The sequence below is a fragment of the Salmo salar genome, chromosome 14, assembly GCF_965601325.2.
Source record: "Salmo salar chromosome 14, fSalSal1, whole genome shotgun sequence".
Taxonomy (NCBI): Eukaryota; Metazoa; Chordata; class Actinopteri; order Salmoniformes; family Salmonidae; genus Salmo; species Salmo salar.
Window position 1 is genome coordinate 67,374,716 of NC_138304.1, and position 116,511 is coordinate 67,491,226.

Sequence of the window (116,511 nt, forward strand, 5' to 3'; positions counted from 1 at the left end):
CACACTCCAGCCACATGAGGTCTAGCATTGTCTTGCATTAGGAGGAACCCAGGGCCAACCGCACCAGCATATGGTCTCACAAGGGGTCTGAGGATCTCATCTCGGCTCCTAATGGCAATCAGGCTACCTCTGGCGAGCACATGGAGGGCTGTGTGGCCCCCCAAAGAAATGCCACCCCACACCATGACTGACCCACCGCCAAACCGGTCATGCTGGAGGATGTTGCAGGCAGCAGAACGTTCTCCACGGCGTCTCCAGACTCTGTCACGTCTGTCACATGTGCTCAGTGTGAACCTGCTTTCATCTGTGAAGAGCACAGGGCGCCAGTGGCGAATTTGCCAATCTTGGTGTTCTCTGGCAAATGCCAAACGTCCTGCATGGTGTTGGGCTGTAAGCACAACCCCCACCTATGGACATCGGGCCCTCATACCACCCTCATGGAGTCTGTTTCTGACCGTTTGAGCAGACACATGCACATTTGTGGCCTGCTGGAGGTCATTTTGCAGGGCTCTGGCAGTGTTCCTCCTGCTCCTCCTTGCACAAAGGCGGAGGTAGCGGTCCTGCTGCTGGGTTGTTGCCCTCCTACGGCCTCCTCCACGTCTCCTGATGTACTGGCCTGTCTCCTGGTAGCGCCTCCATGCTCTGGACACTACGCTGACAGACACAGCAAACCTTCTTGCCACAGCTCGCATTGATGTGCCATCCTGGATGAGCTGCACTACCTGAGCCACTTGTGTGGGTTGTAGACTCCGTCTCATGCTACCACTAGAGTGAAAGCACCGCCAGCATTCAGAAGTGACCAAAACATCAGCCAGGAAGCATAGGAACTGAGAAGTGGTCTGTGGTCACCACCTGCAGAACCGCTCCTTTATTGGGGGTGTCTTGCTAATTGCCTATAATTTCCACCTGTTGTCTATTCCATTTGCACAACAGCATGTGAAATGTATTGTCAATCAGTGTTGCTTCCTAAGTGGACAGTTTGATTTCACAGAAGTGTGATTGACTTGGAGTTACATTGTGTTGTTTAAGTGTTCCCTTTATTTTTTTGAGCAGTGTACATTTAAACTTTATGTTAGGATCACCACTTTATTTTAAGAACGTGAAATGTCAGAATAATAGTAGAGATAATTATTTATTCGAGCTTTTATTTCTTTCATAGCATTCCCAGCGGATCAGAAGTTTACATACACTCAATTAGTATTTGGTAGCATTGCCATTAAATTGTTTAACTTGGGTCAAACGTTTCAAGGAGCCTTCCACAAGCTTCCTACAATAAGTTGGGTGAATTTTGGCCCATTCCTCCTGACAGAGATGGTGTAACTGAGTCAGGTTTGTAGGCCTCCTTGCTCATACATGCTTTTTCAGTTCTGTCCACAAATGTTCTATAGGATTGAGGTCAGGGCTTTGTGATGGCCATTCCAATACCTTGACTTTCTTGTCCTTAAGCCATTTTGCCACAACTTTGGAAGTATGCTTGTGGTCATTGTCCATCAGGAAGACCCATTTGCGACCAAGCTTTAACTTCCTGACTAATGTCTTGAGATGTTGCTTCAATATATCCACATCATTTTTCTTCTTCATAAAGCCATCTATTTTGTGAAGTGCATCAGTCCCTTCTGCAGCACAGCACCCCCACAACATGATGCTGCCACCCCCGTGCTTCACGGTTGGGATGGTGTTCTTTGGCTTGCAAGCCTCCCCCTTTTTCCTCCAAACATAACAATGGTTATTATGGCCAAACAGTTCTATTTTTGTTTCATCAGACCAGAGGACATTTCTCAAAAAATGACGATCTTTGTCCCCATGTGCATTTGCAAACCGTAGTCTGGCTTTTTCATGGCAGTTTTGGTGCAGTGGCTTCTTCCTTGCTAAGCAGTCTTTCAGGGTATGACGATATAGGACTTGTTTTACTCTGGATATAGATACTTTTGTACCTGTTTCCTCCAGCATCTTCACAAGGTCCTTTGCTGTTGTTCTGGGATTGATTTGCACTTTTCGCACCAAAGTACATTCATCTCTAGGAGACAGAACACGTCTCCTTCCTGAGCGGTATGACAGCTGCGTGGTTCCATGGTGTTTATACTTGCGTACTATTGTTTGTACAGATGAACATGGTACCTGCAGGCATTTGGAAATTGCTCCCAAGGATGAACCAGACTTGTGGAGGTAATCAAACATTTTTTCTGAGGTTATGGCTGATTTCTTTTGATTTTCCCATGATGTCAAGCAAAGAGGCACTGAGTTTGAAGGTTGGCCTTGAAATACATCCACAGGTACACCTCAAATTGACTCAAATTATGTCAATTAGCCTATCAGAAGCTTCGAAAGCCATGACATCATTTTCTGGAATTTTCAAAGCTGTTTAAAGGCAGTCAAGTTTGTGTATGTAAACTTCTGACCCACTGGAATTGTGATACAGTGAATTATAAGTGAAATAATCTATCTGTAAACAATTGTTGGAAAAAATTACTTGTGTAATGCACAAAGTAGATGTCCTAACCGACTTTCCAAAACTATAGTTTGTTAACAAGAAATTTGTGGAGTGGTTGAAAAATGAGTTTAAATGACTCCAACATAAGTGTATGTAAACTTCTGACTTCAGCTTTAGCTGTTTTGGAGTTAACAACCTAAAGTCATTCATGGCTAGTGACCCACATCTTTATCCTCATTATACACAGATATCTTCATGTACATTGATCTGGTACTGGAAATCCCTGTACATAGTTCAATTCTTGTGTATTTTATTGCTCTTTCTTTTGTTCGGGACAGTTCAAAACTTACTGGGGTGTGGGGGCTGGTCCAAAATAGGGGAAGGTTGTCAAACTTATTTTTTGCTTTGGGGAGGGTTGTGTGTTTTTTTATTGGGTAGAGGAGGGTAGTGCATTTTTTTCTCTGATTTACATTCGCCATTTTACAGGTTTTACTATATAATGTTTTCCATATAGCCAAATTTCCTCATCTGCTTGCAAGCGCCTATCCTGTCCATAGCGACAGGAAGTACAGGTGCTGAGGTTGCTGCAGCACTAGTCCTGTATTAGTGGGCCGATATATCCAGGTGATTCTGCAACTTCGGGCACTTTGGCCCTGCAAGCTTTCAGAAATTAAAATGTATTGGAACACCATTTTACCAGAATTATAATTGTCTTTGATTTGTCGAGAAACAATATCTGATAATGGCTGCGATCGTACTATTCAGGAATGTATATATTTTTGTAATTTTTCTCAGACAGCCATTAGACAAATGTAATTTACAGCATGTCATTAAACATACATTTTAGTTGAAAATTAAATATCATACTATTAATTTGTAACACATTTCTTATACATTTGTACATGAACTTGCATTGAATATTATTTTAAATGCTTTTTAAGGTTTTCCTAAAATACAAATTCTCTGTTCACGGCGTATTTTTTGATACTTCAATAAAATCCTCTCAAGTTCTTCAGAGTTCCTTCGGGGGAATCTTGTCTCTCCATTTTCTTCATCAGTTGATCATACCTTTTTTTGTATTTCTCAGTTTTCCGTTAAGCTTTATCAAGTTTATCAAGTAAAGATCTCTGTTTTTGAGCGACCTCTTCCAACCTTTTTCCTTCCAGCAAGTATTAGACTTCTCATTCCTGTTGCAGATGATGAGGAAAGGGTATCAGGGCGTGCATCAGGGGCAGGTAAGTTAGGGGCAGGTATGATGGCCTCATGTTCTGGCTGCAAGTCATCTGGTGACTAAGGTGTTGTGTTGCCTGATAGGTAGGTCTCCATCTGGTGACTGAGGTGGTGTGTTGCCTGATAGGTAGGTCTCCATTGCAACTGTTCTCTTTAAAGTCTGTCTTCTATTCTGTTGGTTGCATTTCCATTGCCATCTCTTGCTTCTTTGTTCTCGCTTTGTAAGCTCAGAGATAGATTTTACTTCTCTTTTTTCTTCCAGTATCTCTCCCTGTATTTTTTCAGATGTTCCTGGTATGGTATAGGATCATTTTTTATATTTTGTTTCTGTCTGTGACCTCTGTGCTGTTTTATGTGGTATCTTCTAGTATAGAAAAATACTACTTAAGTTTTCCAATTGTGCACGACTTGGAGCATTTTCTAGATTAAAGGAATTCAAAACATGATTAAATAAGTCTAAAGATTATTTTTTTTAAAGTAATAACATAATGGATTTTTGTCATTTCCACCACTGTTAAGTTTGTGATGGAAATGATCGTGATGGAAATGACACTTCTACTGTTTTTGGAGAAAAATGACAGACTGCTTAGCATGCTTTGGCTCGTATTACAGTTAGCATATAGTTTACACAAAAAAAAGCTAAATTCTACCACATATTAAAGAAATTATAGCCTGTTTGGAAATGACTGACAATAAAAAAAATTCTCTACACAAGCAATATTTTCCTAGATTTTTCTTCAACTTCTGGACATCACTTCTGGAACAACTGTCTGCTGAAGCCACATCAGACACAAATGTTCCGGAACTCCAATTTGAGCAGCAGCAGCTGAAAAATGAGCTCCTACAAATATTGAAATTTACATGGTTTTTAGAGTGAAGTACATCGGAAAAAAGCAAAAGAAAACTGCAAGACTGAATAGGAGAAAAAACAAGCAACAAACAAAGAAGATAGGCTTTTGAAAAATAACTATTTTTCATAAAATTGTAGTTATCTTAGCTAGCTGAATTGTTTACCAGTTGCTAAGCAGTTGCTAGGGACTCTTTTGGAAGAAGCTAGCTAGCTAACGAAGAACAACAAAGAATATCTAGTTAACAGAAGAAAAGAAAGAGAAAATCAGGACAGAAGAAAAAGGATATCAAAGTGAAACAGTTCTCTAAAGACACAAGAGACAATAATACAAGAAACAACACTTCTGTAGCTTGTCAACTATGTGTCTGTCTATCCCTGTTCTCTCCCCTCTGCACAGGCCATACAAACGCTTCACACCGCGTGGCCGCTGCCACTCTAACCTGGTGGTCCCAGCGCGCACGACCCACGTGGAGTTCCAGGTCTCCGGCAGCCTCTGGAACTGCCGGTCTGCAGCCAACAAGGCTGAGTTCATCTCAGCCTATGCTACCCTCCAGTCCCTAGACTTCCTGGCGCTGACGGAAACATGGATTACCACAGATAACACTGCTACTCCAACTGCTCTCTCTTCGTCTGCCCACGTGTTCTCGCATAACCCTAGAGCATCGAATCCTCATCTCTCCCAAGTGGACATTCTCTCTTTCTCCCCTGACCCATCTGTCTATCTCCTCATTTGAATTCCATGCTGTCACAGTTACCAGCCCTTTCAAGCTTAACATCCTTATCATTTATCGCCCTCCAGGTTCCCTTGGAGAGTTCATCAATGAGCTTGACGCATTGATAAGTTCCTTTCCTGAGGATGGCTCACCTCTCACAGTTCTGGGTGACTTTAACCTCCCCACGTCTACCTTTGACTCATTCCTCTCTGCCTCCTTCTTTCCACTCCTCTCCTCTTTTGACCTCACCCTCTCACCTTCCCCCCCTACTCACAAGGCAGGCAATATGCTTGACCTCATCTTTACTAGATGCTGTTCTTCCACTAATCTCATTGCAACTCCCCTCCAAATCTCCGACCACTACCTTGTATCCTTTTCCCTCTTGCTCTCATCCAACACTTCTCACTCTGCCCCTACTCGGATGGTATTGCGCCGTCCCAACCTTCGCTCTCTCTCTCCCGCTACTCTCTCCTCTTCCATCCTATCATCTCTTCCCTCTGCTCAAACCTTCTCCAACCTATCTCCTGATTCTGCCTCCTCAACCCTCCTCTCCTCCCTTTCTGCATCCTTTGATTTTCTCTGTCCCCTATCCTCCAGGCCGGCTCGGTCCTCCCCTCCTGCTCCGTGGCTCGACGACTCACTACGAGCTCACAGAACAGGGCTCCGGGCAGCCGAGCGGAAATGGAGGAAAACTCGCCTCCCTGCGGACCTGGCATCCTTTCACTCCCTCCTCTCTACATTCTCCTCTTCTGTCTCTGCTGCTAAAGCCACTTTCTACCACTCTAAATTCCAAGCATCTGCCTCTAACCCTAGGAAGCTCTTTGCTACCTTCTCCTCCCTCCTGAATCCTCCTCCCCCTCCCCCCCCTCCTCCCTCTCTGCGGATGACTTCGTCAACCATTTTGAAAAGAAGGTTGACGATATCCGATCCTCGTTTGCTAAGTCAAACGACACCGCTGGTCCTGCTCACACTGCCCTACCCTGTGCTTTGACCTCTTTCTCCCCTCTCTCTCCAGATGAAATCTCGCGTCTTGTGACGGCCGGCCGCCCAACAACCTGCCCACTTGACCCTATCCCCTCCTCTCTTCTCCAGACCATTTCCGGAGACCTTCTCCCCTTCCTCACCTCGCTCATCAACTCATCCTTGACCGCTGGCTACGTCCCTTCCGTCTTCAAGAGAGCGAGAGTTGCACCCCTTCTGAAAAAACCTACACTCGATCCCTCCGATGTCAACAACTACAGACCAGTATCCCTTCTTTCTTTTCTCTCCAAAACTCTTGAACGTGCCGTCCTTGGCCAGCTCTCCTGCTATCTCTCTCAGAATGACCTTCTTGATCCTAATCAGTCAGGTTTCAAGACTGGGCATTCAACTGAGACTGCTCTTCTCTGTGTCACGGAGGCTCTCCCCACTGCTAAAGCTAACTCTCTCTCCTCTGCTCTCATCCTTCTAGACCTGTCTGCTGCCTTTGATACTGTGAACCATCAGATGCTCCTCTCCACCCTCTCCGAGTTGGGCATCTCCGGCGCGGCCCACGCTTGGATTGCGTCCTACCTGACAGGTCGCTCCTACCAGATGGCGTGGCGAGAATCTGTCTCCGCACCATGCGCTCTCACCACTGGTGTCCCCCAGGGCTCTGTTCTAGGCCCTCTCCTATTCTCGCTATACACCAAGTCACTTGGCTCTGTCATATCCTCACATGGTCTCTCCTATCATTGCTATGCAGACGACACACAATTCATCTTCTCCTTTCCCCCTTCTGATAACCAGGCGGCGAATCGCATCTCTGCATGTCTGTCAGACATATCAGTGTGGATGACGGATCACCACCTCAAGCTGAACCTCGGCAAGACGGAGCTGCTCTTCCTCCCGGGGAAGGACTGCCCGTTCCATGATCTCGCCATCACGGTTGACAACTCCCTTGTGTCCTCCTCCCAGAGTGCTAAGAACCTTGGCGTGATCCTGGACAACACCCTGTCGTTCTCCACTAACATCAAGGCGGTGACCCGATCCTGTAGGTTCATGCTCTACAACATTCGCAGAGTACGACCCTGCCTCACACAGGAAGCGGCGCAGGTCCTAATCCAGGCACTTGTCATCTCCCGTCTGGATTACTGCAACTCGCTGTTGGCTGGGCTCCCTGCCTGTGCCATTAAACCCCTACAACTCATCCAGAACGCCGCAGCCCGTCTGGTGTTCAACCTTCCAAAGTTCTCTCACGTCACCCCGCTCCTCCGCTCTCTCCACTGGCTTCCAGTTGAAGCTCGCATCCGCTACAAGACCATGGTGATTGCCTACGGAGCTGTGAAGGGAACGGCACCTCCATACCTTCAGGCTCTGATCAGGCCCTACACCCAAACAAGGGCCCTGCGTTCATCCACCTCTGGCCTGCTGGCCTACCTACCTCTGAGGAAGCACAGTTCCCGCTCAGCCCAGTCAAAACTGTTCGCTGCTCTGGCACCCCAATGGTGGAACAAGCTCCCTCACGACGCCAGGACAGCGGAGTCAATCACCACCTTCCGGAGACACCTGAAACCCCACCTCTTTAAGGAATACCTAGGATAGGATAAAGTAATTCTTCTAGTAATTCCCCCCCTTAAAAGTTTTAGATGCACTATTGTAAAGTGGTTGTTCCACTGGATATCATAAGGTGAATGCACCAATTTGTAAGTCGCTCTGGATAAGAGCGTCTGCTAAATGACTTAAATGTAAATGTAATCCACGTGCTTCAGTGTCGCAATACGTTTCCATGGTAACTAAATGAACATTCTCTTGATTAATGAGTAATTTGCCCTCAGTGGTGGAAATGACACCACTACCAAAGGACAGGTATATTTTGTGTAAATAACAATACAAAGGGCATACTCACAATAAATATTCATATATATTTAATTGACTCTTTCTCTACAAGATAACATTACATAATGTGTAATTATTTATGTTTTCTCATAGAAAAACATAGTAGAAGCTCAAAAGTCTGGGCAGGGACAAGGGCAAAACAGTGAAACTGAGGTATAAAATGCATCTGAAAAGTTGCTAAAATACTTAGAGAGGTGAGAGGTGTTAAAAAAAATCTGGGGTGATTGTAGTGTGAACTTAACATGTAAAGATTAAAAATATAGATTTTAAAATAAAATCCCCCAAATTTACCCTGAGGACATAGAAGTTCCTGTAGTTGCACAATCACCCATCCATCTGTAGTGCGGCCCCCCAAAAAAAATCTGCCCCCCCCACAACAAAAAATTCTCAGCACCCTGATTAGGTTACTTCAAAAGTCTCCAGTAGGCTACCTGCACATGTTCATCCACTCCACTCTAATATAATTCCAGCATCCAAAATCCTCAACGGCCATTAGATTAATGGAAAGAGACTTCTGTTACAAAACACAAAAAAGTGGAATGACATTCTGAGTTTTTCTAACCAAGTCTTTGATACTGAGTAGGGAGGTAGGTATTTTATTTTTATCGAGATTGAAAACGCAAACCATGATGATAAGTGCTAAATAGATTATTCAAACCATTTCCTATGCATATTTTGAGTTTTGTGGATATGCACCATACCCTGACAAATTCTGAATCCAGATGTGTCTTTTAGACATTGATGATATTGGGATTATTCCAAATAGTACACATGGACATTTCCTTTGGCCAGAAATGCACTAATTCAATATCCTGCGATATGTGACATCCTTTTCCTCTGTTCTTGTTGACAAATACTGACTGTATACAGCCCATATGTGTTTTTTCAGCACATTCAAGATAGGAAGCTTTATTGATTCCAGATATGCTAATCTTGGTCCATATGCAGATCTTGATATGCTGAAAACAAGGACAATTTCTGATGCATTTCTGAGTATTCAGCACATGCTCAATAATTTGACAGATATGACATCCATATTTTTCTTTCATGCACAAATTATTTTGGGATTCCCTCCGGATATCATACATGGTATGGCCGGATATTGACTCATTAGATATACTGAGATAGGCCTATGTGGCCATCTTAATTTCACTATAGATGACAAATACGGACAGTAAGCTTACATAGTATATTTTCTCAGCACATACAATGCATATGCTCATGACAGTGGTCCATATCACGATCTTGATATGCTAAATTAGGAACATTTCAGATGTGGATTTGAATTGAGGACATGCTCAAATTCAAAAACAGATATTAAATCCATATAATTCTTTCAGACTTTAGCAATCATTTGTGAATTCCCTCTGTGTGTTCTCTGACATTTTTAACCTCTCCCTGTTTAAGTCTGTAATACCAACATGTTTCAAGCAGACCACCAAGTCCCTGTGCTCAAGAACACTAAGGTAAGCTGCCTAAATTACTACCGACCCGCAGCACTCACATCTGTAGCCATGAAGTGCTTTGAAAGGCTGGTCATGGCTCACATCAACTCCATTATCCCAGAAACCCTAGACCCACTCCAATTTGCATACGGCCCCAACAGATCCACAGATGATGCAATCTCTATTGCACTGCCCTTTCACACCTGGACAAAAGGAACACCTATGTGAAAATGCTATTCATTGACTACAGCTCAGCGTTCAACACCATAGTGCCCTCAAAGCTCATCACTAAGCTAAGGACCCTGGGACTAAACACCTCCCTCTGCAACTGGATCCTGGACTTCCTGACAGGCCGCCCCCAGGTGGTAAAGTTAGGTAACAGCACATCCGCCACGCTGATCCTCAACACGGGGGCCCCTCAGGGGTGCGTGCTCAGTCCCCTCCTGTACTCCCTGTTCACTCATGACTGAACGGCCAGGCACAACTCCAACACCATCATTAAGTTTGCAGATGACACAACAGTGGCAGGCCTGATCACCGACAATGACGAGACAGCCTATAGGGAGGAGGTCAGAGACCTGGCCGTGTGGTGCCAGGACAACAACCTCTCCCTCAACGTGATCAAGACAAAGGAGATAATTGTGGACTACAGGAAAAGGAGGAGAGCACGCCCCCATTCTCATCGACGGGGCTGTGGTGGAGCAGGTTGAGAGCTTCAAGTTCCTTGGTGTCCACATCACCAACAAACTAACATGGTCCAAGCACACCAAGACAGTCATGAAGAGAGCACAACAAAACCTATTCCGCCTCAGGAGACTGAAAAGATTTGGCATGGGTCCTCAGATCCTCAAAAGGTTCTACAGCTGCACCATTGAGAGCATCCTGACAGGTTGCATCACTGCCTGGTATGGCAACTGCTCGTCCTCTGACCGCAAGGCACTACAGAGGGTAGTGTGTACGGCCCAGTACATCACTGGAGCCAAACTTCCTGCCATCCAGGACCTCTATACCAGGGGTGTCAGAGGAAGGCCCTAAAAATTGTCAAAGACTCCACCCACCCTAGTCATAGACTGTTCCCTCTGCTATTGCACGGCAAGTGGTACCGGAGCGCCAAGTCTAGGTCCAAGAGGCTTCTAAACCACTTCTACCACCAAGCCATAAGACTACTGAACATTTTATCAAATGGCTACCCAGACTATTTTATTTGCATTCCCCCCCCCCCCCCCCCTTTACGCTTATGCTACTCTCTGTTATTATCTATGCATAAGTCACTTTAATAACTCTACCCACATGTATATTTGACCTTAATTACCTCGACAAATCGGTGCCCCCACACATTGACTCTGAATCGGTATCCTCAGTATATAGCCTTGCTATTGTTATTTTACTGCTGCTTTTTAATTATTTGTTACTTTTATTTCTTATTTGTGTTGGTTAACAGCTTGTAAGTAAGCATTTCACTGTAAGGTCTACACCTGTTGTATTCAGCGCATGTGACAAATACAATTTGATTTGATTTTTTCAGAATCAAGTCAGTTTGGTAGAAACACACCACTGGTGGGAAAATTAGCAGATTTTAGAATATTCGCATGAAAATCTGTCGCCAATTGGATGGAAACCTAGCTTCTGATAACCATCTAGATGTCACCTTGAAACAAGCATGAACTGCAACAATACCGGGACACAGTAGGTGCATTCGAGCGGATCACTTTTGTCAAGAAGTTACATTTCAAAGTGTGTTGCATTATGGGTATAAGAATTGCCTGACTTGCGACTACATGTTGAATGCATGACCTTTACAACAACCATGTGATCAAAGGTCATGAACTTTCGACTGCAGTCGACTGAACATTTCTGCAGTTGCTCACCAACTGCAACTTGAAGTCGGAACCAAAGCTTGTGGGAGAGACAACCTTCTTCTGTTTTTTGGAAGCAAAAGGCACTACATGCACATTAAATGGTTGATGTCACCACCTATCATTGGTTATTTTGTTTACTGTTTTGGGTGGATGACTATTTAGAGCCTAAATACATCTTTATCCTTACAATCTAATTACATAGGCCTACATTTGATCCACATTTCTAACATAGATAACAGGTGGGATAACCAAATATCACAGTCATAGTAAGTGCATTTTTCCTCAATAAAGTAACTATCAGCAAAGTCAGAGCTAGTAAAGGTGAAATTATTTAAGGTACTCTTTGAAGAAGTAGGGTTTCAGATGTTTTTGGAAGATGGGCAGGGACTCTGCTGTCTTAGCTTCAGGGTGAAGCTGTTTCCACCATTTGGGTGCCAGGACAAAGAGCTTGGACTAGGCTGAGCGGGAGCTGCCCTCCTGTAGGGTGAGGGAGAGCCAAGAGACCAGGGGTGGCAGAATGAAGTGCTTGGGTTGGAGTGTAGGCTTTGAGCATAGCCTGAAGGTACTAGGGAGGGCAATTCCTCTTGCTGCTCCGTAGGCAAGTACCATGGTCTTGTAGTGGATGTGAGCTTCGACTGGAAGCCAGTGAAGTGTGCGGAGGAGCGGGGTGACAAACAAAAACTTTGGAAGGTTGAACACCAGGCAGGCTGCAGCATTCTGGATAAGTTTCAGGGGCTTGATGGCACAAGCGAGGAACCCACCCAACAGTGAGTTGCAGTAGTCCAGACGGGAGATGACAAGTCCCTGGATTAGGACCTGTGCCGCTTCCTGTGTGAGGTAGGGTCGTACTCTACAAATGCTGTAGACAGAACATGAAAATAGATTGTAATCCGTTAAGCACTTTGTCTGTTCTCAAAGGAAGAAATGAACATTGCATGTGTCATGTTCCTTTTTGCAATGCAGTGTTCCCACTTGTATTTGCAGGGTGACACTTGTATATGCTGGGTGACAGTTTACCAGCTTATTGCATGTACTTTCTCTTTTGTCAGGATGCGAGGATGGAAGATATGTTGGCAACTCAACTCAATAAAGGTAAGCTGTCACCCAGCATATACAAGTGGGAACACTGCATTGCAAAAAGGAACATGACACATGCAATGTTCATTTCTTCCTTTGAGAACAGACAAAGTGCTTAATGGATTCAAAATATCAGGTACAAGAATCCAGTCATGACTTACCTTATCAACCTATCCATGCATAGAGGTTAGCCCTCAGATAAGTCCAGTCTACTCTGAAGCATGAGGTTGGCATCCCTGATCAATAAAACAAAACCAAAAAAACGTGTTATCTACAGTAGAATTTATTTATAGAATATACAGTGCATTCGGAAAGTATTCAGACCCCTTCCCTTTTTCCATATTTTGTTACGTTACAGCATTATTCTCAAATGGATTAAATAAAAAAATCCTCATCAATCTACAAACAATACCCCATAATGACAAAGCAAAAACAGGTTTTTAGAATCTTGTGAACATTTATTTTAAAAAAGCTGAAATACCTGTGGTAAAATCAATTGATTGGACATGATTTGGAAAGGCACACACCTGTCTATATAAGGTCCCACAGTTGACAATGCATGTCAGAGCAAAAACCAAGCCATGAGGTCAAAGGACTTGTCCGTAGAGCTCTGAAACAGGATTGTGTTGAGGCACAAGTTTTGGAAGAAGTTTGGAACCACCAAGACTTCCTAGAGCTGGCCGCCCAGCCAAACTGAGCAATCGGGGGAGAAGGGCCTTAGTCAGGGAGGTGCCCTAGAACCTGATGGTAACTCTGACAGAGCTCCAGAGTTTCTCTGTGGAGATGGGAGAACCTTCCAGATGGACAACCATCTCTGCAGCACTCCACCAACCAGGCCTTTAGGGTACAGTGGCCAGACGGAAGCCACTCCTCAGTAAAAGGCACATGACAGCCCACTTGGAGTTTGCCAAAAGGCACCTAAAGGACTCTCAGACCATAAGAAACAAGATTCTCTGGTCTGATGAAAGCAAGATTGAACACTTTGGCCTGCAAGTATCACATCTGGAGGAAACCAGGCACTGCTCATCACCTGGCCAATACCATCCCTGTGAAGCATTGTGGTGGCAGCATCATGCTGTGGGGATGTTTTTCAGTGGCAGGGACTGAGAGACTAGTCAGGATCGAGGGAAAGATGAATGGAGCAAAGTACAGAGAGATCCTTGATTAAAAACCTGCTCCAGAGCGCTCAGGACCTGGGGTGAAGGTTCAGTAACCGAAAGGTTGCTGGATCGAATCACAGAGCTGACAAGGTAAAAATCTGTTGTTCTGCCCTTGAGCAAGGCAGTTAACCCACTCTTTCCTGGGTGCCTATGGTAGCAAAATTACAAGATTATGTTTATGCACCGAATGGTTGTCTTATGCAATAAAGTATGGTTCTTAGAACTCTCTCTTTTACTTCTGATTGAACTGAGAGGAGTCTTTGAAGCTTGGTCTGGCAACTGTTTAAGAGATGGCTTGGTGATAAAAACCAAACAGACACATTCCATTCTATGATTAGTGGTGCATGTGAGACATATGTCTCCGGTTTGATTGGGGTGGGATTGTGTGTGTGACTCGAGATAGAGATAGTAGCCTGAAGGAATAGAACAAATATTTAATTGTTTGTTCTCATCCTTGCATCTGGGAAATAACACCAGAGGCAGATGACCACAGAATAAACCCAAAGTGGCTTCTGGAGCGCCCCAATCTAAATGGGAGGTGTTTGAACCAGCTATGACTGAGCAATCTTGGCATCAGCTATATAAGGAACAGCATGGTCTGTAAAGGTTAGGCTGCTGGTCTTAATTCTTGCAATAATTAATCGATATTGAATAAAGATGATTGTTTGAAGAAATGACAAAGTCTCACTCAATTCAATAGAATATTCCACCACACACCGATGACGTGGATGTCGATCAAGGCAGCCCCCGCACCTCTCTTATTCAGAGGGGTTGGGTTAAATGTGGAAGACACATTTCAGTTGAATGCATTCAGTTGTACAACTGACTAGGTATCCCCCTTTCACCTTCCAACAGGACAACGACCCTAAGCACACAGCCAAGTCAACGTAGGAGTGGCTTCGGGACAAGTCTCTGAATGTCCTTGAGTGGTCCAGTCAGAGCCTGGATGATCATCTCTGGCGTGACTTGAGGTTGAGAGGTCTAACGTAACAAAATGTGGAAAAAGTGAAGGGGTCTGAATACTTTCCAAATGCACTGTATCTCACATTCTCCCACATTTCAGGTTGGCAACACAGGGAACCCAAACATGAGCAAAAAACTACTATTAATGCAGAAAGTATTACCCCTTTTTCACAGCAACTATTTCCTTTGATGTTACAGACAAACTAGGACAAAAAATAGTAGCCTGCCTCTGACATTATCAGAAACTTGCCCATACTGGTATATACATTTATCAATATAATACCAACCAACCTCTTGACTTTGGGGGGTTTATTTATTTAATGCATTATAGTGCCATTGTACTATGGTAACGCACAATTAATAAAGATGGTACCATATAATAATTTTTGGTACTATTTAGCATAATTGTGCATTACTGTGGTAGAATGTATAATGCAGGTTAAAACTATGGTATTTCCATGATCCACATTTATACCATTTTAAAAATGAGGCAATATCATGGTATTATTTAGGTACATGGCAGTACCATCATACTTCAAAGTTAAAACCATGGTTAATTTCCATGACTCAGACTATACCATGGTATAAGTGAAAGTACCATAGTAGTACCATGGTATGAATGAAAGTACCAAAGTAGTCATTTCCATTAGGGGTTTAGGCTGGGTTTCTGTAGGCCTTTAATCACTTTGTAACAACTGCTAATGTAAAAAGGGCTTTATAAATATATTTGATTGATCATCAGGACATTCATTTTTTGGACCAGTGCTTGACTTGGACATGAGCTCACCGGAGCTGAGTACCGGTGTTGTGCTGAAAAGCTCCCCCCTGCCAGATTTCATTGTATTTTTTTATGTTGGTTTGATCGTGGGGGAGGCAATAGTAATGTCTGCAGTTTTCAGTTTGGCTATTTGTTTCAAGTGTATTAGTCTATAAATAAATCTCTTTGACAAAATTTGTCATCTCCCCCATGTCTTATTTGACTAGTAGTTGTTCTGGAAAAAAATGTTTTTTTTTTTTTTTAGGCAGTTAGCCTAGTGGTTAGAGCGTTGGACTAGTAACCGAAAGGTTGCAAGATCGAATCCCCGAGCTGACAAGGTAAAAATCTGTCGTTGTGCCCCTGAACAAGGCATTTAACCCACTGTTCCTAGGCCGTCATTGAAAATAAGAATTTGTTCTTAACTGACTTGCCTAGTTAAATAAAGGTAAAAATAAACATCAGCTGATGTCACAAAGTGCTGTACAGAAACCCAGCCTAAAACCCCAAACAGCAAGCAATGCAGGTGTAGAAGCACGGTGGCTAGGAAAAACTCCCTAGAAAGGACAAAACCTAGGAAGAAACCTAGAGAGGAACCAGGCTATGAGGGGTGGCCAGTCCTCTTCTGGCTGTGCCGGGTGGAGATTATAACAGAACCAAGATGTTCAAATGTTCATAGATGACCAGCAGGGTCAAATAATAATAATCACAGTGGTTGTAACAGGTCAGCACCTCAGGAGTAAATGTCAGTTGGCTTTTCATAGCTGATCATTCAGAGTATCTCTACCGCTCCTGCTGTCTCTAGAGAGTTGAAAACAGCAGGTCTGGGACAGGTAGCACGTCCGGTGAACAGGTCAGGATTCCATAGCCGCAGGCAGAACAGTTGAAACCGGAACAGCAGCACAGCCAGGTGGACTGGGGACAGCAAGGAGTCATCAGGCCAGGTAGTCCTGAGGCATGGTCCTAGGGCTCAGGTCCTCCGAGAGAGAGAAAGAGAGCATACTTAAATTCACACAGGACACCGAATAAGACAGGAGAAATACTCCAGATATAACAGACTGACCCTAGCCACCCGACACAAACTACTGCAGCATAAATACTGGAGGATGAGACAGGAGGGCTCTGGAGACACTGTGGCCCCATCCGACGATACCCCCGGACAGGGCTAAACAGGCAGGATATAACCCCATCCACTTTCCCAAAGCACCCCACACCACTGTAACGTTTATTGCTTGCCTACATTTTACTCCCTCTTTATGTCCTCCCCCTTCTAATTTCCTTAATTTTGTGGCTAGAGTCAAATACTTTCTATAGAACAAACAAGATAGGCAACCGAAATGAATAATTAATGTACGTGTTATATTAAGAGGGAGTAAAATGCAGGCAAGCAAACATTTCAGAACAACTACTAGTCGAATAAGACATGGGAGCGATGACGAATTTTGGCAAAGAGATTTATTTATAGACTTCTACACTTGAAACAAATAGCCAAACTGAAAACTACAGACATTACTAGTGCCTCCCCGCCATCAAACCGACATGTAAATCAAATGAAACGCAGCCGAACGTGATCAGAAATCTCAACTAGCAAACAAGTCGCAACAATGAAGAATGGAGTGCGTGCGCGACCAAGCAAGTCGCAGTAATGAAGAATTGCGTGCGTGCGCGCGCGTTCACGTGAAAGGGGGGGGGGTTCTGGCAGGGGTGAGCTTTTCGACACCTCAACTGTTCTACTGTTTGATCTCCTGTTCCTCTTTTAGAATATTAGTATAGTGCTTAAACTTCATACAGTATGCAGATAGGCAGAAACTGCTTCTCCAATAGCAAATCCCCGATCACACTTGTTGGCGATGTCATTGCGACGTCTGTTAGCTAAACTCGTGCAGAACAGGAACGAAAATGAAAACGTGTCAGTTTGTCACTTTCACGAGTTCTGAGTAATAACAGGTCAACGTCTTAAGACATTGGCTCGAACCCAAGCTGTGCCTTTAGATTTCGAGAAAATTAACAACTAAGGAATAATTTTTCACTTCGCTCATTGACTTCTCAAACCCCAGCATGGTTTGTTTCGCATGTGTTCCCGGAAGTCTCGCGGTTTAATCGCTGTGCTTTTTAAACTCCTCCCAGTTGCTTCTTCTTTTTTTTACGGAAACGGAAGGGGTGGTACACATGTAAAGTGAAATCTCGAAGCTAGCTCTCGTCTGCCCGAGTTATTACTTTTTCAGTAAACAATTATGGCGGCCGCGGATCCCTGGTCCTCGAGTCATGGCAGGCCCGCTAGCAGAGGAGAGTTCCCGGCTGGTGAGAACAGCAACGAGCGCGATGGCCCGGGAGGAAGTGGCGGAGAGGGAGAATCCGAGCCAGATCGGTCAACATTCGAATGCAACATTTGTCTGGACACAGCAAGGGACGCTGTCATCAGCTTGTGCGGGCACTTGTTCTGGTACGAGCCGTGGTATACTTTCGATCAATCGCGAGTACTAAGGAATGTTGTAGCATTCTAACAGCTTAATAACATACATAGCCAGCGGGCATTGTCTTGTTTACCTTTAGCACATTTCCGTTAGCTAACTTCTATGCAATAACAAGCGGGTTGTTTTGTCGGATCACACCCATACGTCGATGACAAATGCATGCACAATGTTTGTGTATATGGTTAACAAGCAAGATGGCTAACTTGAAGTCTAGCTAGTAGGTGATCTACTAGATAACGTTAATCATGGATGAGTGTTGGTTGGCTGAGTTTCATACATTAGCCAACCTAACCCATCGAAATAAAGTGCATTTGACTGATATGTTCCTCACCTCAACTTTACAACATTGATTCGCACATTTTATAAACATTAACTCAATTTAGCTAGGTAAGTTAGATGGTTGTACGATCTCGCTACCTGGCTTTCGTTGGCTACGTTGCGTTGGTCGTAGCCCTTGATCATGACTTTCAGTTCCATTACACAGTTCAATCGTGCTTCTGCATTGCTTGCTATTTGGGGTTTTAGACTGGGATTCTGTATAGCACTTTGACATAGGCTGACGTAAAAAAAGGCTTTATAAATGAATGTGATTGATTGAAGAGTCATTGGACGAAGGCGTATTCTGTATGGGTTCGTTTTGTTTTAAGAGCCCAGACGCTCGGTCTGAACATTAACACGAATCGCTTGCCTTACGGTTTTGGAAGCATAAGGACCTTAACAGTCATATCAGCGACAAATGATAATAAAAAGGATCAATTGATACACACCTTTTTATAGGGTTCCCACGCGGCCATGTTTTCATGTTACAGCGCTTGTTTATGGAAAACAGTGCTAATTAGCGATCTGCGTCTCTGAACACCGTGTTAACTCAAAAAATGGAAGCCAGAAACATGTTGTCACAGAAAATACTGTCAGCTGCAACTGTGTTTTGCATTTGTGAAATATTTTTGATGTCATATGAAAATAAATGGCTTTATGTTTCTAGAACTGTACCGCAATTTAGAATCGATAGTCTCAATACCAATATTTTTAGCTAACGTGCCACTCCTTGTCATTGTCACATGACATGGAGTACAGTGAGTGGATTAGCTAAAGAGACTGGTACCCATCCTATCAATACGCCTTTAAACAGAACATGTAAGGTCCTTGGACTAAGGCTCTTTTACGCTATTATTGGGCTATTCTGGACGTAACCTAGTTGGCTAGCTATCAGCATCTTGCCAAAATCATTATTGTGGAACTTCATTCATGTCCCCTTTCAGTTGCACCTGTGTGCAAGCTACAGCAACGATGTATCGACCTGACGTTTGCAATGTGACAGTGAATGCCTCGCTTGCGCACACCTGCTTGCTGCATGGAGCTCAGTCAGTGGTTGAGTTTGAGCCTCTGCATTTGGTTAATAACTATTACACACTCTGCTATAAGCAATGGATAACTTTGGTGACCATCACTCATTCACTAAACAATAATTGATTCTACCAAGCACACATCGTCACCAGCTTAGATACTAGCCAACATTGACACGTGAGTCATGTATTACAAAAAGCAGACATTGACCTTCAAGGTTGTGCAAAGTTGTTGGCTACAGTTGCATTGTTTGTATTGTAAACATGTATGTAGTTGGTCTCACTGACTCATTCATGTCTTGTTCAGTCACTTCTACGGGTTTCATTTCAGATTAGGGGAGAGTGTGTGGAATTGGTGTCAGAGGTACTGTGAATATAAAGGAGTAAGAATAGACCCACAGTGTCCACGACAGAAAAGACTCTCTCCAGTACAGTGTGTCATTTACAAAATAGCCTCCAACATTCTACTCAACAAATTGGATACAGTCTATCACAGTACCATCCGTTTTGTCACCAAAGCCCCATATACTACCCACCACTGCGACCTGTACGCTCTCGTTGGCTGGCCCTCGCTTCATACTCGTCGCTAAACCCACTGGTTCCAGGTCATCTACAAGTCTCTGCTAGGTAAAGCCCCACCTTATCTCAGCTCACTGGTCACCATAGCAGCACCTACCCGTAGCACGCGCTCCAGCAGGTATATCTCACTGGTCACCCCCAAAGCCAATTCTTCCTTTGGCCGCCTCTCCTTCCAGTCAATGGTAGCAGAGAACTGGAACAAACTGCAAAATTCACTAAAGCTGGAGACTCTTACCTCCCTCACTAGCTTTAAGCACCAGCTATCAGAGCAGCTCACAGATCACTGCACCTGTACATAGCCCATCCAATCTACCTCATCCCCATACTGTATTTATTTATTTTTCTTGCTCCTTTGCACCCCAGTATCTCTACTTGCACATTAATCTTCTGCACATTCTACCATTCCAGTGTTTAATTGCTATATTGTAATTACTTTGCCACCATGGCCTATTTATTGCCTTACCTCCCTTATCCTACCTCATTTACACAAGCTCTATATATACTTTTCTACTGTATTATTGATTGTATGTTTGTTTATTCCATGTGTAACTCTGTGTTGTTGTATGTGTCGAACTGCTTTGCTTTATCTTGGCCAGGTCGCAGTTGCAAATGAGAACTTGTTCTCAACTTGCCTACCTGGTGAAATAAAAATAAAATGCATTTTAAAAAATCAGTTGATGAGCAATGAGACTTGATGGAACACACATTCCTGAACTGTTCTCAATGAAAAATAGAAATATATTTTTTAAATAAAAAATTGAACTAGCTATTTAATGTACATTATTCATGCAAAGAGGAATCGTGTTCATCTCGATTTCCTTTAGAAAATGGTGTCATTTAGTGAGAAATTATTTGGAGATTCATGTCTCACTTATACTAAAGTAAGTCCACTTGAATACCCCTATCCCCGTTGAGGGTGAAAGGCTTAAGCTTCCAATAGCTGATATTGAGCCTCCACGTGGGAGATAAGGAGGAAGTCTCCTTCCCTAGAGCCAAAGCCTATATTTGAATGTAACAATATAGCTGGAGAGACCTGTGGAGAGTAAGAGTGGTCACATTTTCTGCAGAGCAGACACTCATTTGACGACAGGAGCATCTCAGTAGTCTGAAGAGGCACCTTTCCTCTTCTTTGTCAGCGTTGGCCTAGTTGGAAACAAGCATGTATGGTGGATGCTTACAGAGATTCGTTTTCGCTGACCATATCCACATTTCAAATGAAAGGTAGGAGATGGGAATGCCACTAATCTTGGGATTTCTTCTCTATTGTCCTTTATTATGGGAAGGAAAGTCCTCTCTTCCTGGTATAAACATTCTGTTGGTTAATACTAAGCTCCCCTAGACTCTGTGTACATTTTCAGAATTTGACCAGGACAGCGGTTTCTAAAATTGGAGGGTAGAATAAAATGTTACACAGCCCTAAAACTTGAAATCCTGACAGGCTGGTGTTTGAACCAGTTAGGCTGTACTGAACAATGGAAATATACACTGCTCAAAAAAATAAAAGGGAACACTAAAATAACACATCCAAGATCTGAATGAATGAAATAATGTTATTAAATACTTTTTTCTTTACATAGTGTAATGGGCTGACAACCAAAATCACAAAAATAATCAATGGAAATCCAATTTATCAACCCATGAAGGTCTGGATTTGGAGTCACACTCAAAATGAAAGTGGAAAACCACACTACAGGCTGATCCAACTTTGATGTAATGTCCTTAAAACAAGTGAAAATGAGGCTCAGTAGTGTGTGTGGCCTCCACGTGCCTGTATGACCTCCCTACAACGCCTGGGCATGCTCCTGATGAGATGGCGGATGGTCTCCTGAGGGATCTCCTCCCAGACCTGGACTAAAGCATCCGCCAACTCCTGGACAGTCTGTGGTGCAACGTGGCGTTGGTGGATGGAGCGAGACATGATGTCCCAGATGTGCTCAATTGGATTCAGGTCTGGGGAACGGGCGGGCCAGTCCATAGCATCAATGCCTTCCTCTTGCAGGAACTGCTGACACACTCCAGCCACATGAGGTCTAGCATTGTCTTGCATTAGGAGGAACCCAGGGCCAACCGCACCAGCATATGGTCTCACAAGGGGTCTGAGGATCTCATCTCGGTACCTAATGGCAGTCAGGCTACCTCTGGCGAGCACATGGAGGGCTGTGCAGCCCCCCAAAGAAATGCCACCCCACACCATGACTGACCCACCGCCAAACCGGTCATGCTGGAGGATGTTGCAGGCAGAACATTCTCCACGGCGTCTCCAGACTGTCACGTCTGTCACATGTGCTCAGTGTGAACCTGCTTTCATCTGTGAAGAGCACAGGGCGCCAGTGGCGAATTTGCCAATCTTGGTGTTCTCTGGCAAATGCCAAACGTCCTGCACGGTGTTGGGCTGTAAGCACAACCCCCACCTGTGAACGTCGGGCCCTCATACCACCCTCATGGAGTCTGTTTCTGACCGTTTGAGCAGACACATGCACATTTGTGGCCTGCTGGAGGTCATTTTGCAGGGCTCTGTCAGTGCTCCTCCTGCTCCTCCTTGCACAAAGGCGGAGGTAGCGGTCCTGCTGCTGGGTTGTTGCCCTCCTACGGCCTCCTCCACGTCTCCTGATGTACTGGCCTGTCTCCTAGTAGCGCCTCCATGCTCTGGACACTACGCTGACAGACACAGCAAACCTTCTTGCCACAGCTCGCATTGATGTGCCATCCTGGATGAGCTGCACTACCTGAGCCACTTGTGTGGGTTGTAGACTCCGTCTCATGCTACCACTAGAGTGAAAGCACCGCCAGCATTCAAAAGGGACCAAAACATCAGCCAGGAAGCATAGGAACTGAGAAGTGGTCTGTGGTTACCACCTGCAGAACCACTCCTTTATTGGGGGTGTCTTGCTAATTGCCTATAATTTCCATCTGTTGCCTATTCCATTTGTACAACAGCATGTGAAATTCATTGTCAATCAGTGTTGCTTCCTAAGTGGACAGTTTGATTTCACAGAAGTGTGATTGACTTGGAGTGACATTGTGTTGTTTAAGTGTTCCCTTTATTTTTTTGAGCAGTATATATTTTGATGTTTGACACTTCTCAATAGAGGGCTCATTTCATTGTCGAACCTCCAGTCTTCTCCATGCGCTAAAATATTGCAATGGACTGACGGTGAATAATAATTTGATGTAAAACATCAGTGGGTATCTGAGACTGCATTAGGCTAGATTTCCCTGACAAATAATGTCTCATTTCCATCTAATTTAGCCTACTTAGCACAGGTAGCTAGACTAGAGTTACACACTTCACCTGTCTCCCACAGATCTAATGTGCAGTCACTGCTTTCTTTCCACTGGTGCCTAAACAAGCTCTACACCTGACAAAACTCTTAAAACCCTCCCAGAACCATGGTCACTGCCCAGCTCTACAAATGCTGTTTATGCTCCATAGAGCGACAAACCAGTTTCAGAATGCAAACGTATGACACTCTTTTAGCCCATGTGTTGTCACCAGTAGAAAACGAGTAGGGGCAGCTCCATTTCACCATTGTCTTAGGGGCATTGGATGTTCTCGTCCTTCTATTTCTATGGTTGTCACATTCACGATAGTCCTCTTTGTAACCATGGCTTTTGGAACCAACAATGCTGTTACATCTACCATCCTGCTGTCCCACAATGCAGCAATCTGGCCAGCAACGAGGCACGATGGTGCTAACGAGCGATGACAGGTGGAGCTAATTAAAACTAACGATGGGGAGCCGGGATAATTTGAATCACTCGCATCGTTAAGGTCAGAACAGAGTAACCAGATAGGGGCCTACTGGGAAAACAAGGCAAATATGGATTCCAAAATCTAGCCCACTAACTAGGCCTATGGGATAATCTCAATTGCATACTCCTCATGTCCTCTCTTCTTGCCTCAAAGCCAATTGGAGGACAAGGTCAGAGAGGGACCTCGACTTTCTCATCCATTTTGTTTTGAAAAGGAAACAAGGAGAGAGGAAGCGAGGAGTATGCAATTGAAAATCACCCTGTGTGTCAATTCAGACTCAATTAAGTAGGCCGTTAGGAGGTTCCTCCAAATGTCACCAGGTTTCTAGGTGATGCCATAATACCCACTTTAACCTTTTTCTCCTTCTCTCTTTCACAGCTGGCCCTGCCTTCATCAAGTAAGTATTCCATTTTAAAGGTGTTATCTTTAGTTTCACAGTACTGGTAAATATTCGCTACACTTTTCCTACTGGTTGAAACCAGCCCACAATCCCTGTCCCATGACATGACCTGAGACCAACCTTGGTCAGTCAGCTGATTTAGTGCAGCTTGTTGATAATGTTCTTAATGTCACATTCATTACACCAATGTTTACTGTGAACCCCCTTTTTGTCCTCAAGGTGCTTTAGATTATAGCACAATCTGTACATGCATCGCAACATGATTAGTATTGCATATCCTTCTCCTTTATTGTCTGAGAATAAGTCAATGTTTTTCTTTCATTAGTTACTGAGCTAACTCTGTTGATAGAAGAGTGTCAACGCTAGTGCCTTGTGTACCCAGCTGTCGTACTTGCTCTATTGCTCAAAACTCTTATTGCTGACACATAGAAAGTGCAAAGTATAATTTGGAATAATTTTGCCCCTTTATTTGAATAAATCATTCTACTACAGTATATTGATTAGTCCTTTTACATAACACACTACATCCCATAGATCTACCCTGTGTGTTGCACATTGTAGTAAGCCAGTGCATGCCAATAGACTGACAGTATTGAACAGACAGTAAAGTATGGCTTCTGTCTCTCTTTCCCTCCCCTTCTCTGTCGTGCAGTGGTTGGAGACACGGCCCAGCCAACAGCAGTGTCCTGTGTGTAAAGCAGGCATCAGCAGAGAGAAAGTCATCCCCCTCTACGGCAGAGGGAGCTCCAGCCAAGAGGACCCCAGGTACACTGTGTGTGTGTGTGTGTGTGTGTGTGTGTGTGTGTGTGTGTGTGTGTGTGTGTGTGTGTGTGTGTGTGTGTGTGTGTGTGTGTGTGTGTGTGTGTGTGTGTGTGTGTGTGTGTGTGTGTGTGTGTGTGTGTGTGTTTGAGCGTGCATAGTTGTACACATGTGACACTGAGAAACTGCATTGGTCAACTGGTGTTTCGTCCTGCAGGTTGAAAACCCCGCCTCGACCTCAGGGACAGAGAACGGAGCCAGAGAGCAGAGGGGTGAGGCCTTTTCTTCATCACTTACATTTGAATAGGTTTAATTGGACATTTATTACATGGTTCTTTGTGTGTTCACTCTATTTGTAATGAGTGACCACTATTCTGTTCTTTCCTCTTCTTGCAGCCCTTCCAGGGGTTTGGGGACACTGGCTTCCACATGTCCTTTGGGATCGGTGCATTCCCATTCGGCTTCTTCACCACAGTCTTCAACACCAATGACCCCTTTCACAGAGCAGGTACGCGCGCACACACAAACAAGACACCCACACAACCATAATGTATCCCTTGACAGCTATTGGCTGATCATTGCAATGTTATTACTGTTCCCCCAGACGCATACGCAGCCGATCACCAAGGCAACCCCGACAACGGCAACAACTGGCAGGACTCTCTCTTCCTGTTCGTGGCCATCTTCTTGTTCTTCTGGCTGCTGACTGTGTGAGGAAGAAGATGGATAGAAGGTGGAAAAGGAGAGGTGTAGGGATGGGGGAGTTATATAAAAAATAAGCTCACACACACATCAAAGCATCAGGAACGACCGACTTTCTTGCTCAGTAGTGACTGGGAGAATTTAGACTATAGATGGGTGGTGGTGGGATGACTGTCAGTTTACTCTTAGCAAGCAATATCTAACTCAGCAAACAAACGAGTCCAATATTTGTGTATTCCCCCAAATGATTTACCAGATTCATTTGGATAGGAAGAGTACACTAAGGCACCACTCTGTGGTGGTGGATAAAACACAAACGTGAGGTTGAGTAAAGCGAAGTCAATTTATCGACCTTTCTCTGCATTTGTACATAAATGCACCACACACACAGTGGATACCCGGGTTGAAGCGTGGGGGCTGACTTTTTAGGGATTAGACTGGTGTATAGACTGGAATCAGTGTTGCGAGAAATGGTTGGATTGAGTTAATTGTAAATTAGGGGAGTATGACGATGATCACTTTAAGTAACTTTACCACAAGACCTATGTAATGTGGTTAACATAGCGATACAGTTGAAGTCGGAATTTCACATACACCTTAGCCAAATACATTTAAACTCAGTTTTTCACAATTCCTGATATTTAATCCTAGTAAAAATTCCCTGTTTTAGGTCAGTTAGGATCATCACTTTAAGAGTGTGAAATGTCAGAATAATAGAGAGGATTTATTTCAGCTTTTATTTCTTTCATCACATTCCCAGTGGGTCAGACATTTACATACTCAATTAGTATTTGGTAGCATTGCCTTTAAATTGTTTAACTTGGGTCAAACGTTTCGGGTAGCCTTCCACATGCTTCCCACAATAAGTTGGGTGAAATTTGGCCCATTCCTCCTGACAGAACTGGAGTAAATGAGTCAGGTTTGTAGGCCTCCTTGCTTGCACACACTTTTTCAGTTCTGCCCACAAATCTTCTATGGGATTGAGGTCAGGGCTTTGTGATGGCCTCTCCAATACCTTGACTTTGTTGTCCTTAAGCCATTTCAACCACAACTTTGAAAGTATGCTTGCGGTCATTGTTCATTAGGAAGACCCATTTGCGACCAAGCTTTAACTTCCTGACTGATGTCTTGAGATGTTGCTTCAATATATCCACATAATTTTCCTGCCTCATAATGCCATCTATTTTGTGAAGTGCACCAGTCCCTCCTGCAGCAAAGCACCCCCACAACATGATGCTGCCACCCCTGTGCTTCACGGTTGGGATGGTGTTCTTCAGCTTGCAAGCCTCCCCCTTTTTCCACTAAACATAACAATGGTCATTATGGCCAAACAGTTCAATTTTTTGTTTCATCAGACCAGAGGACATTTCTCTAAAAAGTACGATCTTTGTCCCCATGTGCAGTTACAAACCGTAGTCTGGCTTTTTTTATGGCGGTTTTGGAGCAGTGGCTTCTTCCTTGCTGAGCGGCCTTTCAGGTTATGTCGCTATAGGACTCGTTTTATTGTTTATATAGATACTTTTGTACCTGTTTCCTCCAGCATCTTCACAAGATCCTTTGCTGTAGTTCTGGGATTGATTTGCGCTTCTCGCACCAAAGTACATTCATCTCTAGGAGACAGAACGCGTCTCCTTCCTGAGCGGTATGACGGCTGCGTGGTCCCATGGTGTTTATACTTGCGTACTATTGTTTGTACAAATGAACGTGGTACCTGCAGGCATTTGGAAATTGCTCCCAAGGATGAACCAGACTTGTGGAGGTCATCAAATTTTTTTGAGGTTATGGCTGATTTGTTTTGATTTTCCCATGATGTCAAGCAAAGAGGCACTGAGTTTGAAGGTTGGCCTTCAAATACATCCACAGGTACACCTCCAATTGACTCAAATGATGTCAATTAGCCTATCGGAAGCTTCTAAAGCCATAACATCCTTTTCTGGAATTTTCCGAGCTGTTTAAAGGCACAGTCAACTTAGTGTATGTAAACTTCTGACCCACTGGAATTGTGATGCAATGAGTTAAGTGAAATAATCTGTCTGTAAACAATTGTTGGAAAAATTACTTGTCATGCACAAAGTAGATGTCCTAACCAACTTGCCAAAACTATAGTTTGTTAACAAGAAATTTGTGGAGTGGATGAAAAACAAGTTTTAATGACTCATGTAAACTTCCGACTTCAACTGTACTTAGACAAAATGGAATCCAAAAATTGCCCTTTGAAGGAATTTCAGGTTTAGGCTATTCCCCAAATATTAGAGCTTGTTTGAGTTTTAAGGGAGGGTGAGAATGGGATTATAACCTGATACAATTGAAAGAAATTGCCATAGACACTTTTTTCCAGGCCAAAGAGCAATGTATCACCATCAAGTACGATTTTGGGAAAATGTATTTGAATATTCCTGATTACAATTTAACTGATTCAATTTTTGTCTGTAGATTTTAAGAACATCATTTATGAATATTCTTTAGGATGGTCTACAGACGGGTACAATACCAACTTTGTATATTCTCTTAACAAACTGCCATTGCACTGTGAAGTCATAGAGAAGACAGACCTAATAATGTGGACACGTTATGAGAGTTCTTTGTCATATATGTTAACAGACTAACACTATTGTAAAGAGTCATGAGGATAGTGTACGGGAAGGCTGGAGTGAGCAGTATTGTGTACAGTTGTGCTCTGGCGAATTCGCCACAAAGGAGTAAATACTGTATGACGTCACAGTGTTCTCTGAGGACAGTTAATGGAACATTTTTAAATCTACAAATCAAAATGACCTGGAACACAACACAGGATCCTTTTGATCTGGATGAAATGTACTAAAAACCTGTCCTTGGGGGCTTGTAGCTGGGCACAGTGCTACAAAGGAAAAGATGGCAGCAGAGTCACGTTCATTAAGGCACAACATAGCAAAACCTTTGCAAAAGAAAACAAGTGTTTATTGGACAAATTCAGATTGTACCTGTTTCACTGTTTTGTACAGTTTACTTCCGTTTTGTGCCTACTGAACATGACCCAGGTGCAGAAGTCAATACAGTGTTTGTCAGATCCTTTTTGACTTAAGTCAGAATGAGTATTTGATGTTATCTGCAGATAAAAAAAAATTACATGCGTTGAGCAACATGAACTGTGCCCAATGTGACATGGACTATTATAATTGTAAGATTTCAATGAGTTTCTCCTGATTGTAAGTGTTTGTGTCTGTCTGTGGGTCTGTATATACATTTGTATATATGAATATTGTAAATGCTGTTTTTACGTGTTTCTGAATGACCAGCCATGGCAATGAGACAAGATGTGAGATTGCTCGAGTTTAACCTGGCCAGCATGTCATGATGTAGCAGAGCCCCCCTCTTCCACTCAGTGAAAGACAAGTTACATTTCTGTACTCGTACAATGCACTCTAACCTAGCTGACTGGTATATGAGCCAACCAGAAGCGAGTGAGCAGTGTATGAAAAAAGGAAACAGTAACTCCCATTTCACCCTACCCATTTCATTTTGATACAACTCCTGTGAAGTATATGAAATGGGTTGAAGAACAAGAGTGTCTAGGAACTCTGTAGCACCTTACTAAACAGCACCAGCCCAATACACCCATGCAAGGGTTTGAGTAAAGGAAAGGCTATGGGGGCACAAATTGATGGAAGAGGGTGGTCTTTCTTGTGATGTACAGTTGAAGGGGCTAAGTCACTTGTTACATATCACTGTCTGATCAAGCTAGGTAAGTCTATCGCAAGTCTTTTGCTAGACACAGTGAGACATTGTGCAAAACCGAATGGTCACGGAGCTGTGGAAATGTTTTCCTGCACTCTGAATAAATAGTTATTTAATGTAGCCTGTGTTGTCTAAGTTCTTTGTGCACACTTATGAAGTTGAAATGTGTATTAACTGTCCAAATATGCTGAATTTTGAAAGGCAAATCGGTGAGACTTTGAGATCCATTCAACCACAAAGAACCACAAAGCATAAAATTATTTTGAACAAAAATATAAATGCAACATGGAACAATTTCAAAGATATTACAGTTCATATAAGGAAATCAGTCAATTGAAATAAGTTAAGGTCTTAATCTATGGATTTCATATGACTCGGAATACAGATACTTTTTTTTTATCTGAAAACCAGTCATGGGAACAGTGGGTTAACTGCCTTGCTCAGGGGTAGAACAACATATTTTTTACCTTGTCAGCTTGGGGATTCGATCCAGCAACCTTTCGGCCGAACACTCCTACCTGCCAGGCTACCATTTCCCTCATGCAGCGCGGCATCTCATTCGTATAGAGTTGATCAGGCTGTTCATTGTGGAATGTTGTCCCACTCCTCTTCAAAGGCTTTGCGAAGTTGCTGGATATTGGTGGGAACTGGAACATTGTGTCGATCCAGAGCATCCCAAACATGTTCAATGGGTGACATGTTTGGTGAGTATGCAGGCCATGGAAAAACTGTTGACATTTTCTGCTTCCCGGAATTGTGTACAGATCCTTGCGACATTGGGCCATGCATTATCATGCTGAAACATGAGGTGAAGGTGGCAGATGAATGGCTCGACAATGGGCCTCAGGATCTCGTCACTGTATCTCTGTGCATTAAAATTGCGAATGATAAAATGCAATTGTGTTCGTTGTCCATAGCTTATGCCCGCCCATACCATAACCGCACCGCCACGATGGGGCACTCTGTTCACAACGTTGACATCAGTAAAACCCACACAACATCAATACACGTGGTCTGCGATTGTGAGGCCGGCTGGATGTACTGCCAAATTCTATAACATGACATTGGATGTGGCTTATGGTAGAGAAATTAACATTCCATTTTCTGGCAACAGCTCTGGTGGACATTCCTGCAATCAGCATGCCAATTGTACACTCCCTCAAAACTTGAGACATCTGTGGCTTTGTGTTGTGTGACAAAACTGCACATTTTAGAGTGGCCTTTTATTGTCCCCAGGTGCACCTGTGTAATGATCATGCTGTTTAACCAGTTTCTTGATATGCCACACCTGTCAGGTGGATGGATTATCTTGGCAAAGGAGAACTGCTCATTAACAGGGATGTAAACAAATTTGTGCACCAAATCTTTTGTGTGTCTGCAACATTTATCTTTTATTTCAGTTATGAAACATGGGCCCAACACTTTACATGTTGCGTTTATTTTTGTTCAGGCAGCTTATACTCAGCTTCACTGTAAACTAAAATAGCTGGATCAGGTGTATGCCATCTATTGCTATGCTTGTAATATGATTATAGTTGAGCTCATCATGACTAAGAGAACAAAAGCCAGAAAACTGCAATGTAATACTATTTACCAGGGCCGTGTGTTTTGGTTCATCATGACCTGGATTTAACCTTTATTTTAAGCCTTTTCCAGAAAATAGAATTACAACAAAAATTTAAGCAATTGTCTTGAGGATGGTGCTGGACCATCTGACATAAAATGAGAAAGTTTAAGTTTGAAAAAGCTTTAAAAAAAGAAAGCTTAAAATCCAGTTAATGTGACTTTATTACAAATGGTTTAACAATAAAAAGGCACGCGCTCTCATGTAGTGGACTATTGACCGATCATGTGATGAGTCTATCCTGTAGTAGATCCCGATACAACACGACGACTGCAGACTCCCCAAGTGACTTTTCTCTCTGGGTCTCCGCAGACAAGAGGTTGAGGAATGTAGTGAGATTTTGACATGCGATATTGGGTAGTAGTATGCGAGGTAAATTAACATTAATCTTTGACAACTAAAATTAATTGTGTTTAGTGCAGCCAAATGGATGGACACACTCACTCTAGACTGAATTTTATTTGTTTCAGGGTCCAGTACTTAATAAGAATAGAAATAGGGCCCCAGTTCAGACACCTCATACCTCTGACTTGCGATAAGTTCTGCTAAAAAGATCTTCGTCTTCAGCGCCCATGTACAAGTGCCTGCAAGTGTCATGATTTTCAAAAGAGCATTTCAGAAGATCACATGCACCACTGCTTTAAGCAGATGTGTGAAATAAACCAGAGCTATTTTCCTATAGAGGAATCCATCATTACGCAAGGCAACATACAGGTGATGTCAGCATGGATAAAAAAAAATAGCAATACCGTTATAAAAGTCTTTAATAAATTGTCAAAATGATTAATAAATATCTACATTATATAAAAACAAAAAAATAAAATCAGAAAACTTTAACAAATAAGAAAAAAGACCTTGACGTGAAATCATATACAGAGTACTGAGGATCATAAAAAAGTATTTAAAACTGTAATTGTGATGATCTGTCTCAAAAGTTTTTGTTCTATCTGATAAATCATTTGTTGACTTGAGAAAATGGTCTCTTTTCTGAAAACAAATAAGCACTGCAAGAGAATAAACATTTGGTTTTGGTCAGAGACTAATAAACAGCTCTAGCTTTGGTAACTTCAAACTGTTAGAAGGAATAGCTGGAACGTAAGAAAACCTCTCATATCACACGTGTGGTCACGTAATCTCAAATTGAAAGTGCAAAAAAAGTGATTAGATTTGTGTAAACGGAAGGCGTGATAAGGCTGAAACGTAAAACTAAAAATAAATATATTTCTAGGATGTGATGTTTTTGGGTCTTTCTAGGTTGTTGAAAGTGACTGTGCTATACACTGATTGATCTCAAGGCAATATTTCATCAATCCTTTCCTTTGCCCTTTTTAGGTCCCTTGTTCTTTTTATTGAGGATTTTCATCAAGTTCTTGGACATGTAGTATGGCTTCTGCATCGTTCCGTCATGTCGCTCCAAGTCCTCCACTGTGAGAAAGGGAGCAAGAAGGAAGCGAGAAAATCATTTTCATTTTGTGCAATGAAGCAAGAAATTTTGCAATGTAATGTGTGACTGCTCAGTATATGATACACTGATGTGTGTTGCTGGAGGTGCTCTACTCACAGAAGCAGAGGAAGAGTGTGTCCACACACATGTTGTACACACTGAAGAATCCATGAGCAATGAGGTACGCTCCCACCACAACCACCTGTTACCACAAAGACATACACACCACTGTCAATTACTTTCTCCAACACACATTTCATTGATCGTGAACTGCTTCTTTCACTTCCACTATGGAATACCTGTAAATACAGTGCATTCAGAAAGTATTCAGACACCTTCACTTTTCTTTTTTACATTACAGCCTTATTCAAAAATGTATAAAAAAAATATCAATCTACACACAATAACCCTTAATGACAAAGCAAAAAACAGTTTTTTATAAATGATTGTACATTTATTAAAAAAATTTAAAAAACTGGGTCACTCAAGGACATTCAGAGACTTGTCCCGAAGACGCTCCTGCGTTGTCTTGGCTGTGTGCTTAGGGTCGTTGGCCTGTTGGAAGGTCAACCTTCACCCCAGTCTGAGGTCCTGAGCACTCTGAAGCAGGTTTTCATCAAGGAGCTCTCTGTACTTTGCTCCGTTCATCTTTCCCTTGATCCTGACTAGTCTCACAGTCCCTGCTGCTGAAAAACATCCCCAAAGCATGATGCTGCCACCACCATGCTTCACCATAGGGATGGTATTGGCCAGGTGATGAGCGGAGCCTGGTTTCCTCAAGACGTGACGCTTGGTATAGGGGGCCAAATAGTTCAAACTTGGTTTCAAAATGTATTTTATCTTTATGTAACTAGGCAAGTCAGTCAAGAACAAATTCTGATTTACAATGACGGCCTACCAAAATGCAAAAGGCCTCCTGCGGGGATGGGGGTGGGATTAAAACATAAAAATACATTAAATAAAAATATTGGACAAAACACATCCCAGAGAATCTTGTTTCTCATGGTCTGAGAGTCCTTTAGGTGCCTTTTGGTAAACTCCAAGCGGGATGACATGTGCCTTTTACTGAGGAGTGTCTTGCGTCTGGCCACTCTACCATGAAGGTCTGATTAGTGGAGTGCTGCAGAGATGGTTGTCCTTCTAGAAAGTTCTCCATCTACACAAAGGAACTCAAACTCTGTCAGAGTGACCATCGGGTTTTTGGTCATCTCACTGACCAAGGCCCTTCTCCCCCAATTGCTCAGTTGTGCTGGGCGGCCAGCTCTAGGAAGAGTCTTGGTGGTTCCAAACTTCTTCCATTTAAGAATGATGGAGGCCACTGTGTTCTTGGGGACCTTCAATGCTGCAGACATTTGTTGGTACCCTACCCCAGATCTGTGCCTCGACATAATCCTGTCTCGGAACTCTACGGACAATTCCTTCAACCTCATGGCTTGGTTTTTGCTCTGACATGCACTGTCAACTGTGGGACCTTATATAGACAGCTGTGTGCCTTTCCAGATCATGTCCAATCAATTGATTTTACCACAGGTGGACTCAAATCAAGTTGTAGAAACATCTCAAGGATGCTCAATGGAAACAGGATGCACCTGAGCTTAATTTTGAGTCTCATAGCAAAGGGTCTGAATACTTACGTAAATAAGGTATTTCAGTTTTGAATTTTTTGTACATTTGCAAAAATAAATTTAAAAAACCTGTTTTCGCTTTGTCATTATGTGGTATTGTGTGTAGATTGATGAGGAACTATTTTCATTGAACCCATTTTAGAATAAGGCTGTAACGTAACAAAATGTGGAAAAAGTGAAGGGATCTGAATACTTTTCCAATGCACTGTATGACTGTCACTTACAATAATGGGCATCCAGTAGTAGTTGAGCATTTCAGTACGGAAATTGCTGCCTGGTAGTCTTATTCTGCCAGAGAAGAAAAAGAAAGCCAGGACACCTTCGAAGAGAAGAGGAGGATTGTTTAAAGATTCGATTAATTTAGATTAGGTTATCTAATCACACTTCTGGCCTGTAAAATGCACAAAAGGAGCTCCTACTCAGAAATATGACCAATGATAAATGCCATAATAATTATGTTGGCGTTTGTCATCTTACCTACTCCTCCCACCACTAGCAGCTTCCCAAAGAAGAGCAGCAGGTCCGTCACTTTATCTAGCACCACCACCCTGAGGAGAGAGGCACAGTCAGCATGTCAGGGAAACACATCCCTAGCATTCAGCTATGGTTTCACAGCAGTCAATCAAATCCATGCAAATGTTATGTAAGAGGGGAAAAAAACAAGTCTACACATTCCCACAGGCATACCAACCAACACTAGAACACACACCTGACAATGTTCCTCATTAGAAGCATGAATGCGTTTTTCGCGGAGACACAGAAGTTTTTTCCATATACGGCAATCTTTGGGAAAAAGAGGACTGTGTATTAGATACATAGCCTACCAGAAATACTCTACACTGGGGGAATTGAGGGAGAGATTGACAGACACGTAGTTGTAGTTAACAGGTACATGTGAGGATGTAGTAGAGACTGACCATGATGTAGGCGTTTCTATTGAGGAACTTGATGAACTTCTCCAGACACCAGAAGCAACACTTCAGACAGCACATAAGGAACCGAGCACAGGGGTTTTGAGCCGCTAGAGAGAAAGAGTCAGAGAGAAATAGTAATGGCGGCTTTTTGTAGGCACGAACTCCGCCATTGTTTTTCCAAAAAGCCTATGGGAAAAATTAATAGTGTTTTTGTAAGGTTTTTGGATAAAAGGGGATTTTTTTTTTTTTAAGTATGTGGTCAACACAGGCGTAGGATATCTCACACGTTTTATGTCATGAAAAACAACACATAACGGCTTCATAATTCAAAAGGTAATGTTGACTGCTATTATCTCATAGAACAAAAAGTATAAGATCTCCTAAGCCTATGTTAACCTCAGACCTTTTTTCAGCATTTGTTCAAAAACCCTATTCTTTCCCCATACGGATGGCTGAACGAACCAGAGGTAACTACTTTCTGGGTTTTACGACTTCAAGCTGGCGAGCCCCATTACCCTTACATTACAACATGCATTATGTGAGAGCTAGGCATAATTGACTAGTTCCATATTAGGCCAATTCGATTTCCGTAGGTGCGCAGATAGACTCTAAGAGGTTAATCGGATAACAATAACAGGTTTCCAAGGGAAAATCCAGCCTTACCTCTGGTCTTGTGGTCCAGGTACTCCAGGATGATTCGAACTACCTGGATGAGGGTGAGGATCAAAGCACCAAACGCCAGGGAGCCAACATGGTATCTAAGAGAAGCAAAATCAGCTGTGTACGAATACCCATTCTAACATACTGTATACTTAATGAGTATATACTATTAGTTCATTTTAGTATACTGTAAACAAACGGTATCGTTTCAGTTGCGCGTACTAGAGCTTCGCCTGTCTACCGGAAGTTGATGCTGTTGCTATGCAACATCTTGCTAGCTTGTTAGCATAACAAATGACTAGCTAAACATTTTACAATTTCAGGTGTGTTCTTAAATTCAATCTGGAGTGCTAGAGTGCGCTCATAAATCCAGAGCGTTGTCAGATTGTCTGTCCTTAAATTCAGAGCGTTTCACTCTCGGAGCGTTCAGCGCGCAAACTGGACGCTCTGGCCGAGGAGTAGGTCAGTCAAGCACCCAAGCAAACTGGCTAACGTTGGCTAGCTACTTCCAGACACAAATGAGAGAACAGCTCACTCTGACCATTTTACTCACCCTAGCAGAGCTGGTTATGCTGTTTTCATGTTATCCAGAGAGTTGGTGACTGTAACTCTGCTGCTGGCAACAATTAAATTAGCTACGCTTTTTTTGCCAACGTCTACTGACACCCGCTATAGTCAACAGGTGTTGAGCATTCGTAAATTCACCAGTTATTCTGAGCGAGAGTGCTCCGAAATCAGAGTAGATAGGCAGAATTAACAATGTCCATTGAAACGCACAACAACTTAACTAAGAATGATGTGAACAATCAAGACAATGGGTAGTTAGTTAGTTAATACACTTCCTGGCAAGTTCAATGTATTAGTAGGCAACTAACGTTAGGTAACTAGCTTACATACCAGTACATACTGCTGTAATGCTATGCGGATCGTAAGGAGAGAGTAGTTAACAAGTTGTCGGCCAACATAATGTGTAACGTAACTTATTTGAAAAGTCATTACTTTATTACATTGCTCAACATTTTCTTAACATTTGTCTTAATTAGTTAAAGCAATGAATTTGTATCTGCTTTCGACTGACTTCGGCTGCATCTTTTCTTCAACTCTGAAAAGTTATGAAGCCACGCCCATTCTCTGAAGAATTGCACTATGGGCCCTAAAAGTATGGAAATAGTGTCCACTGAATGTGTACTTCGTATTTTGGCAAATTTAGTACGACATTCTGGGAACTTTTGGCATACTAACTATATCCATACTATAACCAATAAGCATACTATATACTCAATTCACGTAACAAATAGTACGGTTAGTTTGAGTAATTGAACACAGCTATAGACATATGGGGAGAAAGGGAGTGAGTTGAATGGATAGCTAACAAAATACAAATTGGATTCTGGCTCAAATTATAACTGTACAAGTATATGGTCTGTGGACACTCAGGCGAAGAAAAGGCACCACCACAGACCGACTGCTGAAACGTGTCTACACCCTTACCGTAGCGTGCGGATGAAGGCCTGGGACAAGGGAAAGGTGGGGATGTCCGAGGGCTTGCTGAAGGCCCAGTAGTAGGAGGCGAAGGCCCCGGCCAGGGTGCACTGGCCCAGGGCGATGACAAAGTTGATGCACCACAGGAAGGCCACCACGTTGTAGATCTGCAGGTTGAACAGGTTCCTCTGCAGCAGGCCCTCGTTGTTGTACTTGATGAAGATGCAGCGCGCCGACGGGCACCACGAGTAGTCTGTAGAGTTGTAGAATGTCTGAGGGAAAGACAGGAGGGGGGAGAGATGAAAGAGGAAGGGATGAAATATGAATGGAGACACGGAAAGGGGTCAAACAGATATTTTTTTTTTTACGTCTGGCTGAAGCAAGTACACACATTTTGTGTGTGTTTCTGATTTCTGAGTTGGGCTTTTCTGCATCTATCTCTATGGGGTCAAAGTTTGTCAGGGACACTTACCTGTGGGTCACAGGTCACATTGCCGCCGATTTGGCCACAGTTACCCTGAGTAGAGTTGAGAGTCACCACTTTGTACACTGGAATGCCTGAAGTGGCCAGATACCTAAGCATCTTCTGTTAAGTGGGTTAACGATACTGTGGAGTTTGTAGACAGTGCTCAGTGGAACAAAGATACAAAACAGACCTTATGATTATTTGTCATAAAATTATAATAGGCAGTGTAAAATACTCAAATATTTACACGACTGTGAGAGGATACAGAGCAGTGATGCCCCAGTAGGCCACACACACCACCAGGAGAACAAAGGTGACGAGAGGGTAGAACAGTGTAGACATCATGTGACTGACAGCCCTGTAAAACATTACAGTTACAGTACGCGTGCTTAAAAGTTAGGTTGTATCACAATATTGGTAGAATATTTGTCACAATACATGGGTATGTGTGTGTGTATGGGCCAGTATGTGTAATCCTGGCTCATATCTAACTTTACTCACTTGCTGGACTCCTGGATGAGAGCGATGGCGATGAGGATTCTGGTCCGTAGAAAGATCAAGGTCAGGAGAAGAATACCCTCTACCACAGATATGATTATCACTGAGCGAGAAAGAATAAGAGAGAGAGAAAGCAGATAGGTCAACACAACGGTACAAGTTGTCATCAGAAAGGCATGTCTGTCAGTCTGTAAACAGAGAAAAACAGAGACATAAAACGAGCATGTGTAATGTCAGACTCACAGAAGGCCAGCCAGGTCTCCTTGACCTGAAGGTAGACCTTGAAGTCGGTGGTGAAGCCTATGTCAGTGATGGAGACGGTCGACTTTCTGTAGTTGTCATATTCCCACCAGCAGTGATATATACCTACAGACAGACAGAGACAGACAGAGAGTGAGAGAGAGAGAAATAAGATGCTTTAACCACCATGAAAAGTCAATGTTCTTAAACCACTGTGACCTACATACAGTGGGGGTAAAAGTATTTGATCCCCTGCTGATTTTGTACGTTTGCCCACTTACAAAGAAATGATCATCTATAATTTTAATAGTAGGTTTATTTGAACAGTGAGAGACAGATTAACATTCTGATTAACATGTGGGAAATAAGTATTTGACCCCTCTGCAAAACATGACTTAGTACTTGGTGGCAAAACCCGTGTTGGCAATCACAGAGGTCAGACGTTTCTTGTAGTTGGACACCAGGTTTGCACACATCTCAGGAGGGATTTTGTCCCACTCCTCTTTGCAGATCTTCTCCAAGTCATTAAGGTTTCGAGGCTGACGTTTGGCAACTCGAACCTTCAGCTCCCTCCACAGATGTTCTATGGGATTAAGGTCTGGAGACTGGCTAGGCCACTCCAGGACCTTAATGTGCTTCTTCTTGAGCCACTCCTTTGTTGCCTTGGCCGTGTGTTTTGGGTCATTGTCATGCTGGAATACCCATCCATGACCCATTTTCAATGCCCTGGCTGAGGGAAGGAGGTTCTCACCCAAGATTTGACGGTACATGGCCCCGTCCATCGTCCCTTTGATGCGGTGAAGTTGTCCTGTCCCCTTAGCAGAAAAACACCCCCAAAGCATAATGTTTCCACCTCCATGTTTGACGGTGGAGATGGTGTTCTTGGGGTCATAGGCAGCATTCCTCCTCCTCCAAACATGGCGAGTCGAGTTGATGTCAAAGAGCTCTATTTTGGTCTCATCTGACCACAACACTTTCACCAGTTGTCCTCTGAGTCATTCAGATGTTCATTGGCAAACTTCAGATGGGCATGTATATGTATTCTTGAGCAGGGGGACCTTGCGGGCGCTGCAGGATTTCAGTCCTTCACGGCGTAGTGTGTTACCAATTGTTTTCTTGGTGACTATGGTCCCAGCTGCCTTGAGATCATTGACAAGATCCTCCCGTGTAGTTCTGGGCTGATTCCTCACCGTTCTCATGAGCATTGCAACTCCACAAGGTGAGATCTTGCATGGAGCCCCAGGCCGAGGGATATTGACAGTTCTTTTGTGTTTCTTCCATTTGCGAATAATCGCACCAACTGTTGTCACCTTCTCACCAAGCTGCTTGGCGATGGTCTTGTAGCCCATTCCAGCCTTGTGTAGGTCTACAATCTTGTCCTTGACATCCTTGGAGAGCTCTTTGGTCTTGGCCATGGTGGAGAGTTTGGAATCTGATTGATTGATTGCTTCTGTGGACAGGTGTCTTTTTTACAGGTAACAAACAAGCTGCGGTTAGGAGCATTCCCTTTAAGAGTGTGCTCCTAATCTCAGCTCGTTACCTGTATAAAAGACACCTGGGAGCCAGAAATCTTTCTGATTGAGAGGGGGTCAAATACTTATTTCCCTCATTAAAATGCAAATCAATTTATAACATTTTTGACATGCGTTTTTCTGGATTTTTTTGTTGTTATTCTGTCTCTCACTGTTCAAATAAACCAACCATTAAAATTATAGCCTGATCCTTTCTTTGTTGGTGGGCAAACGTACAAAATCAGCAGGGGATCAAATACTTTTTTCCCCCCACTGTATAAACCTACTAGAGATACACTACAAACATGTTAGTAGACATATTATTATCCTCAATGACTTACCATAGGCACCTACTGCCAAAACTCCAAATATAAGGACCCAGACCATAACAGGGGCGATGAACCGCAACAGGAGGAGGAACAGAAAACTCACAACCATGGCTATGACTAGAGCACTGAGGAAGGAGAGGAGAGGTACACAGCAGAGTAAGAGAGGATTGGAAGAGCGGATAGGGTCAAGTTAAATGGAGGTAGAGGAGAATAAGAAAGAAAAGATACATTTCAGGTCATATGTATCGTTTCGGTCCTAATTAAGCATGCCATCTCTAATAAATGTTAGCTTCTTAGTAGAGCATATCTTATATTTAATGAGTTACATTTGTGTAAACTGAAAGATCAGCTGAGAAGATGAACAACAATGCAACATTTTCTGGTTTATCCTATTCTAATACAACAGTACAGGACAATGGAAATTGTGAATTGACAAGTAACTGGCAGTAGTTGAAAATGAGCCCATGAGAGAGACTCACGCGATGATCCACTGCCATGTTGACGCAAAGTCCTCAAAGATTCTCACTCCGATCTCCTTGGCGTTGAAGCCGTTTACTATGTCACTACAAGACAAACCAGGAAAAGACCTGTTAATGCTAGTAATTACTGACAATGTCTCTGACACAAAACAGCATGATGCAGAGTTCTACACGATAAATAAAGATAAAAGCACAAAAGATTTAGAAGTAGAGGAGATGAGAGGAACAAAGAAAAATAAATATAAAAGAGGTTTCTTTGTAATAGTACATTCATGCATCTGGGCGGCAGGTAGCCTAGTGGTTAGAGCATTGGGCCAGTAACCGAAAGGTTGCTAGATCGAATCCCCGAGCTGACAAGGTAAAATTCTGTCGTTCTGCCACTGTTCCTAGGCCGTCATTGTAAATAAGAATTTGTTCTTAACTGACTTGCCTAGTTAAATAAAAGGTAAAATAAAAATGTATTGGTGGTATTTATAGAGCTCAATACAAAGAGATGGTAACATTAAAAGCTTTCTTTGACTGCTGGTATTCAGTACCAGTAAGTGTATTGATTAATACAGCACATTGAGGGGTAATTTGGGAGGTTGTACAACTACAGCCAACTGACAGATCCTTGGGTTGTTTCTGTATCAAATACTAACAGGTGCCCACTATTACACATGCTCATGTGTTTTATGTGTCAAAGGATAAACATAAAAGTCTAATAGCCTACTTATCTTAAGTCTTATTCTTAGTTAATGACATTCTAAAATGACCACTCAGGTCTGGACATCATGGTCAGACTCAGTGTTAATATTATCCTCAGAATCAACCCAAGGCGCTGTGGATCGATTCTGTACTAAAAGCTAATACTAAAAGTAATGTTCTAGCCATGTGCAAGGGTACTACTGGAGCTAAATGACAGGGCAGATGACTACGTGGGTATGGCAAAGGGCTACCACTATCATAAAGCAAGACACTAACTCACAAACATGCTAAAACAGGTCTAAGTCTACACAAAGGAACTAGTCTTACGATATTGATGTGAGATCAATTTAACTCACTCAATCAAGGACCTTTCACTGGCAGTGAGAGAGAGAGATTATGGGTTATTAATGGGTATTTACAGTGTGTGTGTGTGTGTGTGTGTGTGTGTGTGTGTGTGTGTGTGTGTGTGTGTGTGTGTGTGTGTGTGTGTGTGAGACACCCCCTACCCTGTGGCGTTCCTGATGCCATTGACAGTGTCATTGATGCTTGATGGCAAGCCTGGCGTATTGACAAAGTCATTAGGAATATTTTTCAGAGCGGTAACATCAGGTATGCATCTTCCCAGCACTAGACAGAGGAAAACATTAGAAATGTTTACATTTAATGACTTAAAAGCATCTAGATCTGTAATTATGAAAGTAAATATGAAAAAAGGCACACTCACCAGAGATTGTAGGAGTGTAGAAGAACGGGCACAGCTCTTGATCCACAATTTCTTTAACATTCTGAGGCAAAGGGGGGAAAAAAGGATAAACTACTATATTTAGCTACATAGAGTAAAAAAACTAGGAAACCCCTCCTGTTAAATCTATTTCCAAAAGATAGTCCAAGGCTTTGAGGAGTCAGTGACAACAATGATCAATGAAAGCCTATCTAAAGAAGTGAATTTACAAACCTCCGTAAGAATAGGATGGGACTTACCAGTTTAGTTGATGCTAGGTCAAAGGATGGCACGCAGAGTGATTTGTTGAAGTAGTCTTGTGGCTTGGCTTCCGGTAAGTAGGCCAAAGGATTCAGAGCCCAGAATACATCTGGGCACTTTTCCACACACACCTGCAGGGTGAGGAAAGAAGAGGTCTTCACTTTGTGACATAAACCTGATGCCTGTGTCAGATATGCAGATACACATGACATTGTTTTATTGCTATGTAACTGTTATGAAAGTTGTATTGTCAATTTTGTTTTGTATTTAAATGCCACTTTAAACGTGTACATGACACTGCAACAAAATTTCCCCATGGGGACAATAAAGTCAGTAAGTCATTTTGGGATGTAGAGACAATGAAAGAAAGACCTCACACAAAAGAAAATGAAATAGAAGACAACTTGTATGATTCCCAGCGGCTTGATGAAGACATTACATATACATACAAATTGGACCCAGGTATTAACAAGAGTATAAACACACACTCACACACAATGGGAAATTGGAGATGTGCACAGAGTTCCTTATTACTCCTGACATCAGCCTTTAGAGAAACTAAGATATTATATAGGTGTGATGTTACTGTACTTGTGTGGTGGGGCACTGTAACCCATTAAGGACGGCGGCCATGACGTTGATTGATGTGGCACATTTCAGTATGTCAAAGTAGAACACGCTGGGTTGAGCTCTGCGAAAGGAAAAGTTACCAAACTATGCATTCTGAACGAAATATATAACATGACAGATCAGTACGTAGTGAGGCATGCCAAGCTTGAATTATTATGTAATGATGAAATGTCTGACTCGATTGGCCACATTTTCCGCTTTTATCTGTTGCATTCATGGCAAAAATGCATGATTAGTAAATTCACATTACATAGCATCAAGTGTTCTGAACTTCTGAATAAAATAATACTTGATGGTTCATAAAGGACTTCTAGTTCAAACACATCAAACACCAGAGAGGTCCTTACACATTGAGCCCGATGCCACAGAACATTCCAGTAGAGTTCCGTGGGTAGAGGACGTGCCGGGGATCACCATAAAGCCAGGCTGGTGGAAACATAAAAACAAAAACACATCAACATCTAATAGAGACGTGGGGATAAATATATTTACAACAGTCAAAGAACACATGAGCAAATTACTAATGAATGGGTCAAAAAGGAAACCAAATGAACATGCAAAGCTCATTTACATCATTTACCTGGTTTTGGTCATTTTATATACTAAACCACCACCCTTTTCAGTAAAGGGCCTACTGTACAGTCGTGGCCAAAAGTTTTGAGAATGACACAAATATAAATTTTCACAAAGTTTGCTGCGTCAGTGTCTTTAGATATTTTTGTCAGGTGTTACTATGGAATACTGAAGTATAATTACAAGCATTTCATAAGTGTCAAAGGCTTTTATTGACAATTACATGAAGTTGATGCAGAGTCAATATTTGCAGTGTTGACCCTTCTTTTTCAAGACCTCTGCAATCCACCCTGGCATGCTGTCAATTAACTTCTGGGCCACATCCTGACTGATGGCAGCCCATTCTTGCATAATCAATGCTTGGAGTTTGTCAGAATTTGTGGGTTTTTGTTTGTCCACCCGCCTCTTGAGGATTGACCACAAGTTCTCAATGGGATTAAGGTCTGGGGAGTTTCCTGACCATGGACCCAAAATATAGATGTTTTGTTCCCCGAGCCACTTAGTTATCACTTTTGCCTTATGGCAAGGTGCTCCATCATGCTGGAAAAGGCATTATTCGTCACCAAACTGTTCCTGGATGGTTGGGAGAAGTTGCTCTCGGAGGATGTGTTGGTACCATTCTTTATTCATGGCTGTGTTCTTAGGCAAAATTGTGAGTGAGCCCACTCCCTTGGCTGAGAAGCAACCCCACCAATGAATGGTCTCAGGATGCTTTACTGTTGGCATGACACAGGACTGATGGTAGGGCTCGCCTTTTCTTCTCCGGACAAGCTTTTTTCCGGATGCCCCAAACAATTGGAAAGGGGATTCATCAGAGAAAATGACTTTACCCCGGTCCTCAGCAGTCCAATCCCTGTACCTTTTACAGAATATCAGTCTGTCCCTGATGTTTTTCCTGGAGAGAAGTGGCTTCTCTGCTGCCCTTCTTGACACCAGGCCATCCTCCAAAAGTCTTCGTCTCACTGTGCGTGCAGATACACTCACACCTGCCTGCTGCCATTCCTGAGCAAGTTCTGTACTGGTGGTGCCCCGATCCTGCAGCTGAATCAACTTTAGGAGACGGTCCTGGCGCTTGCTGGACTTTCTTGGGCGCCCTGAAGTCTTCTTCACAACAATTGAACCGCTCTCCTTGAAGTTCTTGATGATCCGATAAATGGTTGATTTAGGTGCAATCTTACTGGCAGCAATATCCTTGCCCGTGAAGCCCTTTTTGTGCAAAGCAATGATGACGGCATGTGTTTCCTTGAGGTAACCATGGTTGACAGAGGAAGAACAATGATTCCAAGCACCACCCTCCTTTTGAAGCTTCCAGTCTGTTATTCGAACTCAATCAGCATGACAGAGTGATCTCCAGCCTTGTCCTCGTCAACACTCACACCTGTGTTAACGACAGAATCACTGACATAATGTCAGCTGGTTCTTTTGTGGCAGGGCTGAAATGCAGTGGAAATGTTTTTGGGGGATTAAGTTCATTTGCATGGCAAAGAGGGACTTTGCAATTAATCTGATCACTCTTCATAACATTCTGGAGTATATGCAAATTGCGATCATACAAACTGAGGCAGCAGACTGTGAAAATGTATATTTGTGTCATTCTCAAAACTTTTGGCCACAACTGTATATGCACAATATCCTATCACATTAATCACATACTAAGCTATTGATATTGGCCATATATTCAGATGACCTCCTTTCTTATCAGGCAGCTCTATTGACTCTAGATAAGGCAGAGTGAGTGGCTGCTGGAATGTTTGATGACAGGTCATGGATGTCATGGGTGAGGATGAGCTTCTGCTTTGGAACTGCTCTTTGGAACCACTGTGGGCGGGAGTCAGAGGTGAGGGAGGCCTTTCGACCGAAAGACAGAAAAAGTAGGAGAATATCAAGGCCATAGAGATACCTTATACTAGAGAAGGGTGAGGGTTGAGACCTTGAAGAGGGGAAAAGTCAGGAAATCATAGAATCAATGACAAACTTATGTTTTCAGTGCACTCTCAATAATGGAGTTCTGTTCTCACTTGTGAGTGGTGTTTTGACAAGCTGTTGGAATTGAGGAAGTGACCAAGTTGATTATGTCACTGTTGTTTTGTTTAGCCAGACTGTGCATTCTGCCTGCTAATATTACATTTACATAGGGTGTTATGGTGAGGACACCTGAGTTTCAAAAGGGACGTAAGAGTCATAAAGAGGTTGACAGCCAGAGAGAGATAACGTACAGGAATCAGATGTTATCTAATGGGGCGAGAGAGAGAAAATAATTATCATACAGAATAAGTATGTTTGTGTGAGTGAGAGAGGGAGGGGGTCTGAGAGAGGTGGGAGGTGCATAGAAGGCCCATCTTACCCAAAATTCCCACTGCCATGTAGCCAAGGATCACAACCATGAAGAGAACACAGCAGATGATATCAGTGCAGCCTCTGGGGGATAATGGAGAGACAATAACACACAAAGTGATTTTGAGCATTGCTGTGTCATTCATGCTCCCGGGCAGAATTGTTTAACAGAAAGTATGCCTAGCAAAGGCACTTTAGACATACAATGGACAATTTGCATACAGAGATAGAGTGATAGTTAGGGCTAGGCTTGGTAGAGAGCAAGAGACAAAATAAGTGAGAGATACTTAGTGGAAGAGGCTACCTTTTCCGAATGGGTCCATTGAAGGTGGGGTCATACTGAGCAGGTTCCCCTGAAAAGAAAACACAGAGAGATAATGGGTCAATAACAGAATTTAACTATTTTCTGAAGGTCTATTCTTCAAAATAAATGTCAAGCTATTTATGCACATACTGTGACCGCACATTAACACACAAAAAAAACTTTATCAAAATGCTGATAGTAGTCAGATTAGATAGAATACATGGGGAAAACATCTCTCAGTAATGGCATTTTGCATTGATATTCAAAAGAGCTCCACTGTGTGTGAGATTCTATGGAGAGAATTGCGTGCCTGTGAGTTTGAGGGTTTATTGAGCGGGGTTGTTGCTAAGCAACACGAGTAGCCTTTGTTAGTATGCACCTCATTGAGTTAATGAGTGACAGTCTTCAGCTTGAGAAGGAGGAAATAGAGCAAAAAGAATAAGACCTTGACACTCCTTTACAGGTTGTACAATCTGTACAGTACACTGGAGAGCTGTGGTGGTGATGACTGGGTTATGATGACTAGGTTACGGGAATTACATTGCTTAGTGTCACTTCCTAGAACATTTCTTAAGAGTTGTCCAATGGAGAAAAAGAGAGCTATTAAGAAATACAGTACCAGTCTAAAGTTTGCACACACCTACTCTTTCGAGGGTTTCTCTTTATTATTACTATTTTCTAAATTGTAAAATAATAGTGAAGACATCAAAACTATGAAATAACACATATGGAATCATGTAGTAACCAAAAAAAGTCTCAAACAAATCAAAATATATTTTATATTTGAGATTCTTCAAATTAACCACCCTTTGCCTTGACAGCTTTGCACACTCTTGGCATTCTCTCAACCAGCTTAATTTGGAATGCTTTTCCAACAGTCTTGAAGGAGTTCGCACATATGCTGAGCACTTGTTGGCTGCTTTTCCTTCACTCTGTGGTCCAACTCATACCAAACCATCTCAATTGGGTTGAGGTCGGGTGATTGTGGAGGTCAGGTCATCTGATGCAGCACTCCATCACTCTCCTTCTTGGACAAATAGCCCTTACACCGCATGGAAGTGTGTTGGGTCATTTTCCTGTTAAAAAAATAAATGATAGTCCCACTAAGCCCAAACCAGATGGGATGGCGTATCGTGGCAGAATGCTGTGGTAGCCATGCTGGTTAAGTGTGCCTTGAATCTAAATAAGTCACAGACTGTGTCACCAGCAAAGCCCCCCCACACCTCCTCCTCCATGCTTCACGTGGGAACCACACATGCGGAGATCCTCCGTTTACCTACTCTGTGTCTCACAAAGACACAGCGGTTGGAACCAAAAATCTCAAATTTGGACTCAGACCAAAAGGTCAGATTTCCACCGGTCTAATGTCCATTGCTCGTGTTTTTTGGCCCAAGCAAGTCTCTTCTTCTTATTGGTGTTCTTTAGTAGTGGTTTCTTTTCAACAATACAACCATGAAGGCCTGATTCACACAGTCTCCTCTGAACAGTTGATATGTGTCTGTTTTTTTATTTAACGAGCAAGTCAGTTAAGAACAAATTCTTATTTACAATGACGGCCTACCACGGCCGAACTCTCCCCTAACCCGGACGATGCTGGGCCAATTGTGCGCCGCCCTATGGGGCTCCCGATCACAGCTGGTTGTGATACAGCCCGGGATCGAACCAGGGTCTGTAGTGACGCCTCTAGCGCTGAGACGCAATGCCTTAGACCGCTGCGCCACTCGGCTGTTACTTGAACTTTGGGCTGCAATTTGAGGCTGGCAACTCTAATGAACTTATCCTCTGCAGCAGAGGTAACTCTGGGTCTTCCTTTCCTGTGGCGGTCCTCATGAGAGCCAGTTTCATCTTAGCGCTTGATGGTTTTTGCAACTGCACTTGAAGAAATTTTCAAAGTTCTTGACATTTTCCGTATTGACTGAAGTAATGGACTGTCATTTCTCTTTGTTTATTTGAACTGCTCTTGCCATCAAATGCATTAAGAAATTCCACAAATTACTTTTAAGAAGGCTCACTTGTTAATTAAAATGCATTCCAAGTGACTACCTCATGAAGCTGGTTGAGAGAATGCCAAGAGTGTGCAAAGCTGTCATCAAGGCAAAGGGTTGCTACTTTGAAAAATCTCAAATATATTTTGATTTGTTAAACACTTTTTTGGTTACTACATGATTCCGTGTGTGTTATTTCATAGTTTTGATGTCTTCACTATTATTATACAATGTAGAAAATAAAAAATAAAAATAAACAAAAACCCTGGAATGAGTAGGTGTCTCCAAACTTTTGACTGGTACTGTATGCCTCATCCTCCCTCCCTTTTTATCTCTACTTTGCATAAGTCAATGTATTTATGACAAATGTCATGGTTTATGCAACCTTAAAAGGTAGCCTAAAATGAAAGAGAAGGGGCAGTATGTGATGGGGGAGATTTTAATTGAATTTGAATTCAAAGATGGAGGAAGAAGGCTCAAAGCAGAGCAGTGCATTTTTAAAGTGATGCTCAGATCCCCAAAAAATATTCCAGACATTTTCCACTGAAACCCTGCATTTCATCGTCACTCACAACTAGGGCCGGGACGACACCAGCATCACGTTACTCGTTAGTATCAAGACAAGGAACCAAAACACAAAGCAGATTTAACTTCTTCAGGAAAACAGCCCTAATGTTGGAAACAAAGATCATTATGTTGTCATTCAGAGTCATATTTATTTTTTCCCAAGCTATAGCACACTATTTTACATACAAACGCTTTTTAATTAACCAAAGAGTTTGGTCTGCTTCGTGTTTTCCTTTTTGCCATGGAAAAAATATTGCAATACTGGTACCGTCACAGCCCTACTCACTTCCATTCCCCTTATCACAGTAAGCAATTACCTTTGTTTGGTCTGTATCCTGTTTGGCAAGCCAAACATTTCTAAGAGATGTTATTGGTCTCACGGACACTTCCTTATCTCCTCACAATAAACCAAATTGAAATCCCAGAATAAAATGGCTTTATAAAATGACAAATGAAAGATACAGCACCTGTTGAACATTGCACCTGTCCGAGGAATATGCAGTTGAGCATGAAGTTTACTTTGTTCATTTCAATTAGGCTGCTATGGGGTATAATAACAGGCCAGGTCTCGTTGGCCATTATACACCAATTACTGATTGGAAGCAAGTAAAACACTCATGTCTACAATGAACTTAGCAACTATGACTTCGAGTTAGTGAATTTAAATATACAATGTAGGCCTGTTCATTAGGTCCATGGCCTACAATGTCTCACTCAGAGGTATAATTTAAGAAGCTCTAAATATTCAATAAATGAATCTTGCTGAATTGACTTTTAGTATATTCTCTATTATCTGACGAGACCGTTACATCCTATATACCTACTTATCTTGGTTTATGAGAGCTCAATGTTTTAGTAATATAAGAATATTTAAGAATACTCAGAGTACTAAAAGGTCAATAGGAAATTAATGATCAATAGAAATTGTTGTTTTCAGTTCAACATCTGTTTAGAATCTGTGTAGGAATTTCAGTCCGGGACTCATAGCAACATGTGTCAAGTTCTCATTGGTCCAAATCGTCAATACACTGAGCCTGAAACAGGATACTTGTTATTTGGCCATTGGCCCAATTTTACTGCAAGGAATTATAATTGGTCAACCACAGGCTAGGGTTGGGGGTTATAAATTACATTTGGTCACTTTGTTCTGTGGAGAGAAACACTGAGGACGTGGAAGAATGAACATCAACCATCTACTTCCCAGCATGATTTGTTCTCTTTGAATTAACCTATTTGCTTTGGGGTCTGTGTTATTGAAGAATAACATCAACTGCTAACAGTAACAATTTCCTTAAGATAGCCTACTGCCTGTGGAAAGAAAATTAGTGAAAATGTAAGCTTTGTAGTGAGTACACAATAAATGTATAGGATGTTGACAATCATACTGTTTGTTTTGCAGCTACTAACTACAAGGCCTACTGTATGAACGATTTAGAATGAGGCACGCTGTTGGCTTCCAACTGACAGAATACACATAACCTTAGTGAAAGTCCGGGAGAAGGAATGTAGATATCCCGAACAAAGAAACCGGTTCCTCTGCCTCATTGCCTGCTGTAAATTAATATCAGATTACAGCAGAATACAAAGCTGTCTTTTTGGGGCAAATCACTACCTGGAAACTGACTGACAGTGACCCTTTCCTGATGTACTATTTATTCTTTCTGGTTTTTAACCAGCATCTGCTCCACTAGAATATGGCATAAAGCATTTTGGATTCTACAAAACCTCAGACGTCAGGACATTTTTACTTCAGTACTTTGGCCCAACCAATGAATCCCTCTCTGTGAGTTCAAGTGATTTGGCTTGACCTTGGATAGAGTGGTGACGTAAAAGGATCAACAATTTTTCGTCCAATTAGAGGTATACACGGGGAGGTATTACTGTTTGGGTTGTGATGTGGTGTTGTGATAACTTTTTAGGAGGGTATGTTAATCACTGTGCACATAGTGAGGTAGGCTCTATGACTGTATATATGAATGGACAAAGCCATCGATCACGTGACACCATTAATTCATAGTGCATTAAAGCCAAATTAAGCCTGTTAAGATGGTGTCTCTTGGAGACATAACATGCAGTCTGAGCTACTCCAGGAAGTGGCATTGCAGGCTAACTCAGTGCTGCCCCTTCTCATTTAGTAACTCAAGTTGAAGGCCGCCCGGGGTACTGCAGGCTGCCATTGGCAACTACAGTGCATTCGGAAAGTATTCAGACCCCTTCCCTTTTCGTTTCAGCCTTATTCTAAAATGGATTAAATAAAACATTTTCCTCATCAATCTACACACAATACCCCATAATGACAAAGTGAAAACAGGTTTTTAGAAATGTTTGCAAATTTACAAAACCTAAAATAAATTACCTAATTTACATAAGAGTTCAGACCCTTTGCTATGAGACTCAAAATTGAGCTCAAGTGCATCCTGTTTCCATTGATCATCCTTGAGATGTTTCTACAACTTGATTGGTGTCCACCTGTGGTAAATTCAATTGATTGGACATGATTTGGAAAGGCACACACCTGTCTATGTAAGATCCCACAGTTGACAGTGGATGTCAGAGCAAAAACCAAGCCATGAGGTCAAAGGAATTGTCCGTAGAGCTCCGAGACAGGATTGTGTCGAGGCACAAATCTGGGGAAGGGTACCAACAAATGTCTGCAGCATTGATGGTCCCCAAGAAGACAGTGGCCTTCATCATTCTTAAGTGGAAGAAGTTTGGAAACCACCAAGACTCTTCCTAGAGCTGGCCGCCCAGCCAAACTGAGCAATCATGGGAGAAGTGCCTTGGTCAGGGAAGTGACTAAGAACACGATGGTCACTCTGACAGAGCTCCAGAGTTCCTCTGTGAAGATGGTTGTCCTTCTGGAAGGTTCTTCCATTTCAGCAGCATCCAGACAGATGCCACTCCTCAGTAAAAAGCACAACAGCCTGCTTGGAGTTTGCCAAAAGGCACCTAAAGGACTCTCAAACCATGAGAAACAAGATTATCTGGTCTGATGAAACCAAGATTGAACTCTTTGGCCTGAATGCCAAGCATCACATCTGGAGGAAACCAGGCACTGCTCATCACCTGGCCAATACCATCCCTACGGTGAAGCATGGTGGTGGCAGCATCATGCTGTGGGGATGTTTTTCAGTGGCAGGGACTGGGAGACTAGTCAGGATTGAGGGAAAGATAAACAGAGCAAAGTACAGAGATATCCTTGATGAAAACCTGATCCAGAGCACTCAGGACCTCAGACTGGGGCGAAGGTTCACCTTCCAACAGGACAACGACACTAAGCACACTTCCAAGACAATACACGAGTGGCTTCGGGACAAGTCTCTGAATGTCCTTGAGTGGCCCAGCCAGAGCCTGGTCTTGAACCATAGCGAACATCTCTGGAGAGACCTGAAAATAGCTGTGCAGTGACGCTCCCCATCCAACCTGACAGAACTTGAGAGGATCTGCAGAGAAGAATGGAAGAAACTCCCCAAATACAGGTGTGCCAAGCTTGTAACATCATACCCAAGAAGACAAGGCTGTAATTGCTGCCAAAAGTACTTCAAAGTACTGAGTAAAGGGTCTGAATACTTACCTAAATGTCATATTTCCGTAACACAAATTGCAAAAATGTCTAAAAACCTGTTTTGCTTTGTCATTAAGGGGTATTGTGTGTAGATTGGTGAGGGGAACAAAAACAATTAAATCAATTTTAGAATAAGGCTGTATCGTAACAAAATGTGGAAAAGGTCAAGGGGTCTGAATACTTCCGAATGCACTGAACAAAAATATAAATGCAACAATTTCAAAGACTTTACTTAGTTACAGTTCATATAAGGAAATCAGTCAATTGAAATAAATTCATTAGGCCCAAATCAATGGATTTCACATGACTGTGCAGGGGCGCAGCCTTGGGTGGCCAGGCCCAGACAATCAGAATGAGTTTTTCCCCACAAAAGAGCTTTATTACAGACAGAAATAGGTTCAAGGACATACATCTGGTGTATTAGAAGCAATTATCGGTACCATGATTTTCCACAACAAAAATATTTATTTACACAAAGATTGACGACGAAGATTGCCATTTTTCCATTCACTATAGTGGGGGGGTTCTGTTTTCCACTAACAATACCTGCAGTACAACTTTCGTTGCTTCAATGAGAAGGGCCAGCCATTCTCCCCTGGATAGGCTGCATAGTGTGTGTGTCTCCTATACCGAATCTGCCTATGAGGAAACATGCATTGGGTTGTCAAGGCCAGCGTCAGTCAACTAATTAAGTGATAAACTTTTGACTGTGCGACTATGGGTACACACACCCCACCCTCTTCTTACACAGAAAGGGAGCGCTTAAGCAAAGGATTTAGCTACTAGTTAGCCCAGTATTTAATTCACCCATTCCCTCGCTCAGCCGACTATTTTGTGGAGCTTGCTAACACAACCTCATGGTGCCTCTAGAGAACAGAGAGAGTGCAGGTGACCTGTTCTAACATCATCTGAAATTAAAAGCCAGGCCAGGACCAGCACCAATTAATAGTGACAGAATTTGTATCAATATTAGTATAAGCAGCTGAGGTGAAAGATTTGTCTGGTGTCTGTCTAGTTTAATCATTGGCTTTCAAACGTGGTTTTCCAATGTTCTGTAGTGCTTGCCTAGCTCACCTCACACAAATAACTGGCCAATGATTAGCAGGCCATCATTGTAGACTTTTCAGTATTAACCACACCACAATTATTTTTAAATAGTCAAACTGACATCAGAACACAAAACACCGCTGACGTCAAGGGCTTTTGACCAGGATGAAAAAACACGTAAAATTTGACCTCTCAATCAAATGAAACTTTTCCCCAAAAAATCAAACATAAAGAAGCAGACGGTGAAATATCTCTGTCAATAGCAATACATGTTTGATTCCTCATAAGATTTCAAAGGAACAAAGTCGCCTAGTCTAAGTGGTAGGGAGAAACCCTGTGAATCCACTTCCTTCTTAGGAAACAGGATGGACAGACTGGACACCTTTACCTGTCCAAGAAGGCAGCTGAATTTACATGGAATGGCTATTTGAATAGCAGTGCCAGAATGTCAATAGACTATTAATCTCATGCAAACAACTGGGTTTAAGGACCAAATGGCACCCTATTCCCAATATAGTGCACTACTTTTGAGAGCTCTATGGGCCCTGTTCAAAAGTAGTGGACTATATGGGGAATATGGTGCAATTTTGGACACAACCCTTGAGTAAAATGGACATGTAATAGGTCACACTAAGGCAGTGAGCCTTTATACACACTACATAGGCACACCCAGAGATGGACTTATGCAAAACAAAACCACAACACACAGCAGACTGAAAGAGAATGAATGTCTCACAACAAAATTTGTTTTTCATACAATAAATATCAAACTTCCTCCTCTATATTTTACCATCTAATCCAAAAACCTACATAAAAGCATTGACATGCCATTGAACAGGGATGGGCAACAGACAGTGGAGAACTCGGAGTCTCAACTTATTGTTGAGAGTTAGAATAGTATAATACATGAACTGCAATCTCGAAATGTGGTTGTGCATCAGCAGTTTCTCTTATGTCAGTCACAGATAGTCAGTCAATTAGCCCGTTTCAGCTAAAAACATGTAGATTGTTAAACTGTAATGCTTACTGAATATTGATTTATATTTATATATATAATATATATATATATATATATATATATATATATATATAGTTTGAAAGATGCAATAACCAAATAAATTATTTTTGTAAAATACATCAATAATATCTTTGCTTCATGAAAACAATTAATGTCAACTTTGCCTATAACTACATATGTATCTAAATCTTGAATACTAAGCAATTGACAATGTCACAAATTGCATTAGGCTATTCAAATATGCAGTCATCTGTTATAGGCTCAAATGTGACACCTCTAGTAAAGAGGTAACGTTAAAGTTAGGCCTAATCGGGTTCACCACTCATAAGGAACTGTCTGTTTTTAATCACTGGAAAACGCAAATAGGCTAGACTAGAGACAAATAAAAATGTTTTATTGAAGAAGACAGAATGTGACTACTCTGAGAGGTTAGACAAATACTAGCCAGCCAGGTAATATAACCAGCGATGTGAAATTAACTCACCATATTCCGACGAATCTACTGAATCCAAGCTCTCTTCCTTCAGTTTTTTACCCATTTCCTAAGCTTTACCTTTACCTACCTACACCACCTCTACTAGTTTATATACGTTCCAATGACCAGGTAAATCAAGTCGAAGTTAAATAATCAAAAAGTCTAAAACAACGTTTCAAAAGGTGTTACCACACCTGTGTGCACAATAAAAAAATAAAAACTTGCTTAGAAATCTTTCTCCCTCGCGCTACAGTAACTAGGGCTGTGACATCACAAACGCACCTGTGGGATGCGCACTTCCATGCACTCACGTGCGGGCAGCATTCCCGCCCCTTGGCCTCCCTTTACTAAAATGTCCCCTGCTGTTTGATAGGCGGGCCTACATGTGGTAAATGAAATAAAATTATTTTTCTGATTATTTGGCTGTATGCCCATGTCATACCTTTTACTTTAAATGCCCAAACATATCTGATGACATTTCAGTTGAAAATGATCAAATTGTGTATGATAAAGGTTTGAGGCATACATAACCAAATACAAACATTTTACACTGAACAAAAATAAACGCCATGCAACAATTTCAAAGATTTCACTGAGTTAGTTACGTTCCCCAGCAACAAAAACCACATCATGTCCCCCCCCCCCCCAAAAAAAAAAGTACACAAAGAGCCAACTATGCTTGATTTGTAAATGTGATCGGAGGATCACAGAGTTGCCCCTCTGGAAGAAACTTCAACTCTGTTCGCATCGCCGTCCGCCTCTCAAATCTTGTAACTAACAATGTGGAGGGCTCCGCGCTGACATGGTTGGTTGGTGGTAGGTGAGGGCGGGAGGTCCTGTATAAACACAAACTCACCTCCTTCACAAAAGCGCTGCTCGGCGAAGCGCAAGAAGTATGAATGCAGAATCCATATCACCGTAAATGCTGCACAGCCAATGCAGACGTCGGATTGACCATGCAGCGCCTTCAACAACTGCTTTTGAATAGGCATGTGTAACTTTGATGTCATACTGCTATGCAATGATGAGAACATTAGCCTTCGTACGTTTATCTAGCATCTCCCATGTAGGGTTTTCCACAAACGCTTCCAACTTAGTCCATCCCTTACGAAAAAAAGATAGCAATCAGAGTGCAGTATAACAGCAAAATGCTGCAATCACTGCATCCAAAATACCCAAGTCAACTGCAGTTAATGCACTTTTACTGCAATCTTTTTTTGTAAGGTACAGCTTAAAAATATATGCACACACAAGCCTGTGTGTTTATGCAACTTTCAAAATTATTCCACCAATCTTAGACTCCTCAAGACGATGTCAGTGATAGAAGATGTACCACAAGTGTATTTTGAACTCTGAAATATCAGAGTAGATGACTAGAGCCACTACCATACACATAGGAAACAAGATTCCAGATGAGTCCCCAATTTGTTACATTTCCCAGCAAGAAATCCAAATAATGTTGCAGAAACAGAAGGGGTGACTAACAAAGAGTCACTAACAACCAAAACAAGTGGGGTTTTAGGAGGGGTTCTGAAAGATACTCATAAGGGTGTCCACTGAAAGTTCACTAGCAACAACTGGAGCCTAAAAGACACACCGTAAGTGGCCACTAAATTTGGCAAAAAAAAACACACCAAACCTATGGACAGGAAGAAAACCAAAAACAGGGAAGCACAGATAAAGGACTGTTTGTCTAGAAATCAAAGGGCACACCAACTGAATGTCTTAACCCTCCACATCGCACTAGACAACTGGAGCACTGGGCCAGCCAGTCTTAAATATCACCTTGGCCAGCACAGGTGAAACACCGCCCAACTAATGAGATAGACAAGCCAGCACAGGTGTAGCACATATTGACTAACGAAGTGACACCAATCAGTGTGCCCTACATGTTAACGTGCTAAAACTCCAACCTCAAAACATAACTGGAAAAAACTAAACCTGTACACAGTTCATATAATGAAATCAGTCAATTGAAATAAATTCATTAGGCCCTAATCTATGGATTTCACATGACTGGGAATACAGATATGCATCTGTTGGTCACAGATACCTTTAAAAAAAGGTAGGGGCGTGGATCAGAAAACCAGTCAGTATTTGGTGTGACCACCATTTGCCTCATGCTGTGTGACACATCTCCTTCACATAGAGTTGATCTGGCTGTTGATTGTGGCCTGTGGAATGTTGTCCCACTCCTCTTCAATGGCTCTGTGAAGTTTCTGGATATTGGCAGGAACTGGAACACACTGTAGTACATGTCATTCCAGAGCATCCCAAACATGCTCAATAGATAACATGTCTGGTGAATATGCAGGCCATGGAAGAACTGGGACATTTTCAGCTTCCAGGACTTGTGTACAAAAGATCCTTGCTACATGCATTATAATGCTGAAACATGAGGTGATGGTGGTGGATGAATGGCACGACAATGGGCCTCAGGATCTCGTCACGGTATATCTGTGCATTCAAATTGCCATTGATAAAATGCAATTGTGTTTGTTGTCCATAGCTTATGTCTGCCCATACCACTGCCAGCAATGGGGCACTCTATTCACACTGCTCGCACACACGACACCATACAACGCGGTCTGTCATCTGCCCAGTACAGTTGAAACCGGGATTCATCCGTAAAGAGCACACTTCTCCAGCGTGTCAGTGGCCATCGAAGGTAAGCATTTGCCCAGTGAAGTCAGTTACACCGCCAAACTGCAGTCAGGTCAGACCCTGGTGAGTACGACGAGCACACAGATGAGCTTCCCTGAAACGGTTTCTGACTGTTTGTGCAGAAATTATTTGGTTGTGCAAACCCACAGTTTCATCAGCTGTCCGGGTGAGTGGTCTCAGATGATCCCGCAGGTGAAGAAGCCGGATGTGGAGGTCCTGGGTTGGTGTGGTTACACATGGTCTGCGGTTGTGAGGCCGGTTGGACGTACAGCCAAATTCTCTAAAATGACATTGGAGGCGGCTTATGGTAGAGAAATTAACATTAAATTTTCGGGCAACAGCTCTGGTGGACATTCCTAGTCAGCATGTCAATTACATGCTCTTCCTCAACTTGAGACATCTGTGGCATTGTGTTGTGTGACAAAACTGCACATTTAGTGGTCTTTTATTGTCCCCAGCACAAAGTGCACCTGTGTAATGATCATGCTGTTTAATCAGCTTCTTGATATCCCACACCTGTCAGGTGGATGGATTATCTTGGCAATGCTCACTAACAGGGATGTAAACAAATGTGTGCTCCAAATGTGAGAGAAATAAGCTTTAGTCATATGTAACATTTCTGGGATCTTTTATTTCAAATCATGAAAAATGGGACCCAACAAATGTTGTGTTTATAATTTGGTTCAGTGTATTTAGGATGTTTGAGGGAGTGACTTACTACACGTCACACTAAAAGCCCTTATTGCTTTGGAAAGGTTTCATTCTGTCTCCCCGTGATCTTCAGTGATTAACATGAACAAGCTTGTCAGATGGACTTTGCTATCAGTATTACTGGAGAAATTATAAAAGCAAAGAGTTCATACTCCCTTTCCCATCATGAGCTGTAGAAGACTTTGAAATAACCATGAATTGGGGCAGAGGAAGGAAAGCATGGTTGAGTTGACTCGCAGATAGTGGCACCTATTCAACACGTCCCAAAAACTTTGTTCAAGACCAGATTAAGGTGCTGTTCAGAGCAAAGGTTCAAACTAAAAAAATTAAGATACAGATGGAATGTTACATCATCTCAACTGTTTCTGCAAACTATGTAGAAATTAGAACAACCAATTCTCTGGATTGTCTCGGCTGCTTGATATTCAGTGAGTTGTATGAAATGCAACACTGCTGAAACAAATGTAGATCCATTAGTCGATTTGTAAATCACATTTATTAAATGACAGAACATAAAACAAAAAAGGGACTTTGTTTTTAAAAAAACAAAACAGACAAATGCAATATGACTTCTTTACTACACAAGTCAGCTGTTGGTAACTTCAATTTCTTCACAGCAGTAGACTGTATCATGGTGGAGTACTGTGAAATTAATTATTCAGTATGTATTTGGCACAGCAAGTGGTGAGCATAACTTGATCTCTCATGGCAATACTGTACTGTATGAAAGGATCTTACACAGAAAACGCCTTTTTTCCCAGTCACTTATACCCCATACATCGAAGTTAAGATTTGTCTACCACACTGAAACAATAAATGCACAAATTCATACAAAATGAACAGTGACAGTGTAAAAAAAATACACGCAACAGGCCCCAAGGAAGCCTAGGAGTTTCCTAACATGGCAAGCCCAGGGTCAGTCTCCGATTCTGGGCAGGCCTCCAGTCGAGCGAGCCTGCTCTGCTCCAAGGCGATGGCCTCCGCTGAGTGTTTGCATTTCTCTGATCCACACTGGCAGGTGAAGTATTTACTCTTTATGTCCCAGAAGCGGTCTCCATAATCAAACCTGTGTACACAAAGAACATTGATACAATTCTCAGCCTGGAATTACAATGCATGTTAATATTATAATCCTAGTGGAATAAACAATATACTCTCAGGCCATTTTATTTCTGGTGCAAGAGAAGTGATACATGGAATAGATGCTACTGTTACTGAAAAAGTGGTGCCAAATCATGTTTCAACTGTCCTAAGGCAGTATCAAAGTCACTCCACTGGGCTTCCATTTTGTGTCTGGCGCTCAGATCCACAGTGTGTGTGCAGTACAGCCTCTCACCCTAGCTCCTGTCCCGTGAGGATGTCTCTGGAACTGAAGAAAGCGATGCGGGGGAAGCGCAGGTCCTGGTGTAGCATGAATACACGCACAGGGATGATGTTAGGGTCGCACAGGTGGTTGATGAAGCGGCTGATGTTACCGTAGTAACGGGCATCGATGCAGTACACCTCCCCATCCTTTAGAGGGAAGGAGAGAGAGATGTATTAAGGTGCATAGGAATATCAGTGTAGTCTGTTTTTAAGAACTTCTGTGTCTAAATGACGGTAAAGTCTACACCGGTTGTATTTGGCGCATGTGACAAATCACATTTGATGGATTTTATCATTTATGTGTAATCCTATGAGAGGAAAAACAGATGAGGTACCTTGTTGTCCAGGTCAAAGAGGTAGGAGTCATCTTCTCTTACATCTGCCTCTGCATCAGAGATCAGTTCTCCAACATATCTGTGTGGAGAGAAATATTACTTACATTCATCAACAAGCCAATGAATTAATTGACAAACTGTCAAAACATTAAATTAGCCAATCATACTGTTGGAGCCAAATTCCATTTTCTTTATGTGCTTTATTTATTGTTTTGCTCCATTTAGAAAAATATTATTATTGAATATAAGTACCGGTATACATATTGCATTATGAATTAATGAGTATGGTTGATGAACATGTTTTTTGGCTTTCATGGGTATTTAAAAGCATTATGAAGCCTTTCCTGGGCACACCTTTTTTCCCCTCCATGTTCCCCTTCCCTTTACCCATTTAGGTTTTTGGCAGTAGGTGTCAATTTGGCCTCAGATATGGCAGTACCTTACAGTTTTTGACCGCTACACAAATACTTGGAACTAAGAAAGCTGTTATTAGTCTATACTTTGTGTTTACCATGTAAATCTGATCACTTTGACTATCGATGGAATATAGCCTATGAAATTACCTTCGTATGGAAAAGAAAATGTATGCTTGTTTTTACACTATCGGAGCATACCTGTGGCCTCAAGGCAAGTTTGGAATTGGATTACGAATTGCCTTTATACACACACATTTTCTTTTTAAATAACCAAACGCGCGCGCACACACACACACACACACACACTTACTCGCAGATGAAGCTGCCTTGGGGAATGTCCTGTAGAGCCCGTACTCCCCATCCCATCTTCTCTGTCCGGTACAACTGTAGACGCACCCTAAGAGAGAGATAACGTATACAAGTGATATTGTACCAGGACACAGACCAGAGAGTAAGATGAGCATTTTAGTCATTTAACAGACACTCTTATCCAGAGTGACTTACAGTAGTGAGTGCAAACATTTTTCGTACCCCCGTGGGAATCAAACCCACAACCCTAGCATTGCAAGCACCATGCTCTACCAACTGAGGCACACGGGACAATTTAAGACGTTGAAAACAACGTCATAAAGACTGACGAGACAAATCAAAGTGTGTGTTTGAGTAAGAGATGAGGATACAGTCATACAGTGCCTTCAGTATTCATACCCCTGGACTTATTCCACATTTTGCGGTGCTACAGACTGAATTCAAAATTGATTAAATTGATTTCTCACCCATCTACATACAACACCCCATAATGACAGTGAAAATATGGTTTTAGAAATTGTAGCAAATTCATTGAAAATGAAATACAGAAATATCTCATTTATATAAAGTACCAGTCAAAAGATTGGACACCAACTCATTCAAGGGTTTCTCTTTTTGTACCATTTTCTACATTGTAGAATAATAGTGAAGACAACACATATGGAATCATGTAACCAAAAATGTTATTCAAATAAAAATATTTTATATTTGAGATTCTTCAAAGTAGTCACCCTTTGCCTTGATGACAGCTTTGCACACGCTTGGCATTCTCTCAACCAGCTTCATGAGGTAGTCACCTGGAATGCATTTCAATTAACATGTGTGCCTTAAAAGTACATTTGTGGAGTTTCTTTCCTTAATGCGTTTGAGCAAATCAGTTGTGTTGTGACAAGGTAAGGGAGGTATACAGAAGATAGCCCAACTTGGTGAAAGACCAAGTCCATATTATGGCAAGAACAGCTCAAATAACCAAAGAGAAATGACAGCATCATTACTTTAAGGCATGAAGGTCAGTCAATGCGGAACATTAAGAACTTTGAACATTTCTTCAAGTGCAGTCGCAAAAACCATCAAGCGCTATGATGAAACTGGCTCTCATGAGGACCACCACAAGAAAGAAAGACCCAGAGTTACCTCTGCTGCAGAGGAAAAGTTCACTGCACCTCAGATTGCAGCCCAAATAAATGCGTCACAGAGTTCAAGTAACAGACACATCAACAACTGTTCAGAGGAGACTGCATGAATCAGGCCTTCATGGTCGAATTGCTGAAAAGAAACCACTACCAAAGGACACCAATAAGAAAAAGAGACTTGCTTGGGCCAAGAAACACGAGCAATGGACATTAGACCGGTGGAAATATGTCCTTTGGTCTGATGAGTCCAAATTAGATTTTTGGTTCCAACCGCCGTGTCTTTGTGAGACGCAAAGTAGGTGAACGGATGATCTCCGCATGTGTGGTTCCTACCCTGAGGAATTGTGGTGGTGTGATGAGTGGAAGTGCTTTGCCTGTCACACTAAGTGATTTATTTAGAGTACAAGGCACACTTAACCAGCATTGCTAACACAGCATTCTGCCGCAATACAGTATCCCATCTGGTTTGCGCTTAGTGGGACTATCATTAGTTTTTCAACAGGACAATGACCCCAACACACCTCCAGACTGTGTAATGGCTATTTGACCAAAAAGGAGAGTGATGGAGTGCTGCATCAGATGACCAGGCAAAGGATGGCTACTTTAAAGAAACAAACAAAACAAAAAATCTTGATTTGTTTAACACTTTTTTTGGTTACTAAATGCGTGTTATTTCATAGTTTTGATGTCTTTACTATTATTCTACGATGTAGAAAAAAGTAAAAATAAAGAAAAACCATTGAATGAGTAGGTGTATCCAAATTTGACTGGTACCGTAAGTATTCACTCCCCTTTTGCTATGACAATCCAAATTGAGATCAGGTGCATCCAATTTCCTTTGAACATCCTTGAGATGTCACTATAACTTGGAGCACACCTGTGGCCAATTCAATTGTTTGTACGTGATTTAGAAAGAAACACATCTGTCTATATAAGGTTCCATAGTTGACCGTGCATGTCAGAGCAGAAACTAAGTTATAAAGTTGACAGTTTCCAAGAGCATCATTGGAAAATTAAAAAAAATATGGAACAACCCAGACTCTGCCTAGAACTGGCCGTCTGACCAAACTAAGCAACCGGGCAAGGATCTTGGTCAAGGAGGTGACCAAGAACCCAATGACCACTGACAAAACTACAGAGTTCCTTGGCTGACATGGGAGAACCTGCCAGAAGGACAATGGTCACTACAACACTTCACCAATTTGGGCTTTATGGAAGAGTGGCCAGACAGAAGCCACTCCTGAGAAAACAGCCACATGATAGCACACCTGGAGTTTGCAAAAAGGCATGTGAAAGACAGATCATAAGGCAAAGAAGTCTGTGGTCTGATGAGATGAATGCAAAGCGTTTTGTCTGGAGAAAACCAGGCACAGCTCATCACCCTAACACAATCCCTACCGTGAAGCACGGTGGTGGCAGCATTATGTTATGGGAATGCTTTTCAGCAGCAGGGACTGGGAGATTGTTAAGGATAGAGGGAATGAATGGAGCCAAATATAGGCAAATCCTTAATGAGAACATGCTTCAGAGTGCAAACAACCTTAGACTGGGGTTAAGATTTACGTTCCAACAGGACAATGACCCCAAGCAACGCTGGAATGCCTTCAGAACAAGAATGTGAAAGTCCTTGAGTGGCCCAGCCAAAGCCCAGTCTTGAATTCCATTGAAAATCTGTGGAAAGACTTGAATATTGGTCTTCACCACCACTCCTCATTTAACTTAACAGAGCTTGAGAAAATCTGCAAGGAACACTGGGAGAAAAACCCCAAATCCAGATGTGTAAAGCTGATAGACATACCCAAGGCGACTCTCAAAGCTGTAATCGCAGCCAAATGTGCTTCTACAATGTATTGACTCAGGGGTAGTAATACTTGTGTTAATGAGATTTGTGGATATAATTTGTAATAAATTTGCAAAACTTTCTAAAAACATGTTTTCACCTTGTCATTATGGGTATAGTGTGTAGATGGGTGAGAATAAGAAAAAGTTTTATCCACTTCGAATTCAGACTGTAAAAACAATGTGGAATAAGTCATGGGGTATGAATACTTTCGGGAAGGCACTGTGTATACACAATAGTGTTCTAATTCAATATGTACAGTCGTGTAGTAACACAGCTCTTACTTGATCCCCGCCTGCACCACTCTGTTCTTGCAGGTGCGGTAGCAGGAGCACGCCAGGTTACACTCAAATATGAGAGGCGGTTCGATCTTATTGAACTCCTGGAGCAACCGGTGGTCCTGGTAAACACAGAAAACACATGTAGTCCCCCACGAATGATGTTGCGCCCCCCTTGGGTCAATCTGTGTACATTTAAATACCGGATCTCTTACGCCAGACGCATCATTTATCAAAACAGAACCATCACCCTCTCAGAAGCTTGTCTGGTGTGTAAAACCCACAAATTCAGATAAACAAAAAGGTGTAATGGGTTCGCGCTCAAATGTCGCATAAAGCTTACTTCATTATTCATTTTTTTTATTATTATTTTCTCTGCATCAGGGATAGAGTACACAGACGTTTTGGCTTTACAGCCTTCTTCAGTGTGTAGGTACAATTATCTTAATTTAAAACAGCATTTGTAAAGAACAACCAATGAGCGGCAGGTGCTTTAATCAGGGTTGCCACTCATCTGCCAATCAGAGAAGTGGCTTTTCTACCGGTATACAAATTAGTCAAAGAAATACATATTTATAGGGTATAGGAGCGGGCACAAGGACAACTCACGAATCAACTGCGCCAGGTGTCCGCTCCCCTGAATACATCATATCAATTCATGAGACAGGCCACCACAAAGGACATCAGGCACAGCCGTTCATAAATATGTTTGGCCAACTCAAACGATACGCAAAATCTGATATACAAGAACACTGTCCATAAGTTTAAAAGTAGCTTATAGGAAGGAGGTGAAATCTAATTCTTCGTTTAAACCGTGTGGAGATACAGAATATATATATATATTGTCATAAATCACCTCTACATGGTGGACGAACTTTTTCGATCACGACGCAACGCAATTATGTATCTCGCAACGGGCGAGGTGATATCTAGACGTCTAATAGTGGATTTATGTTCTCTGAGGTGTACTTTCAAGGCACGGGATGTTTTTCCCAAAATAAATCTTATTGCAAGAACACTAACATATAAATAACTCCTTTAGTAGTTTCCTTATGGTGTTACAAGAGGGACATGATCTAACGGGGAAACATCCTTTTAGTAATGCCTCTTTTCTCTCTGACCACATCTGATTTAACCAATGTTTGATAATTTCTTGATCGTTTGTAGGTGAATAAAGGTGGATTATGGACGTACGAATTTAAAGAGGAGTCTGATGATAATATGCCAATGTTTATTGACAATAGACTTGAAGCCATTACGGCTATCATTAAAAGTACATAGTTTACAGAGAACAGTTTATTCTGTTTTTGATGGGATTAATTAAGTATCTGGATTCTGTTCAAGCTTTTAACTTGTTTTGTTTTTTTAGCTTTATCAAGCCAGGTATCAGGGTATCCTCTCAAGTGAAAACACTCAAGGAGAGAATTTGTTTATCATATTCTTCCTGTGTCACAGACGCAACGCAGTCTATGAAGTTGGCTTACTGGTAAACCTCTTCTTAGGGGGAAGAGGCTGTAAACCCGAAACATTTGTGTACGTTATCCCGGATGCAGTGAAACTCTTTTATCGAATACAGTACCAGTCAAAAGTTTGGACACTTACTCATTCAAGGGTTTTCTTTATTTTTACTATGAAATAACACACATATGGAATCATGTAGTAACCAAAAAAAGTGTTAAATAAAAAAATACAAATATTTGAGATTCTTTCAAGTAGCCTGCCTTGAACACAACTTTGCACACTCTTGGCATTCTCTCAACCAGCTTCACCTGGAATGCTTTCTCAAGTCTTCAAGGAGTTCCCACATATGCTAAGCACTTGTTGGCTGCTTTTCCGTCAATCCAACTCATGCCAAAACATCTTAATTGGGTTGAGGTCAGGAGATTGTGGAGACCAGGTCATCTGATGCATGACTCAATCACTCTCCTTCTTGGTCAAATTGCCCTTACACAGCCTGGAGGTGTGTTGGGTCATTGTCCTGCTGAAAAACAAATGATAGTCCCACTAAGCCCAAACCAGATGAGATGGCGTATCGCTGAGGAATGCTGTGGTAGTCATGCTGGTTAAGTGTGCCTTGAATTCTAAATAATTCATCACACCTCCTACTCCATGCTTCCGCATGTGTGGTTCCCACCCTGAGATCATCCGTTCACCTACTCTACTTCTTACAAAGACACGGTGGTTGGAACCTCAAATTTGGACTCATCAGACCAAAGGACAGATTTCCAGCAGTCTAATGTCAATTGCTCCTGTTTCTTGGCCCAAACAACTATCTTCTTATTGGTGTCCCTTAGTAGTAGTTTCTTTCATTAACTGGAACATGAATGCCAGATTCAGTCTACCCTGAACAGTTGATGTTGAGATGTGTCTGTTACTTGAACTCTAAAGCATTTATTTGGGATGCAATTTGAGGCTGGTAACTCTAAATGAACTTATCCACTGCAGCAGAGGTAACCTTGGTCTTACATTCCTGTGGCGGTCCTCATGAGAGTTTCATCATAGCGCTTGATGGTATTTGCGTAGGCACTTGAAGAAACTTTCAAAGTTCTTAATTTTCCGTATTGACTGACCTTCATGTCTTAAAGTAACGGACTATCGTTTATCTTTGCTTATTTGAGCTGTTCTTGCCATAATATGGACTTGGTCTTTTACCAAATAGGGCTATTTTCTGTATACCACCCCTACCTTGTCACATCACAACTGATTTGCTCAAACCCATTAAGGAAAGAAATTCCACAAATTAACTTAACACATTCACACCTGTTAATTGAAATGCATTCCAGGTGACTACCTCGAAGCTGGTTGAGAGAATGCCAAGAGTGTGCAAAGCTGTCATCAACGCAAAGGGTGGCTACCTCAAAGAATCTCAAATATATTTTGATTTGTTTAACACTTTTTGGGTTACTACATGATTCCATGTCTTATTTCATAGTTTAAGTCTTCACTATTATTCTACAATGTAGAAAATAGTAAAAATAAAGAAAAACCTTGGAATGAGTAGGTGTGTCCAAACTTGACTGGTACTGTAATTAAGTAAGCTTTATGCGACATCTTTTCAGACGTATCATCCACCTAAGTTGTCAAAATTGGGCCAGTGAAGTCTGAGGTATCACGTGGGTTAGCTAGACTCATATCCCTGAGCATGCGTGCCAAATTTCAGCACTCTGATTAAAAAAGATCAAGAGAAACAAACATGTGCCTGTTATAGCGACCCCGTGTGGCCAATATGAATGGTCTTGCATATGTTGAGTCTTGACAGTGTTTGCATCATGTGTACCAAATTGTTACAGTATGAATCTCTTTGATTGATTTATATGCATTTGTGTGCCAGATCACGCCCACGTAAATGTTTATTGGTCAATAGCGGCCATGTTGTTTTAGGTACTCGTCTGGAAAATATTGCTTTGTCCATAGATGCCACATATCAAGTTTTGTGCAGATCAGTCAGGGGTGAGGGTGTGACCCTTTCAATGTTAGCATTTTCAATCTATTGTTATTGTGCCACCATCTGGCCAATCAGTGTAATTTTGTAAATTCTGGATCTCTATGGCAAGACACATCATTCACCCAAGTTATAAAAATAGGGCCAATGCTGTCAGATATCGTGTGTGACTAACGTACGAACGTACAAACGGAGACAGATCCACAGTCCCCTCCCCAATTTCATCATGGGTGACAGAAAAGGGACATACACAGTTTGTTACACTTTATTTGGAAAGTCCAACACAAATAATCTATGTTCAACAAACTACCCACAGTTCAAAAAGATGATATGTACAATTTGAAGAAGCAAGCTCTCTGAAAACCCAGAGGGTTCCAGATTTTGTTTCCTTATTCAAATATAAAACTACAACATTTCCAGCTAGAATGGCTGAATACTTTTAAATCCAATAAAGTGTGATGTAAAATAAATAATGTGTCACTAACCTTGTCGTACCAGCAGCGGATACTGAGCTGTCCACACAGACAGTTGCTGGAGGAGCAGTCATCTGTGCAGCTGCAGTGCTGAGGGACAGATACAGACACAGGTTTGTAGAAAGGGAAGATGCATGCCTGATCAATGATAATAAGTATCATAGTATGGATCATCTAAAAGTGTGCAGTGTTACCATATGTATGTACCTGTAAGTGCGTGATGTTGCGGTCGATGTTCATGGCTGAAGTCTCACAGTTCTCGGAGACGTACTTGTAGTCTGAGGGACATCCCTCATCATCCACTGCGTTCACACAGGGGATAGGCACGTTCTCATACCCCTGGGCTACATCACTGCTGATGATCTTCTCTGTACGAAGCATGCGATTGGCTATCCCTCTCCGCAGCTTCCGGTTTATCTGGAGTGACACCCAGACGGGCGAATCGGAACGCGCCAGAGAAAGAGGCGTGTCTCCTTCCCTGTTCATGATGTCAATGTCTGCCCCCCTAGAGAGGAAAAGCCTGTAGAGAGAGGAGATAAGCAATCAAAACAAACAAAGGTGCTAAAGTTGCCCTTAAACACAGATCTAGGATCAGATTAGGGTATGGGGAGGGTAATCTCAGGGGAGGGTAAAATGCTCAACTGGCTTCAGATTAGTATCTACAGACAAATTCCTTCTATTCCAAACTGATGGACTACGGGAGTGACCAATGGATGCGATTGACAGGCCATAGGGCTACTCACGTGACACACTCGAGGAAGCCCTCCCTGGAAGCAATGTGTAGGGGAGTGTCCCCGTGCATGTTGACAGAGGACAGCTGGCAGCCAGCATTCAGCACCATCTCTGCTATCTCCACGCAGCCTGCGAAGGACGCCCAGTGGAGACACACATTCATCTCCTAATTGAGAGAGGAGAGATTTATCATCCCAGAGGGATCAAGTATCAAGAAGCAAATGCTGTCGTTTCAAGGATTTGTGCCTATAAATCCTACATACCTTCCTTCAAAATCAGTTTGGCCATTGTATGCCAATATGTTGTTATACTAGGACAGAAAGACTAACCTTGTCCTTGAGGGTAACGTCAGCCCCCCTGTTAAGCAGTGCTCTGATGACATTGATGTGCTTATGCTCTGCAGCCCAGATGATAGAAGTCCAGCCTCCACTATCCTGAAAGGGGGATACAGCACATTGACAGAGGGTTAGGGGGCTGGACTATACAATAGTACTCAAGCCAATACAGCCAAACACAAGTGCTATGGTTCAGTACATTACATGGAACTGGTAGATAGATTAAACATACAGGTTTATTCTGGTGGTAATAGTTAACTCGGAGTCTATTGACTAATTAAGAACTACAGGTACCTAACACTACCAAGTGACACATGATACAGTATCTGTTTTTGAGTACATTGAATGATTACTATACCTACAAAGGAAGAAGTTAGTGCTACGCAAAGTAAAGGAGTACTACACTGCAGAGACAAACATATAATTTGAAATTAGATGCAATTATTTATTTATTTTTAATGTTTTTTAAGTATATATATTAATGTTACAACTTAATATTAAATAAAGAATCATATTATCAACTGTGCATGAAGTGTCTGAATCGAGATAAATACATTTAAAAAAATTCTCAAAACACAGACAACGTGGCCATTGAACATGACAAAGAGTGACACAGACTGATAAAACACACACACTGACTTGTTGGTTGTTGCCACCCTGTCTAGAGCCCAAGAGTGTTCCTCTCTCGCTCTTCCCCACCTGTGCGTTGATGTCCACCTGTCCCGTCTCCAACAAAAGGGTGACAATATCCAGACTTCCCAGTTTGGCTGCGTGGTGGAGACCAGTGTAGCCATCTTCCTCCTGGAGAGCAGAGGAGCGGGAGAAGAGAGAAAAAGAGTGGAAAAGAGTGAGAAAAGGGAGATGGAAAGAGAATGGAAAAAACAGAACAGTTTGGGGGGGAGAAAAGACAAGAGAGGTGGACAAAGAAATTCTCATTTTAATATTGGTCAGTAGTGGATAACTTGATCGCAATCAAGATTGTATTAACATACCGCCTACAGGTCCTAGCTACAGTTAGTCTAAAATAGATTCTCCTGTTGACTTCTGAGGTGACTCAAAGTGATGATCAAATTCTTTCAGGTTTAAATCCTTTACGGCTCATGTTATTAGAGCCACTACTAATGTTAGCGGGTCGGCTTTGGTATAGGGGCTGTTTACCAGACACTCACAGTGTGATAGACGCAGGCTCCACTCTGGACCAGGTACCTGGTCACCTCCACATGGTTGTTGATGATGGCCTCCAAGAGAGGGGTCCTCATGGATTTGTCTTGGACGTCCAGTTTCGCGCCTGCCTGTAAATAGAAAATACATTTATTTGAGCACTCTGGTGAATAAGAACTGTATGAGTGATACTCTGATCCATATTTGGGTGAATAAGTGTAAAGGAGTCACTTATCACTGACCATAACGATAAAGAGCAGGGTCATATTCATTTGGGCACACTGTAGTAGAACGTTTGCAACAGAAAACTGCCTAATGAATTTCACGGAGTTGTAATTGAAGTGAAAAGATTGATCACCTGCACCAGCATGTAGCAGACCTCCAGCAGGCCTCTCTGGGCTGCAACGTGCAGAGCACAGCGTCTGTTCTGGGATTCAGCCTGGTAGGCTGGGTCTATACCCTCCACTGAACCAAACAGAGAGAAGACGTGGAGTGGAGGGGTTATTAGCAGCAGGAGGAGTCAATGTCATCTCATTCATTCACTTGCATACAACCCTGTATCACCGCCTGGTACGGCAACTGCTCCGCCCACAACCATAAGGCTCTCCAGAAGGTAGTATGGTCTGCACAACACATCACCGGGGGCAAACTACCTGCCCTCCAGGACACCTACACCACCCAATGACACAGGAAGGCCAAAAAGATCATCAAGGACAACAATCACCCGAGCCACTGCCTGTTCACCCCGCTATCATCCTGAAGGCGAGGTCAGTACAGGTGCATCAAAGCTGGGACCGAGAGACTGAAAAACAGCTTCTATCTCAAGGCCATCAGACTGTTAAACAGCCATCACTAACATTGAGTGGCTGCTGCCACTAATCTCGAGCTGACTGATCTCTAGTCACTTTAATCAACAAAAAATTGGATGTAATAAATGTATCATTAGCCACTTTAAACAATGCCACTTTATATAATGTTTACATACCCAACATTACTCATATCATATACTGTACTCTATACCATCTACTGCATCTTGCCTATGCCGTTCGGCCATCGCTCATCCATATATTTTTATGTACATATTCATTCCTTTACACTTGTGTGTATAAGGTAGTTGTTGTGAAATTGTTAGATATTACTGCATGGTCGGAACTAGAAGCACAAGCATTTCGCTACACTCGCATTAACATCGGCTAACCATGTGTATGTGACAAATAACAATTGATTTGACTTATGTGAAAGAACAGTGGTAACATGAGTCTCCAGAGCCGATGAAAGAGAGATGAGGAGAGCAAACCCCTTTAGACAAAATATGCAATCAATCAGGAAAATCAAACCGTAAAATACGAACAGATTCCTTATGACACTTACTGAGCATGAGCAGAACTCGCTGCACCTCGCCCTGCTTGGCGGCTGGATAGAGCTGGCGGGGGTGGAACCTCAGCTTCTTCCTCCTGACCAATCACAACCAATAAATCATCAAGTGAGAACAGCTCCTATGTTATGGCTGTCAGGACTCTGTAAAAATGCATCTCTCCCACACCTAATTCCTTGGACTAATCACTGATCCAACACCATTAAAAACATTTCCCCAAGTCAGTTCAGAAAAGGTTGGTTTTTTTCAACAAAGAGAGGAAAGATGGATGTATTTTCAAAGCATCTAAACAGGGCCCAAGTGGAGCTGTAAACAATTCCCATCAATCATTGATTTGCAATAAAGATGTGTTATTCTAAAAGACAGACCATTAATAGTCAATTTCATTCTTTTGTCTCACCTCTCAGTGTCCTGGGTGAGAATAGCCTTCTGCAGCGCTGCCCTACTGGGCCCGGGGGGAAGTGCACTGGGACAGATTGGCTTCCCATTGGGCAGACAGAGGGAGGGTCCCACACTGTCCACTCCCCCCTCCCCTGGGGGAGCTGCGTTGACAGGCCCTGCTGCCACAGCGGCTTGGGGGGGCTGCTGCTCCGGGTCCTTCTTTACCACCCCACGCATCCTCGCACTGACAGGTAGAGAGGAGAAAGAGTGAGTAAAAAAAAGGCTGGGACAATTAGGGTAGTGCGAGTATCCATCATTTCCACATGAATAGTTATCAAATAATACAGAATCACAGACACAAGCTCAAAATCAATGAATTATCCACAAATATGCAACAAGCAGAACAAAAGCACCCAATGATTGAAGTGCAGTGTAGGAAAAATAAATCATACTGCATCCTACACTTAGTCATATCATCCTACACTTAGTCATATCATCCTACACTTAGTCATATCATCCTACACTTAGTCATATCACACATCTTAATTTCCCTCGTTCTGCCTCCATCTTCACCTGATAGGGCCTTCTGGCCTCTTCCCATTCTTCAGCGCCCCCGTGGAGGCCGCCAGGGAGAGGGCCGAGGGAATGGAGGGTGGGAGGGACGGTGTGGTGGTGGAGGAGGCGGAGGTGGTGACCACAGTGACTGCGGATGCTGAGGGGGGGATGGTGACCTCCTGGGCCTCCGAGGCATCCTCGCCACAGTGGGGGCAGAAGAGCATGCCCGTGCCCATGCCCCTGCCCCTCCCAGCCCCCAGCACTGTCACACAGCCCCGGTGGAAGCGGTGGGCGATGCGCTGGTCCGGACAGCACTCTAGGAAGGTGCCCTGGGAGATCCGATAGGGAGGGGTGTGTGTGTGTGTGTGTTAAGGCCAGGTCAAACATATACTGTACATGCAGACTTATAATGCATCTCAAGTGTCCGCCCTCTCTGTGTCTCCTCTCCATCTTTACAGATCTGAAAACACAAGCTAGGTCTGAAAAGAATATGGAGGATGTCTACTTGGAATTTGCTTTCACCTAACCAGTTCAGATAGTATGTGTGATTGTGGCGGTGGCACAAAACCTTACCGCGATACAGAAGTATCCACAACCAGGGCAGCAGTGATGTTTGACCATATGCGACCGATGGCTCTCGCACAGCACCATGAGGGAAACCCGACTGGACGGGCGCATGGTCTCCCCCTTCAGAATGATATTGGTACAGCCCACCAGCTGCGAAAGACAGAGGGAGAGGGAAAAATTGAAAGGGAAAGTAAGTAGTGAAGAGTCATATGTTGATTCTAAATGAGATGAATCGCCTATATTCATTTAGCAACGACTCCTAAAAATATTACCGTAATTTCCGGAAAGCCGCACATGTCTATAAGCTGCAGGTGCCTACCGGTGCCCCCAGGAATCACAGCTGGAATTGAGTTTGTCCTCTTGATGGCTTCTTTCACCGAATCTGTTATGTGGGCCCTCATGCTGTCCAAAACGAGCAATGCCTTGTTCCTGTGAAAGAATCCTCCCGGTAGCTTGCCGTAACACTCTGTATGCCATTCATGCATTAGGCTTTCCGTCATCCATCCTTTCTTGTTGACTTTCACAACAATTCCTCTCGGGAATTTTTCTTTTGGCATCGTCGTGTGTTTAAAAATCACCATCGGTGGAAGCTTTTCTCCCGATGCCGTGCAGCTCAGAACACAGGTGAAGTGCGTTTTTTCATGCCCAGTTGTTTTCAGCGTGACGGATGATTCGCCTTTCCTGTTGACAGTCCGAGTGAGAGGCAGGTCAAACGTCAGAGGAACCTCATCCATATTTATGATGTCGTGCGGGCCAATGGAATGCTCCGCTATCTTTGTGGAAGTTTGAAACTTTTCCCTCGTAGTCGGAGGGAGCTGCTGACACAGACTCGTCTGTACCCTAATGGACAGGCCTTTACGTCTCATAAATCTGAGACACCACGATGGTCCACCTCTAAAATCCTCAAACTTCATTGCGGTGGCGATTGTTTTGGCTTTCAGTCGGATCTGCACAGTTGAAACACCTCAGCCGTCTGCTCTCTGTGTGTTGACCCAGTCTTCGAGCTCATTTTCTAGTTCGGGCCATCTGCTTTTCTTCCCTCTGAAAGCTTCAGTTGTCTTTTTGCACTGAGTCAATTCCTCACGCTGCTGTTTCCAACGTCTTATCATCGACTCATTAAGACCAAGCTCCCGTGCAGCAGCTCTATTTCCTTTTCCAACAGCCAGATCAATCGCCTTCAACTTGAAAGCTGCATCATATGCATTTCTCTGTGTCTTTGCCATGATGAAGGTGACAAAATGACTACCGTAATCAGAATGATGGGAAGTTTGAGAGCGCTTGATTTAATCTAAACAGTAAACAAAAAAGTTGTTTGACCTTAACCCGTTCGGCAATTTCATTGGTCTAATGAAAGCTTCATGCCGCCAAAAAAAACTGAGCACGTCACAGAATGTGTTTTTTTGGAGAGAAAAAAACTGAAAGCGGGAAAAATCCATAGATTAGCCGCGTCATTGTTTAAGCCGCGAGGTTCAAAGCTGGGAAAAAAGTTGCGGCTTATAGTCCGGAAATTACGGTATGTAAAAAATATTTTAAAAATAAGTAGACGATAATGGAGCTATATATATTTTTTTAATAGGATCATCTTTGAGAATTAACAACCAGAATAAAAACTAAACCAACAGGGAGAATCTAAAATTCCCAAAAAGTAACGGCATGGGGCCACCATAGATTTAAAGTGAATCAAAAAAATAATGTTTGAGTCACTTAGATAGCGTAAGAACACAGCATAAGCCGTGGTGAAATGTGCAGAATTGCAGGAAACTTGCTTTAAATCTGCAAATTCTCTTCACCCCATGGCAAAATGACAGGATATTTGTTTTAAACTGTAATTTTTTGACTGTGCGGCCAAGAGCGCAGCCTCTAAAACGTTCAGTCAGAGACTGCACCATTGGCCACATCCAATACCAAGCTTCCCCCACACTAACTTTGCTATTGCTGCTGAAAACAATCCTAGGTGAAACACAGCGTCATGTAGGCTACATGTGCACAGCCACACACACACACACACACACACCTCTCCATTGACGCTCTCTGTGGCCATGCAGAGTCTGTTGGGCCATCTGCTGGCGCCGTCTACGCGTGGTGCTTCCATCCTGCAGCTGCACAGAGGCAGCTCCTCCAGACGCTCCGTCTCCCCACCGTCACTGCCTTCTACACAGACATGCAGATATGAAATTCCCTCATCGGTGTTATATGGTACTATTCACTGTAGCAGATAATCTGTGCTATTCACTGAGAACCATATCGTGGCTTTAGTTATGTTCGCAAATCATGTGTTCACAAGACATCAATGGGAGATGTGTCAAAGTTACAGGAAGCATACGTCAAGCTAGGATTTGACCCTGAGAGTCCATGGATAAAGACATGCAGATTGTATATTGTGTGTGAACACCATCTACCCACCATGGTGAGGTGAGAGTGTTAGGCTGTCTGCAGCTGCGATGTCCAGGGAGCCCAAGGCAACCTCTGTGTACTCGCGGGACGCACCTAGAGCAGATGCTGCCGACACCGCTGGGAGTTACAACAGAAAATAATAATTGACCAGCAATAGGGCACTGTGGTGATGATAGTGCCGGTGATAAGACTATTTATACAAACTAATGAAGATCTCCCCGTCACTCGCCTCTTCCTGCCTCTACTCCTTCGACTCTCTCTCTCCCTTTTCCCCGCCCTGGGCGAGTCCATGGCGAATCGCTGCTCACTTTGTTCCTCTGGCCCTGCCTCTGTGGGTCCGACTCAGAGCTCTGTGGACAAAGAGGGTTTGGTTGACCGGCAGAGAAACATTGCTTTGCCCAAATAGACATTATGTTCCAGCAAGGGAATCTAATGCAACACATGTTGCCTAAAACTGCCTGGTAAATGATTGTAACTACCAACACAGGACGGGTTCAACTACTCACATGATCTGTCATGTTACCAGACTCCTCTGCCTCTCTTTCATGTAGCCTTTCCTCTATTCTACCATCTTCAGACTGCAAAGGAAAAATGGAAGGTATACATATGGAAAGAGAGCAGCAACAGTGTCCTTGTAACGATTTAAAAACGTGGCTATTCAGCATTAACTAACTGGTACGCCAAGCAAAAAAATATCAGAAAAATATATTTTCTGCAAAATGTGTATTTAGCCTCAGCATAGGCCAATAAATGAAATAAAATTGTTTGCCTGACTTAAAAACTTTGATAGGTAACGCATCGCAAACTTCTCAACCAGCCGGTTGAGTTGCCCAATTAGAGTAAACAAATTTTGTATAGGAATTTGCATATACTTTTAAAATAATCTAAAAAATATGACACATGAATTTACATTATGTCTGCTTCATTTACTTTTAATGGACAATATGCCCAGTTAAAATGGGGACTGATATCAAATATTAATAAATATCATACACGTGTCAAAATATCAACATTAGAATGAATGTAAATGAATGCATTTACAGTTCAAATGCTTTGAATATCAGTAAAATGACATGTACTGAATGATATTGTGAAACATACTGACGATAACAGGCAGACCGTGATTAATGATAAGAATTTGAAATAATTTGTGTATTTGCACAGACAAAAAAAATCCCAAAATATTTATCCATTGTCCATTTGACTTCATAGCATTCCTTTAATAGGCAACTCAACCACCTGGTAGAGCATATTTTTCAAGAGTTCCTAAAATTGTAAAACAGAATTGAATTACTTTTGTTTTAGATGTCAACAACATTTTACAATGTTATAATTTTCCATTTTATATACAATATATACAATTAGTACAGAAAAATGGGTGATAAATGTGGTTCAGATTTGCTCACGTTCACTTCCTGGTTTTCAACCATCTTTGAATGCGTGTTAAAGAAAACTACATGACCATTTTACTAAATGGCATTGATCGAGATGATAAAATATGCCAAACTAAATTCACGTTTAATTTCATTTAAAATTGGTTGAGCTGCCTGTTAAAGGGTATATACAAATGGGTTGTGGCCACAATAATCATATTTATTCTGTTGTGAGCATGTCAGTTACATTGATATTAGCCACTGACCTTGCTGTCGGAATAGGCTGCATCCGTGTCGTCTCTTGCATAGGGGTTATAGAGAAGAAACTCGTCCTCATCTGCATCCTCATCCAAGTCCTCCAGCCAACTGTCACGCCGTCTCGCAGCCTCGCGGAGTACACGATCTGCCTGAAATTCAAGTAAGAAAAACTAAACGTTAGGTCAAGGTCACTCCTTAATATCTCAACATGAGACCTATTATAAGCAGCTATTATAAAGCTATAATAAAGCACTGACACACCCCTTTCCCGTCCTTACCTTCTGCTCTGTGCCTATAGGGCCCTCTGCCTTCTCAGGTGTACCGTCAAAACCTTGGCCCAACCTTCTCCTTTTTGCTGCTGCTGAGTAAAAGACACACAATTAATGTGGCATAATTCAAACTAAACCAGTAAGTAATCTTACACAAACATTAAAAGGAAAGATACGGCCATTTTGAATTTTATATTGTGTTTGTGCATCTCTGAGCGACGTTCTATCGATTCCCAGAGGGAAAAAAAGTGGTGTACCGGCTATATTTCAGCCTGCTTGAATGGAGAATGGCTCAGAGACATGAAATGACCCCGGGAATCAATAGAACATCGCTCAGAGACTCACAAATAATATAGAACATTCAAAATGGCCGAATCTTTCCTTTAACTCAGTCTAAATGTATGCAATATTTCAACACTGACCAGTATCACTGTCTGTCGTGAAGCTGGTCGTGGGGTCTGTGGGGTTGACTGGCACGATTGGAGACTCAATGCACCTCACCTGGAAGGCACAAACTCTATGGATCAGATGCTCAGGAAGTGGTTAATGTGACAGGAATAGAAAACTTGAGGGGTAAAATACTCTTCTTGTCAACATACTAACTCAAACATAAGATATGCCCTTTTTGATGATATAAATGGCTATTCTAAAGAATATAGTGCTACTACCAGCCATCGTCTTAGGTGACTCACCTGTGTTGGGGGAGGTCTGTTCATGGTCTTGCGAGCACGGTGTATCTTTGCTGTCTGGGGAGAGGAGGATGAGGGATGGGGAGAGGAGGATGAGGGATGGGGAGAGGAGGATGAGGGATGGGGAGAGGAGGATGAGGGATGGGGCGGGAGAGCTTTACTTCCAGGACCAAAAACACTCATCTTTGCTCTGCCAGGTGGAGAGGAAGTGGAGGAGAGTAAAGAGGATGTGGATGGAAGGGTCTTCGCTGCATGTCCTGTGAGTGGGGAATAAACGAAGGAATCATAGTTTTCATAATCTGTTTTAACCTAAGGAAGAGAGAGAGAGAAAAGAGAGAACTGACAATAAGATATAAACATGAAATCAATGTTAATTCAGTCTTGTAACCATGGACACTAGATAGATCAATCTTATACCTGCAAGGTTTCTGCTGGACACAGAAGAGGATGTTGTTGATAGTCGTTCGCTCTCCTCCCCGTTTTTCGAACCATCCCCCTGAATCTCCTGGAACAGCGACGGTGACACCATTCCACCCATCGGCTCGGTCTCCTTCGTAACCACTGCTGTGGCAGTACTTGCATCACCTAGGAAACATTCAAAGCCTCTGCATCAACATGCACAGCACAACCCAAATGGGTTGTAATAAAAAAGGTGTATATATTTGAAAATCTACAGTAGACAAATATTTACATCCATACCGTCATCTGACTGGCTTGAGAGTCTCACTTTAGGTACAGTTTCCAATGCATCATTCTCAGAAAACTCCTAACATTGGGAAAATACATGAGCAGCACATGAAGGACTCATTGGATTTTCTTTTTTTGTGCAACAGTTGCAGATCACTTTACAAATAATATACAGAATAAATGAATGAATACAACCGTAACAAGAGAGATTTTAACATCCATAATAGCTGGAAGTGTTATCTCCAGAGGTAATGTTGGAATTGTAGTGAGTGACACTGAAATGCACCCACGCATAGAAATTGAACTTTTCCTATTGTAACGTTATGCACGAGCCAACTAGATAGCTACTGAAGTTGAAACATTTCAGGACCATTGAAAATGTTGGACACTGAATCTCCACAAAATGTACTGCAAAATGTAGGAATATTTGCTATAAATGTTTAATTGTAAACCTTATACCTAAATCTTCCAGAGCCCTTTTCTACCTGTGTCTGGCAAGCTAGTTAGCTACGTTAATTGTTTACGGGGGCTGGCTTCATGCTAGCAGAATGCCAGAAACAAGCAAAACAACTTGCATTTCGTGTATGGATCTTCGATGTATTGAATAACTGACTAATTTCCAATCAACATAACCGTTGTAAATTAGCTAGCTAGGAAAATAAAGCGAACATTTCTTTACCTTGGTCATTTTCTCAACTGCCGACATGTTTCCAATGAAATTAGACGTATTTGACGAGCTGCGTGTAAACGTGCATTCTCCGCCCCTTTCTTCGTTGGCCTTTCTGTCGTTTCCGGGTTGGGACATCCGGTTTTGTGCAATTCTACACCGGTCTAAGGCGTATGGGCTTTTCGCAAACCAAATGAAGCTAGCGTTCGTCTGTTCGAATTCGAGAGAAAGAACAGGCGTATCAAAAGCCTCGCACGTTGAAGTCAATCGATGTTGGGCTTGCTCGAATTGCGTTTCCACTGCCTCCAGAATATTACTGATGTCAAATTGCTAACTAGAAATTGTAGAAAGTCATGTGGCTACAACTAGCTAGCTTTGCAGATTTTCAACCTCACCACGCTGCAACTAACGTTACCCCATACTCCCGATGTTAGCTAGCCAAATTGGCTAGATTCGTCACTAGGAAAGCTAACTAGCTTGATTCCTGGCATTGGCTACAAACTAACAGGCTAACCAGACGACAGGTTTGAAATGGTAACGTTAACTAGCTAGCTTTTAATCCCTGCTAGGTCACGTTAGCGAGCTAGCTTGTTTCAACTCTGCAAGTTAACGTTAGCTGGCATTCAAGGGCCGACTTTTCTTAAATGTTCTATTGTGTAACGTTAGTGTAAAATAAATGAAGGATCCAACTATGTCAACAAATCACATTTTATTTGTCACATGCGCCGAATACAACAGGTAGACCTTAGAGTGAAATGGTTACTTGCGAAGCCTGTAACTCACAATGCAGTTAAGAAAAATACCAACAAAAAAAAGGAAATAAAAGTAACAATTAAAAAGCAGCAGTAAAATAACAATAGCGAGGCTATATACAGGGGGTACTGGTTAGTCGAGGTAATACATATGGGTAGAGTTATTAAAGTGACTTATGCATAGATAATAAGAGTAGCAGTAGCATAAAGAGGAATAGGGGGCAATGCAAATACAATAGTCTGGGTAGCCATTTGATTAGATATTCAGTGGTCTTATGGCTGGCTTGGGGGTAGAAGCTGTTTAGAAGCCTCTTGGACCTAGACTTGGCGCTCCAGTACCGCAGTCTATGGCTAGGGTGACTGGAGTCTTTGACAAGTTTTAGGGCCTTCCTCTGACCCCGCCTGGTATAGAAGTTCTGGATGGCAGGAAGCTTGGCCCCAGTGATGTACTGGGCCGTACACACTACTCTCTGTAGTGCCTTGCGGTCGAAGGCCGAGCAGTTGCCATACCAGGCAGTGATGCAACCAGTCAGGATGCTCTCGATGGTGCAGCTGTAGAAACTTTTGAGGACCCATGCCAAATCTTTTCGGTCTCCTGAAGGGGAATAGGTTTTGTCGTGCCCTCTTCACGACTCTCTTGGTGTGCTTGGACCATGTTAGTTTGTTGGTGATGTGGACACCAAAGAACTTAAAGCTCTCAACCTCCACTACAGCCCCGTCGATGAGAATGGGGGTGTGCTCGGTCCTCCTTTTCCTGTAGTCCACAATCATCTCCTTAGTCTTGATCACATTGAGGGAGAGGTTGTTGTCCTGGCACCACACAGTCAGGTCTCTGACCTCCCAATATGCTGTCTCATCATTGTCGGTGATCAGGCCTACAACTGTTGTGTCATCGACAAACTTAATGATGGTGTTGGAGTCGTGCCTGACTGTGCAGGAATGGGAGTACAAGAATGGACTGAGCACACACCGCTGAGGGGCCACAGTGTTGAGGATCAGCATGGCGGATGTGTTGTTACCTACCCTTACCACCTGGGGGCAGCCCGTCAGAAAGTCCAGGATCCAGTTGCAGAGGGAGGTGTTTAGTCCCAGGGTCCTTAGCTTAGTGATGAGCTTTGAGGGCACTATGGTGATGAACGCTGAGTTGTAGTCAATGAATAGCATTCTCACATAGATGTTCCCTTTGTCCAGGTGTGAAAGGGCAGTGTGAATCTGTTGGGGCGGTATGCAAATTGGAGTGGGTCTAGGGTTTCTGGGATAATGGTGTTGATGTGAGCCATGACCAGCCTTTCAAAGCACTTCATGGCTACAGACGTGAGTGCTACGGGTCAGTAGTGTTCTTGAGCACAGGGACTATGGTGGTCTGCTTGAAACATGTTGGTATTACAGACATGTTGGTGAAGACACTTGCCAGTTGGTCAGCGCATGCTCTGAGTACATTTACGTAATTTAGCAGACGCTCTTATCCAGAGCGACTTACAAATTGGTGTATTCACCTTATGATATCCAGTGGAACAACCACTTTACAATAGTACATCAATATATTTTTTGGAGGGAGGGGGGGGGTAGAAGGATTACTTAATCCTATCCCAGGTATTCCATAAAGAGGTGGGGTTTCAGGTGTCTCCGGAAGTTGGTGATTGACTCCGCTGTCCTGGCGTCGTGAGGGAGCTTGTTCCACCATTGGGGTGCCAGAGCAGCGAACAGTTTTGACTGGGCTGAGCGGGAACTGTGCTTCCGCAGAGGTAGGGATGCGAGCAGGCCAGAGGTGGATGAATGCAGTGCCCTTTGGGTGTAGGGACTGATCAGAGCCTGAAGGTACGGAGGTGCCGTTCCCCTCACAGCTCCGTAGGCAAGCACCGGTTTACCAGTACATGTCCTGGTAAACCGTCTGGTCCTGCGGCCTTGTGAATGTTGACCTGTTTAAAGGTCTTGCTCACATCGGCTACGGAGAGCGTGATCACAGAGATGTCTGAAACAGCTGGTGCTCTCATGCATGCTTCAGTGTTTCTTGCCTCGAAGCGAGCATAAAAGGCATTTAGCTCATCTGGTAGGCTCGTGGCTTGGTTTCCCTTTGTAGTTCGTAATAGTTTGCAAGCCCTGCCAACTGGCAATCTCTTCATTCAAAGACAATCATGGACACTCTTACTGACAGTTGTGGCTGCTTTATGTGATGTATTGTTGTCTCTACCTTCTTGCCCTTTGTGCTGTTGTCTGTGCCCAATAATGTTTGTACCATGTTTTGTGCTGCTACCATGTTGTGTTTCTACCATGTTCTTATGTTGTGTTGCTAGCATGCTGTGTTGTCATGTGTTGCTGCCTTGCTATGTTGTTGTCTTAGGTCTCTCTTTATGTAGTGTTGTGTTGTCTCTCTTGTTGTGATGTGTGTTTTGTCCTATATTGCCTTTTGGTAGGCCGTCATTGTAAATGAGAATTTCTTCTTAACTGACTTGCCTAGTTCAATAAAGGTTAAATAAAATAAAAAATACAAATCTGATGAGTGTCAGAGCCTGTGTAGTAGGATTCAATCTTAGTCCTGTATTGATTATTGACTATACTTTTTGTATTCTGCCATATTCCCAGTCATCTTGCCTTGGTTAAATGCGATGGTTTGCGGTTTCAGTTTTGCACGAATGCTGCCGTCTATCCATGGTTTCTGGTTAGGGTAGGTTTTAAAAGTCACAGTGGGTACAACATCTATGCACTCACTGATAAACTCAGTCACCGTATCAGTGTATTCATCTATATTATTCTCGGAACCGGAACATATCACAGTCTGTGTGATCAAAACAATCTAGAAGCGTGGATTCCGATTGGTCAGACCAGTGTTGAATAGTCCTTAGCACGGGTACTTCCTGTTTGAGTTTCTGCCTATAGGAATGGAGTCGTGATCAGATTTGCCGAAAGGAGGGCAGGGGAGGTCCTTGTAGGCATCCCGGAAGTTGGAGTAGCAGTGGTCGAGTGTTTTAGCAGCGCGAGTAATACAGTCAATGTGTTCATAGAACTTCGGTAGAGTTTTTCTCAAATTTGCATTGTTAAAATCCCCAGCTACAATAAATGCAGGATATGTGGTTTCCAGTTTGCATAAAGTCCAGTGAAGTTATTTGAGGGCCATCATGGTATCGGCTTGAGGGAGAATATACATGGCTGTGACCGAAGAGAGTTCTCTTGGGAGGTAATACAGTCGACATTTGATAGTGATGTATTCTAGGTCGGGTAAACAAAAGAACTGTAGTTCCTGTATGTTATCCCAATCACACCATGAGACGTTAATCATGAAACGTACACCTCCGCCCTTTTCATCCTGGAGAGATATTTATTCCTGTCTGCACGATGAACTGAGAACCCAACTGGCTGGACAGACTCAGACTGTATATCCCGAGAGAGCCATGTTTCCCGTGAAACAGAGTATGTTACAATCCCTGATGTCTCTGGAAGGAAATACTCGCCCTGAGCTTGTCAACTTTATTATCCAGAGACTGAACATTAGCGAGTAATATACTCAGAAGTGGAGGGTGGTGTACGCGCCCCCTAAGTCGGACTAGAAGACCACTCCGAGTACCTTTCCTCCGCTGGCGGTGTTTTGGATCAGCCTCTGGAATCAATTCAATTGCCCTGGGAGGTACAAACAAAGGATCCTATTCGGGAGAGTCGTATTCCTGGTCGTAAAGCTGGTAATGCTGCTGAGTTACCGTCGCTCTGATATCCAATAGTTTTTCCCAGCTGTATGTAATAACACAAAAAAATTCTGGACTAATAACACATAAAAAAAGAAAATACTGCAAAGTTTCCTAAGCTAGAAGCACCGCAGCCCTATCTGTCGGCGCCATTTTGTTTAGTCGTCACTAACGATCTGAAATGGTCCACCCACACAGAGGGTGTGGTGAAGAAGGCGCAACAGCGCCTGTTCAACCTCAGCAGGCTGAAGAAATTTGGCTTGGTCCCTAAAACGCTCACCAACGTTTATAGATGCACAATTGAGAGCATTCTGTCGGGCTGTATCACTGCCTGGTATGGCAACTGCAATGCCCGCAACCACAGGGCTCTCCAGAGGCGGGTGCGGTCTGCCCAACGCATCACCGGAGGCAAACTACCTGCCCTCAAGGACACCTACAGCACCCAATGTCACAGGAAGGCCAAAAAGATAATCAAGGACATCAACCACCCGAGCCACAGCCCGTTCACCCCACTATCATCCAGAAGGCTAGGTCAGTACAGGTGCATCAAAACTGGGACCGAGAGACTGAAAAACAGCTTCTATCTCAAGGCCATTAGACTGTTAAATAGTAATCACTAGCCGGCTTCCACCCGGTTACACAATCCTGCACCTTAGGGCTGCTGCCCTATATACAAATAGACTGGGAATCACTGGCCACTTTAATAATGGAACACAAGTCACTTTAATAATGTTTACATACTGCTTTACTCATCTCATATGTATATACTGTGTTTTATTCTACTGTATTTTAGTCAATGCCTCTACGATATTGCTCGATCTAATATTTATATATTTCTTAATTTCATTCTTTTACTTTTAGATTTGTGTGTATTTTTGTGAATTGTTTGGTACTACTGCACTGTTGGAGCTAGGAACACAAGCATTTCGCTACACCCACAATATAATCTGCTTAATATGTTTGTGACCAATCAAATTTGATTTGATGGCCTTATATAGCTCGTTGAGTGCAGTCTTAGTGCCAGCATCGGTTTGTAGTGGTAAATAGACGGCTACAAAAAGTATAGATGAAAACTCTCTTGGTAGATAGTGTGGTCTACAGTTTATCATGAGGTACTCTACCTCAGATGAGCAATACCTCGAAACCTCTTTAATATTACACATTGCTCACCAGCTGTTATTGACAAATAGACACACCACCACCCCTCGTCCTACCAGACGTAGCTGTTCTGTCCTGCCGACGCACGGAAAACCCAGCCAACTGTATATTATCCGTGTCGTCGTTCAGCCACGACTCGGTGAAACATAAGATATTACAGTTTTGAATGTCCCGTTGGTAGGATAGTCTTGAGCGGAGTTCATCCCGTTTATTTTCCAGTGATTGCACATTGGCCAAAAGAACGGATGGTAGAGGCGGGTTACCCACTCGCCAACGAATTCTCACAAGGCACCCCTGTATTTCTGTATTTTTTTCACACAAATGACAGGGATTTGGGCCTGGTCTCGGAGAAGCAGTATATCCTTCACGTCAAACTCATTAAAGAAAAAATCTTTGTCCAGTTTGAGGTGAGTAATTGCTGTTCTGATATCCAGAAGCTCTTTTTGGTCATAAGAGATGGTAGCAGCAACATTATGTACATTATGTATAATTTACAAACAATGCAAGAAAAAAAGCACAAAATAGCACAGTTGGTTAGGAGCCTGTTCCACTTTTCAAAAAGTGTGACATTTACTAGAACACCAAACCCCACTCACTTTGTAGTACAAAGTTGCACCTCCCCCACTTTTCAAAAAGGGGAACAGCCCAGCTCATTTTCCTTAATATATCAGCAGTACTTCACAGCACATAATGGAACTGACTTGAGACAGGAACAAAAGTTGGTAAAATGGGCAGGCTGGAAAAAGATGGCGGAAGTGGACGATGAAGTGGATTCTGAATCCAGTGGCACTAGAATCAAGGAGAATTGGAGTATTGTCCAAAAGAATGGAAAAACAAGAGCAAAGTAATGTACAGTGATGAGAATGTCCCTTGTATCTATTAGGAGTACAGTATGTTAATGAGGAGTAATTGAGCAGATTTCCAATATTGAAGAAACCATTTGAGATATCCAAACTGGTGGAGAGAGTGCTGGGTAAAGTGAAGGCTGTGAGGATCACGAGAGGCGGGCTTGTTTAGATTTTTGTGCTTCTGCGGATCAGAAGGAATGTGCATTGCTTCTCACCCGATTTGATAAGTTTGAAGTGTTGTGTGTCTCTTCGGACAGGGCACCCCTTAAACCCCTTAAGGAGGTTAAATCTGGAGACTCGTGGGAAGTTGATTTTGAAGAGATAAAAAATATTCCTGGAGTGATTGATGCATGTCTGATGATTCGTGTGGTGAATGGTGAAAAAGTGAAGTCTATCTGTTCTTTGTTTTTTGATATGGTGTCTCTCCCTACTCAAGTGCAGTTGGGGTATATAAACTACAGAGTCAGAGCATTTATCCCAAGACCAATGCAGTGGGATCATTGTAAAGCTTTTGGTCATGTTTCAAGTGTTTGCAGAAGAGAGAAGCCGAGATATCCAAGTTGTGGAAAAGATCATATCATGTGTTTTAAAAATGAGGAAAATGTGACATGTTGCAATTGTGGTGGGAACCATGAAGCTACATCTTTTGATTGCCCGACAAGGGCGAAAGAGAATGAGGTGGCAAAAGTCAGGGCTGTCCAGAGCATGTCATATGCAACAGCTGTTAAAAGAGTTGAGGGTTTGAATGGTGCTCCTGAAGAGTCCATGGTGCTGCATAGGCCCTCACTGCAGGCTGCAGGGGTTGCCTTTCACCAACAAGAACCTGACATTTTAAAGGTTAAGAAGGTGGACTTTGTGGCATTTATAGCTATGGTGATTAATGGCACTGCCAAGGTGGGGAGAAGGTCCAGGAAGATAGATATCATTGTGGATGCAGCAGAGCGGTTCCTGGGACTGAAAGATTTCTCGGCAGAGGAGTTACATGGAATATTGGCACAAGCCATACCACCCTCTCAGGCCCTAGAGCCTGAGAAGGGAGATTTGAAAGAAGGAAGAAGTGGGAGTTTTGTTTTTGTTAATATACTATTTTTATTTGGGTGGATTAAGTTAGTGTCCCTATATCGTATGGATTTTCTTTTTACCTTGTTTTGGTTTTCAACCCGTCCAGTTGGAGGCGACAATGCAACGTTTGGGGTTGTAGTCCGCCATAAAACCCACAGAAGAAGAAGAAACAAATGCCTTGATTCTGACGTTTTGTTTCCAGACGAACATATTCAGCTGTTACTCAACCAAGGAAACGTGTGTTTATATTTTCCATGCAACTAGATTTTATTGGTTATGTGATTTGTTATTAATCTGTGTGTAGTAGTAAACCGATACTGACGAAAATTTACAGAATATACGTAATGCAATTGCGTCCATTTGAGTGATATTTTTCAGTAAGTAATCCTGTCGGACAAGCTCGTTAGCTCTTTTTAGTACATTCTTGGGCTAGCAAGCTAGTCACAATGACGATCAAGCGACAAAAGAAAGCCAAGAAAAACATCAATTTCTACAAACACAACTTCAGTTTTAGAGAGCCCTTTCAAATTCTCATCGACGGGACGTTTTGCCAGGCGGCTCTGAAGAATAAGATTCAAATCAAAGAGCAGATGCCGAAATACCTCATGGGGGAGGTGCAACTTTGTACTACAAAGTGAGTTGGGTTTAGTGTCCTAGTAAATGTCACACTGTCATGAATTTTAACCAATGACCGTTTTTTCTTAACCTTATGTCCTACAGTTGTGCGCTGAAGGAACTTGAATCACTGAAAGACCTCTATGGTGCCAAACTCATCCTGCAGCGGTATCAGGTTAGGAACTGCAAGCATTTCAAGAACCCTGTCTCTGCGTCTGAGTGTCTGCACTCCATGCTGGAAGGGACCAATTCACACCACTACTTTGTTGCCACACAGGTAAGTGTTATGTCATACCTTTACTTACCTGGGTCAAACAATGGTCCTGTTTCCCTGCTCAGGCCTGGCATGCATGCCACATTGACTGCCAAATTGCTGTAACATGGGGACATGTTCTTCTGCTTAGACATTGCTGATGCATGCCAGATCTTACAACACCAGGATAGGTATCAGCTAACACATATCAGCTCCCGAGTGGCGCGGCGGTCTAAGGCACTGCATCTCAGTGCAAGAGGCGTCACTACAGTCCCTGGTTCGATTCCAGACTTTATCACATCCAGCCGTGATTGGGAGTCCCATAGGGCGGCGCACAATTGGCCCAGCTTCGTCCGGGTTTGGCCAGGGTAGACCATCATTGTAAATAAGAAATTTGTTCTTAACTGACTTGCCAAGTTAAATAAAGGTACATAAAATAACCAGATCATATATTATAGAAATATGGTGCCCTTGATGACGTGGTACGCAACCATTGATTGATGCATGCAATGTCTGACCAGGGGAGCACGACCATGTGGTTAGCTGATGTGTATTTTACGTATCTAGGTGTTGTAAGTTTTGGCATGCGTTAGCAACGCTTGTCACCTCAGGATCAACGACCAATAGTGCCGCCCACCTAACTGCATGCATCCAGTCTAGACCAAATGCATTGATTCACCTCTTCCTGTCGGATGTTTAATTTCTAGGACCAAGAGCTGACAGCAGGCCTGAAGAAGATCCCAGGCGTGCCTCTTATGTATATCATCTCCAACACCATAGTGTTGGACAAGCCCAGCCAATGCTCGGTTAACCATGTGGAGGCTGTGGCTCTGGGAGAGATGGTCACCCCAGCCCAGCAGCAGAGCATCAACAGCCTGAAGGAGGTGCAGGGGATCGGGCAGGATGGAGAGCGCCGGGGCAAGAAGCGTAAGAGGAAAATCTCCAATCCCAACCCGCTCAGCTGCCTAAAGAAGAAGAAAAAACAGCCACCGACGCAGCCTCTTAAGACTGAGGGTGAGAAGAAGAAACGGAACCGTCAAAGGAAACGTAGCAAACCAGAGGGAGGCAAGGGTCCATCCCTCAAACCGCTCCCAAACACTTAGTGTGGTGGGAAGAGACTTGTTTTGCCAGGGCAGTAAAAATAGCTGCTTTTTCCCCCCCCACTGTTCCCAAAGGTTGAAATTTGAACAGCTGAATATAATAAATGTATACCTCTTTACTAAACACATTTGCCAGATCAAAGACATCTCATTGGAATTCAAGAGATCCAACTTCAAATGTCTGGAGAACATCTTTTGAAGAAGCACACAATGAATTGTCTTTGTATTGCGCCACGGTTCTAAAAATGTATCCTCAAACAGTTCACAATCTAGTTTTTGACCATCAGAAGGTATTGATATTCTAAGTCATTGTTATAGTAGCCATTATACCCAGTTCGCTGGCTCAATGAACCAGCTATGAAAAGGATCGTCATTGACATGAACTGTTAACAGTATTCATTTTATTAGAAAACTTACATCAGTTGCTGGGGCTCAGGACTACAGGCATGGCATCAAAAATCTGAGTAAGAACACATTTTAACAACAGTATCTATAAGATGTCGTTTTGGGTTTTAAAGAAAAATGCAAGTTTACATAGTTTAAAAGGGATGCACTGAAACATCATATACAATTTCAGAGGGAGTCCGTGGATATCAAAACAATACATTCATTGTAAAGGATGGTCAGAAAACTATAAATCTACTTGTCCTCTGCAGCTATGAACCATGATAAGACGAGCAATAGCGTATTCAAGCTATCGAAGAATGACTGTCGCAACGAGTCTAAACACCTATGCAAGTTTCCATCAAAACTTTTAGATTATTAATGAATACCAAATTAAAGTTTTCTAGACATTCAGCTGCATCAAAGTATAATGAAATGTAGTTTCCTGACACCTACTGGGCTGAGTTGTCTTGAAATTTAGAGATTGTGCAGCTTCGAAAGATGCAGCCTTAACTAAGTCTAATTCTGACCAAACCATTAACATCTGCATTAGATAGTTGATATGAGTATTTTCATTGTCACAGTATGTGACTTAAAACAAAGGTAATTATTCAAGAAATACCATAAAAATAAGATTTCAGGAGCAATTCATTGGAATAAAGTATATTTCAAAATGGAGCATGCAATAAGCGTAGTTATTCTTTAAATCTACATGATCCTCAAATCACAACAAATGAAGATATTTGAAAATATAAAGTACAGTCAGACACACAAGCACTTGTAAACACAGAATTAAATACTAGGTGTAGCCACACCAGCCCAGGCTTCTTCACCTGCGGGTGGGGGGTGTGCTTAGAATTATTTCTGTCTATAATAAATCCCTTTTGTGGGGAAAAACTAATTGGCTGGACGTGGGTAGGCCTAGGCCCACCCATGGCTGCGCCCCTGCCAGTCGTGTGAAATCCATAGATTTGAAAATGTTGCCGGTTGTGTTTATATTTTTGTTCAGTGTAGTTAATTTTTTTAATATATATATATATATATATATATATATATATATATATATATATATGCACAGTGTCAGAGAACTAAATAACATCCTATACAAACAAAAACGGTTTTAGAGTAAAAGCAGCCAGTGTCGAGTCTAGATTAGGTGGAAGTGGGCTCCAGGGGTGGCGATGATGTCGCTGTAGTGCTCTGTCTGGTTGAGCTTCACCGCCGGCTGCTTCTTCAGAACCAGGAAGCTGTAGAACTTGGCGGCAGCCTGCTTCTTGTTGTTGTTCCTGCACAGATCCAGCAGGCTAATTTGCTTGGCCCCAGTCTTGGTCATCACCCTCTGTTGAAGGGAGGGAGAGAACAGGTACGTCACGGGTAAGACCTGGTTCTGGTTAGAAATGTTGGGGTTCACTTGGTGAGTCACAACAATTAGTAGAGCTCAGTGCTCTCGTTGAAGCTCTCCTATGACATACCTGCAGGCCGTGGAGCATCTGCTAGGTTCTCTTGATCCACCTCCTCTCCTCTCAGTCCTGTTCTCCGGCCTGACCTTCCTCATCCTTTCATGGAACACACATAACATTAACTCTACATAAATAATACACTTTAGCCAATGTACAAGCAATGCAAGACAGTAAGAGACATGCTTCTGCGTACTCCTAGGCCTACAGTGCCTTCAGAAAGTATTAATACACCATTACTTATTCCACATTTTTTGTTACAGCCCGAATTCCAAATGTATTAAAATAGATCTCACCCATCTACACACAATTTTATTGAAAATGAAATACACTACATCGTCAATGTTGGGCGATTAGGCCTGGCTCACAGTCGGAGTTCCAATTCATCCCAAAGGTGTTCGATGGGGTTGAGGTCAGGGCTCTGTGCAGGCCAGTCAAGTTCTTCCACACCAATCGACAAACCATTTCTGTATGGACCTCGCTTTGTGCACAAGGGCATTGTCACGCTGAAACAGGTAAGGGCTTTTGCTGGAACTGTCACGCTGAAACAGGAAAGGGCTTTTTCTGGAACTAAGGTGCCTGAACCATGAAAAACAGCTTCAGACCATTATTCCTCCTCCACCAAATTTTACAGTTGGCACTATGCATTTCGGGCAGGTAGCGTTCCCTTGGCATTCGCCAAACGCAGATTCGTCATCGGACTGCCAGATGGTGAAGCGTGATTCATCACTCCAGCAAATGCGTTTCCACTGCTCCAGAGTCCAATGGCGGCAAGTTTTACACCACTCCAGCCAACGATGCTCCCGATGAACAGTTCTTGTGCTGATGTTGCTTCCCAAGACAGTTTGGAAGTTGGTAGTGAGTGTTGCAACCGAGGACAATTTTTTACACGCTATGCACTTCAGCACTTGGCGGTCCCGTTCTGTGAGCTTGTGTGGCCTACCACTTGGCGGCTGAGTTGTTGTTGCTCATAGACGTTTCCACTTCACAATAACAGCGCTTACAGTTGAATGGGGCAGCTCTAACAGGGTAGAAATGTAACAAATTGGCTTGTTGGAAAGGTGGCATCCTATGACAGTGCCACATTGAAAGTCACTCAGCTCTTCAATACGGGCCATTCTACTGCCAATGTTTTCCTATGGAGATTGCATGGCTGTGTGCTCGATTTTATACACCTGTCAGCAATGGCTGTGGCTGAAATTGCCAAATCCACTAATTTGAAGGGGTGTCCACATACTTTTGCATATACACTACTGTTCAAAAGTTTGGGGTCACTTAGAGCCTGGACTCAAACCCAGAATCTCTAGTGGCACAGCGATGCAGTGCCTTACACAACTGTGCCACTCAGGAGGCCCAAGTTTATCATTTTAAAAGGCTAATTGATCATTAGAAAACCCTTTTGCAATTATGTTAGCGCAGCTGAAAACTGTTGTTCTGATTAAAGAAGCAATAAAACTGGTCTTCTTTAGACTAGTTGAGTATCTGGAGCATCAGCATTTGTGGGTTCGATTACAGGCTCAAAATGGCCAGAAACAAAGAACTTTCTTCTGAACCTCGTCAGTCCATTCTTGTTCTGAGAAATGAAGGCTATTCCATGTGAGAAATTGCCAAGAAACTGAAGATCTCATACAACACTGACTACTCCCTTCACAGAACAGCACAAACTGGCCCTAACCAGAATATAAAGAGGAGTGGTGTCTAGTTTGAGAAACATTTCCTCACAAGTCCTCAACTGGCAGCTTCATTAAATAGTACCCGCAAAACACCAGTCTCAACGTCAACAGTGAAGAGGCGACTCCGGGATGCTGGCCTTCTAGGCAGAGTTGCAACGAAAAAGACATATCTCAGACTGGCCAATAAAAAGAAAAAGATTAAGATGGGCAAAAGAACACAGACACTGAACAGAGGAAGATTGGGAAAAAGTATTATGGATGACAAATCTAAGTATGAGGTGTTCAGATCACAAAGAAGAACATTCTTGAGACACTGAAAAAATGAAAAGATGCTGGAGGAGTGCTTAACGCCATCTGTCAAGCATGATGGCGACAATGTGATGGTCTGGGGTGCTTTGGTGGTAGTAAAGTGGGAGATTTGTACAGGGTAAAAGGGATCTTGAAGGAGGAAGGCTATCACTCCATTTTGCAATGCCATGCCATACCCTGTGGGCGGCACTTAAATTGGAGCCAATTTCCTCCTACAACAGGACAATGACCCAAAGCACAGCTCCAAACTATGCAATAACTATTTAGGGGAAAATCAGTCAGCTGGTATTCTGTCTAATGGAGTGGCCAGCACAGTCACCGGATCTCAGCCCTATTGAGCTGTTGTGGGAGCAGCTTGACTGTACGGTACGTACGAAGTGCCCATCAAGCCAATCTAACTTGTGGGAGGTGCTTCAGGAAGCATGGGGTGAAATCTCTTCAGATTACCTCAACAAATTGACAACTAGAATGCCAAAGGTCTGCAAGGCTGTAATTGCTACAAATAGAGGATTCACAATTATTATTTCAATTAAAAATCATTATTTATAACCTTGTCAACTTCTTGACTATCTTTCCTGTTCATTTTGCAACTCATTTCATGTATGTTTTCATGGAAAATAAGGACATTTCTAAGTGACCCCAAACTTTTGAACGGTAGTGTATAGTGTAAGTCTCGAAGAGCATTCCACACCTGGATTTTGCAACATTTGCCCATAAATATTTTCAAAATTCTTCAAGCTCTGTCAAATTGGTAGTTGATCATTGCTAGACAACCATTTTCAGGTCTTGCCATAGATTTTCAAGCAGATTTAAGTCAAAACTGTAACTCGGCCACTGTCTTCTTGGTAAGCAACTCCAGTGTAGATTTAGCTTTGTGTTTTGGGTTATTGTTCTGCTGAAAGGTGAATTAATCTCCCAGTGTCTGGTGGAAAGCAGACAACCAGGTTTTCCTCTTGGATTTTGCCTGTGCTTAGCTCCATTACGTTTATTTTTTATCCTGAAAAACTCCCCAGTCCTTAACAATTACAAGAATACTCATAACATGATGCAGCCACCACTATGCTTGAAAATATGGAGTGTGGTACTCAGTAATGTGTTGCATTGGATTTGCCGCAAGCACTTTGTATTCAGCACAAAAAGTGAATTGCTTTGCCACATTTTTTGCAGTATTACTTTAGTTCCTTGTTGCAAACAGGATGCAAGTTTTGGAATCTTTTTTAGTCTATACAGGCTTCCTTCTTTTGACTGTCAATTAGGTTAGTATTGTGGAGTAACTACAATGCTGTTGATCCATCTTCATTTTCTCCTATCAAAGCCATTAAACACTGTTTTAAAGTCACCATTGGCCACATGTTGAAATCCCTGAGCGGTTTCCTTCCTCTCCGGCAACTGAGTTAGGAAAGACGCCTGTAGCTTTGTGGAGCTGGGTGTATTGATACACCATCCAAAGTGTAATTAGTAACTTGCTCAAAGGGCTATTCAATGTCTGGTTTATTTTACATTCACTCATCTGCCATCACTACCTGCTGCCTTATATACATAGACTTGAAATCACTGGCCACTTTAATAATGTTTACATATTTTGCATTACTCATCTCATATGTATATACTGTATTCTATACTATTCTACGGTCTATGCCGCTCTGACATTGCTCGCCCAGATATATATATATTCTTAATTCCATTCCTTTAGATTAGTGTGTATTGTATTTATTGTTGTGAAATTGTTAGATATTACTTGATAGATATTACTGCTCTGTTGGAGCTAGAAACACAAGCATTTTGCTACACCCGCAATAACATCTGCTAAACATGTGTATGTGACAAATCAAATGTGATTTAATTTGAATAGGTGCCCTTCTTTGCGAGCCATGGAAAACCTCCCTGAGTCTTTGTGGTTGAATCTGTGTTTGAAATGTACTGCTCGACTGAGGGATCTTACAGATCATTTTATGTGTGGGGTACAGAGATAAGGCAGTCGTTTAAAAATCATGATAAACACTATTATTGCACAGAGTGAGTCCATGCAACTTATGTGACTTGTTAAGTGAATTTTTACTCCTGAACTTATTTAGGCTTGCTATAACAAAGGGATTAAATACTAATTGAATCAAGACATTACAGCTTTTACTTTAAGTAATTTGTAAAATAAATAGAAAAACATAATTTCACTTTGACATTGTGGGGTATTGTGTGTAGGCCTGTGATAATATTTGTAAAAAATGTTTATCTACTGGCTTCCCGGGTGGCGCAGCGGTCTAAGGCCCTGAATTGTTGGCTTTACTTGGCTCATCGCGCTCTAGTGACTCCTTGTGGCAAGCCGGGCACCTGCATTCTGACTTCAGTCGTCAGTTGAGCGATGTTTCCTTCAACACATTGGTGCAGCTGGCTTCGGGGTTGAGTGGGTGGGTGTTAAGAAGCGCGATTTGGCGGGTCATGTTTCAGAGGACGCATGACTCAATCGTCACCTCTCCCAAGCCCATTGGGGAGTTGCAGCGATAAGACAAGATCATAATTGGGGAGAAAAGGGGGGTAAAATACAAAACAATTATAATATCTATTTTAAATTCAGGTTGTAACACAACAAAATGTGGAAAACGTCAAGGGGTGTGAATACTTTCTGAAGTCCCTGTACACATTTAGCTTCCTTTGGAAGCTAAGACAGAATAGATCAGTGGTCACCAGCCATGGTCCAAGAGAGCCACATTGTCTGTAGGATTTTCTTCCAGTCCTGCACTAACACACGCAATTCCATCAGCTGTTTAGTTCTTACTTGGAACACAAGTCTGCACACCCTGTAGCTCTTCAGAACCAGGGTTGGCGGTGACCACTGGCACATCTTTGTCTCTATCTCACCTCGTCCTCTCCTTCCTTCCTTGTCCTTTTTCTCCCCTACCAGGTCCAGCTCGGGGTACAGGTTGAGGTTGGTGCTGTCCTCAGGGGGCAGCTCCACCGTCATGTCCAATTGCTGGGACACACCTGAATGGTTGGCAGCCTGTTCCAGAGTACCCATCTGGATGGAGAGAGAATAAGAATGTTTGAGTGATTGAGTAGGGGGTTGAGTATGGGCAAAAGATAGAAGTTTGACCTGCTTCTATCAAAAACACTAATGAGATCTCCCAGTGGATACAATATCAAACCCCAACAAGCCTTATATGCTTGACAAACTGCCTTTGAATGTTTCCCTAGCCATAGTTAAACAGGGCTTGAGCGAAGAGAGGAGGAAAGAGGCACTCACGGGCAAGGCTGGCTCTGTGTCCTGGGCCTTGCATTTCTGGCCGTGCATGGAGGAGGGTGGGGGCATGACTGACTCGTCCAGGGTGGTCCTGCTGCCCTCCATGGCCGATGCCTGCAGTACACTGGGCTCTTCCAGGATGGTCAGGTCTGGAGCACATACAATTACACACAGACAGAACATTAAACTGCAGTAATCAAAGAAAGGTATTGAGTACAAGTACATGAGTGTTATGGATGAGGATCGGATGAAGTGCTTATGTCAGACTGGGAGTCTGTCTGCTCCACTGGTGTTGAAGAAAATCCAATAGTACTACTTTGAGTGTCTACTACTTTAAATGTCTCTACTTTGAATACCAGCCTATGTCTTAATATAATAACCATGCTGAGAGTTGGCCCTCTAGCCTATAATGGCATCTACTGTAGAGGAATGCACTGTTGACATTCGGTAGTGAGTTAACTGAGTGGAATATCTTACCGATGATGTCCCTCTGCATGACCTCCACAGTTGGTGCATATATTCTGACTACATTTTGTGACGTTTTTGTTCGTTCTGGTCTTCGGCAAGTTTTTTTTTGGGCTGTTCGTGCACACACAAAAATGTCTTGAGGCAAGTCGGTAGCCGAAGTCTACAACTCTTCGTCGGTCACTGGTCAACAGCATTTTCAACGGCTCAGACACGAGACATAAGTGGCAGGTTCTACAGACAATCACGGACTACAAAAATAAAATCAGCCACGTCACGGACACTGACGTCTTGCTTCCAGACAAACTAAACACCTTTGCCCGCTTTGAGGACCACACAGTGCCACCAAGGACTGTGGGCTCTCCTTCTCCTTGGCTGACGTGAGTAAGACATTTAAACGTGTTAACCCTCGCAAGGCTGCCGGCCCAGACGGCATCCCTAGCCACGTCCTCAGAGCATGCACAGACCAGCTGGCTGGTGTGTTTAAGGACATATTCAATCTATCCCTATTGTTCCACCATGCTTCAAGATGGCCACCATTGTTCCTGTACCCAAGAAGGCAAAGGTAACGGTAGTAAATTACTATCACCCCATAGCACTCACTTCTGTCATCATGAAGTGCTTTGAGAGACTAGTAGAGTAGGCCAGAAGGCTAAACTGGAAAACCTAACCTCTATCAAAATAAAAAGATGGCGGAGCCGCAAAAGTTATTTTATGCAAGGGTGTTTATTTACATAGTGATTCCGGAACAAAAACAACAGTACGGCCATCAAACGTGTGTATACTCTACGTGACACATGGTGGCAGCAGTGGGACCGGACTTCGGACGGACTTCTACATCACACTAGTCAAGGATCATATCACCTCCACCCTAGACCCACTTCAATTTGCATACCGCCCCAATAGGTCCACAGGCGATGCAATCGCCATCACACTGCCCTATCCCATCTGGACAAGGGGAACAGCTATGTAAGAATGCTGTTCATTGACTACAGCTCAGCATTCAACACCATAGTACCCTCCAAGCTCATCATTAACTTTGAGGCCCTGGGTCTCAACCCCGCCCTGTGCGATTGGGTCCTGGACATCCTGATGGGCCGCCCCTAGGTGGTGAAGGTAGGAAACAACATCTCCACTTCGCTGATCCTCAACACTGGGGCCCCACAAGGGTGCGGGCTCAGCCCCCTCCTGTACTCCCTGTTCACCCATGACTGCGTGGCCATGCACGCCTCCAACTCGATCAAGTTTGCAGACGACATAACAGTAGTAGGCTTGATCACCAACAACGACGAGACAGCCTACAGGAAGGAGGTGAGGGCCCTGGGAGTGTGGTGTCAGGATAACAACCTCTCACTCAACATCAACAAAACAAAGGAGATGATCGTGGACTTCAGGAAAAAGCAAAGGGAGCACTCCCCTATCCACATCAAAGGGACAGCAGTGGAGAAGGTGGAAAGTTTTAAGTTCGTCGGTGTACACATCACGGACAAACTGAAATGGTCCACCCACACAGACAGTGTGGTGAAGAAGGCGCAACAGAACCTCCTCAAGCTCAGGAGGCCGAAGAAATTTGGCTTGTCACCTAAAACCCTTACAAACTTTTACAGATGCACAATTGAGAGCATCCTGTCGGGCTGTATCACCGCCTGGTATGGCAACTGCACCACCCACAACCGCAGGGCTCTCCAGAGGGTGGTGCGGTCTGCACAACGCATCACCGGAGGCAAACTACCTGCTTTCCAGGACACCTACAGCACCCGATGTCACAGGAAGGCTAAAAAGATCATCATGGACAACAACCACCCGAGCCACTGCCTACTTCCCCCGCTACCATCCAGAAGGCGAGGTCAATACAGGTGCATCAAAGCTGGGCCTGAGAGACAGCTTCTATCTCAAGGCCATCAGACTGTTAAACAGCCATCACCAGCACAGAGAGGCTGCTGCCTACATTCAGACTTGAAAACATTGGCCACTAACAAATGGATCAGTAGTCATTTTATTAATGATGTTTTGTCTTGCATTACTCATCCCTTATGTATATACTGTATTTTATACCATCTATTGCATCTTGCCTATGCCGCTCGGATGTTATTCCATCCCTTTACTTAGATTTGTGTATTAGGTAGTTGTTGTGGGATTGTTAGATTACTTGTTAGATATTGCGGCATTGTCGGAACTAGAAGCACAAGCATTTCGCAACACTCGCATTAACATCTGCTAACCATGTGTATGTGACCAGTAAAATTTGATTTGAACAGAAGGGACTCTTCAATAAAGTGTTTGTTGTAATTCAACGAGAGACTAATCATTTTCATGCACAGTTTTTCACTTGAGAAATACTGCATCTTAGTTAGATGTGAAATTATGCGACTAAGATCCTCTGTAAAAACGTCTAAATTAATGACAGATTTCTCGAGTAATCTTAGATTGGCTACGGCATCTCAAGATGAACGAACAGTACTATTGGCACTAAGGTCTATTAAGGGAGTGTGCAAGCACACTCGTTCGGCCCGTCTAGCTGAGTTCAGCTAGGCGCCAGCCGAACTGAATCATACAGAAGGCTTTACCATGAATGCAGTCTCCGACGACACAGGAACATTGTCTTTAAATTTCTATGGCGCTGTATGTAGCGCAGCTCTTCAGCACTACAGATTGAATCAAGCCACAGGGGTTTTACACCAGATACAATCAATTGGCCACATTAGTCATGGAGAAGGCAAGGGCTATGTCCCATTTACATCTCCTTCCTCCCACACCTGTGCACACTTCAGGAGGAAGGAGATATTATTGAATCGCACCCAAGGAAAGAAAGAATTTGGTCATAGACCCAACCCAGGTTATCCTTCCTTCCTTCTTACCCAGCATGCATCCTTCGCTGTCAGCCATGGGGTCCTCTCCAAAGTCATCTTTGTACTGGTCGTCGTACTCCAGGTGGTTGGACTTGTCTGTGATCTGGGCCTCTTAGGTCTCTGGGTCTAGGAGCAGGTTGGAGGCTGATGCACCGTGGATGATGTCCACCTCAAAGGCACTCTCTTCCCGCATCATCTCCCGGTCATCCATCCCAAAGTCAGCTGGGGGGACAAAACACTGAATATGTTAGAATGAGTTTTCGGAATGTGCATGTACAGCAGTAATGAGTGGCGGGTTTTGTCACACTAGGAATGGAGAAGCTTGGAATAGGATGGAATAGGCTGGAGTATGGGTGCATTTCAATAATCTGCCTGGATATGAAACTATGGTAAAAACATGGTAGACCACTACCAAGCATTTGCTATCACCTATCCATATCAGTGCAGATGAGGTGGAGGAGATGAAAAGGGAAGCAACTACAGACTATTGAGATGCAGCCATGGTTTAGTTCGGGGAGTGAGATGGTGAAAGGATTGGACCGGGAGGCCTGGCTACATACCGAAGTCATTCTCCTGCAGCAGGCTCAGGTTACCCACCTCCTCCCTCATGGTGATCGCTTCCACTCGACTCTGGTTCAATGTGAACTGCTTGATTACGTCGATGTCACTGCAAATACAACATAAATCACTACCACTGAGCAAAGAAACACCTATTACGCTGGGTACAAGCAAACCGATACCAGTAAGAGCATACAGAACTCCTGCAGGAGATTGAAAAGATTTGGCATGGGTCCTCAGATCCTCTACAGCTGCACCATCGAAAGCATCCTGACTGGTTGCATCACCACCTGGTATGGCAAGTCCTCTGCATCCGACCGCAAGGTGCTACACAGGATAGCGCGTACAGACCAGTACATCACTGGGACCAAGCTTCCTGCCATCCAGGGACCTCTATACCTGGCGGTGTCAGAGGAAGGCCCTAAAAATTGCCATACTGTTCTTTCTGCTACCACACGGCAAGCGGTATCAGAGCGCCAAGTCTGGGTCCAAAAGGCTCCTTAACAGCTTTTACCCCCAAGTCATAAGACTGCTGAACAGTTAATGAAATGGCTACCCGGACTATTTGTATTGACCCCCTTTTTTACGCTGCTGCTACTCTGTTTATTATCTATGCATAGTCACTTTACCCCTACCTACATGTACATATGACCTCAATTACCTTGACTAACTCGTACCCCCACACATTGACTCAGTACCGGTACCCCCTGTATATAGCCTCGTTATTGTTATTGTGTTACTTTTTTAACTTCAGTTTATTTCACAAATATTTTATCACTCTGCGCTGTTCGCTAAGGGCTTGTAAGTACGCATTTCATGGTAAGGTTTACTACACCTTTTGTAGTCGGCTCATGTGACAAATCAAATTTGATGCGAACATATACATCAATGGAGACACAGCACTCATCAAAGCTTCATGACAAATCTCAAAAAACATATTTCAACTTGTTGGGCTCTGATGACATGCAGGACTCACTCTAGGTCTGGTAGTGGCTGGTCGAAGTCGTGGAACTCTTCTGGCATGGTGATGGCGTTGTAGGCAGCTTCTCTGATCTCCTCTGGCAGATCCACCACACCTGAGAGAGGACAGGGATGGAGGCAGGGGTCAGGCCAGCTCAAACCCACATAGTACACAGCCATAACATCTACCAACAATGTTAGTACTGTCTAGCAGCCCAGTGTGCCACTCACAAGTTTCATATTGGGACTCTTTTTCAGGAGCCCCAATTTCAGTTCATTTAACAATATATGTCAACTAACAGTAAAATTAAGATTTAAAGGAGATGGCTGTTGAGCCAAACTGTAACTCTTGAATGTAACTCTTGAATGTAAATCAACAAATAAGATGTTGAACCAGTCCAGCCGTCTAGCCAATATATTACCTGGTCTGAAGGCCATCTTGATCTTGATGAAAGCCTCGTTAGTCAGCCAACAAGTACTTGGCTTTCCTGTTGTAGATCCTCACCACCCCCAGGAGCAGATGACCTGAAGTACACAGGGCCATTTTCACCTGGAGAAATAAATAATAAGAAAGAATGCAATTTAATCTAACACTGTTCCGAAATACACTTACCCTCTATGGCAAGATAATTCACTTCAAATCTCTAGTACGCTCATCTACCAAGTCCTGACCCACAGCAAGTGAGTTGAAAATGTACTCACTTCTACCGGTTCACGCAACACTAGTCTGTCAAAGTACCCTTACAGCAGTATTAACCTAGTGGAGACTAGAGAGTGCAGCACATGACAGAAACACATAATAGAAGCGCTGTATGGATAACAGCTTGTTTACCTTGGGGCAGATGATGCTCTCCACACTGCTCTCCAGGTTGCATTCAAACACATGAGCCTTGGTGAGCTTCTTATCCCAGTGGGCTTGCTGAGTACAAAGTGGGCGTAAAACATTGACCCAGCACCTGCAGGGACAAAGGTTAGAGACTGCTGTTAGAAAAAACTTCCAGTCACAAGAGGTAATACACCTTGATGGTCATATTGAATAAGGAAAGATTAGACTTTCAGAAATACATTTTATATTGCCATGCATTAACCGTCATTTTTATACTACACTGCATTACTCAATATCTGTCAAAGTAACATTTGACTGTGTCATCAGTCCTCGCTGCTGGCAGACCAACGACACTATTCCATGTCACACTGTATTGCATGATGAAAGTGCGTTGTGGATGAATGTTAATAAAATGAATGAACAACAATGATTGAATACTCAGAAATTAAATTAAGCCATTAAATAACTAACTAAAAATTGCGCAATTTTGTGATTTGTTTCCCTGACCGAATAATTTACCGCTACATCTGTCAAACTTTTGTTATCCTCCATGAGGAGGGAGGCGGAGGTTTTGTTTTGGTCATGATACTGACACAGAGTTCGTTTTTGTAAATTTAACAACACGTGATACTTATTAAACACATCGGAACATTTATTAATATGCACAACTAGCTCCGTCGTCAAAATGTATGAATACAACTGAGTTAGGAAGCCAATCGTTTGGATTGTAAAAAATACTAAATAATAACGGGGCCTCGACGCGAGCCCAACAACAGTCCCGATAACTATCTTTGGGGGTTTTGTAGGAGACGTGAGCGCCACAGTGTTACATATTTGTACGTTTTGGTACAATATTGCGTTCCAGTTTAATAAACAAATGTGAAGCTAGCTAAGTACCCACAGTACAACAGGTAAAGACCTAATATAATAGGCTAGCTAATGTTACCGACCAGTGTGTGCGACGTAATCAACAACCCCTGTCATTTCCAAAACAGAGCTCGTATTCTGATAAGAATTTTGGTTTGTGTATACCATTTTTTTTAATCCAACATGCAAACGATTTGCTTTATTCCAGTAGTTGAAAGTATATTTAAAATGTAAATCAACTCACCAATTACGCTCCAATTTTTTTGGGGCGGCTGTACTGTAGTTTACTTTTTCCACCCCTCCTCTTCCTCCTCCCACTAAAAACAAACAAGATGGCAGCAACCGTTTTTGGTTCTGGGCCGGGCTCAATGTGGGCGGAGTCATACTTCGGGGCCGGGCTCAAAGTGGATGGAATCAAACGGCGGGGCCGGGCTCAATGTGGCAGAGTCATACTTCGGGGTCAGGCTCAAAATACTTTGGGGCCGGGCTCAAAGTGGGTGGAGTCAAACGCGTTAACCCGAACCCTTCCCGTCTCCTTCAAGGTCACCCAAGTTCTTAATCGAACCTGACCTACATGGATAAAAATATAAACCATAGAAGTGAGACTGTCATTATGCATAATGTACTTTGTAATATTCATGTTATACCAGTGCAGTGGTACATTTTTATATGACCAACTACCACACCGATGTTAGCATCGGTTAATTAGTGCCCATTTGCACTTGAGGTAGCTAATTGCTCTCAATGAGGGAATCTTATTTGGACAAATTTGCCTACTTGAGCAGTAAGCCTAGGTTTGTAGTTATGTAATTGATTTGATCGTTGATTTTCTGTGTTTCTTCAATGTATGGCTTGTTGTGTTTGGCTGGCTCTAAATGTGTATTGTTGATGCCATTCCCTTAGTTACACATAGCGAGTCTACACAAAGTGTAAATACAATAATGAAATCACCTGGTCCCAACATGCATGGCAAGTCAAGAAAAGTCATTGTAACTTGTCCACACTGCAAACTGAAGTTAAATAAGAAAAACTTCAAAACACATTTACGAAGAAAGCATACACATTGCTTTGAAACAGTGTCCAATGCAAGATTTTTGTCAGGTGAGTGCATTGATGTGAGAAATGGTGTGTTTGCAGTCAAATACATTTTCTGGTCCAGCAACACCCATACATGTTGTGAAAAATACTTGGGCTAATTCAGTTCCAACTGTGTTCAAAACTGTTATGCATGCTGGAGCATAAAAAGCTTTTGAATTGTACTTTTTCTTTACTTTCACATACACTGTGTTCACAGAAACATTGCTCAGATCTTGTCCTGTGGACCTTGGAGGACTTTTGTTGTGGATGATGTTCAGGTTAGATATTCCTATAAATTATTTGATTGTCATTCCTTTATTGAAAATGGTACCTTGTTCACACCACAGGGCCTACCAAAGCAAGGTTTCTCTAACAACTATGGGGTGTTTGTTTTGATGGTAAGATGCTGGCTATTCAGTATATTATATTAGTCCTATTTTCTGTTATAACATATGAAAAGTTATTATTTCTGTGCTTGCAGCTTGTGCTTGCAGCATGCAAAGCACACTGTTGTTCATACTTTTTCTTGTTTATTATTCTTGACACTTTTTGGGACCAGTTTCCTACAGTTTTTACACAATTCATACATCAAACCCCTGCGGAGTTGGATGCTGATGTGACATGCTGTGACTTCTGGGGTGGGGGTGGGGCACGTGCGCGTCTTCTACATCCTGAAATATATTCCTGAGGTGGGGTATTATTATTATTTACTGTTATCATTGCTATCAAACTTAACCTGTTATGGCTAGGGGGCAGTATTTTCACGGCTGGATAAAAAACATACCCGATTTAATCTGGTTACTACTCCTGCCCAGTAACTAGAATATGCATATAATTATTGGCTTTGGATAGAAAACACTCCAAAGTTTCTAAAACTGTTTGAATGGTGTCTGAGTATAACAGAACTTAAATGGCAGGTCAAAACCTGAGAGATTCCTTTACAGGAAGTGGCCTGTCTGACCATTTCTTGAACTTCTTTGCCATCTCTATCTTTTACAAAGGATCTCTGCTCTAACGTGACACTTCCTACGTCTTCCATGGGCGCTCAGAGCCCGGGAAGAAACAGAATGTCATCATCCCAGCCCCAGGCTGAAACACATTATCGCCTTTCTCAAGTGGCCGATCAAGGGACTGTGGGCTTAGGCGTGTGCCCTGGCCGCCCCCGTCTTTGTGATTTTTCCTCTGTTTGCCGAAAAGGAGATTCCCGTTCGGAATATTATCGCTTTTTTACGAGAGAAATTGCATAAAAATTGATTTTAAACAGCGGTTGACATGCTTCGAAGTACTGTAATGGAATATTTAGAATTTTTTTGTCACGAATTGCGCCATGTGCACGACCCTTCTTTACCATTCGGATAGTGTCTGGGACGCACGAACAAAACGCCGCTATTCGGATATAACGATGGATTATTTTGGACCAAACCAACATTTGTTATTGAAGTAGCAGTCCTGGGAGTGCATTCTGACGAAGACAACAAAAGGTAATCAAACTTTTATAATAGTAAATCTGATATTGGTGAGTGCTAAACTTGCCGGGTGTCTAAATAGCTAGCACGTTATGGCTGGGCTATGTACTTAGAATATTGCAAAATGTGCTTTCACCAAAAGGCTATTTTAAAATCGGACATATCGAGTGCATAGAGGAGTTCTGTATCTATAATTCTTAAAATAATTTATGCTTTTTGTGAACGTTTATCGTGAGTAATTTAGTAAATTGTTAGCAAATTCCCCGGAAGTTTGCGGGGGTATGCTAGTTCTGAACGTCACATGCTAATGTAAAAAGCTGTTTTTTGATATAAATATGAACTTGATTGAACAAAACATGCATGTATTGTATAACATAATGTCCTAGGGTTGTCATCTGATGAAGATCATCAAAGGTTAGTGCTGCATTTAGCTGTCTTCTGGGTTTTTGTGACATTATATGCTAGCTTGAAAAATGGGTGTCTGATTATTTCTGGCTTGGTACTCTGCTGACATAATCTAATGTTTTGCTTTCGCTGTAAAGCCTTTCTGAAATCGGACAGTGTGGTTAGATAAAGGAGAGTCTTGTCTTTAAAATGCTGTGAAATAGTCATATGTTTGAAAAATTGAAGTTTTTGTATTTTTGAGGAATTTGTAATTCGCGTCACGCCTATCATTGGATAATGGAGCAGGTGTTCCGCTAGCGGAACGTCTAGATGTAAGAGGTTTTAACAACCTACTCCTTAACTTACAGTACGCTCTGTACATTGCAATGGAAGCACAGTGTGATTTCACTGAGGTATGTATAAATGATTAAATTCTCATCACTAGTGGATATAATGTTTTTGGGATACCCATCCAATTGTGTGATTTTCTTTATCAAAGGAAAACATGCAGCAAATTAGGCCATGGTGGCGCCTAGTTCTCCTGCAGAACTTTCCCATGCCGTAAGTCTTGAACATTATAAAAACGTTTCATTTGCATCCTTAATCACTTGTTTCACTGTAGCCAGACTGACCTGAATATATTTTCATATTTAATGCATGTCATTCACTCACTAATGTCTGAAGAAGAGAGGTTGAAAGATCGAAAAAGGTGGCGAAAACAAAACCCACTACAGGTAGGTGTCATGATGAGTGGTATAGTCTTAAACCAATGTTTAAAGACTTTAACCCCTCTCCAATATATTTCAGGATGATGTAGAAGACGTCCTCCACACCAAGAAGTCACAGCATGTCACATCAGCATCCAGCTCTGCAGGATCAGGTACTGTATAGGCCAATTGTGTGAAGTAAGGTACTGTATAGGCCAATTGTGTAAAGTAAGGTGCATTATTGTATACACATCCCTAGAGGTTCCCTTAAATTACTTAATGACCACAATCTGTTTTCTTTCTAGATGATACTGAAAACAAAATGCACGGCGAGCTGTGAACTGGGTACGTAGTCTACTGTGTAATGGTGAAGGCTTGATGCATGGCAAGATATAATAGTCGTGATGACTTGTTGAGTAGTTATAGATATCACTGAAAACCCCTTGAGTAAGTGTTTGTTTGCATGGTGGTATTGTGAAAGTGGGGTGTAATTTGACTTGATCATCCAATGAGGCACTACTAAATATTTATTCTTCCTTTTTCTTCAAGGAAGCAGATGTTCTTCTAAGGGACACCTTGGAGGCAGCAAGGTGGTGCGAACGCCAAACATTTAAAGGCACTGTTTCCCTCCCTAGTGTAATTGGGATGGACGGGGAATACCCCATTACAACCCTTAAAGAACTACGGTGGTATGATGGCCTGGATGAAGAGGAAAATATTCTCAAGGAACCATTCATGTTACAGAGAAATTAAGATGTTCTATGTGGAGGAAGTTGACAACAAGAAAATGACTGCCTTTGCCTCTTTTGAGGAGCAGGAGTGAAGCCATTTTTGAGGAGTGGTCAAACCTTGTTTTTGTCTGCTGTGTTAATTGTTTCAATTGTTAATTGTGTTAAGTTGTTTAGTAAAGATGACGTTGAAGTCACAAGTCTCTGATCTCTTTACTGGAGCTGGTATAACTTAATGTACAAAGCACATTCAGCTTCTCAGTATGTCTATATGGTATCGTCTGTCTCCATTCTCATGAGGAAAGTAAATAGCATTATAAATCAGGATAGGTAGTAACTGTGTGTATATATGCTCAATGAAATAAAAGTTAACATTTATTAACACAATTTTAACAGTAAATAAGTCTGTTCACCGCAACAATATCAGTAACTTGTCTCAAATATAGCATGAAGCAAAAAGTGTTAACACATCTGCTGGTAACACTTGATATAATATTACTTAAGATCTTCAAAAATGAAATGTTTGTATTTAACGTGTGCTTTGCGCAAACATGTGTGTTTTGAATTCAGTGTGTGACCGTCAAACCTCGGACAAAAACAAAGGTGGGCAAGTCAGTTAAGAACAAATTCTTATTTACAAGCCAGCCAAACCCTATCCCGGATGACACTTGTCCAATTGTGTCCCTTGCTATGGGACCAGTCACAGCCGGTTGTGATACAGCCTGGAATTGAACCCGGGTATGTAGTGACGCCTCTAGCACTGAGATGCAGTGCCTTAGACCGCTGTGCCACCACGGAGCCCCCAAAACCAAACACACCAAGCCCTTACCAGACCCTAAGGTATTTAAGCAACATGGTCTCAGAACATTTCGTATTATTCTGTATATACATCTGTGACTCTCCATTTAGTATGATACAATATATATATATTGTATCATACTATATATATTGTATCATTGTATATATATACTGCTCAAAAAAATAAAGGGAACACTTAAACAACACATCCTAGATCTGAATGAAAGAAATAATCTTATTAAATACTTTTTCCTTTACATAGTTGAATGTGCTGACAACAAAATCACACAAAAATAATAAATGGAAATCCAATTTGTCAACCCATGAAGGTCTGGATTTGGAGACACACTCAAAATTAAAGTGGAAAACCACACTACAGGCTGATCCAACTTTGATGTAATGTCCTTAAAACAAGTCAAAATGAGGCTCAGTAGTGTGTGTGGCCTCCACGTGCCTGTATGACCTCCCTACAACGCCTGGGCATGCTCCTGATGAGGTGGCAGATAGTCTCCTGAGGGATCTCCTCCCAGACCTGGACTAAAGCATCCGCCAACTCCTGGACAGTCTGTGGTGCAACGTGGCGTTGGTGGATGAAGCGAGACATGATGTCCCAGATGTGCTCAATTGGATTCAGGTCTGGGGAACGGGCGGGCCAGTCCATAGCATCAATGCCTTCCTCTTGCAGGAACTGCTGACACACTCCAGCCACATGAGGTCTAGCATTGTCTTGCATTAGGAGGAACCCAGGGCCAACCGCACCAGCATATGGTCTCACAAGGGGTCTGAGGATCTCATCTCTGTACCTAATGGCAGTCAGGCTACCTCTGGTGAGCACATGGAGGGCTGTGCGGCCCCCCCAAAGAAATGCCACCCCACCCCTTGACTGACCCACCGCCAAACCGGTCATGCTGGAGGATGTTGCAGGCAGCAGAACGTTCTCCACGGCGTCTCCAGACTCTGTCACGTCTGTCATGTGCTCAGTGTGAACCTGCTTTCATCTGTGAAGAGCACAGGGCGCCAGTGGCGAATTTGCCAATCTTGGTGTTCTCTGGCAAATGCCAAACGTCCTGCACGGTGTTGGGCTGTCAGCTCAATCCCCACCTGTGGATGTCGGGCCCTCATACCACCCTCATGGAGTCTGTTTCTGACCGTTTGAGCAGACACATGCACATTTGTGGCCTGCTGGAGGTCATTTTGCAGGGCTCTGGCAGTGCTTCTCCTGCTCCTCCTTGCACAAAGGCGGAGGTAGTGGTCCTGCTGCTGGGTTGTTGCCCTCCTACGGCTTCCTCCACGTCTCCTGATGTACTGGCCTGTCTCCTGGTAGCGCCTCCATGCTCTGGACACTACGCTGACAGACACAGCAAACATTCTTGCCACAGCTCGCATTGATGTGCCATCCTGGATGAGCTGCACTACCTGAGCCACTTGTGTGGGTTGTAGACTCCGTCTCATGCTACCACTAGAGTGAAAGCACCGCCAGCATTCAAAAGTGACCAAAACATCAACCAGGAATCATAGGAACTGAGAAGTGGTCTGTGGTCCCCACCTGCAGAACCACTCCTTTATTGGGGGTGTCTTGCTAATTGCCTATAATTTCCACCTGTTGTCTATTCCATTTGCACAACAGCATTTGAAATGTATTGTCAATCAGTGTTGCTTCCTAAGTGGACAGTTTGATTTCACAGAAGTGTGATTGACTTGGAGTTACATTGTGTTGTTTAAGTGTTCCCTTTATTTTTTTGAGCAGTGTACACACAAAAGTATGTGGGGGTGTCCTCATACTTTTGTATATACAGTACCAGTCAAAAGTTTGGACGCACCTACACATTCAAGGGTTTTTCTTTATTTTTAAAATGTTCTACATTGTAGAATAGTAGTGAAGACATAAATATATTTGAGATTTGAGATTCTTCAAAGTAGATACCCTTTGCCTTGATGACAGCTTTGCACATGCCTGGCATTCTCTCAACCAGCTTTACCTGGAATGCTTTTCAGACAGTCTTCGTCCAATGGCGGCGAACTCGGTCAAGGACACCCATTTCATGAAGCTCCCGATGAACACTTCTTGTGCTGCTACAGAGGATCACTACCAAGTTCCAAAATGACAGCTCTGGACGGGGACTGCGCACTGAAGGCCTGATGCGTGGGGCTGGCTTAGGAGGCGCCAGCTCCGGACTGTGGGCCGTCTCTGTCGGCTCCGGATTGTGGGCCGTCTCTGTCGGCTCCGGACTGTGGGCCGTCTCTGCAGGCTCCGGACTGTGGGCCGTCTCTGCAGGCTCCGGACTGTGGGCCGTCTCTGCAGGCTCCGGACTGTGGGCCGTCTCTGCAGGCTCCGGACTGTGGGCCGTCTCCAGACTGTGGGCCGTCTCTGCAGGCTCCAGAATGTGGGCCATCTCTAGACGGGGCACTGTCGCCGGAAGCTTTGGACGGGGCACTGTCGTCGGAAGCTCTGGACGGGGACTGCGCACTGAAGGCCTGATGCGTGGGGCTGGCTTAGGAGGCGCCAGACTAGGGACACACACCACAGGGCTAGTGCGAGGAGCAGGAGCAGGACGAGCTGGACTGGGCTGACGCACTGGAGGCCTGGTGCGTGGGGCTGGTACTGGAGGTACCAGACTGGAGACACGCACCCCGAGGATAGTGCGAGGAGCAGGAACAGGACGTACTAGACTGGGCTGACGCACTGGAGGCCTGGTGCGTGGTGCTGGCTTTGGAGGCGCAGACTAGAGACACGCACCTCAGGGCTAGTGCGAGGAGCAGGAACTGGATACACTGGGTCATGAGTAGGCACTGGAGGTCTGAAGCGCACCTCCTGCACAACCCGTCCTGGCTGGATGGTAATAGTAGCCCTGCACGAGCGGAGTGCTGGCACAGGGCGAACTGGTCTGTGCAGAGGCCTGATGGCTGCCGTGCGTAGAGCAGGCGTAGGGTAGCCTGGGCCTAGGAGGCGCACTGGTGGCTAGATGTGCTGCGCAGGTATCCTCCTTCCAGGCTGGATGCCGACTCTAGCACGGCACTTGCGAGGGGCTGGGATCGCTCGCACCGGACTGTGTGTGCGCATGGGCAAGATCGTGTGCAGTTCCGCATACACCGGCGCTCTTCTGATCCGCTGCTCCCCATAATAAGCACGGGGAGTTGGTTCAGGTCTACTGCCTGCCCTAGCCAATCTCCCCGTGTGCCCCCCCCCAATTTTTTTTTTATTGGGGCTGCCTCTCAGGCTTCCTTACTAGCCATGTTCCCGCATAGCGTCCCCGGTCCTCTTCAGCCTTCCTCCATGGTGACTCACCCATCAGTATCTCCTCTCTCCTGGCTGCCTCCACCTGTTCCCATGGGAGGCGATCCCTTCCGGCCAGGATCTCTTCCCACGCGTAGGATCCCTTGCCGTCCAGGATGTCCTCCCATGACCAGTCCTCTTTACAGCTCTGCTGCTGCTCCTTCCTCCGCTGCTTGGTCCGTTGGTGGTGGGTAGGTCTGTCACGGGCGTCGTATGAATTGGACCAAAACACAGCGGGAATGTGTATGCTCATTTTCTCCTTTATTTGAAGAAACGAAACAAAGAAACACACAAACAAAAAGAACAACGAAAAACAGTCCTGTCAGGCACACAGCTAAACAAGGTACAACTACCCACAAAAACCCCATGAAAAATACCCCTACTAAATAGGACCTTCAATTAGAGGCAACGAGGAACAGCTGCCTCCAATTGAAGGTTAAAACAATAAACTAGACATAGAAATAGAAAAAATAGAAAATAGAACATAGAACATAGAAAACATAGAACACTACCCAAAAATCCCGACAACACAAAACAAACACACCCCTGCCATGTCCTGACCAAAATACAATAACAAATAACCCCTTATACTGGTCAGGACGTGACAGATTTATCCTAAATAGGTACACAAAGGTAAAAATATGACTATCCTCCTATCCTCCTGCATATTTGGGTATTATTCTACACACTGGCTATTATTTTAATGAGCTCCGCCACCAAAGAAGACCAAATGTGGTTGGTCCAGACCGGGCCAAATCTGAACCAATCATGTTTCACAAGTTTGGACATCAAAGTACAGCACAGCAACGTTCAATAAAGTACAGTCAAATATAGTTAAATATAGTAAAGTACAGTATAGTTCAGTACAGTATAGTTCCGTACAGTACAGTACATTACAGTGTACTCAACTCTAGTGTGATCAACTGTGTACTGTACTGAACTCTACTCCACTCTATTCTACTCTACAGTACTTGGACTATATGCTACTTTTCTCTACTGTACTGATCTATACTCTACTTTACAGTACTCTACTCTACTGTGCTCTACTGTACTGTAATGTAGTGTACTGAACTATACTCTACTTTTCTTTACAGTACTGTACTCTACTGTGCTCTACTGTACTGTTATGTGCTGTGCTGTCCAAACTTGGGCCAAATGAAACATGGGCCAAATGAAGCCCGATCCAAACCTCTGTGGATGTTGAAATCTGTGGATGTTGAAATCAAGGCCAGGATGGACTGACAAAATTGTAACTACTTTTCAAGGTCCATGGACTTCCGGTGTCGGTTGGTGCTCAGTGGGTGAGGATGCTGGTTACAATAAAACGGAAAGAGAGGGGGCAGATGTCACCGGGAGAGGTGACATCAATTGGAGAGAGAGAAAGGGAGAGAGAAAGGGAGAGAGGGAGGGGTTTCCAGACTTTTCACACTTGCTTTGTGACTGGATTAATTCAGAGGCTTTACAGGGAAGCCCCTTGGCCCAAGCCGTAGGGGGCCCGAGAGGCAATATTACGCTATAATAATAACGTATTATAATACTCTATATACCGTGTATATATATATACTTTCTTGATTTTCGAATGACTACCTCATCTCTGTACCTGTCACGTCCTGACCCTTGTAAGAGGTCATTTTCCATAGTAGAGTGGTCAGGGCGTGAGGGGGGTGTTTTGGGTGGTTTTGGTTTTCTGTTTCCATGTGGGTTTTCTAGATTTCTAATTCTATGTTTTCGTTTTCTATGTTTGGCCAGGTATGGTTTCCAATCAGAGGCAGCGGTCTATCGTTGTCTCTGATTGGAAGCCATACTTAGGCAGCCTGTTTTTCATGTGTGGGTGTGGGTAGTTGTTTTCCGTTTTGTATGTGTTACCTGACGGAACTGTTGGTGGTCGTGTTTCATTAATAAAGTAAATATGAGCACTCTACACGCTGCGCCTTGGTCCCCTTTAGACGACCCACGTTACAGTACCCCACATATACAATTATCTGTAAGGTCCCTGAGTCAAGCAGTGAATTTCAAACACAGATTCAACCACAATGACCAAGGAGGCTTTCCAATGGTAAAAATAAAAAGCAAACATTGAATATCCCTTTGAGCATGGTGAAGTTATTAATTACACTTTAGATGGTGTATCAATACACCCAGTTACTACAAAGATACAGGCGTCCTTCCTAACTCAGTTGCCGGAGAGGAAGGAAACCACTCAGCGATTTCACCATGAGGCCAATGGTGACCTAAATCTGTGAAGTATGATAAAGAAATTACATTTGGGTACAGGACGTGTGTCCTGACATTCTGGTTCTCTCGGGAAACATGGTTAAATGGTTCTGTCTCTGATAAAGAGATTGAAATAAATGATTCGAATGTATTTAGATGTGACAGATTACAGTTAAGGAGGAGGAGTGGCAATATATGTAAAATCTATCTTCATGGCGTCCCAATTATTAAATATTTCTGTTCCCAAGAATGTTAAGCTCTTGGTTGTAGATGTGTCCATAAACCAGAATACACATTTATTTACCGCCCCCACTGCCTCCATGGCGGATGTTATTGGTGCTATATCTGAATGTTTAACTCCTTTTCTGTCCTCGGAGTTGGTCATTTTTTGAATCTGGATTGTCTAATTAAACTGACTCTGTAGTGAACTGGCAAATATTTCACACAATTGAGAAACAGATGTACTATGTCGAGTAAGAAAGCTAATCAAGCTACTTTTCAAGCTCGATGTCTGACTTTCCTTCTGATCCTTCAAAATGTTGGAAAACAGTAAATGCACTGAAGTGTAGAAATTCCTCTTCTTCCCTGCCAAAGCAAGTTCTGTCCTGCTCTGAGATCATAACTGAGAATAAAGGACCGTAGCTGAGTCTTGGCTGATTTCTTTAGATTTTCCCCTGATGTCAAGCAAAGAGGCACTGAGTTTGAAGGTAGGCCTTGAAATACATCCACAGGTACACCTCCAATTGACTCAAATGATGTCAATTAGCCTATCAGAAGCTTCTAAAGCCATGACATCATTTTCTGGAATTTTCCAAGCTGTTTAAAGGCACAGTCAACTTAGTGTATGTAAACTTCTGACCCACTGGAATTGTGATACAGTGAATTATAAGTGAAATAACCTGTCTGTGAACAATTGTTGGAAAAATGATTTGTGTCATGCACAAAGTAGATGTCCTAACCGACTTGCCAAAACTATAGTTTGTTAACAAGACATTTGTGGAGTGGTGGAAAAACAAGTTTTAATGACTCCAACCTAAGTGTATGTAAACTTCCGACTTCAGCTGTAGGTTGATATATTGCTATGTTTTCATTTATGAAGCCTTTTTACAAAAAGTCCTACTGTACCTAACATCATTATTAAACTTTAGGCATACGAGTTACCACACCCAGTCTCAGGCATGGCTAACTCTTGAAATTCCTTTGGCCTCTGCTGAGTTAGGTAAATCAGCTTTTAGTTTTCTTACACCTTATTTGTGGAACAATCTTCAAAATGTTCTTAAATTTGATGTTTTGGTGCCTCTAGGGCAGGGTTCCTCAACTGGCCCCCGTGTGGTTTTATTTGGCCCCCCAAGTTTTCTTAACATAAATAAAAATATGTATATATTTTTAAATTCATTGTTCGACATAAAAACACCCCTTATTTGAATTCTTGGAAATCTGTTCCCAAGTATTCACACGCATAATAGATAGACACGTGATCGTATACAAATGTAAGCAATGTTTGAAATGATCATGTTTTTGTCAAATATTATATCTTGGTCTCAGTATGACTCCCTGATAAAATAAAGGTTAAATAAATAGGAGAAAACTGAGGATGGATCAACAACATTGTAGATACTCCACAATACTAAATGACAGAATACAAATATTCCAAAACATGCATCCTGTTTGCAATAAGGCACTAAAGTAAAACTGCAAAAAATGTGGCAATGAAATTAATGTTATGTCCTGAATTCAAGTACCACTCTTCATATCTAAGCATGGTGGTGGCTGCATCATGTTAGCGGTATGCTTGTCAGTTGTTCTTTCATCAGGACAATCACCTAGAACACAAGGCCAAATATGCACTGGAGTTGCTTACCAAAACAACATTGAATGTTCCTGAGTGGCCTAATTACAGTTTTGACTTAAATTGGCTTGAAAATCTATGGCAGACTTGAAAATGGCTTTCTAGCAATAATCAACAACCAACTTGACAGAGTTTGAATCATTTAAAAAATAAAAATGTGCAAATATGGTACAATCCAGGTGTGTAAAGCTCTTCAAGACTTACCCAGAAAGACTCAAAGCTGTAATCTCTGCCAAAGGTGATTCTAACATGTATTGACTCAGCGTGTGACAACTTATGTAAATTCGATATTTCTGTATTTTATTTTCAATAAATGTTCAAACAATTCGAAAACATGTTTTGACTTTGTCATTATGGGGTATTGTGTGTAAATGGGTGAGAAAATAAATCAATATTAATCCATTTTGAATTCAGGCTGTAACGCAATAAAATGTGGAATAAGTCAAGGGGTATGAATACTTTCTGAAAGCACTATATGTGTGTAAATTAATTGGATCAAGCTATGTAGCCTATTGATTCATTCTTGATGAATAAATAAAAGGATAATGTTTTGTTGTTTCTATGTAATACTAGCCCCCTTGAAATGTTATGAAGTTGACTTTAGCTAGCCAGCTAGATAGGTTCCCAATCTCCCAACCTCATCACTAGCTACCAGGCCATTTCAGGCTATCAAGTTAGAGTAACTTGTCTAACTATCTTAGCTGGCATGCCTGCTGGCAAGGTTGCTAGACTTCAGAAAAGCAAGCAATTAATAAATGCACTGAATAACACTCATTCCTTTCAATATTTTACTTTTTTGTTTTAGCAAAGATGCAGAGAAGCATATTTAGTTTATTTAAAATAAGAACCACCAGCCAGGAGGATACATACAGCTCAACGGGTATGCTTAGATATTCAAAAAAATACTTGGTTTAAATGTAATCTGGCACCTTGTGATAATATCATGATATTTGTGTATTCATATTGATGCCATGATATGTGCCTGTATTGATGATGTGTGTTATGATTCCATGTACTGTGTTGTAATTTGGATGTAATATCCAAGGCATGTTAATGCAGTATATTGAGATGTGTGATCTACAACAGTCAGAATGACATCCTCATTAAAATGGCAGTTGAGCAGGTAAAGAGGTATACTTAGATAACCTATGCAGAAAAATATACCTTTTTTTCATAGAATTAGGCATAATGACTATTGCTCTAGACTGCAGGGGAAAACTGTTTCAGGTGGAGATACTGTATGCCCTGGAATTCATTACTAGTTCAATTTGAAGATGAGCAGAGCTTTGTGAACTAACATTGACGGATGAAATGTTGCTGATGTCAGTATGTGCAATGGGAAATTAATATTCATCTGCCTCGCTCTCTCTGCCTCTGCCCATTTCTCTCACAATATGTCGCTCTATCTCTGTATCTCTCTCTCTCTCTCTCTCTCTCTCTCTCTGTATCTCTCTCGCTCTCTCTCTCTCTCTCTGTATCTCTCTCGCTCTCTGTCTCTCTATCGCTGTCTCTATCGCTGTCTCTATCGCTGTCTCTATCACTGTCTCCCTCTGTCTGTCTGTCTGTCTGTCTGTCTGTCTGTCTGTCTGTCTGTCTGTCTGTCTGTCTGTCTGTCTGTCTGTCTGTCTGTCTGTCTGTCTGTCTGTCTGTCTGTCTGTCTGTCTGTCTGTCTGTCTGTCTGTCTGTCTGTCTGTCTGTCTGTCTGTCTGTCTGTCTGTCTGTCTGTCTGAGTATTGAAGGGGGACAGCTTTAGGGCTTTGAGGAAGTCTGTCTGTCTCTCGCTCTCCCTCTCGCTTCACTTTATTTATTTATTCACCTCTCACCCTCTTGGAGAAACACTTGTTGTGCACAATCATTTGCAATACTTCGTCAAACTGGCAAACCAGTTAACTACTCTGGGAAAATGCTGCAGAGTTACATATGTCAGGGAGGAGTGGACACTAGACTTCTGTGTTATCTCTATAGAAAAGTCAGAATGACTGTAGTCTGTGCCAACAACCAATCCAGAAAACCCACAGGGAATGGACACAAAAGATCTGGATATATTTCACC

General features: G+C 42.8%; 4 protein-coding genes and 1 pseudogene across 9 annotated transcripts; 2 read left to right on the forward strand and 3 right to left on the reverse strand.

Annotated features, from left to right (window-relative positions):
• The first annotated feature begins 17,477 nt into the window (after positions 1 to 17,477).
• LOC106570055 (E3 ubiquitin-protein ligase RNF5) lies at positions 17,478 to 29,186 on the forward strand. The gene is made up of 6 exons (XM_014141996.3): positions 17,478 to 17,781; positions 23,870 to 23,888; positions 24,544 to 24,656; positions 24,868 to 24,922; positions 25,047 to 25,158; positions 25,255 to 29,186. Exons 1-6 carry the CDS (start codon positions 17,573 to 17,575, stop codon positions 25,362 to 25,364), a joined length of 618 nt encoding a protein of 205 aa, XP_013997471.1. The 5' UTR covers positions 17,478 to 17,572; the 3' UTR covers positions 25,365 to 29,186.
• A 2,250-nt stretch (positions 29,187 to 31,436) lies between these two features.
• On the reverse strand, positions 31,437 to 54,819 carry LOC106570054 (choline transporter-like protein 4). Its single transcript, XM_014141995.3, has 22 exons — positions 54,515 to 54,819; positions 45,849 to 45,897; positions 45,555 to 45,628; positions 42,985 to 43,063; positions 42,599 to 42,698; positions 42,007 to 42,138; positions 41,750 to 41,810; positions 41,532 to 41,652; positions 40,339 to 40,422; positions 39,872 to 39,984; positions 38,023 to 38,145; positions 37,783 to 37,882; positions 37,547 to 37,639; positions 37,288 to 37,390; positions 36,825 to 37,087; positions 35,337 to 35,431; positions 34,677 to 34,780; positions 34,469 to 34,542; positions 34,237 to 34,307; positions 33,984 to 34,078; positions 32,252 to 32,336; positions 31,437 to 32,115 (listed from the first exon to the last, which is right to left on the reverse strand). The coding sequence occupies exons 1-22, from the start codon at positions 54,567 to 54,569 to the stop codon at positions 31,997 to 31,999; spliced, it is 2,193 nt and encodes a 730-aa protein (XP_013997470.1). The 5' UTR covers positions 54,570 to 54,819; the 3' UTR covers positions 31,437 to 31,996.
• Positions 54,820 to 58,357: 3,538 nt separating this feature from the next.
• LOC100380769 (histone-lysine N-methyltransferase EHMT2) lies at positions 58,358 to 79,042 on the reverse strand. Of its 5 annotated transcripts, none has more exons than XM_014141994.3 (27): positions 78,927 to 79,042; positions 78,260 to 78,326; positions 77,978 to 78,145; positions 77,564 to 77,869; positions 77,294 to 77,372; positions 76,881 to 76,963; positions 76,611 to 76,751; positions 75,478 to 75,549; positions 75,201 to 75,321; positions 74,981 to 75,088; positions 74,592 to 74,728; positions 72,584 to 72,727; positions 72,029 to 72,339; positions 71,475 to 71,699; positions 71,071 to 71,153; positions 70,058 to 70,164; positions 69,708 to 69,830; positions 69,178 to 69,339; positions 68,533 to 68,637; positions 68,215 to 68,369; positions 67,679 to 67,991; positions 67,484 to 67,561; positions 63,563 to 63,678; positions 60,307 to 60,393; positions 59,581 to 59,659; positions 59,217 to 59,392; positions 58,358 to 58,946 (listed from the first exon to the last, which is right to left on the reverse strand). In XM_014141994.3, exons 2-27 carry the CDS (start codon positions 78,263 to 78,265, stop codon positions 58,766 to 58,768), a joined length of 3,666 nt encoding a protein of 1,221 aa, XP_013997469.1. In that variant the 5' UTR covers positions 78,266 to 78,326; positions 78,927 to 79,042; the 3' UTR covers positions 58,358 to 58,765. The 5 variants fall into 5 exon arrangements, with proteins under 5 accessions (XP_013997469.1, XP_013997466.1, XP_013997467.1 ...); XM_014141991.3 differs by having other exon boundaries at positions 76,881 to 76,960; positions 77,564 to 77,817; positions 78,927 to 79,037; XM_014141992.2 differs by having other exon boundaries at positions 74,592 to 74,725; positions 77,564 to 77,817; positions 78,927 to 79,037.
• Positions 79,043 to 86,586: 7,544 nt separating this feature from the next.
• utp23 (UTP23 small subunit processome component) lies at positions 86,587 to 88,499 on the forward strand. The gene is made up of 3 exons (NM_001140725.2): positions 86,587 to 87,045; positions 87,132 to 87,303; positions 87,987 to 88,499. The coding sequence occupies exons 1-3, from the start codon at positions 86,858 to 86,860 to the stop codon at positions 88,380 to 88,382; spliced, it is 756 nt and encodes a 251-aa protein (NP_001134197.1). The 5' UTR covers positions 86,587 to 86,857; the 3' UTR covers positions 88,383 to 88,499.
• Positions 88,500 to 88,763: 264 nt separating this feature from the next.
• On the reverse strand, positions 88,764 to 102,377 carry LOC106570146 (double-strand-break repair protein rad21 homolog; annotated as a pseudogene). Its single transcript, XR_006758870.2, has 10 exons — positions 102,207 to 102,377; positions 101,102 to 101,225; positions 100,692 to 100,819; positions 100,286 to 100,385; positions 99,312 to 99,418; positions 98,761 to 98,973; positions 95,441 to 95,586; positions 95,059 to 95,215; positions 90,236 to 90,319; positions 88,764 to 90,102 (listed from the first exon to the last, which is right to left on the reverse strand). The product of XR_006758870.2 is annotated as a double-strand-break repair protein rad21 homolog (transcript).
• Positions 102,378 to 116,511: the final 14,134 nt, after the last annotated feature.

Coding starts and splice junctions, on each gene's coding strand:
- utp23 (NM_001140725.2), top strand. CDS start 86,858: ATGACGATCAAGCGACAAAAGAAAGCCAAGAAAAACATCAATTTCTAC. Junction 87,046..87,131: donor GTGCAACTTTGTACTACAAA/GTGAGTTGGGTT, acceptor TATGTCCTACAG/TTGTGCGCTGAAGGAACTTG. Junction 87,304..87,986: donor ACTACTTTGTTGCCACACAG/GTAAGTGTTATG, acceptor TTTAATTTCTAG/GACCAAGAGCTGACAGCAGG.
- LOC100380769 (XM_014141990.2), bottom strand. CDS start 78,953: ATGTCGGCAGTTGAGAAAATGACCAAG. Junction 74,729..74,980: donor AACACTCTCACCTCACCATG/GTGGGTAGATGG, acceptor ATGTCTGTGTAG/AAGGCAGTGACGGTGGGGAG. Junction 68,638..69,177: donor AGGGTGGCAACAACCAACAA/GTCAGTGTGTGT, acceptor TCCCCCTTTCAG/GATAGTGGAGGCTGGACTTC.
- LOC106570054 (XM_014141995.3), bottom strand. CDS start 54,569: ATGGGTAAAAAACTGAAGGAAGAGAGCTTGGATTCAGTAGATTCGTCG. Junction 39,985..40,338: donor ACATGGCAGTGGATCATCGC/GTGAGTCTCTCT, acceptor CTCCTTCCTCAG/TGCTCTAGTCATAGCCATGG. Junction 37,391..37,546: donor TACTGGGGCATCACTGCTCT/GTATCCTCTCAC, acceptor GAAGATGCTTAG/GTATCTGGCCACTTCAGGCA.
- LOC106570055 (XM_014141996.3), top strand. CDS start 17,573: ATGGCGGCCGCGGATCCCTGGTCCTCGAGTCATGGCAGGCCCGCTAGC. Junction 24,657..24,867: donor TCCAGCCAAGAGGACCCCAG/GTACACTGTGTG, acceptor TTCGTCCTGCAG/GTTGAAAACCCCGCCTCGAC. Junction 25,159..25,254: donor TGACCCCTTTCACAGAGCAG/GTACGCGCGCAC, acceptor CTGTTCCCCCAG/ACGCATACGCAGCCGATCAC.